General features: G+C 41.4%; 7 protein-coding genes across 8 annotated transcripts; 4 read left to right on the top strand and 3 right to left on the bottom strand.

Moving 5' to 3' along the window:
• Positions 1–676: 676 nt before the first annotated feature.
• LOC115176661 (potassium-transporting ATPase alpha chain 1) lies at positions 677–13,442 on the bottom strand. Its single transcript, XM_029736816.1, has 22 exons — positions 13,226–13,442; positions 12,976–13,086; positions 12,789–12,848; positions 12,322–12,525; positions 10,608–10,721; positions 9,743–9,877; positions 9,227–9,344; positions 8,362–8,630; positions 7,961–8,269; positions 7,703–7,837; positions 7,336–7,528; positions 6,384–6,559; positions 4,502–4,638; positions 4,120–4,270; positions 3,777–3,945; positions 3,477–3,631; positions 3,267–3,390; positions 2,894–3,039; positions 2,174–2,307; positions 1,879–1,980; positions 1,680–1,771; positions 677–1,540 (listed from the first exon to the last, which is right to left on the bottom strand). Exons 1-22 carry the CDS (start codon positions 13,235–13,237, stop codon positions 1,512–1,514), a joined length of 3,075 nt encoding a protein of 1,024 aa, XP_029592676.1. The 5' UTR covers positions 13,238–13,442; the 3' UTR covers positions 677–1,511.
• A 14,506-nt stretch (positions 13,443–27,948) lies between these two features.
• LOC115177141 (proline-rich transmembrane protein 1) lies at positions 27,949–41,085 on the bottom strand. The gene is made up of 2 exons (XM_029737686.1): positions 40,391–41,085; positions 27,949–29,344 (listed from the first exon to the last, which is right to left on the bottom strand). Exons 1-2 carry the CDS (start codon positions 40,802–40,804, stop codon positions 29,192–29,194), a joined length of 567 nt encoding a protein of 188 aa, XP_029593546.1. The 5' UTR covers positions 40,805–41,085; the 3' UTR covers positions 27,949–29,191.
• Positions 41,086–50,671: 9,586 nt separating this feature from the next.
• On the top strand, positions 50,672–59,525 carry LOC115177165 (B-cell receptor CD22-like). The gene is made up of 9 exons (XM_029737724.1): positions 50,672–50,736; positions 51,014–51,085; positions 51,868–52,215; positions 52,304–52,534; positions 57,614–57,883; positions 58,011–58,098; positions 58,204–58,249; positions 58,468–58,829; positions 58,944–59,525. The coding sequence occupies exons 2-9, from the start codon at positions 51,031–51,033 to the stop codon at positions 59,008–59,010; spliced, it is 1,467 nt and encodes a 488-aa protein (XP_029593584.1). The 5' UTR covers positions 50,672–50,736; positions 51,014–51,030; the 3' UTR covers positions 59,011–59,525.
• An 11,459-nt stretch (positions 59,526–70,984) lies between these two features.
• On the bottom strand, positions 70,985–78,907 carry LOC115176873 (B-cell receptor CD22). The gene is made up of 6 exons (XM_029737226.1): positions 78,787–78,907; positions 78,293–78,670; positions 72,446–72,709; positions 72,000–72,269; positions 71,725–71,824; positions 70,985–71,425 (listed from the first exon to the last, which is right to left on the bottom strand). The coding sequence occupies exons 1-6, from the start codon at positions 78,842–78,844 to the stop codon at positions 71,353–71,355; spliced, it is 1,143 nt and encodes a 380-aa protein (XP_029593086.1). The 5' UTR covers positions 78,845–78,907; the 3' UTR covers positions 70,985–71,352.
• A 567-nt stretch (positions 78,908–79,474) lies between these two features.
• Positions 79,475–94,226, top strand: LOC115177452 (serine protease hepsin-like). Its single transcript, XM_029738235.1, has 13 exons — positions 79,475–79,866; positions 80,347–80,472; positions 88,048–88,146; positions 88,608–88,649; positions 88,749–88,887; positions 89,529–89,648; positions 89,793–89,833; positions 90,126–90,291; positions 90,523–90,719; positions 91,421–91,516; positions 92,039–92,181; positions 92,472–92,636; positions 92,743–94,226. Exons 2-13 carry the CDS (start codon positions 80,454–80,456, stop codon positions 92,794–92,796), a joined length of 1,281 nt encoding a protein of 426 aa, XP_029594095.1. The 5' UTR covers positions 79,475–79,866; positions 80,347–80,453; the 3' UTR covers positions 92,797–94,226.
• Positions 94,227–95,391: 1,165 nt separating this feature from the next.
• Positions 95,392–97,850, top strand: LOC115176480 (uncharacterized). The gene is made up of 4 exons (XM_029736515.1): positions 95,392–95,455; positions 95,902–96,077; positions 96,378–96,522; positions 96,809–97,850. Exons 1-4 carry the CDS (start codon positions 95,392–95,394, stop codon positions 97,087–97,089), a joined length of 666 nt encoding a protein of 221 aa, XP_029592375.1. The 3' UTR covers positions 97,090–97,850.
• Positions 97,851–108,474: 10,624 nt separating this feature from the next.
• Positions 108,475–121,772, top strand: LOC115176975 (FXYD domain-containing ion transport regulator 3). 2 transcript variants are annotated; one of them, XM_029737400.1, is made up of 8 exons: positions 108,475–108,635; positions 115,642–115,693; positions 116,118–116,156; positions 116,383–116,409; positions 116,608–116,682; positions 116,807–116,843; positions 117,012–117,055; positions 120,856–121,772. In XM_029737400.1, the coding sequence occupies exons 2-8, from the start codon at positions 115,660–115,662 to the stop codon at positions 120,873–120,875; spliced, it is 276 nt and encodes a 91-aa protein (XP_029593260.1). In that variant the 5' UTR covers positions 108,475–108,635; positions 115,642–115,659; the 3' UTR covers positions 120,876–121,772. The 2 variants fall into 2 exon arrangements, with proteins under 2 accessions (XP_029593260.1, XP_029593261.1); XM_029737401.1 differs by having other exon boundaries at positions 108,476–108,635; positions 116,121–116,156.
• Positions 121,773–129,603: the final 7,831 nt, after the last annotated feature.

Below are 129,603 nucleotides of genomic sequence, written 5' to 3'. Positions count from 1 at the left end.
ATAAAATAATATCTCTGGGGAAAAAACATTTAAAATATATAATTATTTTATGGAAAGTGGGATACCTACTCAGTTGCACAATTGAATACATTCAACTGAAATGTATCTTCCGCATTAAACCCTACCCCTCTGAATCAGAGGTGTGAGTTCTGCCTCACTCGTCATCAGCGCCCGGAGAACAGATATTGTTGGGTGTTAAATGCCTTGCTCAAGGGCAGAACGGCAGATTTTTCCACCTTGCCAGTTCGGGGATTCGAACCTGCAACTTTTTGGTTACTGGCCTAAAGCTTTTAACCACTATGGTGGTATGCTACCTAAACGTTGAGTTTTTAAATCGACTAGATTACTCTCTAATCTGATTGAACAGGGTGTATATTAAATGTTACATCACATATGATGAGTTGCGTAAAAATATATGTATAGGAATAATAATATGTGAAGCTGTCAAACCATAGTCGTTGTGTCAAACCTTGAACACATTGTAGCCTACTTTTCTCAATGGCGCCATCTTGAAATGACCCAAAAGGAAAGGATCAATGACATCATATCTCTCAATATTGTTAAGCTTTTTTCACTGTGGAGGTGTCAAAGCTATATTACCATCTGTGTGGACAGATGTAGGACAGGATACGATTAGATCATCCAGAGGTAGACTGAGTTACACAATGTACAAAACCCCTGAGTGTCTGGCTTTTAATAAAAAATAGTAAGTAGTGTACTTACAATGCATATAGGCTACTGTACCGTCAACATTATCACCAAGAAAGAACCCTTGACGGCAAATATGTTTGATGTTATACATAAAAAGGCAATGGAATTCAGAAGCAAAAGGCAATAACACACAGACATATACATACTGGATTTACAAAAGGAAAGGATTCTAAATTAAAATTGATATGACAAACTCACATCAAGCATTCTTATTTTTTTTGTATTAGAACATGGAGGTGTGTCTTTAAAAACATATCACATAAGAATTTATGGTTATTATTTCAATGTATAATATTTGGTTCAATATCAGAAATGGTTTAGGATATTCAGAGCTACACTTGTATAGAGTTTGGCAAACCTTGTTTGATATTTAAATTGTAATGGACACCATGGCACCAATGTTTGTAATGGAATGTTTGGGGCCAAGATGGAGGACAGTTTGCTAGCCAGACTCGGTTTGTGTAACAGGTTGACGTTTATTGTCATGAGTCTTGTTCTAGAGGCAGAACTGAGCGATTTCCTCATAGGCCTGCTGCAAAGTCAAATTGGACTTATTGTAAAAATTAATGAAAACAAAAATGAATTTAAGCTTAGGGTTAGCCATTAGCTAGGGTTAGCAGTGTGGTTAAGGTTAGGGTTAAGGTTAGGGTTAGGATTAAAATCAGATTTTATGACTTTGTGTTTGTGCCAGCTAGTGACCACTGCAGAGCAGAGCTGCCTCCAGAACAAGATTATTGACGGAAAACGCTAACCTGCATCTTAATACCTATGGCTCTGGTCTAGATATCTGCCCTCTTCTCTCAATAATACAGCTCCTGGTCCCACCAACCTGTGAGAGGGGAATGGAAATAATCAGAATTAGGGCGGACTACTGCAAGGAATGGATGGATAGATGGATGATAAATAGATGGATGGATGGGTGGATAGATGAATGGATGGATAAGACAGAAGCAAGCAAGGCTACTTACTTCCTGGATGTCTTCTGACCCCCAGCTTTCTGATCTCGTCATAGACAAAGATTAGAATTCCGTATGGGATTGGAACAAACCACCATTGGCCCCTGTAAGGGGGAGTTACACGCATGAACAAACCAACATGAAAGCCATCAAAACAATGACAGAGAAGATGAATCGGCAACCATTCAAGTCAAACAGAGTGTAACAGTACCTAATGGGCATGAAGTTGAAAATGTTAGGCATCCCTGGGCAGTAGCACAGCAGGTTACCCAGTAACAGCTGGAAGACGATGGCACTCACCAGCACCTTGTTCCTGCACACAAACGGAATACATGGAGGATGGTCAAACAATGTTTTATTAGTCCCATCAAGATTGATGCATCCTAAGTTATTTTGTTGGAAGCCTTCTCTGCTACCATCCTTTCATGAACGATGCATAACATGGAGTATATGATTGTATGTAGGGAGTAAGATACATTTATTCCATGCAGTCAACATCCACAGACCTAAAGAAGCCCTGCTGGAAGATGGACAGACGGCGGGTTTTCCTGATCAACACATCAGCGATCTGGCAGATCTCGATACTGATGAAGAAGACAGTGTAGCAGGTGTACTGCTGATACAGACGCTGGGCGTATGTCTGCAGAACAGAGAAGACAGGAGATTTTCAATAGACATTTCCAGGAGTTACAGGTAAGTGAGGGTGCTGTAAAGTTACACGCACTCGTCCAGTACTGGCCATAAGAAAGAAAGAAAGAAAGAAAGAAAGAAAGAAAGAAAGAAAGAAAGAAAGAAAGAAAGAAAGAAAGAAAGAAAGAAAGAAAGAAAGAAAGAAAGAAAGAAAGACAGACAGACAGACAGACAGACAGACAGACAGACAGACAGACAGACAGACAGACAGACAGACAGACAGACAGACAGACAGACAGACAGACAGACAGACAGACAGACAGACAGACAGACAGACAGACAGACAGACAGACAGACAGACAGACAGACAGACAGACAGACAGACAGACAGACAGACAGACAGACAGACAGACAGACACACACACACACACACACACACACACACACACACACACACAAATCCCCTCCTGGCCATATCTATCCTACAGTTAGCTACACACACTCTCCCACTCCTGGCCATATCTATCCTACAGTAAGTCACACACACTCTCCCACTCCTGGCCATATCTATCCTACCTTAAGCCACACACACTCACCCACTCCTGGCCATAGCTGTCCTGCAGGTCCTGCAGATGGACGTTCTCCCAGTGGGACCTGAGCCCCACACACAGCAGGGGATACCAGCCTTCCTGGGCCATCGCTGTAAAGTAGTCTGTGAAACCAGCGAAAGACTGGATCGCTCCTGGATAAGGGAAGAGGGGAAGAGGGGGAGAGATAAACCAAAATAGAGGGAGGGAGGAGAACATTGGACATGAAAAATTTACTAATAGACTATTTGTAGCTTATCACCTTGATTATTGATCAATAAATCATTCAGCTTCAAGGATCAACCGGGCTCAAAGGACCTAGTGAAAAAGCAAGGCCTTTTCCAGACATTTATATACTACAGGAATAGACATGAACCCTCACCAATCTGGAAGTAGGAGTAGGCAGCCAGAGATTCGTTCACCAACCTATCCTTACGTGGGTTCCTGGGTTTCAGATGCATAATATCACTCTCTGCCTTCTCATAGGCCAGAGACACAGAGGGAAACTGTGGGATAGAAGAAGGATAATCGGCATCATTCTGGAATGGTCTTATAGTGCAGGGGGATGAGGGGTGAGGAAGAGGAGACTCACAATGTCAGTGGCCAGCTCGATCATGAGGATGGTGATGCAGCCCAATGGCAGAGGAACACTGACAGTGATGTAGATGAGGTAGGGTGTGAGCTCCGGAATGTTCTTGGTCAGTGTGTACGCAATGGATTTCTTCAGGTTGTCAAAGATCAGACGGCCTAGGTGTCAGATATGGTCGAAATCAATCCCTCAATATCATGAAGGCTTAACTTATATTGGTTCACAGGATACATTTCAATTGTAATCAGCCTGTTAAAATGGCTATTGTTGTGTTTTATGATTGGCTAAGACACTCTCACTCACCCTGCTCCACCCCTGTGACGATGGAGGCAAAGTTGTCATCCAGCAGAATCATGTCAGCTGCATTCTTAGCTGCATCGGAGCCAGCTATGCCCATGGCAATACCGATGTCTGCCTTTTTCAACGCAGGGGAGTCGTTCACCCCATCGCCTGTCACAGCCACAATGGAGCCCTTAGTGAGAGAGAAAGTGAGAGAGTGAGAGAGAAAGAGAGGGAAGGAGAGAGTTTGAGAGAGATAACATGACAAAAAAGAAGGGTAAGCCAAACCAAAAATCTCTCTGGAATGCAGTGTGACTAAAGACTTGGTATATGTGTGTGTGTGTGTGTGAGTGTGTGGGGGGCTCACCAGGCGCTGACAGCTCTCCACGATGATGAGTTTCTGCTGGGGGGAGGTGCGGGCGAACACCATTTCAGGGTGACTCCTCAACGCTTCGTCCAGCTCTTCACTGCTCATGTCCTTCAGCTGACCACCACTGATCACACAGGCACGGGCATCCCTGAAGACCACATAGAATAGATTAGAATATGATAGAATAGAATATACATGTCTAATCCACTGACAGTGTTTAGTGTTATTACCTCCTGGAAGTATTAGGAGTTCTCACTCCTTACTTGATATACAAACTCTGTATAAATAGTCAAATATGTCACAGGAGATTCATCAACCACAGTGAGAGTCAGAATCCTAACCCTGCCAGACCGTGTTGGTGTTGGGGAACAAGACCCACCTCCTGTTGACCTGCTCCACTGGAATGCGTTTCCTGGTAGCAATGTCCTCTACTGTCTCACTGCCCTCTGTGATGATGCCAACGTTGGCAGCGATGGCTCTGGCCGTGATCGGGTGGTCACCCGTCACCATGACTACCTGAGGGAGTTCACAATGGAATGAGTTGATATAGGTTGAAGTGACACAATGAGGGAGACTGTGATGGCCTGTTACCTTGTATTAGCTACAGTGCCTGGCGAAAGTATTCACCACCCTTGGCATTTTTTCTATTTTGTTGCCTTACAACCTGGAATTAAAATACATTTTTGGGGGGTTTGTATCATTTGATTTACACAACATGCCTACCACTTTGAAGTTGCAAAATATTTTTTATTGTGAAACTAACAAGAAATAAGACAAAACAACGGAAACTTGAAGGTGCATAACTATTCACCTGCCCAAAGTCAATACTTTGTAGAGCCACCTTTTGCAGCAATTACAGCTGCAAGTCTTTTGAGATATGTCTCTATAAGCTTGGCACGTCTAGCCACCGGGATTCTTGCCCAATCTTCAAGGCAAAACTGCTCCAGCCCCTTCAAGTTGGATGGGTAATGCTGGTGTACAGCAAAGTTATACCACAGATTCTCAATTGGATTGAGGTCTGGGCTTCGACTAGGCCATTCCAAGACATTTAAATGTTTCCTCTTAAACCACTCAGGTGTTGTTTTAGCAGTATGCTTAGGGTCATTGTCCTGCTGGAAGGTCAACCTCCATCCCAGTCTCATATCTCTGGAAGACTGAAACAAGTTTCCATCAAGATTTTCCCTGTATTTAGCACCATCCATCATTCCTTCAATTCTGACCAGTTTCCCAGTCCCTGCCGATGAAAAACATCCCCACAGCATGATGCTGCCACCACCATGCTTCACTGTGGGGATGATATTCTCGGGGTGATGAGAGGTGTTGGGTTTGTGCCAGACGTAGCGTTTTCCTTGATGGCCAAAAAGCTACATTTTTGTCTCATCTGACCAGAGTACCTTCTTCCATATGTTTGGGGAGTCTCCCACATGCCTTTTGGCGAACACCAAACGTGTTTGCTTATTTTTTTCTTTAAGCAATGGCTTTTTTCTGGCCACTCTTCCGTCAAGCCCATCTCTGTGGAGTGTACGGCTTAAAGTGACAGATACTCCAATCTCCGCTGTGGAGCTTTGCAGCTCCTTCAGGGTTATCATTGGTCTCCTTGTTGCCTCTCTGATTAATGCCCTCCTGCCTGGTCTTTGAGTTTTGGTGGGTGGTCCTCTCTTGGCAGGTTTGTTGAGGTGCCATATTCTTTCCATTTTTTAGTAATGGATTTAATGGTGCTCCGTGGGATGTTCAAAGTTTCGGATATTTTTTTATAACCAACCCTGATCTGTACTTCTCCACAACTTTGTCCCTGACCTGTTTGGAGAGCTCCTTGGTCTTCATGGAGCCGCTTGCTTGGTGGTGCCCCTTGCTTAGTGGTGTTGCAGACTCTGGGGCCTTTCAGAACAGGTGTATATATACTGAGATCATGTGACAGATCATGTGCCACTTATATTGCATACAGGGGGACGTTATTTAATTAATTCTGTGACTTCTGAAGGTAATTGGTTGCACCAGATCTTATTCAGGGGCTTCATAGCAAAGGGGGTGAATAAATATGCACGCACCACTTTTCCGTTTTTTTCATTTCACTTCACCAATTTGGACTATTTTGTGTATGTCCATTACATGAAATCCAAATAAAATCTATTTAAATTACAGGTTGTAATGCAACAAAATATGAAAAACGCCAAGGGTGGTGAATACCTTTGCAAGGCACTGTACATTCTAACTCTCTCTCTCTATTTTTCTCTTTCTGTCTTTCCCCTTTGCCCTCGTACCCTTATTCCAGCCGTGCGGCACTTCATGACAGCGTCAGGCACAGTGGCGCGGGGTGGGTCGATCATGGATATAAGTCCAGCAAAACACAAACCAGACGTGGTGAAGTTCATCTCATCAGAGTCAAACTTGTAACCACGAGGGAACTCATTCTCATTCAGATAGATGTGACAGAAACCTGGAGATAAATGTTTGGACAGATTGGAGGGGTTAGTGGGTATTTATGGGCCCAAAGAAGAGATACCATTAAGGTACCAATTTCCCCCTGATAGCTTATAAAGCTACTGTGGTACTATCTTGTATTTTCACATTTTCTAGATGTGATTTTTCTCCCCTCATCCTCTCTTGCAGTCAATTGATCCTGTTGCTTTTCTCTCTTGGCTTGTTCCCTCAACCTTTGTGCATGGTTTCCTATAGCCTTGTACGGTCCCTTACCAGTGTTGGGGAAGCCACTCTGAAAATATTGTTTAACGAGCTACAAAATAATGCAAGTTAAGCTACATTAAAGCCATCATAAAAAAACAGTTTACTTAACTAAAGTTACTTAGAAAAGTAATTAACGTCGTGATAACTCCTTTGTGATAAATTATCATATCTAAATCTGAAATGTCATAGACTACAAATTGCAAGAACAGTTCACTCTGCAGTCAGATGTTAACAGAATGTGTCATTTAACCTATTAAACACCAAATATTTGGCAGGTCTGATGCCAAAAAAGAAAGGACATTTTTGCCTACTTCTCCCATATTTTATTTTAGCCAAAAAAAGTACTCTGTAGTTCCAGTAGTTAGCTACAACGCTACATGGCCCAAAAAGTAACACTAAAAAAGTTAAACTATTGAAAACACTTCCAAGATTTGAATATAGTTCAACCACCACCAAGTTACTGCAAAATGTAGTTCAATTACTAGTTGAATTACATGTAGTTCACTACACCCCAACACTGTCCCTTACCCAGCACTCTCTCCCCCAGGCTCCCCAAGTCCATGTATGCGGTCTGGAAGGCCTCTCTCCACTGTTCCTCCAGAGGCATCTCCTGGCCCTTGATCAGGATGGTGGAGCAGCGCTCCAAGATCCTCTCTGGCGCCCCCTTCATCACCAGCAGGTAGCGCAGGTCCATGGGGTCTTCCAACTCATGCACTGACAGCTACTCGCCACCGGGGGGAGACAGAGTACGATTCAAACACAAATAGCTCATTCTGGTCATGCCATTAAAGTATTTCTAATAGTTACATGATACACCTATACAACATACTGTAGATTATATAACACACTTTCAACAGACTGACTTGAAATCAGATCAGAAAATCAGGCCTCTTACCTGGAACTTGTTGGTGGAGTTGAATGGTACTTCAACAACCTTTTTGAATCGCTCCCTGTATTCCATCATGTTCCCTATGGCCAGCTCAGTGAACTTCAGCAGAGCTGTCTCTGAGGCGTCGCCCACCACTATTCTCTGTTGCACATAGGTGCATTGGAAAAAGGTAACTCATAAATCACATAGTTTTTCATTGATGATGTGTCTGTGAATGAATGTGTCTGCCAATCTGTATATTGAGGCTGGTGTCTATCTGCTCACCCTAGGAATAGGCAGAGACTCCTGGTTGGGTTTGAAGACGGCCCGGTTACAGAGTCCTGCCACTCTCGCCAACGATCGCCATGTCTCGGATGATTGGTCAAAGCTCTGACCTGATTGGTCCTCTGTGGTGTCTGCGGCATGGATCACATTGTCGAACCACAGGTGGGCCACGGTCATCCTGTTCTGGGTCAGAGTGCCCGTCTTGTCGGAGCAAATGACCGAGGTGGAGCCCAGGGTCTCCACAGCCTCCAGGTTCTTCACCACACAGTTCTTCCTGGCCAGACGCTTGGCCGTCAGCGACAGACACACCTGGGGGGAGAGAGAGGGAGATGGTTGATGAAAACTGTTAATAACCAACTTGATATAGGCCTAGACAGACCAGAGCCTCAGTGTTGACTCACAGTGACAGTAGCCAGCAGCCCCTCAGGTACATAAGCCACCACGATGGCCATGAAGAAGATCATAGCCTCCAGGAAGGCATAGCCGATAAACATGGCCACCACGAAGAAGGTGAAGCCAAAAAAGATGGCCAGCCCAGCAATGATGTCAACAAAGTGCTCAATCTCTATGGCAATTGGCGTCTTCTCATTGCCTACGCCTGACGCCAAGCTGGCAATGCGGCCAATGATGGTGCGGTCACCCGTGTTGATGACCGTTCCTGTGGCCACTCCTGGTAGGGGCCAAGCAGAGGAAAGGGGATTTTAGATTACATTATGAGTATAATGTTGATGTTTTTGCAAATTTTTGTTGTTATGAGTGTAAGTGTTTCTGTGTGAATCTTTTCTGTGTGTGATTGAATAAGGGGTGTGTCTGTCAAAGGAGGCTGGTGGTGGAATCAATGGAATGGTACCAATACTACAAAACACATCAAACACATGGAAGCAACATGCTTGACTCTGTTCCATTTACTCCATTTCAGCCATTAAAATGAGCCCATCTTCCTATAACTCCTCCCACCAACCTCCTCTGGTGTCCTTCTGTAGTACCTTTCAGGCAGTGTGTGTATGTGTGTGTGTGTGTGTGTGTGTGTGTGTGTGTGTGTGTGTGTGTGTGTGTGTGTGTGTGTGTGTGTGTGTGTGTGTTTAGGTAGCACAGGAGGTTGGTGGCACCTTAATTGGGGAGGACGGGCTCATCGTCCGGAATAAATGGAATGGTATCGAACTCATCAAACACATTGTTTCCCTGTGTTTGATGAATTCCATTTACTCCATTCCAGCCATTATTATGACCCGTCCTCCCCTCAGCAGCCCCCTGTGATGTGTCTACCTTCCAGGCAGGTGGTGGAGAAGAAGGCGATGTTCTTGGTCTCTAGGGGGTTCTCGTGGGTACACTCCGGGGTTTTGCTCTGGGGCTCTGACTCTCCTGTCAGAGATGAGTTATCCACCTGGAGAGGATGATGAGATCAAGGAACTGACAGGGTTATAACATATGAAATCAACCAGGGTTCAAACCCGGGTCTTCTGCATAACCTAACCCTAACCCTAACCCTAGCTTCATGTCCACACCCCGGGTCAACCTTAAACCTAGCCCTAACCCTAGCTTCATGCCAACACCCCGGGTCAACCTTAAACCTAACCGTAACCCTAGCTTCATGTCCACATCCCGGATCAACCCTAATCCTAGCTTCAGATAGGGCTATAACCCTAACACTAATCCTAACCGGAATCCTAGCTCTATGTTCACATTCCTGCTCAACCTGCATCAACATCCTTAGCCATTACTTCTGGGTTGAAAGTGTGTTAGTGGTCTGGGAACTGGGAACTGATGGCCTAGTGTACCTACCTTACAGCCCTGGGCAAAGATGATGCGGATGTCAGCAGGCACGCGGTCACCACCCTTAATCTCCACCAGGTCTCCCACCACCAGGTCCATGGCATTGATCTGGTTCTTCTGCCCGTCACGGATCACCAGGGCTTGCTAGAAAGAGATAGATGGTTACACCAAATCCCTGTATTTCAATGATTGATTGATGGACTGACTGCCTTGCCTCAGTGCAGTAGTGAGTGGATTATGATCTGTCTTGATGAAAGGAATATATTTGTCATGAAAGTAAACAATTTCTTACAATAACAAAATAACTGTTGTATGGGTATTTAGGGCCAGGAGTTTTTCCTGGTCTGTTAATAATGTATAATGTATTTCCCTAGTTATAATGTATTTCTTTAGTTATAATGTATTTCTTTAGTTATAATGTATTTATTTAGTTATAATGTATTTCTTTAGTTATAATGTATTTCTTTAGTTATAATGTATTTATTTAGTTATAATGTATTTCTGTAGTTATAATGTATTTCCTTAGTTATAATGTATTTCTCTAGTTATAATGTATTTATTTAGTTATAATGTATTTATTTAGTTATAATGTATTTCCTTAGTTATAATGTATTTCTCTAGTTATAATGTATTTCCTTAGTTATAATGTATTTCCTTAGTTATAATGTATTTATTTAGTTATAATGTATTTATTTAGTTATAATGTATTTCTGTAGTTATAATGTATTTCCTTAGTTATAATGTATTTATTTAGTTATAATGTATTTCTCTAGTTATAATGTATTTATTTAGTTATAATGTATTTATTTAGTTATAATGTATTTCTCTAGTTATAATGTATTTCCTTAGTTATAATGTATTTCCATATCTTTACCTGTGGCACTAGATTTTTGAAGCTGGCGATGATGTTGGTGCTCTTAAACTCTTGGTAGTAACCGAAACAGCCAGTCACCACAACAACAGTGATCAGAGTGATGGCGAGGTACAGCTGTAGACAGGTGTGGTCACAGAGAAATAGTGATGAAACAAACAGTCACATTATATTGAAACTGTAATACATGTTGTATTCGTATGTATTCCCCTTTCTTCACATACAGTATTTTCACCTTCAGCCTCCCAGTGTAACTTTAGCCTCTCCTTCAGCCTCCCAGTGTAACTTTAGCCTCCCTTCAGCCTCCCAGTGTAACTTTAGCCTCCCTTCAGCCTCCCAGTGCAACTTTAGCCTCTCCTTCAGCCTCCCAGTGCAACTTTAGCCTCCCTTCAGCCTCCCAGTGCAACTTTAGCCTCTCCTTCAGCCTCCCAGTGCAACTTTAGCCTCTCCTTCAGCCTCCCAGTGCAACTTTAGCCTCTCCTTCAGCCTCCCAGTGCAACTTTAGCCTCCCTTCAGCCTCCCAGTGCAACTTTAGCCTCTCCTTCATCCTCCCAGTGCAACTTTAGCCTCTCCTTCAGCCTCCCAGTGCAACTTTAGCCTCCCTTCAGCCTCCCAGTGCAACTTTAGCCTCTCCTTCAGACTCCCAGTGCAACTTTAGCCTCCCTTCAGCCTCCCAGTGCAACTTTAGCCTCTCCTTCAGCCTCCCAGTGCAACTTTAGCCTCTCCTTCAGCCTCCCAGTGCAACTTTAGCCTCTCTTTCAGCCTCCCAGTGTAACTTTAGCCTCTCGTTCACCCTCTCATTGTAACCTCTCCTTCACCCTCCCAATGTAACTAGCCTTTACTTCACCCCCCCAATGTAACTAGCCTCTCCTTCACCCTCCCAATGTAACTTTAGCCCCTCCTTCACCCTCCCAATGTAACTTTAGCCCCTCCTTCACCCTCCCAATGTAACTTTAGCCCCTCCTTCACCCTCCCAATGTAACTTTAGCATATCCTTCACCCTCCCAATGTAACTTTAGCATCTCCTTCACCCTCCCAATGTAACTTTAGCCCCTCCTTCACCCTCCCAATGTAACTTTAGCCCCTCCTTCACCCTCCCAATGTAACTTTAGCATATCCTTCACCCTCCCAATGTAACTTTAGCCCCTCCTTCACCCTCCCAATGTAACTTTAGCCCCTCCTTCACCCTCCCAATGTAACTTTAGCCCCTCCTTCACCCTCCCAATGTAACTTTAGCCCCTCCTTCACCCTCCCAATGTAACTTTAGCATATCCTTCACCCTCCCAATGTAACTTTAGCATCTCCTTCACCCTCCCAATGTAACTTTAGCCCCTCCTTCACCCTCCCAATGTAACTTTAGCCCCTCCTTCACCCTCCCAATGTAACTTTAGCATATCCTTCACCCTCCCAATGTAACTTTAGCCCCTCCTTCACCCTCCCAATGTAACTTTAGCCCCTCCTTCACCCTCCCAATGTAACTTTAGCCCCTCCTTCACCCTCCCAATGTAACTTTAGCATATCCTTCACCCTCCCAAATGTAACTTTAGCATATCCTTCACCCTCCCAATGTAACTTTAGCATATCCTTCACCCTCCCAATGTAACTTTAGTCTCCTACTCCTACTCCTACTCTACCTCTGCCTCCACCTCTCTCCTCCCCCTCCTCCTACCCTTCCTCTCTCCTCCCTCTTTTTCTCTCCCCGCCCCATCCTCCTCACATCGTCAAAGCAGCCCAGGGTTCCCCTGGAGAACTCGATGCCGAAAGCAATGAAGCAGATGACGGCTGCCACCCACATCAGACACTGCAGCCCTCCGGCCAGCTGGCGGGCAAACTTGACGTATTCTGGGGTCCCTTTGGGGGGCAGCAGTTCGTTGGGGCCGTCCCGCTCCAGAACCTCCGCGGCTTTGCTGGAGGTCAGGCCCTGAGGGGAGGGAAGGTGGAGGAGGAGGGGGGAGAGAGTGAGCGAGAGGGAGAGAGGGGGCATTTACTCTATATTAGCAACAGTCTGTTTCATCAGATAGACAGACCAACAGACAGACAGACAGACAGACAGACAGACAGACAGACAGACAGACAGACAGACAGACAGACAGACAGACAGACAGACAGACAGACAGACAGACAGACAGACAGACAGACAGACAGACAGACAGACAGACAGAAACCCCATGGTAGTTTAGTTACCTTGGTAACACTGGTGGTATACCTCATCTCTAGCTCTTCTATTGTGATCTCGTGGTCATCCTGTAAAGATTGACAGACTGTAAAAGCTACAATGTATTGTATTTATGCTGCAATTCTGTCCCATTTCATTTAATTTGGCATATTCTCTCCAGCTCTCTCTCCTTCTGGTCTTGTGAATCACACTCACAATGTCCATCTCCTTCTTCATGCCCTCTAGCCTATCCTTTTTCTTTATCTTCTTCTTTTTCTTCATCTTGACATCCACCTCTCCATTCATCTCAAACATGTCGTAAGAGTCCTGGAGACAAAGAGATGACATCCTGTATCATCTTGCTAAGGGATGAATAAACAATATCCTTGATCATTGAAGGAAAATCTAATTTAATTCATGGTAATTTGATCAGAGCTTTGATTAATCACATAAATGGGTAACCTACCCCTTTACTCATGGTGGAGGGCCTGCCCAAATCTATTGAAGTCCAACGCTCAGTCCTCTTTTCCCCCGAAATCTTGGAAGCGTCTTTATATGCTCACTAGGGACGTTCCTCACAGTAAAATCCCCAACCTCCAGAGCAGGACCAGACTGTTGGCTCAGCTTTATATACTACTGCACCACCGTCACCTTCTCTACCCGCCCCAAAATGGCAGTGTTATTTTAAGAGTAGCCAATGTCACCCCTATTAAGGTGAGTGGCAAAGCGTCCCCTACCCACTTTGGTGGCTCTTTCATATCAGTGCCAATGGCCTTGTGCGTAGGGCTTGTACCTGTCTTATCAGAATACACACGTTTCTACGTTCCCTGATTAACTGTAAAGCTATCAAGAAGGTCAATGCCATTCCAAAGTCACACCTACTTCTTTCACTTGTGATAGGACAAATCTGTATTACATCAAGGGTGATTTTCTTCTCAAATCATATACCCATTAATTGACTGATACATTGACACTGAGACAATGACTGGTTCATCCCATTCAATGACTGGTACAGATATAGAAGACATGAATTGAATGAAACACATCTAGTGAGAAGTAGATTCAAATGCCTTGTAGATTCAAATGCCAGTATCTGCCCTCAGGAGGGCCTAACTTACAGTATATATCAGTGTAAAAAAATGTAATGGTCAATTCAAATAAAATACAGCTGTATGGTCATGCCAGGCCTGTAAGCGTTTAGAAATGGAGACTGTTTTTCTACATTTACTGTTTAGGGTCCAATGTGAGAACCCCTTATCAGTGGAAGAGTGTGTAAATACTTATTTGTGCCTCAGACTGCTGAAAGGTGTGATGGTGGCACACTCTACATTGGTGTCACTGCTGCGTCATCTGCCCTTATAAGGAAAGGACAGTTGAACATTAAAAACAAATTGACACTCACAACCTCTTTTGTACTGCACCATGTTCCCATCACAAAGACACCAGTGGGCGGGAGATGAACTGATGTAATACTTTTATTACTGTTATTGAACTAAGTGTTAAGTGAAATAATGTTTATTCAATGGCAATATCCATCCAACAGTGAATTCTGTCATCTGCCAATTTATCAATCATTTTCCATCATGTTTGTAAGAAATCTACCGTAAGCACCCTGAACAGGTGAATTTGATAACTAACCCAAGCTAGACCAGAGCCTGTTGTTTCCAATGGGAGCAAATTAATCATCGGGGCAGAACAAGCAAGGAGGTGGGCAGAGCCAAGCATGAGCTAGTGAGATCCTATTGGCACGTTCTGGCATTTATTTTTATATTTCCCGTATGGAATGCCTGCTCTGTGAAGTGCACACGTGTAATAACTCCATTCGGCCTTGCACTCCTTCTAAACAACACCATTTTTAGAAACTTTGGCAAAGGGTAAAGTCTACAAAACGCAATCCACTATCTTTGTTACGGATTATAGTTTTTGAAACAGAAAAATGTATGGAGAGCAAATATTTCATCGACAGTGGCATGTATTCATGGATGCCAAGAGAAACCAGGCTTCTGAAAAAAATGTACCAATAAAAAAAAAAAAATACAATAATTGATATTTTGTCTCTCTGTGTTTCATAATTTTCCTTCAATTCGCAAGAGGCTGCAAGTATCTCATAGGACAAAGCATCCGAGCGAGCGAAACGGTGCCCCTCTGTCTCTCTACCTGTAGGCCATCTATCTGATGCTGTCTGGTCTAAACGAGTATAAAATTGTTGCCACCCATAGTATTGAAGGCAAGGGAAGCCAGCGAGCATTTGGCCTCCCTAGAAAAGTAGAAAAAATGTGTCAATCAGTGTTGAGCTAAACTGAGCGAGCTCAACTGTGAATGGTCCTGGCACACCAACAAAAAAGTGTAATGGGAAGCCAGCTTGGATTTTGGAGTCACTTTTGTTGTTGTACTCTGGAGGCTAGCTAGCTAGCTAGCTAAAATGGACCCTTTCCTAAATTAGCCATTGATGGAGATAGAGATTTGGACTTGTGGTGTTACTCAATTCTCCGTGCTGGCCAATGATTATAACAGCAACTCCGATCCAACCATTAATTCATACATTGTTGTGCCTCTGGCAGTAGGGTGAGTCAACATGTTTTCTACTTGCACGAACACGCACGCACACACACACACACAGAAATCAGAACTACGGACAGCCACATCCTATTTAGCTTACCTTGATTGAACTAAATGGTTTTAGGTATATTTTAGTTGTCGCTGTATTAGACTAAGCAGAGGTGATTTGATGATATTGAAATGATGAAGTTTAAATGGTGCTGGAATAGGGGAAGCAGCTACTGTTTTCTTTGCGACTTGTGGTAACTCTCTGTGGTTCTAAATCAATAGTTGTTTAGTGGTCCGAACTTGCTTGACCATGCTTTAGGTCATGTAACTGGTGTAAGTGTGTAAAAATCTGTAAAAATCTGTCGTTCTACCCCTGAACAAGGCAGTTAACCCACTGTTCCCCGATAGGCTGTCATTGTAAGTAAGAAGTTGTTATTAACTGACAATTCCTGACATTTAATCATAGTAAAAAATCCCTGTCTTAGGTAGGGTTAGGATCACCACTTTATTTTAAGAATGTGAAATGTCAGAAGAACAGTAGAGAGAATGATTTATTTCAGCTTTTATTTCTTTCATCACATTCCCAGTGGGTCAGAAGTTTACATACACTCAATTAGTATTTGGTAGCATTGCCTTTAAATTGTTTAACTTGGGTCAAAGCCTTCCACAAGCTTCCCAAAATAAGTTGGGTGAATTTTGGCCCATTCCTCCTGACAGAGCTGGTGTAAATGAGTCAGGTTTGTAGGCCTCCTTGCTCGCACACACTTTTTCACTTCTGCCCACAAATTTTCTATAGGATTGAGGTCAGGGCTTTGTGATGGCCACTCCAATATAGAGGTACACACTTACACCAATCACTTAACAGCTGCATGGCTTGGATAAATGCACGAACTGGTCCTGTGACAATACATAATTGTGAGTAGAGTTTTATATGTTGAAATACCATGTACTAAATGCAAACACATTAAAAAACAAGTTCTGTGAAATGTAGGCTTTTCACTAATAGGTGAGCACATTCATCTAAAGTTTCACCTAAAGTGAAATGGTCAGAATATCCTGGCTAAGGTGGTGGTGACCCCTCCCATGCAGGCCTATTGGGGCTCCTTTAGCCTGCATACTGTGGGTAAACAGACTTACAGTAGGACCTGGTCCTGAGTTTGTTAGTCCACCAGGCACTTTGTCCTGCTATCTGATCACAGAGGTTGTGTTATCACTAACTGAGAGAGAGAGAGACTATTTGCTCATTGTTACAACACTGTACATATAACATTTGAAATGTCTCTATTATTTTTGAAGCTTTTGTGAGTGTAATGTTAACTGGTCATTTCTCATTGTTTATTTCATTTTTGTTTATCATATCCACTTGCTTTGAAAATGTAAAAATGTTTCCCATGCCACTAAAGCCATTTGAATTTAATTGAATTGAGGGAGAGAGAGACAGAGATAGAGATGGAAAGAGGGAGAGAGAGAGAGATAGAGGGAAAAGGAGAGAGGTAATAAGAGAGAGAAAGAAAGAGAAAGAGAGAAAGAGTGCACACACATACACAGTAGCCTCTGTTAACCTCTACAAGCTGTTTTAACCTCATGTCTGTTATGTCATGTTTCACTTCTCTAGTTGCACTTCCTTTCTCCTACAGAACAATAAGGTTAGGGAGAGCATATTGGTGTGGGGAGGGGAATCTTTGTTACTCTCAAATACTATTTCCCTCCTTGTTACTGTAGTTAGTATTATTGCAGTGAGTATTGTTCCTTGCCATGTCTTCCACATAAGACTGGCAAGCTAAGCTATACAGTTGTCTACAACAATCAACAGAGGGCAGCAAGGCAACACTGATAAACCAGGACACACCCCCATCCAAAGCAGGCCAATGGACTCTCTCATGTGGGTGAGCAGACTTACTGGCATTGACTCTGTTTGTTTTCTACCGCTAAGTTTTGGTTCTCCTTTTGGTTCTCCTTTTTTGTTTACTTTATAGAGCACTGATTTCTCGGGCAGTACGTTAATTTCAAGAGATAATCCATATATCTGTGTTATAACTTTTAATTTTAGATATGAATTTCCTTTTGTTTTTTCCAGGCAGGCTCAATAGGTGGACCAGAACTGTGTCAAAACGGACCACGGTTCTTGAAAAAAATGTAATCATAATAATTAATGAATTTAGTTGGGCTTTCTATTTAGTCTTGATTTTGTTGTAGCGTTTGAGTCACTCCGATAAATAACAATATCAATCTGTACCTTTTGCCACCTATCAAATTTGTGCAACCGGACTTTCACAAATAGTATTTGAGTACCCCTAACCTGGGCTAACAAGTTGAGGGATTTTCAGTAGACCTACAATATAAAATGTAATTTATGGTAAACTCAATCTATGGTAGTCAACAAACATCCTAAACTACGTAAATCTGTAGCCAAAGATAGATACAGCAGCACTTACTGTTTACCCTCATTGTTTTACAAGTATTACTTCCAGTGGTCATTCTCTAGTGAAAGTATGCTCACAGTAAAGGGTTAATTACATTATAGTGTGTTGAAGTAGTCAAATACGGCATTTCCTGCTAGCCACTCAGAGTAAACATCAAGAGGACCATTAGCGAGATTGCAAAACCCATGCCAACACACTGCTTCAAGTACAATAAGCAGCGGTGTATATCCTGTCTGCGCAATAAACATATCTGTGTTATAACACAGACGGTTCATATTCATTAAATGAAGAGCAAGGACCAGTGTTACTTATCGTAAGCTTTTCATAAATTCTCTGGACATACTTATTCAAACTGCTGATAAACACTGATGTTTCTTGCCCATTGATTGCTCAAAAAGCTAATCGATAGGGAATTATAAACAGGGTAATTACAGTGCATCAACCGATTGACTTTGATCAGACTGTATGGAAGAATTAAAACATAAAAACAGGATATTGCTCTTTGGGTCTCATGATGAGGTTCAAGGGTTGCAGAGGCAGCGTTTGTAGGGGAGAGTGGGGTAAGTTGAGCCATTTTTTTACATTCAGCATCACTCCATCAAGTGAAATATGGCTTTCTTTGTAACAAAGATATATACATATACTTCAGGATGTTGTGCATCCCTGGAAATGATCAGAATTCATGGAAACATTACATTTTTGAAAACATAGCTTGTCCAAAACAAATTAGATCTCTTGGCACGATTTAGTCCAGGTATGGGGTAGTTGAGCCGTGGGACAGGGTATGTTAAGCCACCTACACAATTTATGTAGTGAATGAAATGTTACCAATACCTTTTTTAAAACAATGTCTATCTGTAACGGGCGTCTTAAGGATTAGACCAAGGTGCAGCGGGAACGTGTATACTCATCTTCTTTATTAAATCAAAAGAAGGAAAAACAAACAAATCACGTATACAAAACAACGAACGACACTAAACAGTCCTGTCATGTGCACAGACACAAAACAGGAAACAACTACCCATAAATCCCATTACAAAAACACCCCTATACATAGGACCTTCAATCAGAGGCAACGAGGAACAGCTGCCTCCAATTGAAGGTCAATCAACAAACCCTAAACATAGAAGTAGAAAACTAGACTGAACATAGAAAAACACTAACCTAGAAGATAGACCGAAAACCCCGGAACACTCTAAACAAACACCCCTCTTAAATAATACCATAGCCCAACAAACCCCGAACCACATAAAACAAACACCCCCTGCCACGTCCTGACCAAACTACAATAACAAATAACCCCTTATACTGGTCAGGACGTGACACTATCTTGATTTTACCCACTGTAACGCCCTGGCCATAGAGAGGGGTTTTTGTTCTTTATTTTGGTTAGGCCAGGGTGTTGCATTGGGTGGGCGTTCTATGTTCCTTTTTCTATGTTTTTGTATTTCTTTGTTTTGGGCCGTGTGTGTGTGTGTGTGTGTGTGTGTGTGTGTGTGTGTGTGTGTGTGTGTGTGTGTGTGTGTGTGTGTGTGTGTGTGTGTGGCTCCCAATCAGGCACAGCTGAAGCTCGTTGCTGCTGATTGGGAGTCACACATAAGGAGCATGTTTTTCCTTTGGGTTTGTGGGTAATTGTTTCTGTCAGTGTTTTGTACCAGACAGGACTGTTTGCTGTCGGTTTACTCTTTTCTTGTATAGTGTTCACGTTGTTTATATTAAATTCTAATAATGAACACTAACTCCGCTGCACCTTGGTCCACTTCTTCAGACGACAGCCGTTACACCCACACACCGCTGCTGTTCATCAATGAGAAAATGTGCAAAATGTAAGCAAAAATCCATCTAGCTCCATCTTATCCCACTGCCGGCCACTGGGCTTCCTCTCTTTACCATATTTGGTAGTGAGTGGAAATGCCAAACAGATACTTCACATTTATACATCCGGTGAAATTTCTGGCTCAATGTTCTAACTGTGGTGGAACTATTAGAATGACATGAAACAACACGGAGTTGCTTTTCAAACAGGACCCTAGCATCCTAATCTCAGTAAGGTAGAGTGAGCTGGAGTTGGAGCTGGAGTGTGTTCCAGTTTATAAGTCAGAGAGGTAAACTCTGAGTGGAGTGCCCACTGCTTGGAACACACTTACACCATTCAACTAACAGCTGCATGTCTTGGATAAATGCTCGAACTACAATGGTCCTGTGACAATACAGAATTGTGAGTGGAGTTTAATATGTCGAAATACCATGTACTATACGCAAACACATTAAAAAACAAGTTCTGTGAAATGTAGGCTTTTCACTAATAGGTGAGCACATTCATCTAAAGTTTCACCTAAAGTGGAATGGTCAGAATATCCTGGCTAAGGTGGTGGTGACCCCTCCCATGCAGGCCTATTGGGGCTCCTTTAGCCTGCATACTGTGGGTAAACAGACTTACAGTAGGACCTGGTCCTGAGTTTGTTAGTCCACCAGGCACTTTGTCCTGCTATCTGATCACAGAGGTTGTGTTATCACTAACTGAGAGAGAGAGAGACTATTTGCTCATTGTTACAACACTGTACATATAACATTTGAAATGTCTCTATTATTTTTGAAGCTTTTGTGAGTGTAATGTTAACTGGTCATTTCTTATTGTTTATTTCACCCTTTGTTTATCTATTCCCATTTGCTTTGACAATTTTAACATGTTTTACATGCCAATAAAGGCCTTTGAATTTAATTGAATTGAGGGAGAGAGAGAGAGAGACAGAGAGAGAGAGATGGAAAGAGGGAGAGAGATAGGGAAAGAGAGAGAGGTAATAAGAGAGAGAAGAGAGAGACAGAGACAGAGAGAGAGAGAGAGGGAAAAAGAGAGAGGTAATAAGAGAGAGAAAGAAAGAGAAAGAGAGAAAGACTGCACACACATACACAGTAGCCTCTGTTAACCTCTACAAGCTGTTTTAACCTCATGTCTGTTATGTCATGTTTCACTTCTCTAGTTGCACTTCCTTTGTCCTACAGAACAATAAGGTTAGGGAGAGCATATTAGTGTGGGGAGGGGAATCTTTGTTACTCCCAAATACTATTTTCCTCTTTGTTACTGTAGTTAGTATTATTGCAGTGAGTATTGTTCCTTGCCATATGCCTTCCACATAAACCTGGCAAGCTAAGCTATACAGTTGTCTACACAAACCAACAGAGGGCAGCCAAGACAACACTGATAAACCAGGACACACCCCCATCCAAAGCAGGCCAATGGACTCTCTCATGTGGGTGCATTGCACCCCTTGAGCAAGACTTACTGGAATTGACGCTGTGTGGCTTTGTGTGTAAATAGACTCTCTCATGTGGGTGAGCGGACTTCCTGGCATTGAATCTGTGCTTGTAGGTTCTACGTTTAGGTTCTCCTTTTTTGTTCAGTTCATAGAGCACTGATTTCTCGGGCAGTACCTTATTTTCAAGAGATAATCCATATATCTGTAATATAACTTTTAATTTTAGATATGAATTTCCTTTTGTATTTTCCAGGCATGCTGAATTTTCCAGGCACACCTACTCAAACCCTTGATTGAGCAGGTGTGTCCAAACCTTTGACTGGTACTGTATAGATATTACAAATGCTAATATACATAAATCACAGGGTAAAGAGAGAAATATTCAGTGTTAAGATTAATCATGCTTTTTAGTGGACTATTAATTGTACCCTGCTGCCAGTCAAAAGGCTTTTGATCTAAATGTGTTTGAAGTTAGAATGTGTGATTTATTTACCCTTTGAGCTTTATTTAAAAATACATTTGGTTTCCATATCTGTATTCTGATAATGGCTTCTTCTTTTGTGTTTTCACAAACAAACAAACATTTTACCATCAACTACTCCCTTTAGATAAGAATAAAATACATTTCCTTGGTACATAGAAGAGGTGAGCATCACTGAATATATAGTAAAATAACATATATATCTATACAGTGTTATACATAATCTGACAATATGTGACTATAAATGACATTGATAGTGTGGACATTTTTACCAAATGAATCAACTGTAAGGCCAAACTGGAGCAGCGCTGCATTTTATTTTGACTTCTAGGGCTAGATTCAATCCGTAGCAAAAGGAAAAAAGAAATGTTCCTGCGACTGCGGAGACTGCATTCACGGTAAATGTTGCATATGTTGACTCAATTGGAAATTACCTTAAAATTTTAATCGTGCTATACAATGGACCTTCCATGCTACAGATTGAATGTAGGCCTTAGTCTCCACAGTTGTCCAAAATAAGTTGAATTGAGTATTGCTTGTGTCATTGCTGACAGTGCACAACACTGAATTGAGCAAATTGATACATTTGTGTAACAATAAGTAAATATTTGACATTGAGTTGTAAAATGTTTACTCTTGTGAGTGGTAACCTCACTGGCACTCTGTGTAATGACAACCAGTAATACATGTCCTCTCAGACTTTAAGAATAGTCTCTTTCTGCTGCATTCTCATAACATTGTCAAATCTGTCTCTAAACTCTGATATGACTTATCCATACACACTGAAAACCCATAAACTAGCCGGTCTGCAGGTATTTAAAAAAAATACACGGTGGGAGTCATGGAGGAGTCACACAAAGACACAGCGATTGGAACCACAAATCTCAAATTTAAACTCATCAGACCAAAGGAGAGATTTCCACCGGTCTACTGTCCATTGATTGTATTTTTGGGCCCAAGCAAGTATTTTCTTCTTATTGGTGTCCTTTAGCAGTGGTTTCTTTGCAGCAATTCGACCATGAAGGCCTAAATCACGCAGACTCCTCTGAACAGTTGATGTTGAGCAGTGTCTGTTACTTGAACTCTGTGAAGCATTTACTTGACCTGCAATTTCTGAGGCTGGTAACTCTAACACGGAATCAAAACCGGCTGCGAGCGTGCGCCATCGTGCACTATCGTGCATACATTTATTTTGTCCCCCTACACCAAACGCGATCACGACACGCAGGTTAAAATATCAAAACAAACTCTGAACCAATTACATTAATTTGGGGACAGGTCGAAAAGCATTAAACATGTATGGCAATTTAGCTAGTTAGCTTGCACTTGCTTGCTAATTTGTCCTATTTAGCTAGCTTGCTGTTGTTATTTTACCTGAAATGCACAAGGTCCTTTACTCCGACAATTAATCTACACATAAAACGGCCAACCGAATCGTTTCTAGTCATCTCTCCTCCTTCCAGGCTTTTTCATCTTTGAACTTATATGGTGATTGGCATCTACACTTTCATAGTATTACCACGACAACCGGCAAAACATTTAATCTTTCTATCACCCATGTGGGTATAACCAATGAGGAGATGGCACGTGGGTACCTGCTTCTATAAACCAATGAGGAGATTGGAGAGGCAGGACTTGCAGTGTGATCTGCGTCAGAAATAGAAAGGAGTTCTATTTTAGCCCTTGGCATTGCAGACACTCGTTGGCGCGCGCGAGCAGTGTGGATGCAATAATTGAATAACATGGATTTCTAAATTTATTTTGCAACGCTCGCACACGCGACCTGTCTGGTTTGGTCAGCATGTAATACACTTATCCTCTGCAGCAGAGGTAACTCTGGGTCTTCCTTTCCTGTGGTGGTCCTCATGAGAGCTAGTTTCATCATAGCGCTTGAGGGTTTTTGAGAATGCACTTGAAGAAACTTTCAAAGTTCTTGAAATTTTCCACATTGACTGACCTTCATGTCTTAAAGTAATGATGAACTGTCATTTGTCTTTGCTTATTTGAGCTGTTCTTGCTATAATTTGGACTTGGTATTTTACCAAATAGGGCTATCTTCTGTATACCACCCATACCTTGTCAAAAAACAACTGATTGTCTCAAACGCGTTAAGAAGGAAAGAAATTCCACAAATGAACTTTGAACAAGGCACACATGTTAATTTAAATGCATTCCAGGTGACAACCTCATGAAGCTGGTTGAGAGAATGCCAAGAGTGTGCAAAGCTGTCATCAAGGCAAAGGGTGGCTACTTTGAAGAATCTCAAATATAAAATATATTTTGATTTAGTTAACCTCTCTAGGGTAGGGGGCAGTATTTTCACATCCGGATAAAAAACATACCCAATTTAATCTGGTTATTACTACTGCCCAGAAACTAGAATATGCATAAAATTGTTTGATTTGGATAGAAAACACCCTAAAGGTTCTAAAACTGTTTGAATGGTGTCTGTGAGTATAACAGAACTCATATGGCAGGCAAAAACCTGAGAAGATTCTGTACAGGAAGTGCCCTCTCTGACCATTTCTTGGCCTTCTACACTCTCTTTATTGAAAACAAAAGATCTCTGCTGTAACGTGACACTTCCTGAGGCTCCCATAGGCTCTCAGAAGGCGCCAGAACATTGAATGATGACTTTGCAGCCCCAGGCTGAAAAACAGTAGCGCATTTGGTAAGTGGTCGATCTGAGAACAATGAGACGGGTGCGCACGTGCACAAGACATTTTCAACTTTGAGTCTTTGAACGAAAACAGGGTTTCCCGGTCGGAATATTATCGCTTTTTTACGAGAAAAATCGCATAAAAATTGATTTTAAACAGCGTTTGACATGCTTCGAAGTACGGTAATGGAATATTTAGAAATGTTTTGTCACGATACGCGCCGGCGCGTCACCGTTCGGATAGTGTCTTGAACGCAAGAGCAAAACAGAGGATATTTGAACATAACTATGGATTATTTGGAACCAAAACAACATTTGTGGATGAAGTAGAAGTCCTGGGAGTGCATTCTGACAAAGAACAGCAAAGGTAATCAAATTTTTCTTATAGTAAATCTGAGTTTGGTGAGTGCCAAACTTGGTGGGTGTCAAAATAGCTAGCCCGTGATGGCGGGCTATCTACTCAGAATATTGCAAAATGTGCTTTTGCCGAAAAGCTATTTTAAGATCAGACACCGCAATTGCATAAAGGAGTTCTGTATCTATAATTCTAAAAATAATTGTTATGTTTTTTGTGAACGTTTATCGTGAGTAATTTAGTAAATTCACCGGAAATTTGCGGTGGGTATGCTAGTTCTGAACGTCACATGCTAATGTAAAAAACTGTTTTTTTATATAAATATGAACTTGATTGAACAAAACATGCATGTATTGTATAACATAATGTCCTAGGAGTGTCATCTGATGAAGATCATCAAAGGTTAGTGCTGTATTTAGCTGTGGTGTTGGTTTTTGTGACATTATATGCTAGCTTGAAAAATGGGTGTCTGATTATTTCTGGCTGGGTACTCTGCTGACATAATCTAATGTTTTGCTTTTGTTGTAAAGCCTTTTTGAAATCGGACAGTGTGGTTAGATTAACGAGAGTCTTGTCTTTAAAATGGTGTAAAATAGTCATATGTTTGAGAAATTGAAGTAATAGCATTTCTAAGGTATTTGAATATCGCGCCACGGGATTACACTGGCTGTTGAGTAGGTGGGACGATTTCGTCCCTTTTTGGGATAGGGGGCAGTATTGAGAATTTTGGAAAAAATATGTGCCCATTTTTAACTGCCTCCTACACCAACTCAGAAGCTAGAATATGCATATTATTGTTCAGGTTTGGATAGAAAACACCCTAAAGTTTCTAAAACTGTTTGAATGGTGTCTGTGAGTATAACAGAACTCCTATGGCAGGCAAAAACCTGACAAGGTTTCATGCAGGAAGTGGCCTGTCTGACAAGGAGTCGTGCGTCTTGCATCTGTTTATTGAAGAGTAAGGATCTTAGCTGTAACGTGACAATTCCTAGGGCTCCAATAGGCTCTCAGGACCCGGGAAAAACCTGAACGATGACGAGGCGGCCTCTGGCTGAAACAGATTATCGCCTTTTCCAAGTGGCCGATCAGAGGACCATTGAATGAGGCGCGTGCATGATTCGCCCCCGTGGAGAAATTTCATTCGGCTGTTTAGGCTCATTGCAGATTCCCGGTCGGAATATTATCGCTTTTCTACGAGATAAATGGCATAAAAATTGGTTTTAAACAGCGGTTGACATGCTTCGAAGTACGGTAATGGAATATTTAGACATTTTTTGTCACGCCATGCGCCATGCTCGTGACCGTGATGTAGCATTCTGATAGTGTCTAGAACTCACGAACAAAACGTCGCTGTTTGGATATAACGATGGATTATTTGGGACCAAACCTACATTTGTTATTGAAGTAGAAGTCCTGGGAGTGCATTCTGACGAAGAACAGGAAAGGTGAGAACATTTTTCTTATAGGAAATGTGATTTTGGTGAAGGCTGAACTGGGTGGGTGTCTAAATAGCTAGCCCGTGATGGCTGGGCTATGTACTTAGAATATTGCAAAATGTGCTTCATCCGAAAAGCTATTTTAAAATCGTACATATCGAGTGCATAGAGGAGTAATGTATCTATAATTCTTAAAATAATTGTTCTGCTTTTTGTGAACGTTTATCGTGAGTAATTTAGCAAACTGTTAGTAAATTCCCCGGAAGTTTGCGGGGGGTATGCTTTTTCTGAACGTCACATGCTAATGTAAAAAGCTGTTTTTTGATATAAATATGAACTTGATTGAACAGACATGCATGTATTGTATAACATAATGTCCTAGGTGTGTCATCTGATGAAGATCATCAAAGGTTAGTGCTGCATTTAGCTGTGGTTTGGGTTTTTGTGACATCATATGCTAGCTTGAAAAATGGGTGTCTGATTATTTCTGGCTGGGCACTCTCCTGACATAATCTAATGTTTTGCTTTCGTTGTAAAGCCTTTTTTTTTTTTTTTCCTTTGCCTCCAACTCCTTTCCATACGTGGAACGGATGTGGGTGGGGCTAGGTCTACATAGAGGTGCTGTTTTAGAAAATTCACAAAAGCTCTGACGAAGGCCGTGAGGCCGATACGTAAGCTTATTAAATATCAGTGATACTATCAAGAACAGTGTGCGGTTTCCTTTTTTCCTTCATCCTGTTTCAACTGTTGCCATGCACCTGCAACAAGATTGCTCAGATGTGCGAGTGCCTTTTTGAATTTTGAAATCGGACAGTGTGGTTAGATTAAGGAGAGTCTTGTCTTTAAATAGCTGTAAAATAGTCATATGTTTGAGAAATTGAAGTAATAGTATTTCAAACTATTCAAAAATCGCGCCACTGAATTCAGGTGGCTGTTACGTAGGTGGGACGAATTCGTCCCACATGCGCCAGAGACGTTAACACTTTTTTGGTTACTACCTGATTCCATATTTGTTACTTCATAGTTTTGATGTCTTTAATATTATTCTACAATGTAGAAAATAGTAAAAATAAAGAAAAACCCTTGAATGAGTAGGTGTTTCGAAACTTTTGACTGGTACTGTATATATATATATAGTGCATTTGGAAAGTATTTAGACCCCCTTGACTTTTTCCATATTACGTTACAGCCATATTTTAAAATGTATTACAATTGTTGTTTTCTCATCAATCTACACACAATACCCCATAATGACAAAGTGAAAAGTGAAAAAGGTTTTTAAGTATTCAGACCCTATGCTATTCAACTCGAAATTGAGCTCAGTTGCATCCTGTTTCCATTGATCATCCTTGAGATGTTTCTACAACTTGATTGGAGTCCGCCTTGGACCATGATTTGGAAAGGCACACACCTCTCTATATAAGGTCCCACAGTTGACAGTGCATGTCAGAATAAAAACCAAGCCATGAGGTCGAAGGAATTGTCTATTGAGCTCTGAGACAGGATTTTGTCCATATACCGATCTGGGGAAGGGTACAAAACAATTCTGCAGCATTGAAAGTCCCTAAGAACACAGTGGCCTCCATCATTCCTAAATGGAAAAAGTTTAGAACCACCTAGACTCTTCCTAGAGCTGGCCGCCCGACCAAACTGAGCAATCGGTTGAGAAGAGCCTTGGTCAGGAGGTAACCAAGAACCTGATGAGTTCCTCTGTGGAGATCAGAGAACCTTCCAGAAGGACAGCCATCTCCGCAGCCCCACCAATCAGGCCTTCATGGTAGAGTAACCAGACGGAAGCCACTCAGTAAAAGGCACATGACAGCCCGCTTTGAGTTTGCCAAAAGGAACCTTAAGACCTTAAGCATCATGCTGTGGGGATGTTTTTCAGCGGCAGGGACTGAGACTAGCCAGGATCGAGGCAAAAATGAATGGAGCAAAGTACAGAGAGATCCTTGATGAAAACCTGCTCTAGGATTATTAGTTGTACCCTGCCACCAGTCAAAAGGCCGTTTGATCTAAATGTTTCTGAAGTCAGTGTGTGATTTTTATTTACACTGAACTTTATTTTAAAACAAATTATGTTTACATATCTGCATTCTAATAATGGTCTCTTCCTTTGTGTTTTCACAAACAAACAGACATGATACAAGGTAAACACTATTTCCATCAACTACACACTTAGAGAAGGATAAAGTACAACCCCTTGGTAAATAGAAGAGCTGAGCAACACTGAATACATAGTCAAATAAAATATATACCTAACATATACAGTGTTATACATAATCTGGCAATATGTGACTATAAATGACATTGATAGTGTGGACATTTTTACCAAATGAATCAACTGTAAGGCCAAACTGGAACAGCGTTGCATTTTATTTTGACTTCTATAGCTAGATTCAATCCGTAGCGTGGAAGGCCATGTTCCTGCGACTGCGGAGAGACTGCGTTCACGGTAAACGCTGCATATGTCGACTCAAATGGAAATTACCTTTAAATTACCTTTAAATTGAATCTAGGCCTTAGTCCCCACAGTTGACCAAAATAAGTTGAGTTGAGTCTTGTTTGTGTCATTGCTGACAGCGCACAACACTGAATTGAGCAAATTGATACATTTGTGTAACAATAAGTAAATATTTGACATTGAGTTGTAAAATGTTTACTCTTGTGAGTGGTAACCTCACTGGCACTCTGTGTAATGACAACCAGTAATACATGTCCTCTCAGACTTTAAGAATAGTCTCTTTCTGCTGCATTCTCATAACATTGTCAAATCTGTCTCTAAACTCTGATATGACTTATCCATACACACTGAATATACATACACTATCCTTCAGAAATGTATTAGAAATATTCCAAAATACAATTAGTGTCCATAATTTGGTGTTTATTTATGTATATTAAATATACAATTAAACAGGCAAAATAATGAATGATTTAAACTATCTGTTCTGCAGGTATTTAAAAAAGTAAGTCATTAGATGTATAGTTTTTCAAAATGTGTGTCATAAACATTGATGAATAAACAGCATTATGATATATCCCACAGGGCACAGGTGTCAATTCAACATCTATTCCACATTGGTTTGACGCCATTTCATTGAAACGACGTGGAAACAACGTTGATTCAACCAGTGTGTCCCCAGTGGGATGTATCTCTTTGGAAAGTGCCTGTCACTGGCACCTATTGTATGTGGTCAAAGTTAGGATGATTTTGGGGGCTGGGGTTGAGAGAAGCGGTGGCTGTGGTGCTAGCCGGTGTTGAGGTGTCAGATCAGTTGATACGGTTGCCCAGGATGATGGCGTAGACAATGTACAGGACGATGACGGTGATGCCGATACCCAGGGCGGTGTGGTTCAGTATCCGCGCTAGACGAGAATTCTTCTCAGCAATCTGCTGGTGACCCTGGTTGTTGGCGTCTCTAGTCTGAGAGCAGAGAGAGAGGGAGGGAGGGAGGGAGGGAGGGAGTAAAGGATGGAGGGAGGGAGGGAGGGAGGGTGGAAGGACGGAGGGTGGAAGCACAGAGGGATGGAAGGACAGAGGGATGGAGGGAGAGAGTGAGAGAGAGTTGTAATTGTTGTAATCGTCATTCAGGAAAAAGAGAGAGAGACTTCAATGGAGAGAGTTCAACGATGATTCAGTGCCATGCTCTTATTTGATTGGAGTTATTTCAGGAGATGCAGTATTAATTCACAAACACAATACTTAGCCAACATGCCAACAAAGTCAGAAAATAAAAACCAAATAGGGAAATTTTTCTCTCCCACTGCAGAGCATCTATAATATATCATATTAATACCTACTAGTGATGGTATAACAACTAGAATGCTGATTTCCTGTGGCCACACCTCAAGCAGCACTAAGTTGAAACAGCTGTGGATGGAGCACAAACATGGAGCTCTCTCCCCTAGCTACAGTCTTAGGAATGGTGCTATATTGTGAGACATATTTTGACACCTGTTATTATTTCTCTTGGGGGAAGAACAAGAGTTGACAGGCGATGTTAAACATTGAGTCAACTAACTGAAGTCTCAGTGTCCCTGACTCTCCTTGCCATTGACTTTACACTATAGACATCTCTGAGCAGCTGACTACAAGAGTCAGTATGAGTCACACACTAAGCAACAGTAAAGCTCTAAGAAAAAGTTGAACAGTATATGTGTGTCACATGTGGTCTTGGATGACTTTCTTTCTCCAAGTTAGGAAGAGTCTTGTGCCAAACAGGAAGTGGCTGTAAAACACAAACAACAGGCACCAAAATACCCACTCAAAGCATTATTGGGTAAGCAGCAGAAGCTAAAATTATCAGAGTGAAATAAATGTAGCGTTTCTGCCACCTTAGTCCATGTTTACAAAAGAACAACATGACCTCCCACCCCCCTATAAGATCTCTCCCACTCAACAGTGACTGACTCAATTTAATTTAAGTATCAATTTAATCAACCTCCCCCTAGTCACATTACGTTGTTAACATAGCCTCAATCTGTTTCCGTCCTCTGGTGAAATATTTGAGTTGGTTCCACAGCAGGGCGAGGGTTGACTTAAGGCTTTAGGCAGAGAGGTTCTGTGTTAATTTAGGGTAGTGAGAAGGCCTGCCTGCTATTGTAAACCCTCCTCCTGATTACTGACAGCTGGATCATAATTGCTTCTACACGGCTAGTTGGAGGAGAAGGGCTCGTTGGCTCTCTTAGCAATGGACAGTTGTTGTGTTTCTGAGGGTCGGTGTACTTGCGTGTCTTGAATAATTTTCTGGGCACTCCACCAAAAGGTTTTCTTCCATTTCCTTGAGGTTCACAAGATTTCCTCCATCTCATCTGTCTGTCTGTATGCTCTTTTTGCCATGATATTGCAAAACTTGAAATACATATACAATAGCCTATCCATTTACTAGGCTACTATGTACAATTAAATGAGAGATGTGCATGGTAATTTGTTGTATGGAATATGAAACCATCGCAGCCAGAAAAGGTGAGAAATACTGTATATTCTGGAACACTGTATATTCTGCAATGGTTATGAAAATAAAATAAATAGGAAAAATATTCCTATGTTTAGTTATAAGATTGTCTTATTATTTTAGATTCTGAAAATAAAACATATTTTTGCTTTTCTCACTGATGGCAAATAGTTGCGTTCTTGTTAATATGTTTTCCTGTTAAATTTGTCTTATTTTCATCATATCCCCCATTCGCACAAAGTACTCACTTGCAAGCTTGCAATACAATATTTCAACCACTAGCAGATGTAAGTATGCATGGTCTGAAGTTTGCAGGGAGGTGAGTACATTCTCACGTCAAGTACATTTTTAAAAATAAAACTTGCACATGCACATTTTGGGGTATATTTTGTATGCACGGTTTATAAATGAGGCCTCAGAAACTTACTGGAAGCTTGACTCCATTCACTTACCCACGTAATACTGATTTCCTCAATGGCCTCTATCAGCACTGCAGCATATTGTCCATATGACTCATCATAATCTAATCTGTCGAGCCAGGCTCCTTGAAAACCACATTACATTCAATACCAACTAAAGCCTAAATAAAATATTCTGAACAATTAACTGGTTATTCAAGGGTTTTATAAAATATAAAATACTGCATATGCAATCTGTGATTTGTTCTAAGCAATGTGGCGAGTGCAATTGGACTAAAGTGAACATTTCATGAATTGTTTTTGTGGAGGATCTATAACTGAACACATTGTATGGTGTGTTCCCACATCCTGCCCCTCCCCCTAATGGAGAGGGAGGGGCAGGATGTGAGATGGGTGATATGTGAGAAAATCCCAAGATCGAACATAATCAGATCATTGTGTCTTTCTAATCTCTGCGACATAAAGGGCCTTCTCAGTGACAGTACAGAAATACTGGTGAATAGGCCATCCATTGAGCGACCCAGGGAGCATTTCTATATTTTTTGGGGTCATTTAGCAGACAATCTTATCCGGAGTGACTTCGTACTGGTCCCCGGTGGGAATCAAACCCAGAACCCTGGCATTGCAAGCGCCATGCTCTACCAAATTAGCCACATGGGACTACTATTGATTTACACTGTCAACAGATTTCTGCTCTTCTCTGTGACTGAAGAGAAGGTTGTCAACGTGTAGTCAACTTTGTTCTAAGGGCAGAAAGAATCTGATTGGTTTAGGGAAGAACAAATCCGATTGGTTTCTAAAAGGTCAATGGGCAGAGTTTAACAGATACACATCTTGAAATCATAGCGAAGGTTTGAACTGAGCATCTTGTAAATAAAACTGAGTTAAAAGTTGTAAAGTTTTGAAATAATTATTATGATACAGTAGTCAGACTTGAAGAAAAGAGTAAATTGTAGCAAGCTAGCAGCAACATGCTAAGCTAATCAGAGCAAGCTAGCTAGATAAGCATTTAGCAACCTCTTAGCTACTTATGTTGAATTAATAGATATACAAGTATGTCAGCTAACATTTGTTTTGTTGAAATGTTAAGGGGAAATTAAAAAAATGGACAGTTATGGACAGTTAAAATGCTAAGCTAAACAGAGCTAGTTGGCTAGCAGATATCTATCTCATACTAATGTTAAGTCATAGAATAGAGCTAACCGGCTAATCTGGTTTCCTTGACAATACAGTTGAATAACCCCATTGCGTACATATTTGCGCAACCGTGGCATTCAAACGAGGCTGCAGTTCATAGTCACTTTAATAACTCTACCTACATGTACATAATTACCTCAATTACCTAGACACCATGCCCCCCCGCACATTGACACATTGACTCTGTACCGTTACCCTCTGTATATAGCCCCACTATTGTTATTTACTGTTGCACTTTAATTATTTGTTATTATTATCTCTTACTTTTTTAGGGATTTTCTTAAAACTGCATTGTTGGTTAAGGGCTTGTAAGCATTTCACTGTCAGGTCTACTTGTATTCGGCGCATACGACAAATAAAATTCGATTTGATTTATTACTTTTTGGGGGTTCTAAAATAAGGTCAATTGTACGTTACAGAGCAATGTACAAATCAAATCAAATCAAATCAAATTTATTTATATAGCCCTTCGTACATCAGCTGAAATCTCAAAGTGCTGTACAGAAACCCAGCCTAAAACCCCAAACAGCAAGCAATGCAGTGGAACACAGAAGTGTGGTTTGGTGCACCTGGGCTCTCCCTTAAATTATTCTCCCTTAAATGACCTAATTCTCAGCCACTTTCCCTTTTCACCACATGTTGCTTATAGGTTCAGCTTAACACATGCTGGATTCATGCCACTAACGGTCCTGCTTACAAAGGAGCTGTGTTCGACAATGTTTCAAATTCATAGATTCGTTAGTTGTAATTGTGATTGCTTATGTTTTTCTAGTCTAAGGCATGGCCACTATAACTTATTTTCCGCATCTCTGTTTCCTCAAAGTGCACTCTGTGACGTTAAACACAAAAAATCTGAGCCTAAAAGACAAACTGACAAAAAAGAATGTCATAAACGGATGTCTGAGATAAAGCAAACAGCTTATCTCAGACACTGCCAAATGTTGAAGTACCATTCTCAACATGTCATGACAGTCACAATAAAGATATCATTCACAATGAAGTTCAGGGTTTAGAGCAAATACCAACAGCGTAAGCAACATCCTCTTTGGACCTGTGGTAATGGCCCTATTCATTCCCAACAACCCATGGGGCCCAGATAGGGGACGCTTCATAAAAGGAGGCTGGGGTATCCTAGCAAGTGGGGTTAATATAGTTAGTGTGTGTAATCATTTTCTGATAATGCCAGAGTACAGTATAAATAATATTAAAATAATAACTGTGTAAGCACCGTTTTCTTCAGAATGTTACAAAGACAGGAAAATATGCTTAATGGATTACTAAATGAACTTGAAACTTGTCAAGGGAAACAACAGACAAGCGACTCCTTTTGAAGACAATTGCCAGGAAATTGTGTGCAATCTCCAAAAGGGATCTGTTCATCGTCCTGTCCGTATTTCATGGCAAATCACGCTACAACATTTCAAAACATACTGACTGGAAAACACACAGCCTGCGACACACAGACACAAATCTAAAAACACTTTCAGCCGTAGACACGTAACCACACACAGGCACGAGCACACACACACACACACACACACAAGCACGAGCACACACACACACACACAGACAAGCACGAGCACACACACACACACAGACACGCAAACAAGCTCTCACACACACACACTCTCACACACACACACACACACACACACACACAAGCACGAGCGCACACACACACCCCCCCCCCCCCCCCCCCCACACACACACACACACACACACACACACACACACACACACACACACACACAATAGCTTCTTTCTGCTCTCTGATTATGCCCTCTTGTCCGCCATGTTAGAAAGGCCCCACTGTGTGAATGTTGAATTTCCTGTTGCACTCCCTTCCCCAGGCCTGTACCTCTGTTGACCCTCCCACAGGCTTTTTCCCCTCCTCCTTCCCCTCCCAGATAACCTGGCGCAAATCCCAAACACAACAGACCCTCAGCTCAGCTATAAGGCAACTCCCCCTCTCATGGGTTAGGCCAGGAAAAACATGCTGAAATGTGGAAAATCCTATAAATCAAAACATAACAATATCCTCATAGATCTCCAACTAACCTCAAACAATCCAAACTCAATAAAATAGGGAATGCAACTATCTACAGTGCATTCAGAATATATTCAGACCCCTTCACTTTTTCCACATTATTTACATTACAGCCTTATTCTAAAATGGATTAAAAACAACATTTTCCTCATCAATCTACACACAATACCCCATAATGACAAAGTGAAAACAGGTTTAGAAACTTTGCAAATTTATTACAAATAAAAAATAGAAATACCTTATTTACATAAGTATTCAGACCCTTTGCTATCTGACTCCAAATTGAGCTCAGGTGCATCCTGTTTCCATTGATCATCCTTGAGATGTTTCTACAACTTGATTGGAGTCCACCTGTGGTAAATTCAATTGATTGGACATGATTTGGAAAGGCACACACCTGTCTATATAAGATCCCACAGTTGACAGTGCATGTCAGAGCAGAATTGTTCTGAGACAGGATGGTGTCGAGGCACAGATCTGGGGAAGGGTACCAAAACAATTCTACAGCAATGAAGGTCCCTGAGAACACAATGGCCTCCATCATTCTTAAATGGAAGAAGTTTGGAGCCACCAAGACTCTTCCTAGAGCTGGCCGCCCGGACAAACTGAGCAATCGGGGGAGAAGGACCTTCATCAGGGAGGCAACCAAGAACCCGATGGTAACTCTGACAGAGCTCCAGAGCTCCTCTGTGGAGATAGGAGAACCTTCCAGAAGGGCAATCATTTCTGCAGCACTCCACCAATCAGGCCTTTTTGGAAGCCACTGTCATAGTTGTGTTTGTAGGTGGCAGGGAAGTCAGGCGCAGGAGAAACCAACTTGGTTAAACTGGAGTATTTTAATAATAAAAATAAAAAAATCCAAAACCAAAGTACACAAATAACATGGGTAAAAATAACCCATCGCACACCGATACAAAATACACGCGTACATAACTCACAAACAATCACCGACAAGGTCATGAAGGAAAACAGAGGGTTAAACACACAACATGTAATGAATGGGATTGGAACCAGGTGTGTAGGAAGACAAGACAAAACCAATGGAAAATGAAAAACTGATCAATGATGGCTAGAAGACCGGTGACGTCGACCGCCGAGCACAACCCGAGCAAGGAGGGGCATCGACTTCGACAGAAGTCGTGACAGCCCCTCCTCAGTAAAAGGCACATGACAGCCCGCTTAGAGTTTGCCAAAAGGCACATAAAGGACTCTCAGACCATGAAAAACAAGATTCTCTGGTCTGATGAAACCAAGATTGAACTCTTTGTTCTGAATGGGTGGGGTGGATGTCGGCAGCATCATGCTGCGGGGGTGTTTTTTCAGCGGCAACTCCACAATACAGGTTTGCCAAGCTTGTAGTATCATACCCAAGAAGACTCAAGGCTGTAATCGCTGCCAAAAGTGCTTCAACAAAGTACTGAGTAAAGGGTCTGAATACTTATGTAAATGTGATATTTCTGTTTTTTATTTGTTATAAATTTACAAAAAATTCAAAAAAACACTTTTTCTTTGTCATTATGGTTTATTGTGTGTAGATTGATGGGGGGAAAAAATATTTAATCAATTTTAGAATAACGCTGTAATGTAACAAAATGTGGAAAAAGTTAAGGGGTCTGAATACTTTCCGAATGCACTGTATGTAATCCAAGGGAATCATTTCCACAACAGTAGCCAGCAGGAAATAGGAAGTCATAATTTCCCCAGCTTTCTCATACAGGACATAACTCCATACCTCCTTTTCTTTCTACATTTATTTTTAAGGAAGAAACAATGTACAGTAACACATTCTTTGGAACATATATTTTCCTAGATACATAACTCCTTTGTATCTCTCCCTGTCTGGGAATAGTTTTAAGATGGGCCGGTAGTGTACTCTATGTGAGTGGGCATTAAGTCTAAGTGCCAGTCAGACAGAGCTGCTGACTGGGAGAGACAGAAGAGAAAACTGTGTTTGCAGTGCGGCTTGTCACCTCTGTACGCAGTGCCCACCAAACACTGGCAACTGCAGCTTGCCGCAACTGAGTCAGGGTGGGAAGGGCTCGGTGTGGGATAGTCATGCCCAAGCTCTCTGGCAGAGCGTCAAGTAGCCTCTTAGAGAGATAATACACCACTCACCCATTATGTCTCCTCCAGGTCTGAACTGGGTGTGGTCATGCCTACTCCCGGTCTCCCGCTCCCATCGTCATGCACACCTGGACTTCATCAGTACCTTGATTACTTCCCCTTTATTTAGCCCTCTGTAGCCTCTGTCATCAGGCAGTATTGGTTTGTTTTCATTAATGGTCTGTACACTTCTCATGTTTTGTTTATCTGCATTCTTCATTATTAAAATCACCTTCTGCACCTGCTTCCTGACTCCCAGCGTATATGTGACAGGTGCTCAACTGTTTACTATAAGTAGGCCATTATTCCATTATATTTATCACAATTTCTATTCTAGTTAGTGCATTATCTTTTACCAGATCTAATGTGTTATCTCCTACATTAATTTCACATTTCCACAAACTTCAAAGTGTTTCCTTTCAAATAGTACCAGTAATATACATATCCTTGCTTCAGGTCAAGAGCTACAGGCAGTTAGATTTGGGTATGTCATTTTAGATGAAAATGGGAAAAAAAGGGTCAGATCCTTAAGAGGTTTAAAGCATCAAATCAAACCTAGGTCTGACAGATTGATTCCAGAGTATCTTCTGGATGCCTTCATGCTGTCTGTCCCCAGATAGCCTTTTCAGTTGTGTAAAACTGGAGAGAAAAAAAACTACAGAAACAACAGTCTGTTGTTTGTGTTGATACCCAAAAGATAAGGAGGCATGAATTTGTTTTCCCAATGACTTTAGGGTGTTGTACAGATAAGAATCAGCTCTGGTTGCTTCAGTTTAGGAGAAAATGGAACATAACTTTATGGCAATGAGTCATGGATATGAGATTACAAGAGCATGCCAAGATGATCCAGTCTGTGATGTGGGTCGTTCCACCAAAAATGTTTTAAACCTAATTTTAACATTATGTCATAATGAGCACATGTTCAACTTAATATAAAACATGTTTTCCCACCTCAAGGTTAAATAAAAAAAAATACTATAGTAAGTGATGTAAGAATATTTGAAGATAAGTACACAACGCAGAGGACTAAAGGTCAAGAGGGAAATAATGATCAATGGAAATAGCTGTTTTTCTGTAATAGGGAAACATTGATTAATGGGTCAGAGACATGGATGGAATTTCAGTCCGGGACTCATAGCTACATGTGGAAAGTTGTAATTGGTTCAAATTTTCTATACATTGAGCCTGAAACGAGCTACTTGTTATTTAGCCATTGGCCCAATTTTACTGCAAGGAATTCTAAATGGTCAACCACAGGCTAGGGTTGGGTCCTGTTACATCCTGTCTCTTTGTTCTGTGGAGAATCACTGAGGACAGGGAAGAAGGAACATCTGTCATCTACTTTCCAGCATAACAACTATGACGTGTTCTTTTTTGTGTTGCTTTGGGGTCTGTGTTATTGAAGAATAACATCAACTGCTAACAGTGCCTATTAATATACTTTAAGTGCCAACAGGTATGATCGTTACACTGTTGATCAGCCATAAATCCTCTTGTTACATGGGAAATGGAAGTTTGTTGTGTTCAACATGGAGGGGCAATTGAATGCAAGCTTCACAATGTTTATTATTATTGTGAAAACATTTCTAGCCTGTCTATCTATGTGTAACAGTGTTGACCTGTTATGCTCAACCCACTCAGTTTTCCACCACAAAACACCAGAATATGGTCAAAAAGAGTAGACGAGTTCATCTGCTTTTACACAATTATTTGACTATTAGATGTTCAATGTTTCTTTTGAAAATAATATTTAAAAAGGAATAGTTTCACCGTATTAAAACGAGAGGCTATGTAACAGGCTTGACCTTTAAATGAGGGACAGGTTGTTTTCTTCCTTAAAATGAATTAATAATCACAAAATAAATAATAATCTACAGAAATGACGTTGTGAAAGTAACAAAATAGTTAGAGCTTTATAATGGTGAAAAATTTGAGAAATGTTGGCGTTAAGTGCGTTAAAATGCACAGAGAGACGGGTCAAAACGCAGAAAATGTGCGCTTTAGCAAGTCTTTATTTATATATAAAATTTTATTTATTGAATATTCCATGCGGCCCCAAAAGTAATTATTTATCATGAGAGGGCCATAAACAATAACTAGTAATTCTACATACTCAAAGAAAGGTTAACATCTCACCTTTCTGGCAAAAATAGTTGCTGAAGTGTAGTCACTTTTGAGGACATAAGCTCAAGTACACAGTACAAATATGAAAATAGGAAATATCTGACAGTATATAATAGCTCTTGACTTGCCCAGGAGAGGAGGAACTTTACTGCGTGATTATGTCCATGATGGATGTGGATGAAGTCAATTCACCAGCACATTGTTCAACCTCAGTTGATGTTGTTTTTACATTAGAAGTCATCCACTGGGTTTTGATACTTGATAATAAGCCACTGTCTCATTGTAAATAAAGATGCCCATAATAACATCTTAGAGGTCTTCAACCTCCTTTCTCTCTTTACCAGGCTTTGACCCAGATGTTTCCACCATTACCCACATTGATCTATATGAGTCATACCTGGTCAACAATTAGCTGTCTATCCTGATATGTGTTTGTAATCCCAGTAAGTAAGTAAAGAGACTTGCTATGTGCACACTGCCCACAAAATGAGGTGGAAACTGAGATGTATTTCCTAACCTCCTGCCAATCGTATGACCATATTAGAAATACATATTTCCCTCAGATTACACAGACCCACAAAGAATTTGAAAACAAATCCACAGTGTACAATCTGTAAAATACCACAGTGTGCAATCACAGCAGCAAGATTTGTGACCTGTTGCCAAAAGAAAAGGGCAACCAGTGAAAAACACACATCATTGTAAATACAACCTATATTTATGTTTTATTTATTTTCCCTTTTGTACTTTAACTATTTGCACATCATTACAACACTGTACATAGACATAATGACATTTGAAATGTCTTTATTCTTTTGGAACTTTTGTAAGTGTAATGTTTACTGTACATTTTTTATTGTCTATTCAACTTTTGTTTATTATCTATTTAACTGGCTTTGGCAATTTAAACATATGTTTCCCATGCCAATAAAGCCCCTTAAATTGAAATTGACTTGGATAGATCAGGGTTTCCAGCCCTTTCCTACCCCTCTTCTCAGTGTGTCTGTCCATTAGAGGGTGAGGTTTGGCAAAGGACAAGATGGAGGGTTGTTGGAGTTCTCCTTTCGTCTTCTGCAATTTGATAATCCCAGAATACCTTTTAAATGTTGAATACCTCACCCTCTTACGTCACTCACAGTCAAGGCACCCGCATCATCACCCATATTCCGGGAAGGGTCCCTCCCTTTCTTACACACACTCTCCCCGATTCCCACTCCGCTCCCCATCTCCCCTCCCCAGATCCCATCAAACCAACCTATCCTCAGGACCTTATTCAAAACAGAACTCAAGACTGTGAGACACCCACACTGTAGGGCCCAAACTATCACAAACATGTCCCTCTCCCCAGCTATGCAGCCCACCACCAAGTCAAAAGTCAGATCACTGACTCTAAAGAGAGAGAGAGAGAGAGAGAGAGAGAGACGGGCCCTTATTTAAACAAAACCGGTAACTGGGTTTCTTGGATAATGCTAAAAAAAGACTAGAGTGAGAAATACACTACTGACTACTCTACAAAATGAAACAAGTTATGTTCTGTGGATTATTTGGGATACATCTCTACTAGAAACACATTTGTCTACATTACATTTGAATACTCTTAAAACAGCAATAAAAGTCCCACTCACCGAGATGGAGTAGATAAGTGCAGCAATGCCAAGTGGCAGGCAGCAGCACAGCATGGTGAAAATGGAGTAGCCCAGGTAGTCTGGCAGAGGGTAAGGCAGAGCTCCATGGGTAACAAACACCGTAGGCTGGACTGTGACGGTGGACTGGGGGTACTGTCCCTGGGGGTACTGTCCCTGGGGGTATGGCTGGCTGTAAGGGGCCCCGGGAGCTCCTCCATACTGTGGCGGTGGTGCGTAGCCCTGGGGATTGGGGGGGTAGCCTGCTGGTGCTTGGTAGCCTGCTGGTGCGGGGTATCCTGCGTTGGGGTACTGGGGGTGGTCCTGGTAGGGTGGAGGAGCTGGTTGTCCCATCCCAGACTTCTCATCTGGGTTCCAGCCTGGTGGTGGGGCGTTTGGCATCTTGTTGGGATCCATTTTTTTGTGCTGTTGGTGATTTGTTTCCCTTTAATCTTTCTTCTCTCTTTCTTTATTTTGTGCCTCCTCTCAATCTCTCCAAGCGTTCTTATGTGTCTCTCTGCCTAAACTGTCTGCCTGCCTACAAGCTGAGTAAAGCAAGAAATTACACTCTCTATTCCCCTCCCCTGTCCGTCCCTGGCAGCTCAATAGGCTTAGAGGATGCCTGTGTGGGTGAGCTGACAGGGAACGGTTAGGGGTGGGGAAAGACTGAGTAGCTGACCGGAGTCAAATAACAAGTCTAGCGGTCAGGCAGAAATGCAGTCCATCTAATGCGGAGGTACCATAGTCTGGATAGGAGTTGGGCGCAACCCCATGGTGATATTTTGAACTACACCAGTAACAGTCACATTGAATTATTGTACTTATTGATGACTCATCAGTGCAAAACGTTCAGAGAAATTCAAGTACTTATTTCCTTTGATATGCAAAACTGTACATTTGATACTGTAATAAGGTAAAACTATAACAAAAGAGATCCTTAAAGGATTTATTTATGGTAAGTAAACACAGGAAAAAAACAGCAAAGACTGTTGATTGAAGAATAAGAAGATAAAGTAACAAAGATAATGTAACAAGATAATGTATCATAATGACAATATAACATCATAATGTAACAAACAGTAATACTACAAGACAATGTAGCATTGATAATGTAACAAGATAATGTAACATAAACGACAATGCAACAAGACAATGTAATATTATGATAATGCAGAAAAAGAATGTAACATAGGTGAAAATGCAACAAGATAATGTAACATAAATAGATAGGTCCAGTTGGCCTGCTGGACAGATAGGACCGCACGGACGGCCAGATGAGACCAGTCGGCCATCCAGCCAAATGGGACCAGTCGGCCGGCCAGGTAAGTAGGTATGGTGTAATGGAAATTATATGATTAAAGGTTTGACTAAATGATTTCACTCAGAAACCTTATAACCTGTTGAAATGTATTCGAAATAAGGCTATAATTATGGGTAAAAAACTCTATTCCAATACTGTGTGTGAGAAAGACACTGTAACCACTTCAAAAAATTAGCAGGGCAGAGTTGATAAGACAACCTTGGGAAAGGAACAGGAGAAGAGGCCTCCTTAAGTTAGGGAGAGAAACAACGGCCTGGGAACAGTTAGGCTGGCAAAAGATAAGGAGACAGGTGGTCTGGGTACTGTGGAAAAATACAGCCGCCTAAAGCTGGGTGGAGTTCTCTATTGGTGTGTGTGTGTGTGTGTGTGTGTGTGTGTGTGTTAATATAAAAGGCTTTGTACATTGTAAGGATTTTCAGAGCTCTCATAAATAAACGTTTTGACCCTTTTAGGCTGGCTGTCCGTCTGCTTCATTCAACCTGAATTTTACACACTCTGGTGGGGTAGACTGAGTAGTTTAGTTGAAGTTCGGTTTAAGAACATTGATAACTTAATTCACGTAACATATGGTCAGTCGGCCAGAAAGATAGGTAAAGCCGGCCGTTGATGTAGGTCCGGCCTGCCTGCCATGTAGGTAGGTAGGTCCAGCCGGCCAGGTAGGTAGGTCCTGCCGGGTTTGAAAAAATGATGTGTTGCTGCGTTCAGTCATTATGGTCTAGGCCTTTGGAACCAACCTGGTCTCAGAGCATTTGCTATTATTCTGTAAATCCGAAACACTCTATTTAGTATGATACGTTACATTTTGTATGGTATGTATCAATTTGTGAATACCCATCACCCATTTCATATGATATGTTACGAATTACAATTCAAATGATATCTTACGAATTTGAAAAATATAGAATATGTTTCGAATTTGCTAAACTTACTATATGTTATAAATTAGCAAAATGTATGATGTATAACAAATTCCATCTAGGTGGCTAATGTTAGCTAGCTGGCTAACATTAGCTAAGCTAGGGGTTAGGATTAGGGGTTAGGGTTAAGGTCAAGTTTAGGAGTTAGGTTAAAGAGTTAAGGTTAGGGGAAGGGTTAACTAACATGCTAATAAGTAGTTGAAAAGTAGTAAGTAGTTGAAAAGTTGCTAATTAGTTAAAATGCTAAAGTTGTTGCTGACGAGATTCAAACTCGCAACCTTATACGTCCATCCATCCACCTCGTACAACCACCCTAATTTTGTTTTGCCTTAGGTAACTGTAATGGATATTTTAATGTTTGTGCTTTTCTTATAACCAGTTTCTGTGTTCTATTCATGTGCTGTTCTATAAACCAATTTATGTGTTCATGTCACAGGCCCCCCAAAAATTTGGGGGCTGCCTCTCGGGCTCCCTTAACTCCTCCATAGCCCTGGATATGCTCATCCTCATTTCCGCCCATGTCCATCCTTCTTCATTGTGCTCCTTCCTCCGCGGCTTGGTCCGGTTGTGGTGGGTAGTTCTGTCATGGGCGTCGTAAGGATTGGACCAAGGTGCAGCGGGAACGTGCATACTCATCTTCTTTATTTATTGAAAAGAAGGAAAAACCAAAAGAAACACGTATACAAAACAACGAACGACACTAAACAGTCCTGTAAGGTGCACAGACACAAAACAGGAGACAACTACCCACAAATCCCATAGAAAAAACACCCCTCTTAAATAAGACCTTCAATTAGAAGCAACTAGGAGCAGCTGCTTCCAATTGAAGGTCATTAACTAAACATAGAAATAGAAAGACTAGAACTAACATAGAAATAAACTAACAAGAACATAGCCCAACAAACCCCGAAACACTCTAAACAAACATCCCTCTTACATAGGAACATAGCCCAACAAACCCCGAACCCCATAAAACAAACACACCCTGCCACGTCCTGACCAAACTGCAATAACAAATAACCCCTTATACTGGTCAGGACGTGACAGTTCATGCAAGTGGTTGACTGTACAAATCCTCACTATCAGTAGCTGAAATTTGGCAGTATGCGCAGACCTTGTTTTGAAAGATATCTCAGTTTCAAGGTCTCAGCTTAGAGAGAAGAAGCCTTGTGAGGTATTGGTCTGTCACGCGTTATGAACCAGTATTGGTCTGTCACATGAATGAAATAAAACAGTAATGATTAATGAATTATGCTAAATCATGCAAATATAACTTGTCTGTGTATAGCCGTATATAAGACAACTATTGGGACTGCCCAGGCAGAGCTCCTGATTGACATGTATGCTATGATGTTTTGAGTTGGTTGGAACCTCTTCAGTGCGCTGACAAATAAACAATGATTAACATAAGATTGACTTTGAGTGTCCCTGTGGAAGAATTTCCATGACAATTTGCAGTCAACGTACAACATGATTGTTTATGCCTGCGGAGCTTTCCAGTGGGGGTCTGCGAGTGAAACCGGTGGCGCATTTTATAAAGTGTGAAAGAAATTCCCGTCTGACCAAAAGAGGATGAGGACCCGTCCAGACCAGACCCTTACTGTGAGATGCCCAGGAGAAGACACATCATCTGCAAACAATTGAGGGACGGCAACTGATTTCAGTAAATTCATTTAAATTAATCTGTATATCTAATTTTTTTTAAATAATTAAATGTAAGGAAGGCTAGAGTGAGGGCAGGAGAGGCCCCACTGACAATTGTCTGTAGGCATTTATATGACATGTGTCTACGTGGTCTGAGAACCACTGGTAATAGCACAAGGTCTTATTTTAGGCATTTATGAGAAGTGTCTATGTGGTTGGGGAACCACTGAGAATAGCATAAGGTGCACAAGGTGCTATTCTATATGTATGGGAAGCGGCAAGACTATAGAGTCTATGGAGACCATAGCATTTATGATTAAATAAACTATCGATACTATGATGCTGAGGGACTATAGATGCTGAGGGACTATAGATGCTGAGAGACTATAGATGCTGTAGGGACCATTGCTATACCTTTTTTATTTATTTATGTATTTATTTCACCTTTATGTAACCAGGTAGGCAAGTTGAGAACAAGTTCTCATTTACAATTGCGACCTGGCCAAGATAAAGCAAAGCAGTTCGACACATACAACAACACAGAGTTACACATGGAGTAAAACAAACATACAGTCAATAATACAGTAGAAAAATAACTCTATATACAATGTCAGCAAATGAGGTGAGATAAGGGAGGTAAAGGCAAAAAAGGCCTTGGTGGTAAAGTAAATACAATATAAAAAGTAAAATACTGGAATGGTAGATTTTTAGTGGAAAAAAGTGCAAAGTAGAAATAGAAATAATAGGGTGCAAAGGAGCGAAATAAATAAATAAATGAATACAGTAGGGGAAGAGGTTGTTTGGGCTAAATTATAAATAGGCTATGTACAGGTGCAGTGATCTGTGAGCTGCTCTGACAACTGTACCTATAGGGACTATGGATGCTATTGGGACTATAGATGCTTAGGGACTATTAATGCTTGATTCTCAGGGACTGTTGATACTGTAGAGGCTATGGCTATGGCTATGGCTACTATGGAGACTATAGAGGAACCGCAGAAGATACATATGTATGCATAGGAGGTAACACCGAGTTATACAGGAGATTACTGAGTGTTTTTGGGAATAGTACTAAGTGAATGTGGATGAAAGTATTGTGTGCTTGACTAATTAACTGAACAGGTGTTTTCCCAGTGTGAAAGTTGTGTGAGTGTGTAAAGGACGTGTTAAGCTGATTGAAATTTTGATAATAAAAAACTGATTGATTGAAATGTGGGTGTTAAGCTGTTTGGAATTTAGATAATAAAATGATTGATTGAAATTTGGATATAAGAGGTTTGAAATTGAGCTATTAACCTCTATGGGTCCCACCTACTCAACAGCCAGTGTAATCCTGTGGCGCGATATTCAAATACCTTAGAAATGCTATTACTTCAATTTCTCAAACATATGACTATTTTACACCATTTTAAAGACAAGACTCTCGTTAATCTAACCACACTGTCCGATTTCAAAAAGGCTTTACAACGAAAGCAAAACATTAGATTATGTCACCAGAGTACCCAGCCAGAAATAATCAGACACCCATTTTTCAAGCTAGCATATAATGTCACATAAACCCAAACCACAGCTAATTGCAGCACTAACCTTTGATGATCTTCATCAGATGACACACCTAGGACATTATGTTATACAATACATGCATGTTTTGTTCAATCAAGTTCATATTTATATCAAAAAACAGCTTTTTACATTAGCATGTGACTAGCATGTGACTAGCATTCCCACCGAACACCTCCGGTGAATTTATTAAATTACTCACGATAAACGTTCACAAAAAACATAACAATTATTTTAAGAATTATAGATACAGAACTCCTATATGCACTCGCTATGTCCGATTTTAAAATAGCTTTTCGGTGAAAGCACATTTTGCAATATTCTAAGTAGATAGCCCGGCATCACAGGGCTAGCTATTTACACACCCACCAAGTTTAGCCCTCACCAAAGTCAGATTTACTATAAGAAAAATGTTATTACCTTTGCTGTTCTTCGTCAGAATGCACTCCCAGGACTTCTACTTCAATAACAAATGTTGGTTTGGTCCCAAATAATCCATAGTTATATCCAAATAGCGGCGTTTTGTTCGTGCGTTCAAGACACTATCCGAAGGGTAAATAAGGGTCACGCGCCCGACGTATTTCGTGACAAAAAATGTCTAAATATTCCATTACCGTACTTCGAAGCATGTCAACCGCTGTTTAAAATCAATTTTTATGCCATTTTTCTCGTAAAAAAGCGATAATATTCCGACCGGGAGTGGTGGTTTTCATTCAAAGAGAGAAAAAGTAAACATGGAGTCGACTTGGGCACACGCGCCCTGTCCCATTGTCCTCAGATCGACCACTATCAAAATGCGCTACTGTTTTTCAGCCATGGGCTGCAAAGCCACGATTCAGCTTTCTGGCGCCTTCTGAGAGCCTATGGGAGCGTTAGAAAATGTCACGTCATGCCAGAGATCCCTTGTTTTTGTTAGAGATGATCAATAAGGCCATGAAATGGTCAGAGAGAGCGCTTCCTGTTTGGAATCTTCTCAGGTTTTGGCCTGCCAAATGAGTTCTGTTATACTCACAGACACCATTCAAACAGTTTTAGAAACTTTAGGGTGTTTTCTATCCAAATTATATGCATATTCTAGTTACTGGGCAGGAGTAGTAACCAGATTAAATCGGGTACGTTTTTTATCCGGCCGTGCAAATACTGCCCCTATCCCAAACAGGTTAACCTCTTGATGTGCTAGCGGGATCAAATTCGACAACATCCGGTGAAATGGCAGAACTGTGAAGGCACTAACAAAGGTGGTGTGAAGGCACTAACAAAGAAGCGGAAGAGGGGAAGTGTGCAACCTGCAAACAAAGGGGCAGACAGGCATTGGCACACTGTCCTCGAAGCAGACGTGGAGCCACCTCAACCAACATTTAGGCCGAAAAGGAAGCCAGGACCACAGCTGAACATGACTGCAGGTTACAGCCCCCTTCAGCTTTTTCAGTTATTTTTCACATCATCAGTTGTAGATTCTCTCGTGTCTAACACAAATAAGTATGGGGCGAAGAAGCAAGCAGGCAAAAAAAGTAGCATGGAAGACCATTTGCATGTCTGACTTTTGGGCTGTGGGTTGTGTGTGGGTTCAGGCATGTGTGTAGCAAAAATCGTAGGGTTTTAAAGTTGCAGAGGGAGGTGTTTAGTCCCAGGGTCCTTAGCTTATTGATGAGGTTTGAGGGCATTATGGTGTTTAACGCTGAGCTGAAGTCAATGAACAGCATTCTCACATAGGTGTTCCTTTTGTCCAGGTGGGAAAGGGCAGTGTGGAGTGCAATAGATATTGCATCATCTGTGGATCTGTTGGGGCAGTATTCAAATTGGAGTGGGTCTAGGGTTTCTGGGATAATGGTGTTGATGTGAGCTATGACCAGCCTTTCAAAGCACTTCATGGCTACAGATGTGAGTGCTACAGGTCGGTAGTCATTTAGGCAGGTTACCTTAGTGTTCTTGGGCATAGGCACTATGGTGGTCTGCTTAAAACATGTTGGTATTACAGACTCGGACAGGGAGAGGTTGAAAATGTCAGTGAAGACACTTGCTAGTTGGTCAGCGCATGCTTGGAGCACACGTCTTGATAATCCGTCTGGCCCTGCGGCCTTCTGAATGTTGAAGGTTTAAAGGTCTTACTCACATCGGCTGCGGAGAGCATGATCACACAGTCTTCCGGAACAGCTGGTGCTCTCATGCATGTTTCAGTGTTATTTGTCTCGAAGTGAGCATAGAAGTAGTTTAGCTCGTCTGGTAGGCTCGTGTCACTGGGCAGTTCTTGGCTGTGCTTCCCTTTGTAGTCTGTAATTGTTTGCAACACCTGCCACATCTGACGAGCATCAGAGCCGGTGTAGTACGATTTGATCTTCATCCTGTATTGACTCTTTGCCTGTTTGATGGTTCGTCGGAGTGCATAGCGGGATATCTTATAAGCTTCCGGGTTAGAGTCCTGCCTCATGAAAGCGGCAGCTCTAGCCTTTAGCTCAGTGCGGATGTTGCCTGTAATCCATGGCTTCTGGTTGGGGTATGTACGTACGGTCACTATAGGGACGAAATCATCGATGAACTTATTGATGAAGTCAATAACTGATGTGGTGTACTCCTCATTGCCATGGGAGGAATCCCAGGAAAATATTCCAGTCTGTGCTAACAAAACAGTCCTGTAGTTTAGTATCTGCTTCATTTGACCTCTTTTTTATTGATCTTGTCACTGGTGCTTCCTGCTTAAATTTTAGCTTGTAAGCAGGAATCAGGAGGATAGAATTATGGTCAGATTTGCCAAATGGAGGGCAAGGGAGAGCTTTTTATGTGTCTCTGTGTGTGGAGTAAAGGGGGTCCAGAGTTTTTTTTTGTTTTTTTGTTGCACATTTAACATGCTGATAGAAATTTGGTAAAACAGATTTAAGTTTCCCTGCATTAAAGTCCCCGGCTACTAGGAGCGCCGCCTCTGGGTGAGCGTTTTCTTGTTTGCTTATGGCAGAATACAGCTCATTCAATGCTGTCTTTGTGCCAGCCTCTGACTGTGGTGGTATGTGAACAGCTACGAAAAATACAGATGAAAACTCTCTAGGTAGATAGAGTGGTCTACAGCTTATCATGAGATACTCTACCTCAGGTGAGCAATAGCTCAAGACTTCCTTAGATTTCGTGCACCAGCTGTTATTTACAAAAATACATAGTCCGCTGCCCCTTGTCTTACCAAACGCCACTGTTGTATCCTGCCGGTACAGAGTATAACCAGCCAGCTGTATGTTGATAGTGTCGTCGTTCAGCCACGACACCGTGAAGCATAAGATATTACAGTTTTGAATGTCCCGTTGTTAGTTTAATCTTGCTCGTAGGTCAACGATTTTATTCTTCAAAGATTGCACGTTTGCTATCAGAATGGAAGGAAGTGGGGGTTTATTCGATTACCTACGAATTCTCAGAAGGCAGCCCGCCCTCTGGCACCTTTTTCTCCGCCTCCTTTTCACGCAAATCATAGGGATCTGGGCCTGTTCCCGAGAATGCAGTATATCGTTCGCATCGCGCTCGTCAGACTCGTTAAAGGAAAAAAAATATTCTGCCAGTCCGTAGTGAGCAATCGCAGTCCTGATGTCCAGAAGTTATTTTCAGTCATAAGAGATGGAAGCCGCAACATTATGTACAAAATAAGTAAAAAGATAAGTTACAAACAACGCAAATACATGAACAAAAAAACACGATTGGTTGGGTACACGTAAAACGTCTGCCTTCTTCCATGGCGCCATGTCATTTGAACAAGTGAACAGCAAACCTGGTTTCAAAAAACAAATAGCGCAACACCTCTGCACAATGCTCCCCATGTGACCTACTAGTTGTGTGTATCTACTGACATGTGTGTGTAACTGATAGATAGATATACAGTACACACACACTACATTATAATGTTTTTAAATGTATGTCAATTTAAGTCTTTTGACTGTATTGTCTTTTTTGTTATTTGTCAGACCCCAGTAAGACTCGCTGTCGCCATTGGTGTTGGCTAATGGAGATCCTAATAATTCAAAGATCTCATCTGTATTCCGTCATGTGAAATCCATAGATTATGGCTGTCACGTCCTGACCAGCAGAGGGAGTAATTGTATTAGATTTTGGTCAGGACGTGGCAGTAGGATTGTGTTGTATGGTTTTTCTAGTATGTCTGTTTCTTTGGTAGTATGTGTGGCTCCCGATCAGGAACAGCTGGTTATCATTGTTCCTGATTGGGAGTCATATATTAGGAGTGTGTTTTTCACCTGGGGTTTGTGGGTTGTTGTTTTTGCATTGCGTTGTGTAGCCTGCAAAACTGTTCCTGTCAGTCTTTGTTTCTTGTTTTTTCTTGGTGTTCACATTTAAAATAAATATGATGAGCACGCAACCCGCTGCGTATTGGTCCACTTTTTCCAACAGCGATTTCTCTATGTCTTCAGACGAAGAGGAGCGTGACAATGGCCTAATGAATTTATTTAGATTGACTGATTTCCTTATATGAACTGTAACTCAATAAAATCTTTGAAATTGTTACAAGTTGCGTTTATATTTTTGTTCAGTGTATATTTAGTGGCTCTTGAGTGGCACAGCGGTCTAAGGCACTGCATCTCAGTGCTAGAGGCATCACAACGGACCCTGGTTTGATTCCGGGCAGTATCCCAACCGGCTGTGTCCGGGAGTCCCATACGGCGGTGCACAATTGGCCCAGTGTTGTCCAGGTTAGGGGAAGAAATTATTATTATATTTCTATGTTACTGTACCCCCTTAAGATGAAAAGTGTATGATAACAGGAAGGAAAATAGCACCAAAAGGCTACAACGACACAAGTCATTCTCAACCCAATCGTCTACATTCTGCTTGCGACATGGTTATTACCACATCTCTCCATGGTATTTATTTGCATGATTATTTGCTGGTCATTCTCTCTGGACACGTTCTGCAGGAGGGTAAGTAGTGTTGTTGTCTCTGTAGAGTTTCATGTGTTTTCTTTCCTTTAACTGGTGCAACATTGGTGCGTAGTGATGTTCAGTCTATCTGTTGTGAGAATTTAAAGACAGAATGACTAGATGATGTAGAGCTGTATCCAAGTTGTGAGAAAACTCTTCAGAGACAAAGACAAATGTTACACCTGCTTTCAGTGAAAACACTGTTTGAGCCTGTTTGATTATTGACTTATTAAGTATTAAGTTAAGTAATTCCATTCTGTGCTATTTTGTATCAAAGTGTTTCAGTTTGATGCGATGTGGCTCTTGAAAACGATCAGTGTGATGCTGGTGATTACTCTCACGTTGCTAGGTGAGTAGAATATATTTTTGCTTTGATGCTCTATCATGCTGTGGATGTCAGTACTGATTTATAAACTTTCTACTACTGTGTATGGCTAATAAGAGATTAACAGGGAACTACTGCAGAGGTCAGAGGGGATATGTTATATTATTGTTCTTCTAATATCATTGTTTTGTTGCCTTGATGGTGAGATGTATTTTTAGCAAATGATTAACCTCAAAGGTAAGGACTTTATCTGAGAATAAAGAGTAACTCACTCGATTAATTCACAGAAATACAGAAGTGACTGATTGTCTGTTTGTGCACCAGCATGAGGTAGGAGACGCGGGGTCATCTATAGCTCAGTTGGTAAAGCATGGCGCTTGGACTGCCAGGGTTGATGGTTTAACTGTATGTCACTTTGGATAAAAGGATCTGCTTAATGGCATATCATCACTGTCTGATGAAAACCAAAACAGAAATTTTTCAGGAGATGGAAAAAATTACCATGTTTTCCCATAAATTAACATACAATAATGAAAATTAGGAAGCTATTTGAATATATTTTCTTGGTCCTAGAGTCATGAAATGTTCAGAGTACATTGAGGGGAGTTACTGCTTTCAATATATGTACAAAAATGAAAGTTGGCAAAAATGGCGTTAGGAGGTATTCATCCGACAGCGACAATATATTATATGTTATTTTAACTACCTGTAAATGGTAAATTGGCTCTGTATGTATTTGCATTAGTGTTGTAGATATGTGTGACAACATTAGTTGTTTTTTGCTATGTTGTTGTTGTTTTTTAAAGGTGTTTGTGTGAGTAATTGGAAGGTGACCTTTAACGATGCAGCTCCGTGTGCCTTAAGAGGGTCATCAGTGGTGTTTGGATGCAGTTATGTCTACCCTTCAGATCAGACTATTACAAATAGCTTCTGGTATTTCTCGAGTCAAAGGAAGAACAATGATCTCTTTCTGGCCCAGGAATACAGAGGACGTGTAGAATACCTTGGAAACAAAGACAACAACTGCACTTTGAAAATTAATAACCTAATTAGTAGTGACACAACACAATACCACTTCAGATTTGAGACGGTTAATAAAGGTGGCGAAACGAATGCATGGAGCAGCAAAACATGGGTTTCACTAAGTTTGACAGGTAATTTTGATACCAGAAGAAAATCAGACTCTCATAACACTTCAAAAAACATTCAGTGATCACTATGTTTCTTTCTCCTCTCAACCAGGGCTGACAACCAAAGTACAGCCTGCAACTGTGAGAGAGGGAGAGAGGGTGACGTTAACGTGTGTCACAACCTGTACACCAAGTGACCATCCCACTATTGTTTGGTCCAGGGATGGACACTCAGTATCCAACACAGAGTTCCTGGCCAGCAGTGAGGATTCTGGCAGATACCGATGTGCTGTTCAAGGTCAAGAGAATCTCAACTCTGCTCCAGTGTCTCTTGATGTCAAATGTGAGTAAATATCTGATCTACTTAACGTGAGCAGATCATATCATTTTATAATAATGAAGCAGCTATCTGCGTTCAAAAGTCTGCATGAGCGAGGTGCTGCTTCTGACTTGGAAGGGCACATATCTCATTGCATTAATGTGTAAAAATAATACCAGAGAATTATGAAAGAAGGATGTTAAGTAAATAGTGCTCTTGCATAACAGCCTTTGTCAGTTTGGTCTGAATGTGAATGTGTTAGATAAGAAATTTGAATTTGCCATGATGAACTGCAGTCTCTATTTGCTGAGCCTGGCTGTGTGTTTAGATTGTGGTAACTTTTAGGGGAAGTTAAGCAGTTTGAGGTTGACGTACATGATGGCAGGGTATGGTGATAGGAAATAACAGTGAACTATAGGCTACTAACTTAATTCAAAACTGTTCTGAGAGCACCAATGAAAATATTCTGATCCACTTTATTTACTGGAACCATGAAAGTTCAGTGTTGTGGTTTTATGAAATATAGAGGCAACATGATGTGTGGTAAGAGTCTCGTGACTTTACTTTCATTAATCTGAAGACTGTTATTCATCTAATCACCTAACTATGTTTAATTGTTACCCGATTAAATTAATTACACTACCGGCCAAAAGTTTTAGAACCCCTACTCATTCAAGGGTTTTTCTTTATTTTTACTATTTTCTGCATTGTAGAATAATAGTGAAGACATCACAACTATGAAATAACACATATTGAATCATGTAGTAATGACAAAAGTGTTAAACAAATCAAAATAAATGCTATATTTGAGATTCTTCAAATAGCCACCATTTGCCTTGATGACAGCTTTGCACTCTTGGCATTCTCTCAACCAGCTTCATGAGGTAATCACCTGGAATGTATTTAAATTATAAAGTTCCTTCTAGTGCAGTCGCAAAAACCAACAAGCTCCATGATGAAACTGGCTCTCATGATGACCACCACAGGAAAGGAAGACCCAGAGTAACCTCTTCTGCAGAGGATAAGTTCATTAGAGTTACCAGCATCATAAATTGCAGCCCAAATAAATGCTTCACAGAGTTCAAGTAACAGACACATCTCAACATCAACTGTTCAGAGGAGACTGTATGAATCAGGCCTTCATGGTCGAATTGCTGCAAAGAAACCACTACCAAAGGACACCAATAAGAAGAAGTGACTTGCTTGTACAAGAAACATGAGCAATGGACATTAGACCAGTGGAAATCTGTCCTTTGGTCTGGAGTCCAAATTGGAGATTTTTGGTTCTAATCGCCTTGTCTTTGTGAGACGCGGTGTGGGTGAACGGATGATCTCCGCACATGTATTTCCCACCGTAAAGCATGGAGGAGGAGGAGGTGTTATGGTGTGGGGGTGCTTTTCTGGTGAAACTGTCTGTGATTTATTTAGAATTCAAGGCACACTTAACCATCATGGCTACCACAGCATTCTACATCGATACACCATCACATCTGGTTTGGGCTAAGTGGGACTATCATTTGTTTTTCAACAGGACAATGTCCCAACACTCCTCCAGGCTGCTTAAGGGCTATTTGACCAAGAAGGAGAGTGATGGAGTGCTGCATCAGATGACCTGGCCTCCACAATCCCCCAACTTCAACCAAATTGAGATGGTTAGGATGAGTCGGAACGCAGAGTGAAGGAAACTTCTTCAAGATTGTTGGAAAAGCATTCCAGGTGAAGCTGGTTGAGAGAATTCCAAGAGTGTCCAAAGCTGTCATCAAGGGTGGTTATTTGAATAATCTCAAATATAAAATATATTTTGATTTGTTTAACACTTTTTTGGTTAATACATGATTACATATGTGTTATTTCATAGTTTTGATGTCTTCACTATTAGGTGTTCTAAAACTTTTGACCGGTAGTGTATGTAACAATTAACTCATTAGAATCTGGGGCACCACGAGAGTGGTTCTTTAAGGAAGCCTACCCTTAGTCTAAGGCTTTGCCCTTTTAGTCTTCTCATTGGTTCAAATGATCAATTGTGTCCAAGAACTTTCACTCCATCAAGCGTCCCACCTAGCCCATAGAGGTTAAAGAGTTACTATCTCCCGAATTAAACACTAAAGGTCTTTACCTATCACATCCATGAACAGTAAACTTATCAATCATCACCTCCTATCATATAATCATTCTGAACATTGATAACCTTGCATCTGAAAAAACCCGTGCCTTACTTCTGATTCAGTACTACACAAATTGGTTTAGTTATTTGTTTACTAGCTAACTAAATTGTAATACAGGATAAACATACACACCTAATAGATTAAAAACAGGTCCCTAGCGGACTGACAACAATATGGCTGCTTCTTATAAGAGAGAGAGAGAGATTTAAGTTTACATACAGTAAGTTGACTGTGCCTTTAACTTTTTAAGGTATAGGGGGCAGAGTAAACTGCCTAATACTCGGGCCCAGAGTCAAATATTTGCATATCATTAGTATATTTGGATAGAAAACACTCTGAAGTTTCTAAAACTTTTTGAATGATGTCTGTGAGTATAACAGAACTCATATGGCAGGCAAAAACCTGAGAAAAATCCAACAAGGAAGTGGGAAATCTGATGCTTGTAGTCTTTTCAAGTCATTGCCTATCTAACACACAGTGACTTAGGGTTCATTTTGCACGTCCTAAGGCTTCCACTAGATGTCAACAGTCTTTAGAACCTTGTTTCAGGCTTTTGCAGTGAACAGAGAGCGAACAAGAAGGCCGGGAAGTTGGTGACTCAGAAAATGACATGAGTTCATTGGCACACATTCACGTGATGAGGTAGCTGTGTTCCATAACGTTTTTCAAGACATTGGAATTGTCCGGTTGGAATATTATTGAAGTTTTATCTTAAAAAGGCCCTAAAGATTGATGCTATACAATGTTTGACATGTTTCTACGAACGTAAATAAAAACTTTTTGGGACTTTTCGTCGTAAAACTTTCGGCGCGCTTCCTACATTTGGAGTAGCTTACTGAACGCGCAAACCACAAGGAGGTATTTGGACATAAATTATGGACTTTATCGAACAAAACAACATATATTGTGCACCTGGGATTCCTGGAAGTGCCTTCTGATGAAGATCATCAAAGGTAAGTGAATATTTATAATGCTATTCATGATTTTAGATGACTCCAAAATGGCGGGTATCTGTATTACCTAATGTATTTTTCTGAGCGCCGTACTCAGATTATTGCAAAGTGTGCTTTCCCCGTGAAGCTTTTTTTTAAATCTGTCACAGCGATTGCATTAAGGAGATATTTATCTATAATTCTTTGAACAGCAGTTTAATATTTTATCAACGTTTATGATGAGTATTTTTGTAAATTGTTGTGCTGATTCACCGGCAGTTTTGGAGGCAAAATATTTTCTGAACATCACACGCCAATGTAAAAGTTTTTGTGACCCCTCTCCTGCTAGGAAAATGACTGTGGTTTTTCTTGTGTTGGCACTGTCCTAACATAATATAACTTTATGCTTTCACGTAAAGTCTTTTTGAAATCGGACAATGTGGTTGGATTAAGGAGAGGTGTATCTTTAAAATGGTGTAAAATAGTTGTATGTTTGAGAAATTTGAATTATGACATTTTGTTGTTTTGAATTTGCCGCCCTGATATTTCACTGGCTGTGTCCCGCAGGTGGGACGCTAGCGTCCCACGTAGCCCATAGAAGTTAAACAGCTTGGAAAATATCAGAAAATTATGTCATGGCTTTGGAAGCTTCTGATAGGCTAATTTACATCATTTGAGTCAATTGGAGGTGTACCTGTGGACGAATTTCAAGGCCTACCTTCAAACTCAGTGCCTCTTTGCTTGACATCATGGGAAAATCAAAAGAAATCAGCCAAGACCTCAGAAAAAATGTAGACCTCCACAAGTCAGGTTCATACTTGGGATAAATTTCCAAAATGCCTGAAGGTACCACATTCATCTGTACAAACAATAACACACAAGTATAAACACCATGGGACCACGCAGCTGTCATACCGCTCAGGAAGGAGACGCGTTCTGTCTCCTAGAGATGAAGGTGCTTTGGTGCGAAAAGTGCAAATAAATCCCAAACAACAGCAAAGGACCTTGTGAAGATGCTGGAGGAAAGAGGTACCAAAGTATCTATATCCACAGTAAAACAAGTCCTATATCGACATAACCTGAAAGGCCGCTCAGCAAGGAAAAAGCCACTGCTCCAAAACCGCCATAAAAAAAGCCAGACTACGGTTTGCAACTGCACATGGGGACAAAGATCGTACTTTTTGGAGAAATGTCCTCTGGTTTGATGAAACAAAAATAGAACTGTTTGGCCATAATGACCATCGTTATGTTTGAAGGAAAAAGGGGGAGGCTTGCAAGCCAAAGAACAGCACCCAACCATGAAGCACGGGGTTGGCAGCATCATGTTGTGGGGTTGCCTTGCTGCAGGAGGGACAGGTGCACTTCACAAAATAGTTGGCATCATGATGAAGGAAAATGGTGTGGATATATTGAAGCAACATCTCAGGACATCAGTCAGGAAGTTAAAGCTTGGTTGCAAATGGGTCTTCCAAATGGACAATGACCCCAAGCATACTTCCAAAGTTGTGGCAAAATGGCTGAAGGACAACAAAGTCAAGGTATTGGAGTGGCCATCACAAAGCTCTGACCTCAATCCCATAGAAAATTTGCGGGCAGAACTGAAAAAGTGTGTGCGAGCAAGGAGAGTTACAAACCTGACTCAGTTACACCAGCTCTGTCAGGGGGAATGGGCCAGAATTCACCCAACTTATTGTGGGAAGGCTACCCGAAACGTTTGACCCAAGTTAAACAATTTAAAGGCAATGCTACCAAATACTAATTGAGTGTATGTAAACTTCTGACCCACTGGGAATGTGATAAAATAAATTAAAGCTTAAATAAATCATTCTCTCTCCTATTATTCTGACATTTCACATTCTTAAAACAAACTGACCTAAGACAGGGAATTTTTACTAGGATTTAATGTCAGAAATTGTGAAAAACTGAGTTTAAATGTATTTGTCTAAGGTGTATGTAAACTTCTGACTTCAACTGTATCAACTTTTCAATATTTCTGCTTGCTTTAGATGCCCCAAGGAACACCTTGGTGTCAGTAAGTCCCTCTGGTCCAGTGGTAGAGGGAACCTCTGTGAACCTGACCTGCAGCAGTCATGCCAACCCAGCAGTGGAGAACTACACCTGGTTTAAGAAGGATGGAACAGACACCTCACAGACAGGGTCAGGAGAGGTGTTGAGATTGACTTCTCTAACCTCCTCTGACAGTAGACAGTACTTCTGTGAGGCCAGGAACAAAGAAGGGGCTCAGAACTCTACTGTTCTGTCTCTGATCCTGCAGGGTCAGTATGGAAGTTAATTTGTGCTCTACTGTCCAGTGAAATGTCCTGTTGTCCTGAACCAATACATTTCAAGTGGGAATTCCCTTGACTTGAATGTTTTCGTTCATGTATCCTGTGTCATTTTCAGATACAAATACTGTCCAAATGCCAGTTTACATAAGTTCCGCGGCCACAGTTTTCGTGGTGATCATACTTCTTGTGTTCCTATGGATGTGGTAAGTCTCTGAAACATTGTGTACTCAATTCAATATCATAATGTAGAGTATGATGGCCTTGTGATACCGATTTGTTCCCCCAAAGAAGTTTGTTTTCTTTGACAGGAAGAGCCCATTCAAATTATGTCAAAAGACTGCTGTGGACAAAAAGGTCAATGGGACACAGCATATACACTCTAATTCAACATACCAATAGCATGTCAGTGCAACAATGTTATCTGGAGGTTCATGGTATTTGAACAACGTTCAAGCGCAAGCTATCATTCTTCCCCGGTAACATGTTACTTAGTTTTATCAATGGATGAAGCTACAGTGAGTAGTCAATATATCAAACACTTTGTATTGTTTTTGACTAATTTCATCTTTCAGGATAATCAAAACCCAGTCTTATCCAGTAGAAGGACCAGTAACGACCCAGCTACACAGGAAACTAGAACGGAGGAACAGGAAAATGCCCTCTATGCCAACGTTCAACTGCCTCCCTCTCACCCCCACCCCCAAGACAGTTCTCTGTACTCTGTGGTCAAGCCACCACCTTTGCAGAACCCTGCAGACCCTCATTACGCTACCTTTGACTTCCAGCATTTCCACAGCTCCATCGACAGGGCCCAACTTTCAGGACTCCATGGGGATGATGTTGTATACTCCAAGATGAAACCCAAACAGGCCAAGGTGACAGACAACCTACAGTATGCCAGCATCCAGTTCCCTCTCCCCAGTCCTACTGCCAGGTAAGAGTGAACTCACTATCAGTTCAGTCCTTTTCAATGTAACATATTTCTGGAAGTCTGTTTATTTGAAATGTTTGAATATACTCATACAACAACTCCATTTGCTTTTTGCAGGTCAGAAGAAAGATTAGAGCTGGACCATTCTGTTATCTACTCCACTGTTGCCAAACCTGAAGCCTGAACATATCATTTCATAATGTTGAATAAACTAAGCAGCATTGGAACACATGTTAAGATATGTAAAGTATGCAATTAATGGGTAGTTATAGCAATAGATGTATATGTCTTGTACTGTACTTGTAATGTATGTGTCTCGGTGAGCTTCCATTGCTTGCCCATGCTTCTATCTTGCTAAGTGATTGATTGATCCTGAAATTTCATTGGCTGACTGTTTCATTTTTTGTTTGAGGTGCGACCGCTCAGGGGAAGGTGCAGGTAAGAGGGAAGTGGCCATGTGGCTGGTTTAGATTGTAACTGTCTGACAAACTATGAGAAAATATTGTTGATTTATCTTGAATTGAAGTTTTGTTAGATCTTCCCTTGACTAAACCAGATCTTGTATTTTTGGTTGTTCAGTTAGTTTTATTAAATATGTACTGTTATGACCTCCTTTTTGACTTGGCTGAGAAAGGGTCTCGGTAAATCAGTTTGTATTCACTAATGGAGGAGATGAAAGAAATGAAAAAACTTGCAACCTTTTGTTGATTTTATTTTGCCACTCAACCCCAACTTGAAGAACCAGTGGATAATATGGGATGGGCAGAGCTACCGAGTACATGCTACAGATAAACTCAGCAAAAAGATAAATGTCCTCTCACTGTCAACTGCGTTGATTTTCAGCAAACTTAACATGTGTAAATTGTCATGACGTTGCCCTCTTTGAGTACAGGGAGGACAGTTGACCCCCTCCCCCTTGCACCATCCCCCAACCTACCTCCCCCCACCCAGGCCCTGTGTGAAGGGGTGGTAAAATTCTAGAGGAGAATGTCCTGCCGCATGGCCCAGTTGAGACAGAGAGGGGTTTCATAGAGAGACCAAGGAAATTCTTCCAACTCACAGAATTAGGGAACCGAACGACATTTATGTTCTGGAGAAGGTATAAAAGATTGGTGAAGAATCCAGCTACGAACTGGTCTGCTTGGTACAATTTTGTGATACTCAGAAGAGACAATATAGCCATATTACCATAAAACTGTTTATATAATAGCCTCAGCTATGGGACTTGCATCTAAATGGTCGTATAAAATGTATTAATAAGGATAAAGCTATTTGTAATACGTTGAGATGCTATGTACTGATGTTAATGTGATATAATGTATTTCTGTTCAAAGCTTAAATCAGTCATCGGCACGCCCCCCAGGGACACAGACAGGACCAGGCGTCATGTGACAAGCCTGTTCTATGTTCACGTATAAAACCCCACCCTGATTTACTTTCTTCAGACCAGCTTACCTCAGAGAGAGCCAAGGTTTGACCATCCAATTCCTCTACTGAAAGTTAACTATACCACGTGGTTAACTTTTAGACTATCGAGACCGACAGAATAATAACAAGTCTTTGATATTAATTAATAGTCTGCAGCTAGAAATTATATCATTGAACGCGAAGACCGACGAAACACCCATTCTATAACGACATTAATGAATGTCGCTTTGAAAGATCCATTCTAACCGAGAGAGAGAGAGAGAACAAGACAAAAACTCTCCAACAGGAAAAAAACTCTCCAACAAGGATCCCGACGACACACTGAGCGTAAATATATATTGATTGCAATTGTTCTCGAATGAGTGAGCGTTCATGTGCAAAGGATTAGCATATCAATTGTTAATATTTATCAACTCTGTAGTGTCTTCTCAGCTGCCCTTTATGACCCTTTGTTTAACCTCTCTAGGGCAGGCGGGACGAAATCGTCCCACCTACGTAACAGCCAGTTGAATCCTGTGGCGCGATTTTCAAATACCTTAGAAATGCTATTACTTCAATTTCTCAAACATATGACTATTTTACAGCTATTTAAAGACAAGACTCGTTAATCTAACCACACTGTCCGATTTCAAAAAGGCTTTACAACGAAAGCAAAACATTAGATTATGTCAGCAGAGTACCCAGCCAGAAATAATCAGACACCCATTTTTCAAGCTAGCATATAATGTCACAAAAACCCAGAAGACAGCTAAATGCAGCACTAACCTTTGATGATCTTCATCAGATGACACACCTAGGACATTATGTTATACAATACATGCATGTTTTGTTCAATCAAGTTCATATTTATATCAAAAACCATTTTTTTACATTAGCATGTGACGTTCAGAACTAGCATACCCTCCGCAAACTTCCGATGAATTTACTAACAATTTACTAAATTACTCACGATAAACGTTCACAAAAAACATAACAATTATTTTAAGAATTATAGATACAGAACTCCTCTATGCACTCGATATGTCCGATTTTAAAATAGCTTTTCGGTGAAAGCACATTTTGCAATATGCTAAGTAGATAGCCCGGCATCACAGGGCTAGCTATTTAGACACCCAGCAAGTTTAGCACTCACCAAAGTCAGATTTACTATTAGAAAAGTTTGATTACCTTTCCTGTTCTTCGTCAGAATGCACTCCCAGGACTTCTACTTCAATAACAAATGTCGGTTTGGTCCCAAATAATCCATAGTTATGTTCCAACAGCGACGTTTTGTTCGTGCGTTCAAGACACTATCCCAATGGTAAATAACGGTCACGCGCACGGCGCATTTCGTGACAAAAGATTTCTAAATATTTCATTACCGTACTTCGAAGCATGTCAACCGCTGTTTAAAATCAATTTTTATGCCATTTTTCTCGTAAAAAAGCGATAATATTCCGACCGGGAATCTGCAATTAGGTAAACAGCCGAAAGAAAATACAGCACGGGGTCGAATCGGGCACGCGCCTAATTCCTTTGTCCTCTGATCGGCCACTTGGCAAAGGCGATAATGTGTTTCAGCCAGAGGCTGCCTCGTCATCGTTCAACTTTTTCCCAGGCTCTGAGAGCCTATGGAAGCCGTAGGAAGTGTCACGTTACAGCTAAGATCCCCACTCTTCAATAAACAGAGACAAGAAGAACGACTCCTTGTCAGACAGGCCACTTCCTGCATGAAACCTTCTCAGGTTTTTGCCTGCCATATGAGTTCTGTTATACTCACAGACACCATTCAAACAGTTTTAGAAACTTTAGGGTGTTTTCTATCCAAAGCCAATAATTATATGCATATTCTAGTTACTGGGCAGGAGTAGTAACCAGATTAAATCGGGTACGCTTTTTATCCGGCCGTGTAAATACTGCCCCCTACCCCCAACAGGTTAACAGGCCGCCATGCCTGTTTAGCCCACTAGAGCACATTCCTCTACCATTTCTTTGTAACGATAACTACTGTTTGTATGCTTTCTGTGAATTACTTAGTTTAGTAAATAAATGATTTTAAGACAATTGATGTATGGATGACTTTTAGCAAAGGCTGGATTCATGCAGATACAACAATTTACGACGTTTGGAATGAGACTGGACGCGAGGTAAAATACATAATTTAAACCAGAAGATAATCGGCCTATACTATAATATAATATAATATACAATGTTATAATATAGGAAAGTTATATTAGGAAAATTATGACTTTGTAATCTGAATATTTTCCTTGGTGCCCCGATCTCCTAGTTAATTACAGTTAAACGTTTAATCGTGTAATAATAATTACAGGGAGTTAATTGATAAACATGTCTTCAGTTTAATGGTGCCCAAAGACACGACAAAATATTTGTATGAACATAACAAGATTCAACAACTGAGACACACACTGAACAAGTTCCACAGACATGTGACTAACAGAAATTGAATAATGTGTCCCTGAACAAAGGGGGGGTCAAAATCAAAAGTAACAGTCAGTATCTGGTGTGGCCACCAGCTGCGTTAAGTACTGCAGTGCATCTCCTCCTCATGGACTGCACCAGATTTGTCAGTTCTTATTGTGAGATGTTACCCCACTCTTCCATCAAGGCACCTGCAAGTTCCCGGACATTTCTAGGGGGAATGGCCCTAGCCCTCACCCTCCGATCCAACAGATCCCAGACATGCTCAATGGGATTGAGATCCGGGCTCTTCGATGGCCATGGCAGAACACTGACATTCCTGTCTCGCAGGAAATCACGCACAGAACAAGCAGTATGGCTGGTGGCATTGTCATGCTGGAGGGTCATGCCAGGATGAGCCTGCAGGAAGGGTACCACATGAGTGAGGAGGATGTCTTCCCTGTAACGCACAGCGTTGAGATTGCATGCAATGACAAGCTCAGTCCGATGATGCTGTGACACACCGCCGCAGACCTCCACCTCCAAATCGATCCCGCTCCAGAGTACAGGCCTCAGTGTAAAGCTCAGGCCTCTGTGTAACGCGAATCCAACCTTAACCCATGGTGAGACAAAACCGCGACTTGTCAGTGAAGAGCACTTTTTGTCAGTCCTGTCTGGTCCAGCGACGATGGGTTTGTGCCCATAGGCGACGTAGTTGCCGGTGATGTCTGGTGACACCAGGTACCAGGTGTAGCTCTCCACTGGAGTGTGGGCAGTACTATAGCAGGAAAATGTCACTGAGCTGCCCTCAACATCCCCAGAGGCACTGAGGGACACTGCTACTTCACTGGAATTATCTGAAAGTAGACAAAAGATGTGTAAGCAATAAGACATACCAGGCAGATAACAGGCAGAGGCATCATGCCCATGGGGGGGCTCAGGGGCACATGCCTCCTCAGATTTGTCCTGTTTAAGATAAACTCAGTAGTCAGTTCATTAGGTACAACACCCTGTTCACGAAAATGGTTCGCTCCTACAGACATTGAATACTGTGACCGTGGCTTGCTATATAACGCAGAAAGACTGGCATCGAGGCATTCAGTTACTGAACGTTATAATGGGCAAAAGGAGTGACCTTAGTGACTTTGAGGTGATCGTCGGTGCCAGGCGCGCCGGTTCCAGTATCTCAGAAACAACCGGCCTCCTGAGTTTTTCACGCACAACAGTGTCTAGGGTTTACCGAAATGTTTTGCCACAAACAAAACACATCCAGTCAGTGGCAGTCCAGTGGATGAAAACAGCTCATTGATGAGAGAGGTTGAAGGAGAATGGCAATTGTGCAATCTAACAGGAGGGCCACAAACAGGCAAATAACGGCGCAGTACAACAGTGGTGTGCAGAACAGCACCTCGGAACTCACAACTTGGTGGTCCTTGTCACGGATGGGTCATGCTGATGGCAGGGTCAGGATTTGGTGTAAGCAGCATGAGGCCATGGCTCCCTCCTGCCTAGTGTCAACAGTACAGGCCGGTAGCGGAGGTTTAATGGTGTGGGGAATATTTTCCTGACACACGTTAGGTCCCTTGATACCAATTGAGCAACGTTTCCATGCCCAGAAGAATTCAGGTTGTTCTGAATGCAAATGTGGATCCGATCCAAAACTAGATGGGTGTACCTAACAAACTGTCCGCTGAGAAAGTGTGTGTATAACTACCCTCATGTTCAGTGTGAGTATTGGCAGCATTAACTTACTTTAAGAATAATTTATCTTACATTTCTGGTCTAGCTCTTTGTTTGTAGTATATTTGGCCTGGGTACTGATACTATTCCATACACTCATACTGACATAGGTCCCTATCAGCGGAGGACGGCTCATAATAATGGCTCGAATGGAGTCAATGGAGTGGTATCAATCATATGGAAACCACGTGTTTGGTGTTTGATACCATTCCATTACACCATTGCTGCCATTATTATGAGCCGTCTTCCACCAGAGTTGGTGACAATGCACTTTGGTGATGAAATTTCACTTCCTTATGTTATAAAATACATTTTACCAGACAAATATGATTATTGTTGTTCTAAATTGTTCAGTGGGGTTTTTCTATAACATATCATTAACATTATAAAAGTCAGATTTCTTAACCTAATACATCTGATAATAAGCACCAAGCTCTGATGACATTGTCATGCAGATTTCTCCTCACGACTTTTGAGGATTTTACAATTTCTTGTCGCCGTATTCAAAGTTGTTTCCACTGGTTGCAAAAAGCCAAATTACAATGACAGGAGCTAAATTATATGTAATACACTTTGAAAATAAAAGCCATTGACATTTCACAGAGATACGGCTGTTTTTGTGAGAAATATTCTAAAAGGAACAGGAATTTTGAATTAATATGAAAAGTGTATACTAAAATATGAAGTTACTATATGTCATGTCTCAAAATTGATATCTATCTTACCTCTATATTGTTTTATGTCCTGCGGATTTGAGAAGAAAGATGAAAAGTTCAGCGGGAAAGTGAGCCTGTCAGGTAGCCAGTAGCCTTGTTTATTGCACAGAATCCAGCCTAGCTGTTGCCATGCAATTTTCCAGATAATTTACTTGTTTTTTGCTCTGCCCTCCATTGATTTAGTCACCCTAGTTTTGGCCATCCTACAAGGGTAAAAACTCCAATAACTATTGAACAGATTATGATAGAGTCATGAGGTTTGGTTTCAGAGAGGAGTGTCTACACATATTGTTTTACCCATTGGTAGAAAGATGCGCCTTTGATTGGAAACCCTACCCTATGTAATAAGTGCTTACGCCAAAACAACCTTTGCACCAATTATTGTCACTTTTATTCATCATATACTAGGTGCAAACACTTAGTATATGTGGTCCATAATGTACTTACAGCTACGAGTCACTTGCAGACCTTCATGAGGACATCTCGGTGGCATTCAGTCCCTCTGGTCCAGTGGTAGAGGGAAACTCAGTGAATCTGACCTGCAGCAGCCATGCCAACCCATCCATGAGCTACTCCTGGTACAGAGTCAATGGGAGAAGCGCTGTCCAGTCAGATATTTGAGGCTGTCTTTCCTGACAACTCAGGTTGGTATTACTGTGAGGGCCTGAACAAACGTGGACCACTCAACTCATCACTCCTGTTTCTTGATGTTCTGTGTAAGTTAACTCTGCTTGCTATGTGGGGATGTCAGTTTGTTGTGCTAAATTGTGTGTTCTTTCTTTATAGGGATGCAGGTTGTTAAAACGCTGTGTTGTTTAGCAAGACATTTTAATATCAATGCAAGAGTTTTCCACTACGGTGTAAACATAACGGCTCAGCAGAGTTGGAGTCAATCTTAATTCAATTCCTGTCTATTGAATTGGACATGAAATACAGTATATCCAATGAAAGCAATGCAATCTCAATCTAAACTGTCAGGAAAGTAGATGAAAATGACACCTACCCTGGCCAGGGCCTGATTTCCTCAAATCATCTTAAGGTTAAGTTAATCATTAGCACCTTCGTAGGAACATCGTTATATCTCCGAGCAATTTTGTAAAACCGTTGTTTCTAAATTCCACTTGAAAACGCTCGTTATTTACCGCGTGCCTTAGACCAGTCGTAGAACAGCTAAGTGCATCGTTAGATGCATTTTTTCCCTACCGCTTCACATTATACACAGAAGATATCCACTAAACATAGAATCAAGAAATGTATCTGTCTCTCTGTGACCACCAATAACTTGAAGTTGCCAAAAACTTAAAGTTGCCAATGTCTTTGCAATTGTTACAAACAAGCTAAGGATAAAAATATCTTTCAAATGAAAACAGAGATAACTGTATTAAAATATAGCCTACAGGCAGGGTTGGAGAGTAACGGATTACATGTTACATGTAACAGATTACAAAAAAACGGTAATCTACTACTTTACCAGAAAAAATATTGTAATCAGATTGCCAAACCTGAAGCCTGAACATATCCTGTCATAATGTTGAATAAACTAAGCTGCATTGGAACGCAAGTTAAGATATGTAAAGTGTGCAATTAATAAGTAGTTATGGTAATAGATCTACACTGCCTTCGGAAAGTATTCAGACCCCTTGACTTTTCCCACTTTTGTCACGTTACAGCCTTATTCTAAAATGGATTAAATACATACAAATCCTCAGCAATCTACACACAATACCCCATAATGACAAAGCAAAAACAAGTTTTTAGAAATGTTTGCAAATGTATTAAATATAAAAAAACATAAATACCTTATTTACATGAGTATTCAGACCCTTTACTATGAGACTCGAAATTGAGCTCAGGTGCATCCTGTTTCCATTGATCATTCTTGAGAGGTTTCTACAACTTGATTGGGGTGCACCTATGATAAATTAAATTGATTGGACATGATTTGGAAAGGCACACACCTGTCTATATAAGGTCCCACAATTGACAGTGCATGTCAGAGCAAAAACCAAGCCATGAGATCAAAGGAATTGTTTCTAGAGCTCTGAGACAGGATTGTGTCGAGGCACAGAGCTGGGTAAGGGTACCAAAACCCTTGTGCAGCATTGAAGGTCTCCAAGAACACAGTGGCCTCCATCATTCTTAAATGGAAGAAGTTTGGAACCACCTCCCGGCCAAACTAAGCAGTCGGGGTAGAAGGGCCTTGATCAGGGAGGTGACCAAGAACCCGATGGTCACTGACAGAGCTCCAGAGTTCCTCTGTGGAGATGGGAAAACCTTCCAGATGGACAGCCATCTCTGCAGCACTCCGCCAATAAGGCCTCTACAGTAGAGTGGCCAGATGGAAGCCACTCCTTAGTAAAAGGCACATGACAGCCCGCTTGAAGTTTGCCAAAAGGCACCTAAAGTACTCTCAGACTATGAGAAACAGGATTCTCTGGTCTGATGAAACCAAGATTGAACTCTTTGGCCTGAATGCCAAGCATCACATCTGGAGGAACCCTGGCACCATCCCTACGGTGAATCATGGTGGTGTCAGGATCATGCTAATGGGGATGTTTTTCAGAGCAGGGACTGGGAGACTAGTCGGGTAAAATTACGTTATAATACTTTTATTGCATCAAATGGTTGTTTTATGCAACAGAATAGAGTATTATTAACTAGTGTGTGTGTGTGTTCTACTGAGGATGGGCCTCTGGGAGATAACACTGACAGGAGATTTACGATGTCTTTTGGGTGATAAAACCTAAAGAGCATTCCAGTGCATGAGTTAATGTTTCTGTTCTATATGGGGCCAGACACTGGTCTCTACTGTGGCAGATGAATCAGAATTAGTTGGGTAACATAGATAATTAAGATGTTTTATTTGTATAATATGCTTATGTGAGATACTTGTCATTAGGATGGCGTGCCCTTTGGACTCTGGTGTTGACAGTTGTACTTTTCCCTTAGCTAGGGCTCAGTCACTTGGGCCCCAGAGAGGGGAGAAGTCAGAATGAAACATTGTCTTCATATGTGAATGTGTCTTTACCTATTGTTAAACCATGTGAAGGGATGGCGTGATTAATGGGGAACCAATTATTTGTCTCCACACAGTCTGTGCGCAAGTCACTCCCATCAGTGAGCTTGTCCAGGAGTGGGGTCAAGAGGGGGTTTACTTGAGATGGGAGTATCTAGAGTTGACAATTGATATATGCCATTGGATGAAATTGTGTTTTTGTTCTATGAAGTACCAGGAACGAGATTAGAATTAGGAACCAAACTGAACGATAATTTATAGCGAATGCTATCTGGCTGTGGATACCCCTTTCTAAAGTATAAGGTCCCTTTGTGAACTGTTCCTAAGATCTATGGTTCGTCATGTACGTTGAAGGGGTGGTTCTTGGGTATAAAATATCTCAGTAGCCATTGTGTTGGCACCCTTTTTCAATAGTTCATTAGAGATAGTGCATTATTGAAGGTCAAGTGCTTTTGCAAAGGTATCTTAAGTATTAAAGATGTAGTTTAACTCAGACTGGTGTGTTTGTAACTCTCCTCATTTGGTAATGCAGAAATTAGCCACCACACTTCACAATGAAAACTGTTGACACAGCAGATACTGTCTGCTATGTATTATAGGTATCTTTCATAAATCTTAACCTTGTGACCCATTCTATATATTTGTTGTTTGTCATGTAGGTTGAAAGGGGTGTATCTTGGCTATAAAATACCTTTGTACATTTGTCTCAGGGCTCTCAACGAATCATCTGAGCATTGTCGGGTTCACCTAGGGGTCATGATAAGGGTTGTACCAAAATGTTTGATGTATTGGAATAATTGAGTATGCTTATGTTGTGTTAATAGAAGGGGAGGGGTTATAAGACCCAATATATATATTAATTATAGAGGTTTAGAATTGTTCCACAGTTGTTTTCTAGTTCTCTCTCTCTCTCTGCATATTATAAAAAGACCCCTCTTAGAAATGTGTGACTGAGACAGAACTCTGCAGAGGAGTGAAGGAGATAAGACTAGTCAAACGTTCCACAATAAATCAACTTTGGGGAGTGGACGTTTACTGCAAAGTTTTTAGATAACACTAAAAGCCATTGTTTATATAGCTTTGTAGGCATGGTTTTGGTCTCAGGAGTAAAAAGGTAATGACGTAGGTAGTGACATCACCAGGGCTGGACTTAGGGTTCAACAAAACAACTTGAGACCTTTTGTTTGATGCAGAACTTACTCGGAAACATGCGTGCTATGTTCCTGATTGTCAACTTCTGTCTGCAATTGCATTAATAAAGGTTTTTGAATGATTTAATTAAAGATATTGTCATAATGCTAATTTCACCAATGAGCCAATGATTGACAAGGATGAAAGGAACGAACCCTAACAGCGTGAATTGTCGACCAGCCATGACCAGCCATCATTATCGTAGAGCACTCAATCGATTCACTTTATATGTGTGCGTTGTATTGACCTGCTCCCTTATTAATAAGTGATTAAAGATTTAGTTTAAGTATAACTTGTGTGATAAGTTTGTCTCTCCTCATTTGATAGTAAAGAAATTAACCACCATACAGGATCGAGGTAAAGATGAACGGAGCAAAGTACAGAGAGATCCTTGATGAAAACCTGCTCCAGAGCGCTCAGAACCTCAGACTGGGGTGAAGGTTCACATTCCAATAGGACAATGACCCTAAGCACACAGCCAAGACAACGCAGGAGTGGCTTCGGGAACATCTCTGGAGAGACCTGAAAATAGCTGTGCAACGACACTCCCCATCCAACTTGACAGAGCTTGAGAGGATCTACAGAGAAGAATGGGAGAAACTCCACAAATACAGGTGTGCCAAGTTGTAGCGTCATACCCAAGAAGACTCAAGGCTGTAATCGCTGCCAAAGGTGCTTCAACAAAGGACTGAGTAAAGGGTCTGAATACTTATATAAATGTGATATTCCAGTTTGAATTTTTATACATTTGCAAAAAATTCAAAAAAATGTTTTTTTCTTTGTCATTGTGGTATATTGTGTGTAGATTGATGAGGAAAAAATGATTTAATGAATTTTATAATAAGGTTGTAAACTAACAAAATGTGGAAAAATTCAAGGGGTCTAAATACTTTCCGAAGGCACTGTAAATGTCTTGTACTGTACTTGTAATGTACAGTATGTGTCTCAGGTGTGACGATGAGCATCCATTGCTTGTGCATGCTTCTATCTTGTTAAAATTGAATGATTGATGCTGAAATTTCATTGGATGACAGTTTATTTTTTTGTTTGAGGTGCAGCCGCCCGGGGGAAGGTGCTGGTAAGAGGGAAGTGAACATGTGACGGGTTTAGTTTGTAACTATCTGACTAAGTTTGAGAGAATATTGTTAATTTATCTTGAATTGAAGTTGAATTAATATTTTGTTAGATCTTCCCTCGACTGCACCAGAACCTTTATTTTTGGTTGTTTAGTTTGTTGGTTTTATTAATTATGTACTGTTATGACCTTCTTTTTGACCAGGCTGAGAGGGTCTCAGTAATTCAGTTTGTATTCACTAATGGAGGAGAATTATAATTTTTAGAACTTGCAACCTGTTGTTGACTTATTTATTTTGCCACTCAATTCAAACTTGAAGAACTTAATGCAGGCACTGCATCTCAGTGCAAAATGTGTCACTACAGTCCCAGGTTCAAATCTAGGCTGTATCACATCCATCTGTGATTGGGAGTCCCATAGGGCGGCACACAATTGGCCCAGCGTCGTTGGGGTTTGGCCGGGGTAGGCCGTCATTGTAAATAAGAATTTGTTCTTAACTGACTTGCCTAGGTAAGTAAAGGTTCATTTTAAAACTAAAATAAAAATGGCATTGTGACATATGGTTATGTTATATATACAGTATGTTAAGTTACCTTTTTATATGATTGTAATTCAATTTAAATATATATTTGCATATATTGAAACTAATCTCTGGTTGTCGTTTCACTTTTGGTCATCCAGTACTCAACAACTCTCCATCATAAAATAAGTAAATTACAGTAGGCCTATTACAGTAAAATTACTTATTTTCTACAGTAGAGAGCTGAAATGAGGTGCACAGTACATTCTACAGATATTACTGTACATGTTATTTAAGAATACAGCTGGACACAGCTACACAACAGTGCCACTGTGTGGCAGTAAACTGGGCACAACATCTCCCAGCAGAGTTAATTCAATTCCTTTTCAGTTCCTGTTCATTTAAGTGTCTCATTTGTTATGGTCATCCTTTATGTAGTATTATGGTAATGGCTGCTGGATGGTGGTCTCTGTAAGACTGTAACCTTGTTGACTTGATGATGGGAGAGTTTTCCTGTAGGGGAAAGTTGTTATGGATCAGACATTATTTAATAAACCTGGTATGTTGACTTTATTTTCTACTGGAGATTCTCTGTTTTGGTTGATAATGTTTTCAATATAAAATATAACAGTAGAAAATAAAGTATAACAGTATAACAATATAAAGTTATACTGTAGATATCAAATGAAAAGAAAACTCTCAAGGGTACTGGAGTTGTAGAATTATATACAGCACAAACCAATATATAAAGAGATTACAGATCACATCACTGTAATTTTAACTCTTAAACATATTATAACTTTATCACTCACCTCCTAATGCAAGCCACTGTTATAATGATGATCAGTGTCAGAGCGATGGGGATCCCCACTGGCACCACCCTCCTCCACAATATGGAGGACTGGCCATTTACTGCAGAGAATAAACTACTGTAAGCTCTATAGGCCAGGGATAGCGTCACACTCGTGTACATACTGTCATGTGTTTCAATTGAAAATGTTACAGTAACAGGTGGCATAATCTTGATGTTTTATTACAGACTAGAATAGAAATAATGTATATTTTCAATGCATCCCCTTGCACCTACCTTTCCCCACAGTTATGGTAACAGTATAGCTCTGTGATCCATGCTTGTTCATCGCTACACAGCAGTACTGCCCACTGCCCTCAGAGCTGATGTTAGTGATGCTGTAACTTTGCCCTGACCCTCTCAGTGAAGCTTGGGATTCTGTCCTCTGAAGCCAGGTGTAGCGCTCTACTGCAGGGTTGGCATCACTGCTGCAGGACAGAGTCACAGAGCTGCCCATCACTACCTCCCCAAAAGGACTGACTGACACTGATGTGTTCTTTGGAGCATCTGAAGGCAGAGAAAGGTAAAAAAACTTTCTTTTTACAGTATAGTTTCCTATATTTGGGTAACAATGAGAGATGTCTGGTACATACTAACCTGTCAAAGAGCGTCCCAAAAAAACTCATGACAAACATTGTTACTGATTCATTCATTATCTGTGATTGTGATTTCAAAGTACTTACACTGGACATTAATAGACAACGCTGAGGAGTGGATTGGTCTATTGGTGGTCAGGGCCTCACAGTAGTAGTTTCCACTGTCTGTTGCTCTGATATTGGTGATAGTCATCGTCTGTCCCTTATCACCAGCCGTGGAGCCTCCAGTCTTGTACCAGGTGTAGCTCTCCACTGGAGTTTGGGCAGTACTACAGCAGAATAACTTCACTGAGCTGCCCTCAACAACATCACCAGCGGGACTGAGGGACACTGCTACTTCACTGAAATTATCTGAAAGTAGACAAGAGATGTGTAAGCAATTTTTTTATTTATTAAACCAGGCAAGACAGTTAAGAACAAATTCCTATTTACAATGACGGCCTACCCCGGCCAAACCCGGACGACGCTGTGCCAATTGTGCGCCGCCCTATGGGACTCCCAATCACAGCTGGATGTGATTCAGCCTGGATTCAAACCAGGGACTGTAGTGACGCCTCTTGCACTGAGATGCAGTGCCTTAGACCGCTGCGCCACTAGGGAGCCCAATAAGACATACCAGGCTGATAACAGGACAGGGCACATCAGATTATTTGTCTGTTCCTGTTTTAAATGGAAATACACTGAAATGTATATCCATATGTTGTTGTTGTGTTTGTAGTGGTGGTTGTCTGGGCATTATTGTGAGTCAGAGGCGGTGGGTGGTCACCCAAAGGACGATTCCATACCGACAGTCAAGACCATGTGACTTCCTGCTACAATTCCGCAATTTTTGCATACAGTCGTTGTGGTCGTAGGACATGCCATCAGGTTTTAAAGTACAATAACTTCTTAGTTACAAGATAGCTTTCAATGTTGTTGTCAACAGCTGGTACTGTACATACAGATATCAATAGCATTGTCACTATTACTCAGAAAGACTTCCAGTAAGTTAATGAGAAAATGTGTAAATATTGAGACATTGACAAACCTTCTGAGGAACTGTAAGAACACTATGAGAGTCTCTCTGAATCATGTGATCATACTGAAACAAGGAAGCAATGGCTCCTCTCCTCAGAGTGACTCAGAAATGATGGTGACATCCATTTCATTGGAACCTCTGAGGCTTGTGGTCAGACCTGATCTCTGTGCAGACAAGCTGGAAGCTGACCACAATTTCAAGAGCTCTCCTATTCTCATGAGTCAAATAGTTACACACTAAGTGTACAGTACCAGTCTAAAGTTTGGACACACCTATTCATTTAAGGGTTTTGATTTTTACTATTTCTACATTGTAGAATAATAGTGAAGACATCAAATCTATGAAATTACACATGTGGAATCCTGTTAAACAAATCAAATATATTTTAGATTTGAGATTCTTCAAAGTAACCAGCCTTGATGACAGCTTTGCACATGCTTGGCATTCTCTCAACCAGCTTCATGAGGTAGTCACCTGGAATGCATTTCCATTAATGGGTGTGCATTGTTAAAAGTTCATTTGGGGAATTTCTTTCCTTCTTAATGCGTTTGAGCCAATCAGTTGTGTTGTGACAAGGTAGGGGTGGTTTACAGAAGATAGCCCTATTTGGTAAAAGACCAAGCCCATATTATGGCAAGAACAGCTCAAATAAGCAAAGAGAAATGACAGTCCATCATTACTTTAAGACATGAAGGTCAGTCAATCCGGAACATTTCAAGAACTTTGAAAGTTTCTTCAAGTGCAGTCGCAAAAACCATCAAGCGCTATGATGAAACTGGCTCTCATGAGGACCGCCACAGGAAAGGAAGACCCAGAGTTACCTCTTCTGTAGAGGATAAGTTCATTAGAGTTACCAACCTCAGAAATTGCAGCCCAAATAAATGCTTCACAGAGTTTAACTAACAGACACATCTCAACATCAACTGTTCAGAGGAGACTGTGAATCAGGCCTTCATGGTCGAATTGCTGCAAAGAAACCACTACTAAAGGACACCAATAAGAAGAAGAGACTTGCTTGGGCCAAGAAACACGAGCAATGGACATTAGACTGGTGGAAATCTGTCCTTTGGTCTAATGAGTCAAAATGTTAGATTTTTGGTTCCAACTACCGTGTCTTTGTGAGACGCAGAGTAGGTGAACGGATGATCTCTGCATGTGTGGTTGCCACCTTGAAGCATGGAGGAGGAGGTGTGATGGTGTGGGGGTGCTTTGCTGGTGACACTGTCAGTGATTTATTTAGAATTCAAGGCACACTTAACCAGCATGGCTACCACAGCATTCTGCAGCAATACTCCATCACATCTGGATTGCATTTATTGGGACTCTCATTTGTTTTTTTAACAGGACAATGACCCAACACACTTCCAGGCTGTGTAAGAGCTATTTGACCAAGAAGGAGAGTGATGGATTTCTGCATCAGATGACCTGGCCTCCACAATCACCCAACCTCAACACATTTGAGATGGTTTGGGATGAGTTGGACTGCAGCGTGAAGGAAAAGCAGCCAACAAGTGCTCAGCATATGTGGGAACTCCTTCAAGACTGTTGGAAAAGCATTCCAGGTAAAGCTGGTTGAGAGAATGCCAAGAATGTGCATAGCCGTCATCAAGACAAAAGGTGGCTACTTTGAAGAATGTAAAATCTAAAATATATTTTGATTTGTTAAACACTTTTTTGCTACAACATGATTCCATATGTATTATTTCATAGTTTTGATATCTTCACTATTATTCTACAATGTAGGAAATAGTAAAAATAAAGAAAAACCCTTGAATGAGTGTCCAAACTTTTGACTGGTATTGTATGTACAGGAAACAACCTTGAATGCTGATATTCAATTTTTGTGTTTTGAACATGTAACGATGCATTACAGCATCCCTCTTTTAACATACGTCAGTTGCAGTGGCAAATCTTGGTGAGAAAACTCAAAACTATTTTTTATGTATGCAAGAAAAGGCACAACACAAGACAACACTAAACAATACATTAATTGTCACGACTTCTACCGAAGTTGATGCCCCTCCTTGTTCGGGTGGTGCTCGGCGATCTCCTCACACACCTGTTTCTTATCCCAGTAATTACATGTTGTGTATTTAACCCTCTGTTTCCCCTCATATCGTTGTCGGTGATTGTTTGTTATGTTATGTACGTGTTGTTGATGTATCGGTGTGCGACGGGTTATTGTTAACCTGGATTATTTTTCTACGTTGGTTTTGGAGTTAGTTTTGTTAATAAATACTCCATTTTTGAACCACTCTGGTTTCTCCTGCGCCTGACTTCCCTGCCACCTACATACATGGATTATGACATTAATTGCACTATAATGGTGACAAACGGTGCCCACAAACTGTTAGGGCCTACATAAAGCTGTCCCAACAGCAGAGCTTTCTTTTCATCACCATGGAGTGAATCCTTACCAGAGGCTACGAAACAATTCATTCAGCCTAATTTACTGTCTTTTAAAAAACATAGCTGATATGGCTGACTTGCTTAAACAAATGTGGTTTCTACTGACAATTGAGATGTACAAACTATGGCATAAGGGAACGATGAACGGATAAGAGGCAATCCGTAATTTCGATTAAGACATTAATGAGCGAGCTAAGACGGACGTAGTCAATATAACTATTTGTTCAGCACTTTTGAAATGTACAGCGACAGAATTCAGAGCATGGGCCATTCTTACAGTATTCTCCCTGTACACCAAGTCAGAACCGTAGGATAAATAAAGGGGCATATAAGCAGACAATGAAAGCTCTTACAATATTCAATAATGACATTTCTTAAAAACAGGCTATAGGTGCACCACCAAGTCAGAACAGGTGGCTAAGTTATGAGGGAAAAGGGACCAAATTATTAGGGTGAGGTACATGGGCTACTAACAGCTCACTACAAAACATACACATATTGTATTACTTTCTTAGCTACAGTATACATATCTCCCTGACAGTGGCGATTTTAGCATGTAAATCTTGGTGGGGCAAAAAATAAATAATTGTGGGCTGCATGCCAGCAAAGCCACTACACAACACAACACTAAACAATACATTATTTGCACTACAACGGTGACAAACTGACCATAGAGAGCCCTCGGGGTTCTCTATGGTGTTTTAGGTCAGGGCGTGACTAGGGGGGTTTCTAGGTATTATATTTCTATGTTGGTGTGTGTGTATTGTTCCCATTAGAGGCAGCTGAATATCGTTACCTCTAATTGGGGATCATACTTACTGTGTCCTTTTTCCCACCTGCTATGTGGGATATTGTTTTGTATGAGTGCCTATGTGCGCTACGTAATTCACGATCATTATATCTTTGTTGTTGTGGAAGTTTCACTATCATTAAAATGTGGAACTCTACTCTAGCTGCGCCTTGGTCCAATTATTCATACGACGGTCGTGACAGAATATCCCACCTAAACAGGACCAAGCAGCGTGCCCAGGAGATGAAGGAAAGTTGGTCATGGGAAGAGATACTAGGTGGATGCGAGACCCTTCCTTGGCGGGAGTCACCGAGGAGTAGAGGACAGCGACGCCGCCGGGGTCTACGGCCACAAACAACCCAAGGGCATCCCCAAGATTTTTTTGGGGGGGGGCACAAGGGGCAGTCGGCCGAGCCGAGGAGAGAGCCAGAGACCGTCTGGGAGTCGATGGAGCAGTTTGAGGAGGGATATCGGAGAGAGATGTTGGCTAGGAGTATGCTGCAGCCCAGGCGTTTTGAGGAGCGTGTCATCAGTCCGGTGCAACCTGTGCCGGCTCCACGCACCAGGCCTCCAGTGCGCCTTCCCAGCCCGGTACTTCCTGTTAATGTATTATGTCATGTTTTGTGTGGATCCCAGGAAGAGTAGCTGCTGCTTTTGCAACAGCTAATGGGGATCCTAATAAAATACCAAAAATACCAACTGGGAACTCAAAAAAAAGTTTAATCATGATGACGTCAGTGATCTTCAGGTTGTAGCTCTAGAAAGGGGCCCGAGTTCTGGATTTACAATTCCGAGCTGGATGAAAGTTCAAAACGTATTTTCCCATTCGTAGCTTGTTTTTCCCCGAGTTCCGAGTTGTCTTGAACTCACTAAAGTCAGATTTTGCAGTTCCGAGTTAACAGTTGTTTTGAGCGTGGTAAAGATCATGCTTCATTGACAGCATGGCCAATGTTGAAAGTTTATCATTTTAAACTAGGAAAAGAGACCCTTAATCTTAGACTTGGGACCACACATCCACTTCACTGAATAGCAGGCTAATGCTTGCTTTGCAATGCTTGCAGTTAGCCACTGATTGCTTCCAAACAACTTATTGTTGAATTGGCCAATGAGCACCGATACGTTTTATCTATAATTTATCTTCATATGACAAGGATTGAAAAGGATTTGCCAGTAGATTGTCAACTTGATTCATGACGATGACTGCTTATCTAGCTTGCTAGCTAAGATTTTGAAAGTATGATGTTGACATGATCAGTCCAATCAAAGCTACGGTAGATATAACGTGATTTGACATAATTTTATCTGTGGCCAATGACCTTGAGCCTTCTTGGATGAGCACTTCTAAATCAAATCTGTGGCAGCACCCAGGGGGCATGAATTTTCGAGCTCTCCCCTGTAGACTTTGTTGTGACATAGTGTCCCCATGAGTGACAGAACACTGAGCCGAGAGAACATTACTAACCCCTATGCTCTGTATTTTACGCTGCCTGCCCCACCACCACAGAAAGCACTGAGCTAGGCTGAAACACCTGCATTTTGGAGCTGCCTTACTCAAGAAAACTCAAAAGAGACCATGTTTGTATGAGGCTTTATTAACTCAATGTGGCTTTATTAACTCGCCACTGGTCAGTTGCTATCTACATATAATCATTGACCACAAGGCTATTTACACAAAATACATGTACAAAAAAACATATAATAAGCACTGTGGTCTTACCTGCCACTAGCAGGGTTACTCCAGGCTGTCCAGGGGGCTTCTCCACTGGGTGGTTGGTGATAAAATAGAAGACGTATGTCCCGCTATCAGACCTCCTCAGATCAGAGATCCTCAAGGAGCAGTTCCTGGTTCCTTCCTTCCCCAGGTACTCCACTCTGCCCTGGGAGGCTGGCTCAGGGAAGATGCCCTGGCTATGGTACACGTACCTGGGGGTGATGCAGCGACTCTGGTCCCGGCACCACATCTCAGACAGCACCCTGTAGGGCTGAGGGTAGTCGTAGGAGCAGGGGAGGACCACAGACGAGCCAGCCACGGCACACAGGGGAGCGGAGGGGACACGCACAGCCCAGTCACCACAGAGGACACCCACACAGCAGCCTGGGATACAAGGAATGAATTAATATGATTTACAATACAATACTTGGTATGTCTATTCACATACCATGCTGAAAGTGTATTCCGTATGATAATGATGAATATGATGTCAGTCTTACCTTGCAGGATAAGTGAGAGCAGCCTTATCCAGCCAGTCTGGAAGACTCCCAAAGCCATCTCTGACGCGCCCCCACTCCCTTACTCACTGTCCTTCTTTACATTAGCAGCGAAGACGTCGACAGTGTCTGTCTTTCTGTCTGTCACTCACTTCTCTTTTTCCTAACTAGGAACTGGTCAAGGATATTGAGAAACAAAAATAGACGTGTAGAAAAGCATTGACATTATAAGCCTGCAACAAAAAGTCAAGGCACTGTTGCTGGCTTATAATGTCACTGTCTTTATCAAGCCAGAGCTTGTTTTTGGTCCTGTCTATTTAGACCTTGTTCACAATGAGCATCCATTATATGCAGATCTATGCCTACAGATCTGTCTAGTGCCAGTCTTATCCCAGCCCCCTGTTTACACCCTATTGTTTAGACATTAATGTTTCACTGTCCTGCACTGTCCATTAAGCTCCTGTGGCCGGGTGTAAGCCTCGTACCCATGCCTCAACTTCAATGCACTTTGGTCTATCGCCTGGAACATTACCTAAACTTAACACATAAATGTGAAACTAGGAAACGGTAAATCAATTGAAGGGGTTGTTAACGGTTACACTTGATTAACCATGGTCTGAAAAAACAAAAGGGCTTTAAGCCTGTGCTCTGCTCTGCAGGTGCCATTTGACCGATATCTCATGACGTCACCTGTATACTACCTTGACCGTTTCTAAAAGCCTATGAGCACAGAACACTTCGAACTGCTGAGCTGTCTTGTTTTTACAGAAAACAAACAACTGTGTAAATACGTTGGTAGCTACACGTTTTATCTATAGGAAATTATATTTTATTCTCAGTTTTGAACGGAGAACTGTTTTCTTTCGCAGAAGGGGAGAAAGTGGGGAACGTTTTCTTTTCGTACTCTTTGTAGGCATACAACCACTTGTCGAAGTATTGGGAATATCCATGGTGAAGTTTACAGCCTATTCCTACTGCTACCCCGGAGGTTAACAGCGAGCCTCAAGAGTAATCGCCGAGATTGTAACTTCATTTTTTCACGCATGATTTGATAAGCAGTCATACACCTGTTGCAAAAGAGAGGTTAGTACTCTGAGAATGGTGTGGATTTTGAGTAACCTACTAACGTTACTCTGTAATTTTAAAGTATGTGAGTTGTTTTTGATCATGAAAATACATATGGAAAAGTAACAGTTACATTCTGTCCAGTGTTCACATCTAAGGGTGATTGTTATGAGTTTCTCGATATAAAAGGTATGTCGGCCTAATCATTCTATGCAGGATAGTAGGCCTATTGGTAGCTAGCTAGTATGCATACTGAGGAGAAACAGCATATCCAAATGATGTGGTAAATTACAATATAGCTAGCCCTGATCAGTAGAGACATGTTTATTACACATTTATTCCATAGAAAAATAACAATTTCCCCTTCAGCCTGGACTATTAGTCAAATCAGCTAAAAACAACTCACTTTGCCCTTTGGTTTATTTAACTTGTTTAACCCACGTCTCTCCAGTCAAAACGTTTATTAACTTTCATGTTCCGTGCTATCTATTTATACAGGCTGGGAATAAGACTGGGTGTCAAATTGACCATCACAGGAGCTGTGAAGCAGGGCCACTCTGAACTTCAGCTAACTCTTTTCATTTTCTACTTTTGAGCGAGAAAAAATGACTGAGAAAAAGAACGGTGAGTGTTCCACACACATCCAGACATTGTGCTTGCCACATATTTTCCTCTATATTTGACATCAGACATCAGTGTTAAAGATTAATAGAACTGGCCACTGCTTGCTGTTTGATGGGGTAAGCTACCTTTTTGTGGTGTCGAGTTTGTGATCTAGATAGGAACCTTTTAAATATATATTTTTTCATACAGTCTGTTTTTGCCGAAGATCTTTCAAATAATTTCACTTTTATAAAAGGACACACTCTTAGAAAAAAGGTGCTATCTAGAACTTAAAAGGATTCTTTGGCTGTCTCCATAGGGGAACCCTTTGAAGAACACTTTTTGGTTCCAGGTAGAACCTTATGGGTTCTATGTAGAAACCTTTCCCCAGAGGGTTCTGCATGGAACCCAAAAGTGTTCTACCTGGAAACAAAAGGGGTTTTCCTATGGGGACAGCCAAAGAACCGGTTAGAAACCCATTTTTCTAAGAGTGGAGTAATACTTTATCCATGTATCTTTGATTCTATATTTATTATTATCTATAACACAAGGAACCTCTTTTATTATCTAATTGGGGCATCCAGAGTTATTTCTGAATGGAGAACATTATCCTTCACCATTATCAATCATTTAACAATGTTTACAAAATCCAGTGGGTTCTAGCATTGCTTTACATTGAAACATAGAATCTGACAGAGAGATGCTCACCAGGACTCTCTGACAGATTCTATGTTTCAATGTAAAGCCATTGTAAAACCCGAGTCACCATCCAATGAACAACATCTCAGTCTCCTTCTGAGTTGATCCTGTACAGTGTAGCTGAAACAGTTACAGCGTGACTGGTGATTGTTGTGTTGTCTGGTTTCGTTTTGGTCTGGGTTGAGGTGTGGGCTCAGGTGTACAACACTGTGGTCTCTATCTGTGGTTTAGTTGCTGAAACTGCTGATTTGTGGCATTCCATGACTCATTGATTGATGTGTGAGACATTTTAGTCACAGTTCAGAAACATATGTAGCTTTATGAAATTGTCTTTCTATTGTGAAATGAGGCAGAATACCATCTTCCTGAGAGAGACACAAGGGAATGAACTAGGCCTTTCACCTGGGTGTATCTCCCTTCAGCAAAGGATATGTGTATTTCCCACACACAAATTGTACACAGGTAGAGGCTAAAACAATAGCAGGGCTTGTTCTCCAGCTCCAGGCCTGTGACTCCAGGATCCACTGGAGTGGGTTTAGGAAATGTGGGGCTTTCTTGGAACCAGCAGCTGGAATACTGGAAGGGAGACTGGCCTGAGATAAAGTCAGCCCTTAGACAAGATCTGGTTATGTCAATAGGATCTGTGGTCCCTTCCTCACCCCTGTCATTACTGAGAGTCCTGGGCAGGAACAATAACACATTTATCTATTGATACGGCCTCACAGGACATAGGTGGATGGGTTTGGGATGGGTTTTGTAGTTGTGGAAAGTTTTTGTTATCAGTAGAATGTCTCCTCAAAATCAACAGGGTTGAGAATCGCTTTTGTACAGAGAAGGAATGTTCTAATTGAAATATGTAGTGCAGGGTTCTGCAATGTGACTGGGTATGAATGGTTCTGCCTTCTAGACCATACCTGTTTCAAACAATCAACTAATCATGGTCTTCATGAGTGTTAGTGCTGGGTTGGAACAAAAGCCAGCACACCCATGAGCCAGTGTATCATGGCTCCAAACTGATATCTGGAAAAGCCCTTGAATCAGCAGCCTATAACATGTGCTGAGTCAGGGTTCTCTGGGGTTGCCATAGGTGACTGCACCAAAACTGCTGTTATTGTTTGAAAAGAGTCAATTTTATTATATAATGTACAGTCATCACACTAACAGAGCTTCACTGTATGTTATGCATGTTAACTGTGTGTTTTATTGGTGTCTCTGAGGAATCTTTGGCCTGGTCTGCTAACTACCTCTCTCAAAGAGTGCAGTGTATAAAGTCAGAAAATCTGCTGTCTCAGTCACTGTCTGTCACCAAGGGAGTACCCCAAGGCTCGATCCTATGCCCCACACTCTTCTCAGTTCACATCAACAACATAGCTCAGGCAGTAGGAAGCTCTCTCATCCATTTACAGTATATGCAGATGATACAGTCTTATACTCAGCTGGCTCCCCCCTGGATTTTCTGTTAAATGCACTACAACAAAGCTTTCTTAGTTTCCAACAAGCCTTCCAACTACCCTTAACCTTGTTCTGAACACCTCCAAAACAAAGGTCATGTGGTTTGGTAAGAAGAATGCCCCTCTCCCCACAGGTGTGATTACTACCTCTGAGGGTTTAGAGCTTGAGAGCTTGAGGTAGTCACCTCATACAAGTACTTGGGAGTATAGCTAGTTGGTACACTGTCCTTCTCTCAGCACATATCAAAGCTGCAGGCTAAAGTTAAATCTAGACTTGGTTTCCTCTATCATAATCGCTCCTCTTTCACCCCAGCTGCCAAACTAACCCTGATTCAGATGACCATCCTACCCATGCTAGATTACGGAGACATCATTTATAGATTGGCAGGTAAGGGTGCTCTCGAGCTTCTAGATGTTCTTTACCACTCGGCCATCAGATTTGCCACCAATGCTTCTTATAGGACACATCACTGCATTAAATACTCCTCTGTAAACTGGTCATCTCTGTATACCCGTCGCAAGACCCACTGGTTGATGCTGATTTATAGGCCTCACTCCCCGCATCTGAGATATCTACTGCAGCCCACTTACTCCACATACAACACCCGTTCTGCCAGTCACATTCTGTTAAAGGTCCCTAAAAGCACACACATCCCTGGTTCGCTCGTCTTTTCAGTTTGCTGCAGCTAACGACTGGAACGAGCTGCAACAAACACTCAAACTGGACAATTTTATCTTAATCTCTTCTTTCAGAGACTCAATCATAGACACTCTTACTGACAGTTGTGGCTGCTTTGCGTGATGTATTGTTGTCTCTACCTTCTTGCCCTTTGGGCTGTTGTCTGTGCCCAATAATGTTTGTACCATGTTTTGTGCTGCTACCATGTTGTGTTGCTACCATGTTGTTGTCATGTTGTGTTGCTACCATGCTGTGTTGTCATGTGTTGCTGCCTTGCTATGTTGTTGTCTTAGGTCTCTCTTTGTGTAGAGTTGTCTCTCTTGTCGTGATGTGTGTTTTGTCCTATATTTATATAAACTCAGCAAAAAAACGATGTCCTCTCACTGTCAACTGCGTTTATTTTCAGCAAACTTAACATGTGTATGAACATAGCAAGATTCAACAACTGAGACATAAACTGAACAAGTTCTACAGACATGTGACTAACAGAAATTGAGTAATGTGTCCCTGAACAAAGGGGGGGGGGGGGTCAAAAGTAACAGTCAGTATCTAGTGTGGCCACTAGCTGCAAGAAGTACTGCAGTGCATATCCTCCTCATGGACTGCACCAGATTTGCCAGTTCTTGCTGTGAGATGTTCCTCCACTCTTCTACCAAGGCACCTGCAAGTTCCCAGATTTTTCTGTGGGGAATGGCCCTAGCCCTCACCCTCCGATCCAACAAGTCCCAGACGTACTCAATGGGATTAAGATCCAGGCTCTTCACTGGCCATAGCAGAACACTGACATTCCTGTCTTGCAGGAAATCACGCACAGAACAAGCAGTATGGCTGGTGGCATTGTCATGCTGGAGGGTCATGTCAGGATGAGCCTGCAGGAAGGGTACCACATGAGGGAGGAGGACGTCTTCCCTGTAACGCACAGTGTTAAGATTGCCTACAATGACATCAAGCTCAGTACGATGATGCTGTGACACACCACCCCAGAACATGACGGACCCTCCGCCTCCAAATCGATCCCGCTCCAGAGTACAGGCATTAGTGTAACACCCATTCCTTTGACAATAAACGCGAATCCGACCATCACCCCTGGTGAGACAAAACCGCGACTCGTCAGTGGAGAGCACTTTTTTCCAGTCCTGTCTGGTCCAGCGACAGTGGGTTTGTGCCCATAGGCGACGTTGTTGCCGGTGATGCCTTACAACAGGCCTGCAAGCCCTCAGTCCAGCCTCTCTCAGCCTATTGCGGACAGTCTGAGCACTGATGGAGGGATTGTGCGTTCCTGGTGTAACTCGGGCAGTTGTTGTTGCCATCCTGTACCTGTCCCGCAGGTGCGATGTTCGGATGTACCGATCCTGTGCAGGTGTTGTTACACGTGGTCTGCCACTGCGAGGGCGATCAGCTGTCCGTCCTGTCTCCCTGTAGCACTGTCTTAGGTGTCTCACAGTACAGACATTGCAATTTATTGCCCTGGCCACATCTGCAGTCCTCATGCATCCTTGCAGCATGCCTAAGGCACGTTCATGCGAGCAGGGACCCTGGGCAGGGACCCTGGGCATCTTTCTTTTGGTGTTTTTCAGAGTCAGTAGAAAGGCCTCTTTAGTGTCCTAAGTTTTCATAACTGTGATCTTAATTGCCTACCGTCTGTAAGCTGTTAGTGTCTGTTAGTGTTCCACAGGTGCATGTTCATTAATTGTTTATGGTTCATTTTACAAGCATGGGAAACAGTGTTTAAACCATTTACAATGAAGACCTGTGAAGTTATTTGGATTTCTACGAATTATCTTTGAAAGACAGGGTCCTGAAAAAGAGACATTTCTTTTTTTGCCTAGTTTATATATTTTTTTAATCCCAGTCCCCGCCCCGCTGGTGGCGTTTTACCTTCTGGTAAACTGTCATTGTAAATACGAATTTGTTCTTAATTGACTTGCCTAAATAAATAAAGGTTAAATAAAAATTAAAAACCGTACAGTATACAAAAGCCAAATAAATGTTTTCATTTTGAGCAACTGTACTTGATGTTATTATTTTAACGCTCTCTCAGTAAAACCCATGTATCTTATTGTTGATGCATAGTCCACACTGATTGGCAGTGGTGAGTAAGGGGGAAAAAAGTGGAGGATTTCCTCATCACTCTGAAGAGCCATCAGCTGCCTGTAAACTGTGCCCATATCCAGAGGTATTGAGTACAGACGGCAGACCCCATGGCCTTACAGGACCCCCAGTGTTTTCTCACTGAATTCCAGTCTCCCTTCTTTGTTTGCGATGTTGATTTTCCTCTCTTTTAATTGGCAGAGTATCAGGTTGATGCTCGTTGGAAACAGTGTTATGTTATTGATAAGAGACATGCTCATCCAGCATGCTGTATCTGTACAAGCAGCTAGGGTGATCCAGGTAGTGGGTGGCAGGTAGCCTAGCGGTTAAGAGCGTTGTTAACCAAAAGGTTGCTAGTTTGAATCCCTGAGCCGACTAAGTAAAACATCTGTCTGTGCCATAGAGCAAGGCATTTAACCCTAATTGCTCCTGTAAGTCGCTCTGGATAAGAGCGTCTGCTAAATGATTAAAATGTAAAAATTTGAAATATGGTGCAACTGTTTGTGTTGTTGGTGTTGAATGATGTCCTCACTTATAGACCTGTGTATTACCTACAGAGCCTTCTTATAGACATGTGTTAGACCTGAGTTGGATCCACACACAGACTGTTGGTTTGTTTGCGCTGAGTCAGGAGCTTATCATGCCTTGCAGTCAGTCAGTGTCTCTGCTGGTCTGGTGTGTGGCATGTCTCCACACAGGCTGAAGCTGGCTGGCCAGCCTGCAAGGTTAATGATCACACCAGAACTCCACTCGCTGCACCTCAGATACCTGTCTGCAAACACAGAAGATTTACGCATGCTACCTGTGTGTGTGTGTGTGTGTGTGTGTGTGTGTGTGTGTGTGTGTGTGTTTGTGTGTGTTCTGTGTGTGTGTGTGTGTGTGGGGGGGGGGGTTTGGTTTGGTTTTGCTATCCTTGTAGGGACCAGAAGTCCTCACAAGGATAGTAAAACAAGTTTGTATGTGTGTGTGTGTGTGCGGCGCACGTGTGACTTAAGTTGTAAACGGTGCTTGATCAAGTGTGGCTTTGTTTTGTTTCAATCAAACTTGTGACTGGTTAGTTCATGGACCGTTCATCATCAGCAGCAATTTAATGTAATGAAATGACCTCTCATTCTGCCCAACCTTGTGTTCTAGCTAGGGACACAGTGACAATTTGTAGGGGCTTGAGATGGCATTGAAATCAAGCTTGCAGTTTGTTTTAGCTCTATGGAAATGGAGCAGACTTTGGACTATTGATCCTATTCATTTGTACTTTTTCAATGTGCCAGTGTGTTATTATGGCACTCTCTCTTCCTTTTTACCTATCTGATTAAAACACTTTCACTTCTTCAAGATGTTCAAATGTTCATAGATGACCAGCAGGGTCAAATAATAATCACAGTGGTTATAGAGGGTGCAACAGGTCGGCACCTCAGGAGTAAATGTCAATCAATCAATCACATTTATTTATAAAGCCCTTTTTACATCAGCAGTTGTCACAAATTGCTAGAAAAGAAACCGAGCCTAAACCCCAGAGAGCAAGCAATGCAGATGTAGAAGCATGGTGGCTAGGAAAAACTCCCTAGAAAGGCAGGAACCTAGGAAGAAACCTAGAATGGAACTAGGCTGTGAGAGGTGGCCTGTCCTCTTCTCGCTGTGCGAGATTATAAGAGTGCATGGCCATTAAGGCCAGATCGTTCTTCAAGATGTTCAAACATTCATAGATGACCAGCATGGTCAGTTGGCTTTTAATAGCCGAGCATTCAGAGGTCGAGACAGCAGGTGTGGTAGAGAGAGAAGGGGGGAGAGAGAGAGGAGAGCGAGCGTCGAAACAGCAGGTCTGGGACAAGGTAGCACGACCGGTGAACAGATCAGGGTTCTATAACCGCAGGCAGAACAGCAGAAACTGGATCAGCAGCACGACCAGGTAGACTGGGGATGGGGAATGCCAGGAGTCATCAGGCTCGTTAGTCCTGAGGCATGGGGCTCAGGTCCTCCGGATGGGGAGAGAGAGAGATTGGAGAATTAGAGGAAGCATACTTAAGATCACACAGGACACCAGATAAGACAGGACAATTACACCAGATAGGACAGACAGACCACCGAAAAAAGCCTGGCACAACGTAATGCACCCCTCCTAGGGATGGAATGGGAGAGCGCGAGCAAGCCAATGACTCAGCAACCTTAATAGGGTCAGAGAATCCCATTGAAGAGAGGGGAGCCCTGCAGAGACATCAAGGGTGGTTTGTCATTCAAGTGCCTTGCCGTTCACCTTCACACTCCTGGGCCAGACTACCTTCAGCGTGATGTTGAGCCAGGAGCGGTTCTGATGGGGGCGGAGCAGTGCCCCTGTGACAAAAATTTTGGACCCCCTTGTGGCCCCCCTAAATGTGGAGTATGAAATAATTTTTACATAACTAATCTTTGCTATCGTTCTTTTTTTACCTCCGTTATTAGACAGTGGCAACGCGGAACACTAATGATTATGAACATGATCTTTTGCCTGCTAATGCCTGCAATGCAGTGAAGAAAACGATATGACAACAATAACGTCTAATGTAACTGGCCCCTCTAACAATACAATTAGCCCCAGCTTGGCCCCGTCAGTTGAAATGGTCCAGAACCGCCACTGTGTTGAATGTAATGGTATGTTTTTGTTGTGTGTGTTGTTTTTGTTGTGTGTGTTGGCTTTTACAGGAAGCGCGGGGGTGACCTTCCTGACCCCATGTCGCGTGGCGGGCGTGTGTCTGACCGTGGTGCTACTGGGGGGGATTGGAGCTGCTGTCTGGGCTGTAGGTGAGAGATCTCTGCTTCTGCTCTCACATAGTAGTGATGTGTACCTTTTGGCAATGAGCAGTGCTTTATGGGCAATGTAGTTTTAGTTTTTCCATAGTACAGACAGAGACGGAAGGGGAAGCGAAACATCCCACTCCCTCATTTTTTTCTGTTTTAATGGAAGTCAATGAACTAATACACCAGAACCAGTTGCTATGACATTAGTGTCTATGGGGGAGCCACCCCCTTAAGTAGACAGGAACTGACCAGTTTTTTTTAATGGTAAACGGCCTGAGTGATCTATCTTAATTCATCCTCCCATCTTTGGTACAGATATTACCAACATTGTTTGATTGCAGTCACTGGATTTGTTTGCCGGCTCTGTGAGGTTTGCTGTTTCATCAACAGAGTGTGTATGCACTTTATAGTTTTATATTACATGTTGTTGGCTTTTGTTTGTGTGTTTGTTTTTCAAATCCTAGTAACATTTTGTATCAGAGAAGAAGACACAGGATTATATGATGGTAAGTGAGAGGGAAACCACTCCACCAAAGACAACCTCATATCGTATCTGAATCGATAGAAGGGTTTGTTTGATCCAGTATTTCATTGCTCCAACCCAGTCCAGGTGAACTCCAATCCAAGCTCGGACCTACGTCTCCGGGTGTTTGACTCGGCCGAGCGACGGTGGAGACACCTCTGTTCCTCAGAGGCCAACCAGCTCCTGGCCAACATCAGCTGTGAGGAGATGGGCTTTGTCAGGTGAGGAGATTGATGGATTGTGATATGAAAGGCTTTAGATGAAATCCAAAAGTGGGTGTCACTATCTACAGCATCATAAAAGGAAAGGGAAAGGGGGATACCTAGTCAGTTGTACAACTGAATGCATTCAACTGAAATGTGTCTTCCGCATTTAACCCAACCCATCTGAATCAGAGAGGTGCGGGGGGCTGATACCCCTATGCCTTGCAAGAAGGCTGCACAGAAATTGCTCCACCCTTGCCTGGTTGCTAAAATTCTAATGGTTTGCCTAATTTCAGCTTATGGCCACAAAGCAAGCAATGTATAGTTTAGAGAATCTAAACAGCTGTGAAATATATTTTCAAAATCAAAAAAGATTGTATTTTCAGCTGAAAATAAAAAGAGGCGAAATCTAAACTTAAGGACAGGAGGCATAAAAATAGTGCATATTGAATGGATCTACCGCTTCTCAGACTTCCTTTCAATGAGAATGACAGATCTTTACCTCACATTACTATGTGAATTTGGTTGGGTCATACAAAAAGTTATACATACTGCCCCTCTAAGTAACTTCATTGGGTTTAGGCCAGGGATCTTTCAACTGATCTGTCAGTGATAGAAGTCTCTGTAATAAAGAGATGCATGCCTTATGTCCCCTCCAGCGTGGTGAATTACTCTGTGTCCAGTATCCCTGAAGGTAGTAACGACCGTGAGGAGTTCTTCTGTGTCAATGAGAAGGAGCTGACCTATGGCAAGAAGATCAAAGAGTCTCTATATCCATGGTAAGACATTCTTTTAACACTCTTAAATCTTCTAGATGATTACCTTAAGGCAGTGTTTATTAAAGCAGCAGCCGGCTGAAAAGTAGAGAAGAGCAGGAATCTAGGGTTCCAGGCTGCTGTCTGACTGTTGTTGTTGTTTTGCAGTGACTGTGAAACTGGCCAGGTTCTAAGTCTGCTTTGTCAAGGTAGGTTCAGCTGAGAGCTTTGGTTTGGTCCCGTGATACACTTTTTACACAAAGTTATGAGAAGCAACCTGAGAGTTGTACAGGATGGCTTAACTCTCTCTCTCCTGCATCCCCCCTGTTACCTCTCTCTTTACTCCTCCCTATCTCTCTTTCTCTCCTCCTGTACCTCTCCCTCTCTTATTTATCTCTTTACTTCTCCCTCCCTATCTCTCTCTGTCTCCTCCTTCTCCCTCCCCATCCATATCTCTTTCTCCTCTATATCCCTCCCTCCCCTCTCTTTCTGTCTGTCTAGACTGTGGCAGGCGTAGTCTGACAGAGGACCGTATAGTGGGTGGTGTAGATGCTAGGCAGGGTAGCTGGCCGTGGCAGGTCAGTCTGCAGTATGACGGGGTGCACCAGTGTGGAGGCTCCATCATCTCAGACCGCTGGATAGTCAGCGCAGCCCACTGCTTCCCAGAGTAAGCCCTGAATCTTTCTCTCCATCTCTCACTCTCGCTCGCGCTCTCTCTCTCTCTCTCTCGCTCTCTCTCTCTCTCTCTCATTCACACTCACACTCACACTCACACTCACACACACACACACACACACACACACACACACACACACACACACACACACACACACACACACACACATACACACACACACACACACACTTCTTCTCATGGATTCTGTTTGCCCTTTCTCAGGAGGAATCGTCAGGTGTCTCGATGGAGGGTGTTACTGGGCTCCATCTACAACAAGCTCACCCATAAGAATGTTAGAGTTCTTGAGGTAAAGACTGTGGTGTACCACAGCAGCTACCTGCCCTTCGTAGACCCCAACATAGACGACAACAGCAGAGACATCGCTGTCCTGGCTCTGGCCCAGCCTCTGCACTTCACAGGTAAACACATCCGGGCCCATATTGTTATATTCTTATTATACTGTGATCATTTGTTGTTCTTTTTCAAGACACATCTCAGACAAAGCCACCGTGTGCTTAGAGGTAGAAGAGGGGGGGGGGGGGGGGAGAAGGGGAGTAGAGAGAAGTGATAAAGTGAGATAGAGATGAGGGACGAGTCACTATGGTAATTCCCTTCCTCAGAGTTCAGGTTTCCAGTCAGTCTACCAAACAAAGGCCCTCTTTACTGCCTGCCTGCAGTCGCCTGGACAAAGGACAATGATATCAGAATTGGACAGAATAGTTTGCCCTCTGTTTCACTGTCATTTTTCCTTTCCTGGAATCGCTGTAAGTACATAGAAAAACATTACATTGTTATAATGTGAGAGAGAAAACTCAGCGTTTCCCAAACTCGGTCCTCTGGACCGCAATGCAGTGAACTTCTTGTTGTTTATCAAGGACAGATATATTGGGCCTTGTCTGACATCTAGTGGTTGGACTCAGAATTGCAGCTATTCTCATGATAAAATATCACGCTGGTGGGGAAATTGAAAACACGCAACATCAGCCGACAAGATTAACATTGTCCGTAGTGAAAACAACACACAAGCAAGCAAGTAAACTATCTCCATTTTTGTGCAAGTATACATTTAAATTCAATTCAATCTCATCCCTCCCTCCTCTTCACCTTCTGTTTTCTGTAGACTACATCCAGCCGGTGTGCTTACCCCACTACGGCCAGCGTCTGATTGATGGCCAGATGGGGACAGTGACAGGCTGGGGAAATGTAGGTTACTATGGTAAGTGACTGTGTAAGCTTTTACATCCTTAAACTTACATCTGGTCCCAGAGCCAGATACTGTAGGATGTGGGCTTAAAGCATCTTCTGGTCCCAGAGACAGATACTGTAGGATATGGGCTTAAAGCATCATCTGGTCCCAGAGACAGAAACTGTAGGAGCTGGGTTTAAAACATAATCTGGAACCATAGAGAGACAGAGTAGCTGTATCATTGTTGTCATTGGACAAGACAGCCTCTCCCTATCTCTTTCTTTCTCTCCCTCCTCTCTCTCTCCGTATGACCTTTGAATATGTAAACAGGGACAGTGTCATAGTGTGTAGATGTGCCAAGCACTATTGACCAGGAATCAACAATCTTTTGGTCAGATATGGTTGTCGGATCACGCCATCATTAATGTGAATGGAGTAATTAATAGCTTCTCTCTCGCGCGCTTTCTCTCTGTCCCTCGCGCTTTCTCTCTCTCTCTCTTTCTATTCCTCTCTCTCGTTCTCTCTATATTTCTCGCTCTCTTTCTCTCTTAGGGACTCTTGCTGACGTTCTTCAGGAGGCTAACGTGCCGATCATCAACGACGCTGTCTGTAACGCCCCTGATTACTATGACAACCAGATCACCACCAGCATGTTCTGTGCTGGCTTTGAGAAGGGTGGTACCGATGCCTGTCAGGTAACCAGCTATAGTGACATCTAATTTCCCTGCTCTGGCAGTCAATTAATAAACTTGAACATAAAATTACACCTTCCATCCATATTCTATCTTCCACTTACAAACATGTCAATTATTTACGTCATCTATTGACATCTGAATGTGCCGGATATGAGCAAGGCTGTACCGTTGCTCTCTATCCAGATTCTAGCTTTTACATGAGAAATTGTTCATATTTATATAATCCATTCACCCAAATGAGACTGATTTTATAATGTACTGTATGTGAGTGGTTGACTTGTTTATCTCAGGGGGACAGCGGGGGCCCGTTTGTGGCTGAGGACTCCCTGTCCAAGGCCAGCCGCTACCGCCTGCTGGGGGTGGTGAGCTGGGGAACAGGCTGTGCCATGGCCAAGAAGCCTGGCGTCTACACCAGAGTGTCCCGCTTCCTACCCTGGATCTCCTCAGCCATGAGGGTGAGTACAGTACACAGACATACACGCATGTACGCATGCACACACACACGTACACAGATGCACACAGGTGGAAGTATAATCTTCTTTTCCTGTCTTATCTTCACAGACGTATCACAATTCACCAGGAGTGCACAAAATGGCGCGTACATGGGAGCACTAACCATACCTTTAAGGGATCAGAAATGACCAAAATCTTATCCCTTCAGACTTACTGCACTTCACCTGTCCAAAAACCCCATCCTTTAGGGGAACCTTGTGCAAAAATCGGATGTATAGGTCAATTCAGCTAGATTACCTGAGGAAAGCCTTGAAGTGGTAGCTTGACCAAAGAGTTATCAATATGTTTATGGTCTTGTGAAATGAGAAAGCGTCAAATGAAAAGACTTATGGGACATGCATGACAAAGTCATAGAAAATCACCACTCTGCCAGCCAATGTACACGTTGTACTGTCATGGGGATTATTTGTATGTCATCAAAGGATTAATTTTTGTATTCAGGGTTTCCATACAGTTTGACTCTTTTCAGGTGCAACAAACTTATGATACAGAACAAGCCTGTGTATCAAAATGTATTGCTCAAACAGACGTTAAAAAACATTCTGGATAGTTTTGCCATGAAGTTTCTCCTTTATATTATTCCCTTGAACAAATAATGCCAAAGTTACTGAATAGATTTTAACATAGACAACATGTAGCTGAAATTCCATGATACCTAAAATGTTTGTAACAAATTAAAACATTGGTGTCAGATAGTCAGCTCTTGAATTGTCTCTCTATCCTTTGTTTGTATCACAGATTGCAGTTCAGAGTGACTGTTACGTTCTATAATGACACATGATGTTTCTTCGTTTTGTTTTTGGTGGGGACATGAATTTAGGGACAAGTAAACAGGTGAAATGTATAGGATATTTCTATAACATGCATAGATTAGAAATTGAGCTGTAGAACGTATGAGATATTCATAGTTAAATCAGTGTTTTATTTGTTTGGCTTTATTGTAAATATTAGGAAAAGATTTTTTGAAAATAGATGTTTATTTGTAAGTGATCCATGGATTTCAATCTCAAATGTGCAATAACAACCAGAATGATGTTCTTATTAACCATTTCTGCTTCATAAGTTACTAAGGAATTACAGTTAGCAACACCAAGTCATATTACATATTCATCACAGGATGATGCACTACGCTGCAGAGATCATACTCAGCTGTGTGTTGTCAGTTAAGGGCCTATTACCTGCTGAGAACCACAACTACCTTATTGGTAGAGAATTAGCTACACAGCAACACGAGAAAAACTCTGTATTGTCTGTTGATCATCATGACTCAATTTGCTGTAGTTTATTGTGATGTAGTTTATCAAGCTTATTTGACGGTCTTTATGCTTTCATTTCCCTGTTTTATATTGTTCGAAGTCTAGTCTCTATGCAGATGACTTCAACAGATGTGAATGTATATATATTTTCTGTGAAGAAATTATGAAATTCTTAGTAAGGATGTTATTGTTACTGATTTAAACTGTTCCTTCTGTAAATGTAAATTGTTCTATTGAATATTGTATTGAAATAAAGATTTAATTTAACAAACTGGATGAAGTATGTCAAATGTCATCTATGGATATAGGACCTTAATTTGAGCCAGTTGGCTACAGAAGGAAAATAATCCAGCAGCAACAGGAAATGTGAATTATTATGTGGACTATAATTAATGTACATTTTTGTAGGGGTTGATACATTTTCCGTAATGGAAAATCAAGTGGAAATTATAAACATCCAGGAGCCTTTTTAAAGTTGTACATTTCCTTCAACCGGGTGATCAAATTAAGATCCTACATCTGTACCAGTATTATATTTTGCGGCTAAAGCCTGTCATTTCCGTAACACATAACACTTTGTATCTGGAAACAGTTGTGGAACTGGTTTTATGGACTCTGAACATTCCTGGTTTACAGGAACTGAACAATTCAGACATCCTGAAAGGTGATACTATAAATGGCTCACTATATGATCAGTTCTACAGTCAATGTGATCTAACGTATCATTAAATCATTGGATAACTCATGACTGCCCTGCATGACCCCTGCCAGGCAACCCCATTAGCCTGTGTATTTTCCCAGACCCAAATGTGCTATAGACTTATGTCCACTGGCCATGCAAATACATCTGTTGATAGTAAACCTAAAGGGTACCTAAAGTACATAACAGCTTTTCAACCTAAAGGCTTTAGCATTACTTGAATGTGAACTTTATACTGTGTGGTATAGTGAGACAGTCTCTTTTTCCCTTGGAGAAAAAAAGGACAATGTTGGGTGTCTGCTTTGGAAGTGAAATGTCTTTACTCAAATCACGGGTGTGCTCTGAGAAGGAATGAGAGAGACACAGAGAGAGAAAGAGAGAGAGAAAGAGAGAGAGAAAGGATTGGCAGGACCACCTGGAGGAGGACGTGAAAGAACCTCATCGCTTTCTGTGATAAATGCGGCCCAGCCCTGCTCAACCTGTTCACATTATTTTCTTTCCCAGGAATCTTTCTTGTAAATCAGTCCAGGGAGTTCCTTCATCATAGATAATGTTGTTTGTTCATTTGTTTAGGTCGTAGCTCAAGGAGAGTTGTATGTCCTCTCTCTCTGTGTTTTCAGGCTGGAATCATTGGCAGCAGCTAGAGGATCAGGACATGAATGTCCACTGAAGCGAATGTCTTGGAGGGGTTGGTAGAAAGTTGTTTTGTTGATGAAGAGAAGAGTAATGTCTGTATGTGGGATGACGGGACCAGGGTTTGGTCTGTCTGTGTTCCTGTTGGCTCTGCTTCATCTTCAATGCTCAGGTAGGACTGACTTGGTTGACCTTTGGTTCTGTCTTGCCAATCATACATGTAAAGGTAGTTACTGTAAAGCTACCATATTGTGTTGATTTTAGCCAATATTGGTTGGGCTCAAGAGCAGCCATCCAGACCTAGATAATTGTGTTATGATATTACAAAACTAGTTGAGAACGTAGACAGACAGCAATATTTGCAGTGGTGCCTTGGTTTCAATGATGTCCCTCATATTAGGAAAATACAATCTCAGACCAATTCACATTGGAACAGTCAAACAACCCTTTCCATGAGAAGTAGTGCGCTTTGCCTCCTAGGCAAATGAGGATTAGGCTGTGTCACAGGCTATGACTGATTATGTTGCGTTTCTCTCCTTGCTGTCTCTTCTCCCCTCCCATTTCTCTCATTCACTGTACCCATCTCTTCCTCATACCCCCTCATCATCCATCCTCCAGCCCAGAAAAAGTATACTACGCTACCAAATAACGTAACAGTGGCTGTTGGCAAGCCTGCTGTCTTCCAGTGTGGTGTGTCTCCTTCTCCTAGACAACTCAACTTCACCATCTATGGTAGCCATGGAAACAGAACCCTTATCTGCCCAGGAGACCACACTGAGTACCTGGCTGCCCAGGTGAGTGGCACAGCCTTAGCTTATATTATACCAACCATCCAGGTTACAGGTATTTGCTCTGTGCAGGCCTGGATGACGCAGGTGACCTAATTGGCATGACCATTGGTACAGCTGAAATTACTGAGAAATCCATACAGTAGCTCAATTCAGCAGGCCTGTTGGAGTGCAAAATAATTACTTTCATTGCCTCTTTATTACTTGCTAATTGGAGTCTTTATGCATCACCAGATGAGATAAGATATAATCTCTCTCCCCTCTCTCTCTCTCTCTCTCTCTCTCTCTCTCTCTCTCTCCTCCCAGTCAATAAAAGGGTACTGTGATAACACAGGTAAGGAGCTCTTTGCAATATGGCTTATCAGCAGGACGTCCCGCTCTGACAACAACACACGTGTGGTATGTGAGAGCTCAGAGCGACCACTAGTGGATGGATACCTCTGGGTGTACGGTAAATACACGTCTCTAATACACCTTCCCTGAGCATGGTATTGGACATTGTCATCATTAGCTAACCCTAATCTCTGTCTGTCTGTCTGTCTGTCTGTCTGTCTGTCTGTCTGTCTGTCTGTCTGTCTGTCTGTCTGTCTGTCTGTCTGTCTGTCTGTCTGTCTGTCTGTCTGTCTTTCTTTCTGTCTTGTCTGTCTATCCTGTCTGTCTGTCTATCTGCATATCCTGTCTGTCTGTCTCTCTATCCTGTTTGTCTGTCTGTCTGTCCTCTTCGGATACATTTTCAGAGGACGGCAGTTACTTTGCCACCCTCATTGGCTGCGTCATTGGTGGTTTCTTTGGTATCCTCATCGTCATTGGTCTGTCATACACTGTGCTCAGGAGATCTGAGAGGTTCCAGCTCTGTTTCAGTAAGTATCTCTCTCCTTCAGCCCTAACAGAGGATGGACCAGAGAATGATGCCCTGCCCTGCGATGTTCATATGGTTCTCATCTCTTTTCTTGTGTTTGTGTCAACAGGGGGAAAAGACCGTGAGGATGACATCACCACAATGGTGACAAAGGAATAAACACACTCCTTTCAATACTGTTGGATTCACTTATTCAACTTCTTAAGGTGACACTTTGTGGGGGGTTTTAGCATATGCAGAATTTGTATTGTAATTTCTATTTTTTTTAAATCATTTGCTTATATAGCAGTATGCAGTATCTGATACTAGCATCAGTTTCCTGTGTTTTTAGTCTTATTGAATGTAGCTTTACATAGGAAGTTAAACTAAATGTTGCATTTTGAAAACTTCTTACCAAAGACCATATATCATATTCTCTCTCCTTAGATTTTTGATTTTTTTTGCCTTCGTTTGTTCAGCCACAGTTCTACTATTTGTCCAGCAGAGAGCAGCCATGACAGTACTGGAACTGAAGTTCAATGAAGCTGAGATACTACTAAAGCATTTTAATAATGTACTATTATTTTGCGTCTCTGACTTTTCGTCTACTCCCGAATACTGAAGTTTATGTTCCTTTTTTATACTGCGTTTTATAACTCCATTAATTGTTTTACAGTTATGCTGGCAACCAGCTAACACCTGTTTTCACTGCATAAACAATAGAGAGCAGGACGTCTGAGTAGCTGTCTAAAGTGGTCCAGTGGAGGATCAGTAGAGGTGGTGCGATGTTGACTCAGCTGGCCTGCTATGCTCTGGTATGACTCTGACACAGACACAACTCACAGCACTTCAAATCCCACAATATGCATTGGTCATTTGTTTAGAATTACATACATTCCTTTGAGATGTATTTAGATTTTTTATGCATGCTCCCCATCTTCAGAGTGGCTTGTCAGAGGATATGATCAAATGCTCATTGACCCTTAGATGGTTTGTTTAGTGACAAATATGCCTCCTAACAAGTAAGAGTAGTGTACGTTTTGAGTGTGCCAGCACTAGCGTGCTTGTGTCAGTGCATGCATGAATGCCTACATACCACGCTTTTATTTAAGTCTAAGCTATGCACCATAGTTGTGTCAGGGATGATGCAGACATATTATATGAATACAGTGAGCTCCAAATGTATTGGGACAATGGAAATTGTTGTTGTTGTTTTGGGTATGAACTCTAGCACTTTGGATTTGAAATTATACAATGACTGTGAGGTTAAAGTGCAGACTGTCAGCTTTTAATTTGAGGGTATCCATATCAGGTGAACTCTAGAAATGACAACACTTTTTGTACATAGTCCTCCATTTGGACAAATCCACTTATATGTGTATTAAAGTAGTACAAAGTTAAGTATTTGATCCCATATTCATAGCACGTAATGACTACATCAAGCTTGTGACTCTACAAATTTGTTAGATGCTTTTGCTGCTTGTTTTGGTTGTGTTTCAGATTATTTTGTGCCCAATAGAAATGAATGGTAAATAACTTGAATACTACTTTAATACACATATAAGTGAATTTGTCCTAATACTTTTGGTCCCTTAAAATTGGGGAACTATGCACAAAAAGTGCTGTAATTTCTAAATGGTTCACCCTCAAATTAAAGCTGCATTTCAACCTCATAGTCATAGTATAATTTCAAATCCAAAGTGCTGGAGTACAGAGTCAAAACAACAAAAAATGTGTCACTGTCTGAATACTTTTTTAAAAGACTGAACATGTTTCAGGGTTGTTGTGCTAAGAAGAGAGCAGGGTTTTTGTGGAGGGAATGTCTTATGTTTGTGTTGTACCTGTGTGTTTACTTTACCCTATAACCTTTGGATAGCCCACCCTGACTGTCTCTTGTGTGAGCATACGACAATCCTTTCACTGTGGCCACAGGTTCTGTAGACTTTGTAGCTGAGGTATGCACAGTGGTGTAAAAAGTACCCAATTGTCATACTTTAGAAAAAGTAAAGATACCATAATAGAAGAGGACTCAAGTAAAAGTGAGTCACCCTGTAAAATCCTACTTGAGGAAAAGTCTAAAAGTATTTGATTTTAAATATACTTAAGTATCAAAAGTCAATGTAATCTCTAAAATGTACTTAAGTATCAAAAGTAAAAGTATAAATCATTTCAAATTTCTTTTCAAAAGCAAACCAGACGGCACCAATACAATTTGTTTTTTTGGGGGGGGGGGGGGGGGGGTGGACAGGAGCATCCTCTTACACTCAGACATACAGTAATTTACAAATAAAGCATTTGTGTTTAGTCAGTCCGCCAGATCAGAGGCAGTAAGGATGACCAGAGATGCTCTCTTGATAAATGCGTGACTTGGGCCATTTTCCTGTCCTGCTAAGCATTCAAAATGTAACGAGTACTTTTGGGTGTCAGGGGAAATGTATGGAGTAAAAAGTACATGATTTTCTTTAGGAAAGTAGTGAAGTAAAAGTATAAATTGCAAAAAATATGCATAAATAGTCAAGTAAATTACAGATACCCAAAAAAACTATGTAGTTAGTACTTTAAAGTATTTTTACACCACTGGGTATGCAGATATGCAGTCATCCAATCAATTAGTGATAGATGTGTTTGTGTTCTACAGCTTTTTCCTCCTCTCTGCTATATGGTCAGTTTTGAACATTGTGGAAAAGTTGGGTTTGCTGTTCACTTATCATCAGTAATAAATGTCTTAAAACTATTCTGGTTTCATGGAATGCTGTTGTGCTTGTAAAGTACAACAATGGAACACACGTATGTTGTCCCCAATACACACACAAACTTGGACACCACAGAATGGACTTTATCTCACAGTGTTATCAGTCCTTCATGGTGGTAACCCCCTCAGTCTCATGTCAGGTCTTCATATGTCACTGATGGTCCCTCTAACTAGTATATAGCCACTCACATTATTGTATTATCACTCGTGAAGAACTGGATACGTATTCCTCCGCAGATGCCGCGGGGATATAAATAGTCCCAGATAGCAACACGTCACCATGCCAATAATGTGCAGAGGTTCAGTCATGTGTCCCCTCTGAGGAGCCAAAATAATGGTAGGAGCCTTAGGTTCTTGACTCTGTGGTTCAGTTCACTGTGTTAGCCTTTTCATGGCTTTGTGTTTTCATTTACTTTCCACACTACTCCAAATGAGAAGCACATGATCACACAGACAGACAGACAGACAGACAGACAGACAGACAGACAGACAGACAGACAGACAGACAGACAGACAGACAGACAGACAGACAGACAGACAGACAGACAGACAGACAGACAGACAGACAGACAGACAGACAGACAGACAGACATCACCAGTAATGAGTTTTGATCTCTGAGCTATGATAGCTGTCTCTGTGAGTTGGGAATAGAGGTGGAATATTCCAAAGCATTATATTGTATTCAAGGCACCTCCCTCTCTGTGAGGTGAGCATGATCTCAATCTAACGGTTGTCATGCTTCTCTTCACTCCAAAACTGGCTTGGGAGGGACAGTTTTTTTATTTCCACTTGTAGATCTGTATGTGATTTTCTATACAGTTCTCATTTATTTATAACAATAGAGCCATTTGGACAAGATGCACTATATATACTAAAGTACGTGGACACCCCTACAAATTTGTGGATTTGGCTATTTCAGCCACAGGTGTATAAAATCTCCATACACAAACATTGGCAGTAGAATGGTCTTACTAAAGAGCTCAGTGACTTTTAGCATGGCACCGTCATAGGATGCCACCTTTACAACAAGTCAGTTAGTCCAATTTCTGCCCTGCTAGAGCTGCCCCAATCAACAATAAGTGCTGTTATTGCGAAGTGGAAATGTCTAGGAGCAACAATGGCTCAGCCTCGAAGTGGTAGGTCACACCAGCTCACAGAACGGGACCGCCGAGTGCTGAATCGCGTAAAAATCGTCTGTCCTTGGTTGCAACACTCATTACCAAGTTCCAAACTGCCTCTCAAAGCAATATCAGCACAATAACTGTTCTTCGGGAGCTTCATGAAATGAGTTTTCATGGCCGAGCAGCCGCACACAAGCCTAACATCACCATGCGCAATGCCAAGCGTCAGTTGGAGTGGTGTAAAGCTTGCCGCCTTTGGACTCTGGAGCAGGGTAAACACGTTCTCTCGAGTGAATAATCACGCTTCACCATCTGGCAGTCCGACGGACGAATCTGGGCTTGGCGGATGCCAGGAGAACGCTACCTGCCCCAATGCATAGTGCCAACTGTAAAGTTTGGTGGAGGAGGAATAACGGTCTGGGGCTGTTTTTCATGGTTCCTGCTAGGCCTCTTTGTTCCAGTGAAGGGAAATCTTAACACTACAGCATACAATGACATTCTAGATGATTCTGTGCTTCCAACTTTGTGGCAACAGTTTGGGGAAGGCCCTTTCCTGTTTCACCATGACAATGCCCCTGTGCACAAAGCGAGGTCCATACAATAATGGTTTGTCGAGATCGATGTGGAAGAACTTGACTGGCCTGCACAGAGCCCTGACCTCAACTCTATCGAACACCTTTGGGATGAATTGGAACGCTGACTGCAAGCCAGGCATAATCACCTAACATCAGTGCCCGACCTCACTAATGCTCTTGCGGCTGAATGGAAGCAAGTACCCGCAGCAATGTTCCAACATCTAGTGGAAAGCCTTCCCAGAAGAGTGGAGGCTGTTATAACAGCAAAGTAGTGTTGCACGGTATACTGGTACCATGGTAATATTATGGTACCAAAACGTTATGATACTTATAATACCAACATTTTTGAATACTGTAGTACTGTTTCATATGATACAACCGACTTTTTAAACCTACCGTTATAAAAACCTGCTGGCGCCTGTTATAACATTTTTATAAAGTCAGTTTTGTTTATAAATTCAGTTGAATTTAAGCAACAGCCACAAGTCTCTTGTATGTGTAGGTCCAATAATATCCACATAATTTTCATGCACATATCAGCGGGGATGCAGACCCAGACCCATACCCTGAGAGCAGTGCGCCTACAGTGCATTCTGAAAGTATTCAGACCCCTTCACTTTTTCCACATTTTGTTACATTACAGCCTTATTCTAAAATTGATTAAATAAAACATTTTCCTCATCAATCTACACACAATACCACATGGTGCAAATGCATACAAAATAAAAATACAGAAATACCTTATTTACATAAGTATTCAGACTTGTTGTTACAAGACTTGAAATTGAGCTCAGATACTGTACATCCTGTTTCCATTAATCATCCTTGAGATGTTTCTACAACTTGATTGGAATTCATCTGTGGTAAATTCAATTGATTGGACATGATTTGGAAAGGCACCTGTCTATATAAAGGTCCCACAGTTGACAGTGCATGTCAGAGCAAAAACCAAGCCATGAGGCAGAAGGAATTGTCCGTCGAGCTCAGAGACAGGATTGTGTTGAGGCACAGATCTGGGAAAGGGTACCAAAACATTTCTGCAGCATTGAAGCTCCCCAAGAACACAGTGGCCTCCATCATTCTTAAATGGAAGAAGTTTGGAAGCACCAAGATTCTTCCTAGAGCTGGCCGCCAGCCACACTGAGCAATCGGGGAAGAAGGGCCTTGGTCAAGGAGGTGGCCAAGAACCCGATGGTCACTCTGACAGAGCTCCATAGTTCCTCTGTGGAGATGGGAGAACCTTCCAGAAGGACAACCATCTCTGAGGCACTCCACCAATCAGGCCTTTATGGTAGGGTGGCCAGACAGAAGTAAAATACACATGATAAAATACACAAGGCACCTAAAGGACTCTCAGACCATGAGAAACAATATTCTCTGGTCTGATGTAACCAAGATTGAACTCTTTGGCCTGAATACCAACTGTCACGTCTGGAGGAAACCAGGCACCGCTCATCCCCTGGCCAATACCATCCCTACGGTGAAGCATGGAGGTGGCAGCATCATGCTGTGGGGATGTTTTTCAGTGGCAGGAACTGGGAGACTAGTTAAGATCTAGGGAAAGACAAACAGAGCAAAGTACAGAGAGATCCTTGATGAAAACCTGCTCCTCAGACTGGGGCGAGGGTTCACTTTCCAATAGGACAACGACCCTAAGCACAAAGCGTAGACAACGCAGGAGTAGCTTCGGGACAAGTCTCTGAATGTCCTTGAGTGGCCCAGCCAGAGCCCGAACTTGAACCCGATCGAACATCTCTGGAGAGACCTGAAAATTGCTGTGCAGCGACGCTCCCCATCCAACCTGACAGAGCTTGAGAAGATCTGCAGAGAAGAATGGGAGAAACTCCCCAAATAAAGGTGTGCCAAGCTTATAGTGTCATACCCAAGAAGACTCAATGAGGTAATTGCTGCCAAAGGTGCTTTAACAAAGTACTGAGTAAAGGGTCTGAATACTTATGTAAATATGGTATTTCAGTTTTTTATTTGTAATACATTTGCACACAAAAAATACCTGTTTTTGCTATGTTATTATGGAGTATTGTGTGTAGACTGATGAGGGAAAAATCTATTTAATCAATTTTAGAATATGGCTGTAATGTAACAAAATGTGGAAAAATTAAGGGGTCTGAATGCTGCACTGTATGTGTGTGTCTGTGGGAGAGAGAGTGATGTGTATGTGTGTGTGTTTATGAGATTGAGGGAGGGAGAGTGTGTGAGGAAGGGAGGGAGAGTGTGTGTGTCTGTTAACTGAAGAGTCAATAAGGTTTCATGCAGTGTTTTCCCCTTACTGACTCAATGACATGCAGATCATTATGCATGTTTATTCCTTACTCCCATTCCTCCAGCCAAATCACAGGTAGGGCTTTGTGAATATGAGCAAATCAGCAATTCTATGCAGTATTCTATTATACACTAGAAAGTGTGAAGTTAAATTCAATGTTTTCTATTGAGTCGAGGTGTGAATTTCAGTGACTGGTTCTTGGAGAACGTTGAGAAAATGTGACCAAGCGCCGGGGGATGGGACAAAAAGGATGCTTGGCCACAGATTTTTTTCCACCGTGGTATTTATATATATATGTTTTATTTTTATTTAACCTTTATTTAACTAGGCAAGTCAGTTAAGAACAAATTCTTATTTACAATGATGGCCTACACTGCCCTATGGGACTCCCAATCACAGACAGTTGTGATACAGAGTGGATTCCAACCAGGGTGTCTGTAGTGAAGCCTCTAGCACTGAGATGCAGTGCCTTAGACCGCTGCGCCACTCAGGAGCCCGAGTGGCATCGTGATACTTGGCCTGGTATCTTATCGTTTGTAAAATGTTGGTATCGTGACGAGCCTACAGCAAAGGGGTGACCAACTCCATATTAATGCCCATGATTTTGGAATGAGATGTTCGACGAGCAGGTGTCCACACATTATGTAGTGTATCTCTATTCGAGGGAACCTATTAGACTGTATTGATTCAATACATTCTGGCCAATGGCTACTCCTGTTTATACTGTGTTGTGTGTTGGCCTTTTGCATTACCCATATAACATTTTTTTAACACATCCATTTATCAGAGAGACTACAAAAATATTTAGATTTTTCTCACTCCTATTTCAGCCAAAGCTAAAATGCTGTACTGTACATAATGTCTCTCTGTGTCCTCTTAGATTGTCTTCTTAGAATGATGTCTTAGAATGTCCTCTTAGAATGTCTCAGAATGACATTGAAAGGTTCTTGGCTGACAAGATGGTTACTGGACTGGAAGGAAACTTCCTGGATTAATGTATCTCACTGTGGTGTAATCATGGAGATTTATTGTAAGGCATTCAAATATTTCAAGAACGCCCCAAATCCATTTCTCTCCAGCTCAAACTGTATGCTTCTCTAGCATTCATTCTGCTTATCAGTAGGACATGCACAAAGTCTGATATAACTGACCATAAAGCCAATCCACCGAAAGAGAATCAATGAAATAGTGATCAGTATGAGAGCTCAGTAGGTCTTGGTGTGGCAACTCAGTACCTCGTCTCACCCAGTGTTTTTAACCCTAAACAGAAGGGCACAGGCCTGTGTTTGGGGCACAACAGTGCACCTAGACGCACCACACACGTTCTGCACACGGGATCTCCATCGTCCTATAGTGTGTTTTAGGTGACAACAAAAAGGAGGGGCTATTCCTCAAGGTAAAAGGAAAGAGAAAAGACTAGGTGTGTGAAGTCAGCAGGACGACCTGAGCTACCCAGCAGACATCCCTGGACCCCTTGCCAAGACAGACCTCGCTCTCAGGTAAGAAGGGTATTCACTGGCTTTCCCAGGCCCTGTTTTACAACCATCTGTGTTGTTATGATCACTTACACATCCATAGGGTGGGTTGTTGCTATAGCACCATTAGATTCTGAAGATTGTATGGCTGTAATGGTGATCATTGTATATATTTGGACGGTCAATGTAAATTCACTTTGTAAAGTCTAAATATTCTTAGTAGGTTGAGCTAGGTTGATGTGTTCCCTAAAAAAGGCAGTTGTCAGGTAGTAAATATATGGATAGGTATCCTTGACCTTGAGTGATGACATGCTGATCAGCATGGTGACCTTCACTACTATTAGTCTGCAACAGGGAAAATGGCATTCTGGGCATATTGGAATATAATATTACAATAAGATCAGAAATATTCTGTTTCCCTCTATAAATTCAAATGTATGTGTTATGTTTCAGTATATGAATGCTCTAAAAATTTGATAAATAACTATTTGTAGTTCACAATGTCACCCATATTGTATCTGATGTGAACTATACACATAATAGTATTTAAATGTAGGATTCATTCCCAATATCGTCAGTTGGAGTTGAGGCATTAGAAAAGTAGAAAACTCATTCTAAAAACTCTGGTAGGAAAAGTTGGATTGCTAGATTTGACCTGGTCTTCAAATGGTGGAATTGTCCATTGTAAAACAAACTCGTTTTTACCAGAATGAGGAGATGGGTGTCGTATTTCTATATTTCCAAAACATTGCAGTGTAAACCCCAGTGAGTGACCAAGGTCGAGCCAAGGGTGTCCTGAGGCCTGTGGCGTCCGCCCCACATTTCCTCCCTCTGCTGTTTTCTCTCCAAACACCCACAATGCCCTCCTGCTGCGTCTCGGTGTCTGTCTCACACCACAAGGACATTTTACCCCTTCATCCTCACTGTGTTTGGGAACAAGAATGGGACTGTGCAGGAGGGCAACATAGACATAATGGTTTTAATGACATTAGTTCCTTATTGATCATACGAGTATAATCATACAGTGTAATCAATCTTCAGCTAGGAATAACAAGGGTTAATTCAATATGGTGTTAAATTCTAGAAATGACCACAATGGTTACTGGTATGTCAAATCAAATCAAATCTTATTTGTCACATGAGCCGAATACAACAGGTGTAGACCTTACAGTGAAATGCTTACTTACAAGTCCCTAACCAACAATGCAGTTTTAAGAAACTGTTTTATTAAAGTGACTATGCATAGATAATAACAGAGAGGAGCAGCAGTGTAAAATAAGGGGGCAATGCAAATCGTTTGGGTAGCCATTTGATTAGATGTTCAGGAGTCTTATGGCCTGGGGGTAAAAGCTGTTTAAAAGCCTCTTGGACCTAGACTTGTGAGATGTTATGCTATTATAACAGATGCCTTTTCTCGTCTTGCTCCCAGTCAGGTTGTGTGCAAGATGGGCCAATCCTCAGTTCTGGTTATGCTGGCAGGTAAATCAGACATTTTCATGATAAAGATGTATGGGGTAATGCAACAGATGAATTCTTCAAAATAAAATAATATTATTAAAGATTTTATGGACATTAGTACCGAAAGCTACAGTGGGCACTACAAATCAGTGAAACAACAGACAAGTTCTGCTTAGCCTTAGAAGGATTGTTTTAATGGACTTGACATTGACCTTTTGTGTCCTTCCAAGAAATGACAGTTGACCTTGACCCTTAACATGATCAAAACTACATATAAACTTAGATCCATCCACCAAATGCCAAATGTTTTAAAAATGTTTCTTATTTTTCTCTCCTAGTTCTCTGTGCATTCTTTGTGGAAATTGAAGCAAGTAAGAAAAATCTGATTTTGTGTTGTCTCTAGTTGTCTGACGGGTTGGTCAAAACTTGCTCTTTGTTAGACTCTGCTTTTCATGAGGTTTTGTTTTTATGTGACTGTGAATGAGAACTAACTATTGTCAGCAGATTTGATCACTGTCACTTAAACCAGAGTCACACACTGTGCAGGCAGTCAGAGCAACATGTGTTTTATTTGCTTGAGGTTCATTATCTGTTCTCCCTTTCTCTCCCCCCTCTCTTCTGCAGATCCATTTGTTTACAGTAAGTAGCTCATTCCTCTACACTCGTTCAAATGGAACTGATAAATCACCACCACCAAACAAAATGAACATAGTGGTATGTAAGTGACCATATTCTTATTGGATATGAAATGACATCAGAAATATGCTTCTGTCATTGGATGAATCATTGTACCTGTGTGACCCTGAGCTGTTGATTGTTGACTTTCCCAGACTATGAGAGACTACGAATTGGAGGCCTGATCATTGCAGGCTTGCTTGTAGCAGGTGGATTGTTTGTCCTACTTAGTAAGTATACATAGTCCAATTACTAATACGTTCTTACATTATGAATGTAACTCAAGAGGATAGACCCAGACTTTGTCAGTGTTTGTAGTAACATCTCATGATTCTCTCTTCAGATCCCAAATGCACTAGAAAGAACAAGTAAGAGCCTATGTTCTATCCATATGTTTATAAACCCTTTACTAGACCTACATAGATGCTTCACAACTAATTTATACTGTATAAGAAATGTCATTTCATATGATTGTTACATTGTACTGTTGTACTGTGTGTGTAAAAAAATGTATCTTGTTCCAATCTCTACTTTTTATTTTCTTTCTCCAACAACTAAAGAAAATCTGAAGATGACACAAGTGAACTCTAAGCGTCTCTAAAGGATGGAATCTGACTAACTGGTCGCTGTTGATGATGAAGATTCGGGGGTGGGAATGGGGCAGGGCTCTGGCCATGACAATGTAATGACACCTGAATGGATGTGAGAGCGGATGGAGGGTGGGTGGACCACAATACATCTATTTACTGTTTTGTTTCTTTATTGGCTCAAAGATATGGGTTTATTTTCAGGTGTTTTACGGTGGTAGTGAGATGTATGATGAACAACTGATACATTTAATTTAGCTATAGGCCCTAGGCATTATGGTCAAACAGAGTTGTATTGAGCTAAAATGATTAGCCTTCAATTGTTTGTGTAAATTCTTATTAATGAAAAGCCAAATAAATACCATTGAACACCATTGTTAGAAGTAAACAACATGTAAAACGGTTTGTGTTCAGAGATGTGCACTGTGCATGCTAGAATACGTAACCAAAGCAGGTACTGTACACAACTATTTAGAATATATTGATGTGATAATGTTCGATTTGGTATCTGCCATATCACCGTTTTTACATAGGCTAATGATTTGTTATAGCAACAACAGGTCATTGAAAGCAACCAATGACAAACAAATAATAAAATCCTCCTCCTCTCCAACGCCTGCAACTTCAATTTAAACTCAGCCTATTTTCAAGCTGAGCAAACCTGTTGAGCGTCAGTGAAAAAGGGTGTTGGCGTCTGTCTGACTCAAGAGTACGTTCGTCTATTGTGTGTCGCTCCATGCCCGACATTTCTAGTTTTTGCCCCCTACACACATCTCCATTTGGGTTTAACGCGTGTCGAAGGTAAGTTTTCATTTTATAACAATTAGAGTTCTTGTGAATGCTCAGCTGTAGTTTCATCAAAAGTATGAGTATGTTTATCGTGATTTATTATATTCATTACATCATCCTTAAAGACAACAATAGGCTAATCTTGTCTAAGTAATTTATAAAATGTTTCCTTTGCGCATCTTTGACCAAGACAAACGTATCACTCAATATTTTTCAGTAGTAGTAGCCTATCTCTAGTAAGACCTTAAAATAACTTTAATTCCTTTGTAGGCATATCATTTTATTTCCTGACAAGAGTTGCTCAGATTTGGAGAAACGTTGAGTAGCCTAACTAAAATACTCCAAAGTGTACAATCTTTATTAGGCTATTAATTGTGTTTATAGAACAAAGATCGAACCTGCATGTAATGTAGTTTCAGTTTGTAGACTAGAGTATAGGCCTATGCGAGACAGACAGAACGAGCGCATATGAGCCAGAGCCATGTGCAAGTATTATAGTGTTTCTTCGTCACGCAGACGTATTTGTAAAAACCTGCTTTTATGAATTCAGTTCGTTACTCGCGCTGTTCTATAACAGTGTTCTGGATGTTGTTTGTAATAACCAAACAAAAAGTCCGTAACCTATAGGCCTAAAGCAACTTTTCGGCCATCGGCAACTTTTCTTCTCGTTTCTATTCTGTTTAGCACTGGTGTCCAGGCAGTCTTATAAAAGAGGGAGGACCCAATTAAATCCGCTGATATTCTGTATTTTATCTGTCATTACGCTCATGGAAAACAACGGAACATGTGGTCCAACCTTTATTGTATTCAATACATTTTTCTAGAGCCAGATTGTTCATGTCTGTTGTGCTCATCGTCCAGCTGTGCTTTGATGGGTGGAGGGGTGGTCAGGCCTAATGATGGGATATTAACTCTACATATCCTCTCCCATTAGCCTATGGATTTTTTTTACTGGATCAGAATATTAAGTATTTTATTCAATTAATGTTGCAAGATAATACGTTTGGGACTGGTAGGCTAGTTGGTGTGCTGTCCTTCTGTAATGGAAAATGCATCAGTGCACATGCCTTGGTGTGTGGGGAATTACATTTGAATTAGCATTTCTATTCAACATCTTGGTGGTACCCTTCACACACTATTGTGCCAACCCAAACCGTAGGCTACCATGCAGGCTTGGATATTTTATTTTCACATTGTCCTTTTCAGCATGGCTCCTGCAACTATGGTGATGCGTAACCAGGCCAACACAGTACAGCGTGGCTCAGTTATGTTCTGCTCACTAGTGTGACATGGGTAGGCTAATAGACATTTTGAAATGGTATAAATGATTGATTAGTAGACAGACATGTTATTATGAAATTGCTGTTCTATTTCAAGTCTGATACAAAAACGGCATGTCCCAAGTCTCCTGTAGGCTATGCTTATGGATCTGTGATAACAGGGATCTGGGATTCTGGTACAGTGCTAACAGCCCAGCTGATAAGAAGCCTGATAAAGCTGTTATCCTGGACTGATCTTTATTCACTGTGGTTACTCCAGCACAGTGCTGTTGCTAAGGTGATTGATACTGACAGATAGACTTAAAACTGACATATAAATGTTATCTCACACGCAAAAGCTAAACGTGTTCTACTGCCTTCAGTGGGTCGCCTACTGCTGGCTCTAATCAAACACAATGTTTGTCTAGACCTCAAATACGGACGAGCAACGTTCAAAAGTGAGGACCTCGGAGAGACTGCCTCATTAAAAATAAGAGATTCAGTGTGATTACAGAGTGTGACTTATTTATTCTGTGAGACATTACAAATCACAAGAGATGATAGGCAAGCCATGGTTCTAAATTTCCCCAGTTTTAGGCTCATTTGACTCAGATTCAGATAATTAGGGTTCATCACACATTCACCATAGCAACAACATCACTCTTTACTTCAGATATATGAAAAGCTTATTTCAAGGCCTCCCTGCCCCAGAAGCACAGCAAAGCAACACCAAAGTCTTTCCCTTGAAGAGAAGGCCGTATGACTTCTTTAAACAGTGAAGCTGCTGTTGCTGCTATTGCTAACCTTGTGGCTGTGGGTAGGAGGAATGAGTCATGGCAATAGTATGCCACGTCCCCCCACTACATTGAGCAGCCAGAGGAACACATTGCCCTGCTTTGCTCCAGCAGCTACTTCTTCATCAAACACTAGCAACAAGGAAGTGGCTTCAATTAGAGGTCGGCCGATTATGATTTTTCAACACAGATACCGATTATTGGCGGGCCAAAACCCGATACCGATTAATCGGCCGATTTTTCTATATATATTTGTAATAATGACAATTACAACAATACTGAATGAACAATGAACACTTTTATTTTAACTTAATATAATACATCAATAAAATCAATTTAGTCTCAAATAAATTATGAAACATGTTCAATTTGGTTTAAATAATAAAAAAACGCAAATGCATTTGTTCCTAAATTAGCTGCACGCTAGATTCCTTTGTCCAGGCACCGCATCCTTTATGGGCCATGGCCAGATCCCAGATCCTATCTATGGGGGAGCGAAGAGTGAACCTGTATGAGTGGGTCATAGTGGGAGTTGTACACACACAGGACAAACACATATTCACTGTAAACATTCTGTTTACACAGAACCCCTGTGAGTGTGGAGCAGTGACTTGGTCATAGTTGGGAGTTTCATCAACACACACATCTGACATTGAAGCTTTGTTCCTCAGCCTGACAATCTTTCAGTGGTATTTTAATTTTTTTTTACTAGGCAAGTCAGTTAACAACAAATTCTTATTTACAATGACAGCCTACCCCGGCCAAACCCTAACCCGGACGTTGCTGGGCCAATTGTGCGCCGCCCTATGGGACTTCCAATCACGGCCGGTTGGGATACAGCCTGGAATCGAACCAGGGTCTGTAATGACGCCTCTAGCACTGAGATGGAGTGACCTTAGACCGCTGCGTCACTCGGGAGCCCGTATTGTGTGATATGGAAAGACAAATTGACCTGTTCCGAGGCCTCATGGAACTCTTAGATTAGTCATATGGCAGTGGACACTGCTGTTACTCAAACCTTTATCCAACTGGCATTACGTCTCTCTGCCTCTCTGTAGTGGGGGCCGCAGAAACTTGTTCTCCAGTCCTCCTCAAGTTGGTAGGCAGAGTGAATAGAGGGAGAACAGTAATAGAAGAGACTTCACAAACACAAAGAAAACCAAAAAATCCTAGATTTTATCAATTTCACAAGTACCTTTATAAGTAACTTCACAAAAGTAATTTCCTCCTTATGTGATTATTCTTACTCCTAATAAACGTAGCTAGTCCTAGGATGACCTTTTGAATCATTTGTTATAAAACCACACATTACAGAAGGGAGAATCTCATTCTAAGGCTTCCAGTGATCCACCATTACAGTGAGAACTACAACATGGTAATGTGTTTACCTCATAAATGAATGGCTTTTCAGGCAGGGCCAGGAGTCTACGAGTAGCTGCATCATTAACTCCTTTTATCCCTTTGAAGAAAAATGACCACAGGCTCTTTGAAGCCCTCAGATCCAACCTTTTAGGCTTCTGGGCTTCCTCCGAAATAACTGAATTCAGGGTTCTGCACTGTACCAATGTGACAGACTGGCCAGCATTCTGGAATATATCTCCTGGGATTCTTAATGATACTGCAGAAAGAGGGATCTGGACCCGCTGTAGAGGAATGGGTGAGTCGTGACTGACTGAGATGGCCAGATGGAATGACAGAGAGTTAGGAAAAGAGAAAGGGAGTGGATGTGAATAAGCGAGTAAGCACAGATGTAGTGAGTGAATGCGGGGGGGACTGGTGTGGGTGTGTACTCATCGTAAGTTAAGACAAGACCCTATTGTGAATGAGCAGGTTAGTGAGTGAAGTGGGATAAAATGTAGGACCTGATCATAAAGGTGGAAATTATGAAAAAAGTATTGAGTGAATGAATAAATTAATGAGTAGGCGCGGAGGAGGGCAGTGCAAGGCGAAGCGAGAGGGGTGAACCGAGTCGTACTGTTACCACACAAACGGCTGATTCTTCCTTTGCTTCAGGCATTCAGTGGCAGGGAGGCCAGCGTGACCCATGTTAGAACACTAAGCCCATTATGACCAGGCCTGGTCTCCAGGGTGAATCTGCCTGGTGGGGAACTGAGGGGATGGCTAAGCACGATCCGCAGCGCTGCCTAGCATTGTCTTGAACAGACAACCAACAACCCTAAACATTGCTACATGAATCTCACAAGATCGGCCACACCTCCACCCTTTGCTAACATTTACTCTGTAATATGATTCCCAACTTGAATAAGCGGAAAGAAAGAACCCCGGGAGATTCTACCTCTCTCTCTCCCCGAATTGGGTTATAAACCATCCACAGACGATTTTTGGAGGGCTTCCCGCTTGTTGCATTCCCTCTCCCTCACCAACGTTGCTGGGTAGAGGGAGGGTGCGCTCGGAAAGAAACCAGGGAGGGATTTTTTCCCCTGGTCGCTGCCAAATGCCAAATAGTACGAGTCAACATACACTGCTATAAGATGGAGGGAGGCTCTCTGTTTTAGCTGTGTGTTGTTGTAAAAGCTGTAGTGTTGTTATAGGAGCTGTAGTGTTGTTATAGTATCTGTAGCGTTGTTATTGGAGCTGTAGTGTTGTTATAGTATCTGTAGTGTTGTTATTGGAGCTGTAGTGTTGTTATTGGAGCTGTAGTGTTGTTATATGAGCTGTAGTGTTGTTATAGTAACTGTAGTGTTGTTATTGGAGCTGTAGTGTTGTTATTGGAGCTGTAGTGTTGTTATATGAGCTGTAGTGTTGTTATTGGAGCTGTAGTGTTGTTATAGGAGCTGTAGTGTTGTTATATGAGCTGTAGTGTTGTTATAGGATCTGTAGTGTTGTTATAGGAGCTGTAGTGTTGTTATATGAGCTGTAGTGTTATAGGAGCTGTAGTGTTGTTATAGGAGCTGTAATGTTGTTATAGGAGCTGTAGTGTTGTTATATGAGCTGTAGTGTTGTTATAGGAGCTGTAGTGTTGTTATATGAGCTGTAGTGTTATTATAGGAGCTGTAGTGTTGTTATAGGAGCTGTAATGTTGTAATAGGAGCTGTAGTGTTGTTATAGAAGCTGTAGTGTTGTTATAGGATATGCACTGTTGTTATAGGAGCTGTAATGTTGTTATAGAAGCTGTAGTGTTGTTATAGGAGCTGTAGTGTTATTATAGGAGCTGTAGTGTTGTTATAGGAGCTGTAATGTTGTAATAGGAGCTGTAGTGTTGTTATAGAAGCTGTAGTGTTGTTATAGGATATGCACTGTTGTTATAGGAGCTGTAATGTTGTTATAGAAGCTGTAGTGTTGTTATAGGAGCTGTAGTGTTATTATAGGAGCTGTAGTGTTGTTATAGGAGCTGTAGTGTTGTTATAGGAGCTGTAGTGTTATTATAGGAGCTGTAGTGTTGTTATAGGAGCTGTAATGTTGTTATAGGAGCTGTAGTGTTGTTATAGGAGCTGTAGTTTTGTTATAGGATATGTACTGTTGTTATAGGAGCTGTAGTGTTGTTATAGGAGCTGTAGTGTTATTATAGGAGCTGTAGTGTTGTTATAGGAGCTGTAGTGTTGTTATAGGATATGTAGTGTTGTTATAGGAGCTGTAATGTTGTTATCGGAGCTGTAGTGTTGTTATAGGAGCTGTAGTGTTGTTATAGGAGCTGCCCTTACAAAAATGTACTTTGGTAGTACAATGAAAAAAGTAGTACCATAGTACTATGGTACTACTTACATTACTACTTTACATAGTAAAACATAGTAATTTATAGTACTCACATAATGTAACATTGACTACTCGCTATGCAATGGCAAAGTGTAGGCCTATTATACTCTTAAACCCCTTTTAGCTCGTAGTGAAAAACCACAACACACATGGTCTAGTAGTGTAGTGTACCCTCTTAAACCTTGGAACCTGGATAGGATATGGTGAGAAGAATGAAGGGAGTCTGAATCCTTGAAGATTGTATCTGGTGCTTGTCCAGTATGTGTCTGGTGGCGTACACCACATGACGGAAAATAAATGTAGCCTTATCATGAGCAGAAACAAAAGGGGAGCATGAGATAGTTGTGATATAAGGGATTTAGCTACCAAATCTCCCCGAGACTCCATTCCTGTCCAAATCAGTATCCAGCCCTTCCAGAAACATAATGTTAGGCAGAGTATGATCGAAGAAGGCCAAACCCCTGGAACTCTCTTCCAGTCCCAGCATGTTTGTTATGTGGTTTCCATTGTCTCTCTTTCTCTCATTGTTAGTGTGTGGTTGCTGATGGGTGAGTCGATTTCCTCTCTTTGTCTTTTATTCATAAGGTGTGATGGAAAATCACTGGGGTCTAGTTACTTTACGTTTTGTCGCTGGAGCCATGCTCAATGATCCAGCATTTTTTCCCTTGTGGATTTTCTACTCCTTTATGGCATTTGACAGTTATATGATTATAAAGACATTATAACCCAAAATATATATTGAACAAGGAAAAGCTGAAACATAATTGGGTTTGAAGGTTTGGCATGAGATGAAGCAAAGCACTCTGGGCAACATTCAAGATCTGCTCAGAAGCCATTTTGTACAAATCTAAATCAGATATGGGACTCCAGGGAAAGCTAAACGTTGTGTCAGGTCTCTGTTGACATTGGAACTGGTGTGAGCCAGTTTTGAGCACTATATGAGCTGCCATTAGCTTCCCAGGTTTGAAAAGGTCTAATCAAATCAAATAGGTAGTGGGACAAGGGTAATTTAATTCTAACAAGTGGAGCCTTGATCAGACAATCAAGCGGGTATTTTTTTTTTGAGCAGCAGAGCTCTTGCTTATGTGGGTGTGAAAAGGGCAGGGAGGATGAGTGCCAATTTGCTAGGGTGCACTGCAGTCATAGCGCTCAGCTACTTTATCATATAAAGTCAGTCTAATATTATAATATGATCATATTATTATGCCATTACTTTGTTTCACTGAATTGTTTATGTTCTGTCTTCCCCAGGTGAAAGAGAGTTTGAAGATGCCAAATATCTCTGCTTTGCTTTTATTGACATGTGAGTGGCAGGTCTTAAAGACCAATCATACACAGCTATTAATACCACTTCCTGCTTAGGTTTCCCCAAAGCTACCATCTCTGTTCATCTTGTTTTGCCCAGTCTTCACTCACAACTCTGGCTCAGTATTCAGCACAGTAGATACTACTGTATGTTTCGAGTGAGAGAGAGAATATGTTTTTGTAATGTTATGAAATACATAGGGTTATGGATATGAATAGTATACCAATCTAGAACTAAATAGAGGAAGGATAGATTCATTGACCTTCTCCAGTGCTATTCAAGGTGAAAGCAGTTGAGTGACCACTAAAGTTATAAGTGCACTTGTCACAGGGACGGAAAGCTGACTTGTTTGGGACATTGTTGGGATGCCATGTTGTCAATGCATTATGCGGTGTGCTTACCATTGTGTCTCTTCTGTTAGCAGTTGCGTCCCTTGTGTTCGCAGAGGAGCAGAAAGAAAGTATGTAACTGACAATTGTTTATCATAATAGCGTTCCATAGTTTTATTACTCTAAATCTTTTGACATGCAATAATATGGTCTCTAGATAAATCATTGATTCACAAATTAAAGTAGGCCATTCGCTATTTGCCCATTTGAGGTTGGGTGCGTTCCAGTTCTTCATATTATTTTCGAAGGTGTCTAGATGCTGTATAAACTGACCTTGTCATATTTTTGTCTCTACAGTGGAGGAGGAGGATCCATTTACCTTTGGTGAGCAGAGAGATACATCTTTTAGAACACACTCAACATTCCTGGCTTACTGTGTATGATTAATGCTTTTTTCCTTTCACTCTATCTCTCCCATTCTTCTCTCTCCTGCTCTCTCTCTCTCTCTCTCCTGCACTCTCTCACCTGCACTCTCTCCTGCTCTCTCTCTCCTGCTCCCTCTCTCTCTCTCTCTCTGTTCAGATTATCACAGGCTACGTGTTGGGGGGTTGATCCTGGCAGCAGTTCTGTGTCTGATCGGCATCACCATCCTCTTCAGTAAGACTCCATCACATAAACACATACATACTCACACACAATGACACAGTCATAGCATGTATATACACATGCTCATATTAACATAGGACACAGATTAACTTGTGACCATTTCTTCTTATAACAGGCGGACACTGCAGATGCAAGTTCAACCAGGACAAAAGGTAAATGATCTATCAGATCAGTGCATGCTCAGTTCAGTCCAGATCAGGGCACACACTTTGTGTGAAACTGTACGTTCAGGTAGGTGTATGTGTGTGTGTTATGTAGCTAGGTGTCGTAATGTATAATGGAATGTAGTGTGAGTTGACACACTGGTTTTCTCTCTGCAGGAGGAGGTCAGGAAGCAACGCTGCCCAGCCACTCAACGACCAAGGTCTGTTCCCCTGACCTCTCAATCTCCTCTCTGATTGGTCCACACTGTACACTGGATGATTCCTAGCCATCTGGATGCATAGTCTTTGCTAGGAATATAATGAACATATATAACTGAATGGCATGTGTGATCATTACAAAATACACTCTTCAGAAAAAAGGATTAGAAATCTGCTGCCATGTTGGAGCAATGGGTGGGTTTGGGCGTTATCTTGTTATTACGCTCTCCATCTGTTTCAGTGTTAGTTGCCTACTGCCAGGCCTTGGCATAGATAACACTGTCAGCAGGCATTGGCTGTGCTGTATGTCAGTCCTGCTATCACACAGGTGGCACAGAGACCCAAACACTGGCTGACTGATTCTTTCCACCATGACTCACTAACTCCCTCCATGCCACCTCTGTCTCAGTGTTAATTTTGGCGCTCTTTTTTAGATTTAGTCTAGTCTTAGTCATTTTAGCTCAAATATAATTAAGTTGCATTTTTGTCATTTGAATAAGGATTTAGTGTAGTTATTGTCAAAATGACAAAAACAGTGGCCAATTTTAGTCTAAATGCCTTTTCATCACATTTATATTGCCTCATTAACCTATGTTAAACATAAATCACTAACTTCCATGTGCACAAACATGTCTTACCAACATATCTTTCTGCATAGCATCCTATTCTCTTCCCAACAGCAGAAAAATGACAAACATACAGTACCATTCAAAATTTTGGAAGCTGGATGAGAGAATGCCAAGAGTGTGCAAAGCTGTCACCAAGGCAAAGTGTGGCTACTTTGAATAATCTCAAATATAAAATATATTTTGATTTGTTTAACACTTTTTTGGTTACTACATGAGTCCATATGTGTTATTTCATCGTTTTGATGTATTCACTATTATTCTACAATGTAGAAAATAGTAAAAATAAAGGAAAACCCTTGAATGAGTAGGTGTGTCCAAACTTTTGACTGGTACTGTATATAAGAATATATAATAATTATTTGTCCATGTAAATTCCTTATTCAGTCTACATAGATATTACACATTACATACAAAACAAACAGACACATACAAGCTCAGCAAGAGAGAGAGAGAGAGAGAGAGAGAGAGAGAGTAGCACATTCACCAGATGGTGCTGCATGGTATTGACAAAATAGTATTGGTTGCACCTTCATCACTCAGTCACGTCATTGCCATTGTTATCAGTGTTCCACAGATGCCGCAGCTACATTGGTGTCCAAAAGTAGAACTGGGGCTAATGACTTTGAATGGGATCTAATGACTGTTTTGTCTGGTGATGTAGTCGAGACACTAAACCTTGAGTCCGAATCGAGTCCCCTGTGCTCACTTCCGAGTCCAAGTCTATGTCACCAATGTTCGAGTCACAAGTCCCTATGGCTGAAGGCCTAGTCCCAGTGCTCGAGTCCTAGTCCAAGTGCTCAAGTGAGTCACTGGGTCCACATTAACTCAAAATTATGTAATTTGCCCAGTCAAATATAGTGTAGTGGCAAGAGGAATTTAGTCAATAAATTGTTTTCTATCCCTTTACCATTTTTCTGTGCCACCAACTGTCTGCATATAGGCTAATTGTAATGTTACCAGTGCCACGTTCAGTTGCAAAATGTTCTTGTACGTTGCAGATAGAACTTCCATCAATACAGTCAACGTTATTCCTTATTCAACATGTCAGAAGCATGTTTGTTCTACATAGCATATTTCTATCTGAACATTCCAAAATGTTGCATCCTGCTAAATGCGCCCCAGATTGTCCATCAATGCATGACAGAAAGAAAAACACGTAGCGCTGGGATTATGGGTCATATCTTTTGAATGATAAGGGTGTCATAATTACCAGGATCAGTAGAGAGGCAGAGTCAGGTGCAGGAGACAGAGGTCCGAGTGATAGTGGGTTTTAATAGAAAATCCGGGAACAAGACAAGAAGCCGAAAGGCACAGGGCGCACATAAACTCAACTAGGGAAAACACGTTCCCAAAACAAAAGACACACGGGGCGCAGCCCGGTAATATATATATATATATATATATATATAACAACGAGCGCAGCACTCACTAACAACTGTCCAGAGTTGACATAAAACAATCCCGCACGAAATCCTGAACTGAAAAGACACACTAAATAACATAACTAATGACAGACAAGAAACCGGTGCGGATCAGACAGACAAAACCAAAAGACACAGAAACATAGATCGGTGGCAGCTAGTAGGCCGGCGACGACGACCGCCGAGCGCCGCCCGACCGAGGAGGGGCGCCACCTTCTGTGGATACTGTGACAAAGGGCTAGAATCAAGACGTTTCTCTGAGGAAAAGAGGGAGATTTGGCTTCGTTGGTTACAGAACCTGGCTATGAAATGTAGTGGGGAAAGTGGGAGGGTTGAGCGAGACTACAAATTCAAAGACAGCCTACTTTTCTATACTCAAGGGATAGAAAAACATAGCTAGACTGTTGTTTTACTATTAAATTCAATTCTGCTATTGTTTTTAATTTTGTAAAGCAGCTTGTGTTTCTTACCAGGCAAAGGGTAGCTAACTAGAAGTGGTGGTGACTGGCTAGCTACGGAGAAGTAAGAAAGTCGCCTGTAGGGTTGAGCGGTATCCAGATTTTCATATTGTCAAACCGTCCTTCTCTCATCCCGGGATTTACGGTATTACTGGCTTAGTTAAACAAGGGTCTATTAAAATGCAACAACAACAAAAAATACACAAGTAAAAGTAATTTCCATGGAGGCTGATATGCTAAATATGCTAATGAGTGCAAGCAAAAATAAAATATTGCAAAGACATGCAATCCAGTTCATAAAGTTATACATATATAGATAGTAGCTACCGAATGTCCTTTTTGGTGAGTTTGGACATCTACAAGCAAATGTCAACAAGAGAAATTGTGCAAATTAATTCAGTTTTGCCGCTTGCTCTAGAGCAGCATGTGTACACACTGTGTTTGTGTGGAGTTGTTAGGGCCACGGCCTGTCTGCCTGCTCTGCTCGGAGAAAAGGGCAGAGCAGACTGAGGCTGCTGAGAACAGAGAGGAGAACACATGCTAGGATATCAAAATAGCTGTGACAGCTGTATAGATAACTCATCCAAAGCACTTTGACTTCTCAAACACAGTAGAAAGCTAGCACTATATGATGCCCCGTCTCCTTGTTAATTCAGCCAGTTACTTAGCTAACTAGCAAGTTAAACCAAATACACAGCTGGACTCACCTGCTCCCACTTTCTCCCATTGTGCTATTTACAAACAAACATGTTACTGGCTCAACCGTTCTGGTGGACTACGGTAAGCTTCATAATGTAAAATAATATGACACGTGAAATGAAGAACGCAATCTGCTTTATCTCCTAATGTATTGCACAAGTTGACTGCAGGTATTTTCTTAAAAAGTAGCTACAAATATTACAATTCATTGAAAAACTTGTATAGGTGGAGCCGGAGCGGAGCTTGACTGCCTATCTGCCCACACTCATCGCTTGCTCCCCCCGTAGCTCACCAGCTGATGTAGGCTGGGTGGGGCACATCCTTCCCACTTCTGAACAGAACTGCACTGCACATCTGTGCTGCTAATATTAATTGTGCTTATCATCAAAAAGCTCTCAATCTGTCCAAAAACTCTTGTCCAGTCCAGAACTATAGCCATGGCTGTCACTGTTTTGCCTGTGATCTGGGGACATGGAGGACATGATCATTATGGCTGCCCAACGAAGAGCCGTATGTCTGTGTTATCTCGCATGGCTTGGTAATGAATGGCTTTTAATGATTCCAGATATTAAGTCATCTTTCTTTCTGTCCACAGCTCGGGCCAGTGAGTGCTAGGAACCAAATGCCCACCTGGCAGCAGGTCAAATCGACTTCCTGGTTCTGCATCAATCAAGAGATAAAAATTGATGGGTGGAGTTGGCCTGTTTTCTGTCAAATGGAGGTTGTTTTTTTAGAGAGTGGTGCTGTCTTCCCAAGAGGGAGGTGGTACTGTGCCATTGGAGATCAGAGGTGTGCTGCTTTTACCTGTGTTGCTGTTCTACCTTCCGCCCATTACTCCTGTTTCTGCTCTGCCCAATGCTCACACTGTAACTCGCCACCAGCAAGCACACACAGACAGACAAAGCAGGACACGACTTTTCCCCCATGTTCTTTGTATTTAAACAAATAACCAAAAGATGCTGTGTGTCGACTCACTCATTATTTCATTGCAATGTTTTTCACCTTTAGTGGCTCCAACTGTATGTGGAAATTATGCGGTAGATTTGACTGTTTGTGTGCGTTTTGAATTGCCATACTGACCCCTAATAATCTTACATGCATATACATTACTGTAAAATAGGTACCGGTAGCCATAAACTATTATAATGTCAATAACTATTCACACACCTTTATCTTGATTATTCCTATATTCACTTTTTAGTTGAGTGTAGAAAAGTGCACTGGTCTATGCAGTAGAATCTGTTGTATGATAAATGAAATGTTTTTTTAATAGTACAGAATGTTACAATTATTTCAATAAGCGGATGATTTAGTCTTGGTTGAGAGTGTTTGCAATCAAAACAAAATACATGTTATTTGAGTTTGTTAGATACCACTCAAACAATTACAGTCCCTGAAGAGGGTTTTCTCTCCAATTGGCTTTTAATGAGTCACGTCTAAACTGAGATGTTTCTTGCCAAATGAATAGATGGTGTCTATGTTTGTAATTCAAATTAAAAGAGTTACCTTTTATGACTGTGTCCAATGTTACATTACATTATACTAATAGATACTGGATCTCAAAAATAAAATAAGTCTCTGATAGGCTCCTCAAATGTAAATACTGCAAATACTTTTCTCTTTTTGAAGTAAGGCCCATGTCCTGAGTGGTTCAAAGCTACTTATACATCGCCATCTACTGGATTGCATGAGACACTGCAAAAGACTGGTACAGTGTTTCTCATACCCATAAAAGCATTTTTTGGAACAGTATTTTTCACAAGACACTAAACTCTGTGGCCTTTGAATAACAGTAAATGCATTTTTAAAATGTTGTTGCCTTCTTAAAACATGAATATATTCATCAAAACTACACTGACTGTACAAAACATTAGGATACCCTCTTTTTCCAGCTGGCCAGTAGCCTAGTGGTTAGATCGTTGGACCAGTTACCGAAAGGTTGCACATTCAAATCCTGGCAAAGTTAACATCTGTCATTCTGCCCCTGAACAAGGCAGTTAACCCACTGTTCCTAGGCTGTCATTGTAAATAAGAATTTGTTCTTAACTGACTTGGCTAGTTAAATGAAGGTTCAAATTAAATAAAACATTTCCATGAAATAGACTGACCAAGTGAAAGCTATGATCCCTTATTGATGTCACTTGTTAAATCCACTTCAATCAGGGGAGAAGACAGGTTAAATAATAATTTTAAAGCCTTGAGACAATTGAGACATGGATTGTGTATGTGTGCCATTCAGAGGGTGAATGAGCAAGACATAATATGCAAGTGCCTTTGAACGGGGTATGGTAGTAGGTGCCAGGCGCACCGGTTTGTGTCAAGAACTGCAACCCTGATGGGTTTTTTCATATTCAACAGTTTTTCTGTGTGTATCAAGAATGATCCACCCCCCAAAGGACACCCAGACAACTTGACACAACTGTGGAAAGCATTGGAGTCAACATGGGCCAGCATTCTTGAGGAATGCTTTCGACACCTTTTAGAGTCTATACCACGACGAATTGAGGCTGTTCTGAGGGCAAAAGGGAGTGGGGGGGTGCAACTCAATATTAGGAAAGTATTCTTAATGTTTTGTACACTCAGTGTAGCTACATTTCAACACAGATCCCAAAATTGCTTGTATGCGATTGAGAAAAACTATAAGATCATCTGGACTGCACATGGAAACAGTCCTTTATGATATGAGCCATACGGTCTATGGTATGAACACCAGCTTATATCATTATTTTAAAAGTGAAGGTGTGTCAAGGTATAAAATATCCTCTAGCATAATTAAGAATGTCCTTGCCAGTTTCCGAGCTACAGTCCAAATCCACTTTCATCATGCAACAAACAAAACTCTACCCACAGGCATTCTACCTTGAATAGAGTATGGCCATGATAACAAAATCACCTAATCATGGGTTACAGTGTATTCAAAAGTGGTCATGGCAGGTCATGTGTTGCCATGGTAACTGAGATATGAGAGTCAGCTGATAAGGGCTGTGGAAACAAAGTTGTTGAGAGTGTATCATTGTATGATACAACCAGAAGGTCACAGAGGGTTTGTGAGTTAGACAAGAAGGAACAAGCTGAAGACCTACAAAGTTTTGAGCAAGAGAAGTTTACCCAGACCCATATTGAGCATACTCCTGGACTGAATACGCACTTTGGAAACTCAGTTGACCATGCTGTTTAGTAGACTTAATGTGGGTCTGGGAGACAGGCCCTGCGTGTATTATTTGTGTTTCCAATGCTCAATTCCATTTCTTCCAACAATGTGACAAGAGTGAGTCAATACAGTCACATACACTACATATACCAAAGTATGTGGACACCCCTTTAAATTAGTGGATTCGGCTATTTTAGCCACACCCGTTGCTGACAGGTGTATAAAATCGAGCACACAGCCATGCAATCTCCATAGACAAACATTGGCAGCAGAATGGCCTTGCTGAAGAGCTCAGTGACATTCAACGTGGCACCGTCATAGGATGCCACCTTTCAAACAAGTCAGTTCGTCAAATTTTGGCCCTGCTAGAACTAAGTTCTGTTATTGTGAAGTGGAAATGTCTAGGAGAAACAATGGCTCAGCTGCGAAGTGGTAGGCCACACGAGCTCACAGAACGGGTCTGGCGAGTGCTGAAAATGTCCTTGGTTGCAACACTCAGTACCGAGTTCCAAACTGCCTTTGGAAGCAATGTCTGTGCAAGAACTGTTCGTCAGGAACTTCATGAAATGTGTTTCCATGGCCGAGCAGCCATCACCATGGCCGAGCAGTGTACATCACCATGTACAATGCCAAGCGTTGGCTGGAGTGGTGTAAAGCTCGCCGCCATTGGACTCTGGAGCAGTGGAAACGGGTTCTCTGGGGTGATGAATCACGCTTCACCATCTGGCAGTCCGACGGACAAATCTGGGCTTGGTGGATGCCAGGAGAATGCTACCTGCCCCAATGCATAGTGCCAATTGTAAAGTTTCGTTGAGGAGGAATCATGGTTTGGGGCTGTTTTTCATGGTTCGGGCTAGGCCCCTTAGTTCCAGTGAAGGGAAATCTTAACGCTACAGCATGCAATGACATTCTAGACGATTTTGTGCTTCCAACTTTATGGAAACAGTTTGGGAAAGGCCCTTTCCTGTTTCAGCATGACAATGGCCCTGTGCAAAAATAAATGGTTCGTCGAGATCGGTGTGGAAGAACTTGACTGGCCTGCACAGAGCCCTTACCTCAACCCCATCGAACACCATTGGGATGAATTGGAACGCCGACTGTGAGCCTGGCCTAATCGCCCAACATCAGTGCCCGACCTTATTAATTATCTTATGGCTAAATGGAAGCAAGTCACACCAGCAATGTTCCAACATCTAGTGGAAAGCCTGTTACAGAAGCAAAGGCTGTTAAAGCAGCAAAGGGGGGACCAATTCCATATTAATGCCCATGATTTTGGAATGAGATGTTCGACGATTAGGCGTCCACATACTTTTGGTCATGTAGTGTATTTCTGACTTATTATTATAATATGTTAGAGCGCTACTTCTCAAACGGTTTACAATAGAAACGTCATTCAAACTTTTAAACGTGAAGCAGGGCCACACTTGAATAAAGCTAGATGGACACCTTAATCAAGCACATAGGTAAATCTTCAGGTAAATTACCCTTTATAGTTCGTCATCGTGACAAACCAAATAAAGCAGATGACTTCCCACCTAAGTCGTTATCTGATCAAAACTTTCTCTGATCCAGACTATCTGATCACGACTGCTTTTAACATTTTAATGCTTTAATTATCGGGTTAAACACAAGGCCTAAATGTGTCAATTTAATGTGGTCTGTCACGTTGACTAGATTTTTTCTATCTTGAAAAAGGCTAATAGAATTATTAGAACCAGATATAAACCGTGTAGAAATGACAATAGTACCTTAGCCTGCTAACAATCACTGCAATTAAAGATAGACAGTCGGGGAGCATAGAAAATGCAAAAAATACGATGGAAATGTAACTTATTTTGATGACAAAACAAAAGCCACAGTTTTAGAAAGATATTGCAGAAACGATGGCCAAAGGAATTTTTCCCCTGTAACTTTTCACAACACTGTGATGTGGCCCTCCGAACCTAGGTGAAGAACAACTATGACCCCTGGGTAAAATGAGTTTGACACCCCTGCTTTAATTTATCAATAAGTCAATGGCTGGTAAATGATCTGGCAAACAGTATCATTACAAAAACAAGAAACAGTAGAAACAGTATCATTACTAGAAACAGTATCATTACAAAAACAAAGGTCATCATGATAAACAGCACAGTTTTTCTTCAATAAAATTACCCTATCTAGTCATTCTATTGTCATTATGACATATAACGCAGACAAACAGCTAAGTCATTATCTGATCAAGACTTTATCTGATCCCAACTAATTTCATCATAATGCAAAAGAAACAGCAGCATGACAAAAACAAAATGGTCATTATGAGACACCAAACAGTTAGGCTACAGGGAGATGCATTTCCTCCAGAATGACTATGCGATCCCAATTTACAAGTGTCCCTAATACTTACTGTATGTAAGAGGCGTGGCCACGCCACAAGTGCCATTTGTCTGCAAGCCCATTTTGAGAGAGAGCTGGCGTTGTTTTGTTGCATGCCAGAGGGATATTAGGCCTCTTTTCTCATCCAAACCACTGTTTGTTGGTAAAATAGACACTGAATAGTTCAGAGACATTCTTTTCACTTGGACCTTTACCCTTTTCAGTTGGATTGTTACTTCGCATCCAGATTCCGTTGGGATTTACTTTTAGTTGCATTTTTTAGGGTTCTTTCCTTTGGATTACACATCTTTCTATGGACTTGGATTTGGACTCCCATTCAAGGACTGAAAGAATCAACCGGAGGTTCTGGTAGGACTAAGGTTTTCTTATGGTTACTGTTGGCTCTGACAGGTCTATTCATGTGTTGCTGATTATTGTATTATGCTTGTGTTGTTTATGTAGAAACCCATATTATTCCTATCAATACACCATTGCACTGAATAGGTTTCCTAATCTTTAAGGTTGTGTGGTTTATGCAAGTTTGTGACAGAAAATGGCGACCACGAAGGGACAGTGAGAGATATAATTCTCTGTGAGTTGATAGGATAATTGGGGTTTTAGGATTGCCTATCCATGGCTTCTTCTACAACTCTTATTGATATCCATTATGAGAGGGAGGATTCTCCCCTTGAGCAGTAAGAGGGGCTTCTTTTAGATTTCACGACTGGTCCCTTTGTGACTACCGTAATTTCCGGACTATTAAGCGCACCTGAATATAAACCGCACCCACTGAATTGAATTTTTGTATTTATTTTGAACATAAATAAGCCGCACATGTGTATAAGCCGCAGGTTCCTACCGGTACATTGAAAAAAATGAACTTTACACAGGCTTTAACGAAACACGGCTTGTAACAAAAATAAATAGGCTTTAACGTAACGCGGCTTGTAACAAAAAATAAAAAAATTGCAGTAAGCTTTAGTTGTCTTTTTGCACTGAGTCAATTCCTCACGCTGCTGTTTCCAACGTCTTATCATTGACTCATTAAGACCAAGCTCCCGTGCAGCAGCTCTATTTCCTTTTCCAACAGCCAGATCAATCGCCTTCAACTTGAAAGCTGCATCATATGCATTTCTCCGTCTCTTTGCCATGATGAGGGTGACAAAATGACTACCGTAATCAGAATGATGGGAAGTTTGAGAGCGCTCGATTTAATCTAAACAGTAAACAAAAAAGTTGTTTGACCTTAACCCGTTCGGCAATTTCATTGGTCTAATGAAAGCTTCATGCCGCCAAAAAACTGAGCACGTCACAGAATGTGTTTTTTTGGAGAAAAAAAAATTGAAAGCGGGAAAAATCCATATATTAGCGGCGTCATTGTTTAAGCCGCGAGGTTCAACGCCTGGGAAAAAAGTTGCGGCTTATAGTCCGGAATTTACGATAGACAAAGCCCAGTAAGTGATCTAACAGCGACTTTAGATGCACTGTATGTGGGAGATTTTCAGGATGAAGAAGGGAGTACTGATGAACCACCTCTTGGCCATGCCCATTCTGAGGCATTCAGCCTCAGGCCTGAGGCAACCGATCCACAATGATGATGAGGAAGATGATAAATACAATCGTTTGACTTCACGCTTAAAGGCTGTGGAAAGAGATATTCAGGCATTCCATTACAATGCTGTAAGGCAAGATGTTCTCCGGTACTATATTGACCGTAAATGCCAACGCACAAAATGCCTTTGATGCTGCTATAACAGAAATCAGGCAGGCAATGGTTGATTGTTTGGCGTGGAGAGACAGACAGTTGGACACAACTCAAGGACCTTAGTACGAAAGTGGCAGCTCATTGCGTGATGAAGTTCCGTCTGTCCATTTCTCAGTGTCTGGGACAAGGAGAGATGCCAGGTCTGCAGCAAGAAGAGCTGCTGGGTTTGTCCAGAGAAGAGACACAGTGTGGTCGATGACAGGAAGGGAGTCTACTGTGGCAACAGAGAATAGAACTGGAGGCCCACGAGGGGTGTTGCTGTTCACAGATACAAACTACCAGTGAAAGTCAAGTCTCCCAGCTTTGGAGGATGGGAGGATGATGAAGATCCTTTGACCTATCTAGAGAAATATGAAGAATTTCTGGCTCTTCATCCTTTAACACATGAAGGGTTGTTGGTAACTATGAATACTCTTCTACGGGGCACATCCAAAGACTGGTGGCATATAATTGGTACCACTGGAAAGAAAACACTTTGAAGTTTGTAGAAATGTTAAAATAATGTAGGAGAATATAACACAATAGATATGGTAGGAGAAAATCCCAAGAAAAACCAACCAAAATGTTTTTTTTTGAGAGCGACCATCTGATTAAAAATGCAAGAGAAAGGTCATATTGAAAATTAGCTCCCTGGATGCAATTCATATGGCTTCCACAGGGTGTCAGCAGTCTATTTTCAAGGTTTCAGGCTTGTAACTTCAAAAACGAATCAGAAATATCAGTTTTAGTAGAAGGACACAGTCTTGGAAATTCGTGTTTGCGAGCACCATCGGTTTCCTATTGAACATACTTCTTTCCAAAATAAATATTATAGTTTGATTACATTTTAGGGTATCTGAGGAGTAAATAGAAATTAATTTTTACTTGTTGAAACAAAGTTAGGGGTAGATTTCCGGATTCCTTTCTCTGCAAGTTCAACGAGTGGATTACTCAAATCGATGGTGCCTACTAAACTGACTTTAGGATTTTATCTAACAAAACGACACTATATGTTATAGCTGGGACCCTTTGGATGACAAATCAGAGGAAGATTTTCAAAAATTAAGTGAATATTTAATCGTTATATGTGAATGTATGAAACCTGTGCCGGTGGAAACATATTTTGATGTGGGACGCCGTCCTCAAACAATTACATGGTATGTTTTCGCTGTAATAGCTACTGTAAATCGGACAGTGCAGTTAGATTAACAAGAATTTAAGCTTTCAGCCGATATAAGACGCTTATATGTACATAAATGTTTCAAATCCATAATATTTATGATTATTTATTTGAATTGCGCACCCTCCAGTTTCACCAGAATTTGTCCCACCCTTCTTCCCGGAGAGATGTTGATTCTTGTCGGCGCGATGCACTGAGAATCCAGGTGACGGTACCGACTCCGACAGTATATCCCGATAGAGCCATGTATCCATGAAACAGAATATGTTACAATCCCTGATGTCTCTCTGGAAAGCAACCTTTTCCCTGATCTCGTCAACTTTGTTGTCTAGGGACTGGACATTAGCGAGTAATATACTCGTAAGCGGTGGGTGGTGTGCAAGCCTCCTAAGTCTGACTTAATCAATTTTAGAATAAGGCTGTAATGTAACAAAATCAGGGGGTCTGAATACTTTCCGAATGCACTGTATGGGTGGTCCTGGGAATTGAGCCCATTATCCTGCCGTTGCAAGCGCCATGTTCTACCAACACGAGGACCAAAATGCTTCAAGCACCTGGTGGAAAGGTGCTACATAAATCCAATTCACTGTTGTTGTTGTTTTTAACTACCTATTAAGGCACATCAGGACTTTGTTGTCCCATGTTCTGAATAGGAGTTAATCCATGAGAAGATGCACCTGACAATCTTAATCCTCTCCCTCCACTTCAGCTAGCCTAAACCATGCACATTTATTTATCTTTATTATAATAAGGTATAAAAACAAGTGAGCAATTATACTTCAGTCTCATAAAAAATTTGCTGGACTGGAATGGCACACCGTTCCACAGTACAGTAGGGTGTGAACAAGCACACCAATGCTCCTGGGTCCGTTATTATAGCAGAAGGATGGAGTGAGTTGGCTTGTGAGTGATT

Source organism: Salmo trutta, chromosome 37 (genome assembly GCF_901001165.1).
Source record: "Salmo trutta chromosome 37, fSalTru1.1, whole genome shotgun sequence".
In the NCBI taxonomy this organism is placed as follows: Eukaryota; Metazoa; Chordata; class Actinopteri; order Salmoniformes; family Salmonidae; genus Salmo; species Salmo trutta.
This window is presented reverse-complemented; position numbering and strand designations above follow the sequence as displayed.

Bases quoted from the DNA above. Each gene is read 5' to 3' on its own strand.
- LOC115177165 (XM_029737724.1), top strand. From the start codon at position 51,031: ATGTGGCTCTTGAAAACGATCAGTGTGATGCTGGTGATTACTCTCACG. The intron at 51,086-51,867 runs GTGAGTAGAATA...TGTTTTTTAAAG, and splicing joins GATTACTCTCACGTTGCTAG to GTGTTTGTGTGAGTAATTGG. The intron at 57,884-58,010 runs GTCAGTATGGAA...TGTCATTTTCAG, and splicing joins TCTGTCTCTGATCCTGCAGG to ATACAAATACTGTCCAAATG.
- LOC115177141 (XM_029737686.1), bottom strand. From the start codon at position 40,804: ATGGATCCCAACAAGATGCCAAACGCCCCACCACCAGGCTGGAACCCA. The intron at 29,345-40,390 runs GTGAGTGGGACT...CTCTGCTCTCAG, and splicing joins CACTTATCTACTCCATCTCG to ACTAGAGACGCCAACAACCA.
- LOC115176480 (XM_029736515.1), top strand. From the start codon at position 95,392: ATGACGGGACCAGGGTTTGGTCTGTCTGTGTTCCTGTTGGCTCTGCTT. The intron at 96,078-96,377 runs GTGAGTGGCACA...CTCTCCTCCCAG, and splicing joins CTGAGTACCTGGCTGCCCAG to TCAATAAAAGGGTACTGTGA. The intron at 96,523-96,808 runs GTAAATACACGT...ATACATTTTCAG, and splicing joins TGGATACCTCTGGGTGTACG to AGGACGGCAGTTACTTTGCC.
- LOC115176661 (XM_029736816.1), bottom strand. The intron at 8,631-9,226 runs GTAGACACATCA...GGCCCCTACCAG, and splicing joins CTCCACCACCTGCCTGGAAG to GAGTGGCCACAGGAACGGTC. The intron at 4,271-4,501 runs GTGGGTCTTGTT...TGTGGTCTTCAG, and splicing joins GTGGAGCAGGTCAACAGGAG to GGATGCCCGTGCCTGTGTGA.
- LOC115177452 (XM_029738235.1), top strand. The intron at 90,292-90,522 runs GTAAGCCCTGAA...GCCCTTTCTCAG, and splicing joins GCAGCCCACTGCTTCCCAGA to GAGGAATCGTCAGGTGTCTC. The intron at 91,517-92,038 runs GTAAGTGACTGT...TTTCTCTCTTAG, and splicing joins GGGAAATGTAGGTTACTATG to GGACTCTTGCTGACGTTCTT.
- LOC115176873 (XM_029737226.1), bottom strand. From the start codon at position 78,844: ATGGCTTTGGGAGTCTTCCAGACTGGCTGGATAAGGCTGCTCTCACTT. The intron at 72,710-78,292 runs GTAAGACCACAG...GTCTACTTTCAG, and splicing joins AGTAACCCTGCTAGTGGCAG to ATAATTTCAGTGAAGTAGCA. The intron at 71,426-71,724 runs GTGAGTGATAAA...TTTCCCCTACAG, and splicing joins ACAGTGGCTTGCATTAGGAG to GAAAACTCTCCCATCATCAA.
- LOC115176975 (XM_029737400.1), top strand. From the start codon at position 115,660: ATGCCAAATATCTCTGCTTTGCTTTTATTGACAT. The intron at 116,157-116,382 runs GTATGTAACTGA...TTGTCTCTACAG, and splicing joins CGCAGAGGAGCAGAAAGAAA to TGGAGGAGGAGGATCCATTT. The intron at 116,410-116,607 runs GTGAGCAGAGAG...CTCTCTGTTCAG, and splicing joins GGAGGATCCATTTACCTTTG to ATTATCACAGGCTACGTGTT.